The 144,179-nt window shown below is 32.3% G+C and overlaps 16 protein-coding genes across 17 annotated transcripts in view; 10 read left to right on the plus strand and 6 right to left on the minus strand.

The window, feature by feature from the left end:
• The first annotated feature begins 6,315 nt into the window (after window positions 1-6,315).
• Window positions 6,316-13,320, plus strand: LOC107190307 (venom acid phosphatase Acph-1-like). Its single transcript, XM_015579098.1, has 7 exons — window positions 6,316-6,342; window positions 7,159-7,289; window positions 7,452-7,568; window positions 8,846-9,059; window positions 10,446-10,654; window positions 11,722-12,063; window positions 13,057-13,320. The coding sequence occupies exons 2-7, from the start codon at window positions 7,209-7,211 to the stop codon at window positions 13,318-13,320; spliced, it is 1,227 nt and encodes a 408-aa protein (XP_015434584.1). The 5' UTR covers window positions 6,316-6,342; window positions 7,159-7,208.
• Window positions 13,321-22,587: 9,267 nt separating this feature from the next.
• LOC107190375 (mitochondrial import inner membrane translocase subunit Tim13) lies at window positions 22,588-23,637 on the plus strand. Its single transcript, XM_015579172.1, has 3 exons — window positions 22,588-22,800; window positions 22,885-22,953; window positions 23,503-23,637. Exons 1-3 carry the CDS (start codon window positions 22,696-22,698, stop codon window positions 23,599-23,601), a joined length of 273 nt encoding a protein of 90 aa, XP_015434658.1. The 5' UTR covers window positions 22,588-22,695; the 3' UTR covers window positions 23,602-23,637.
• Window positions 23,638-28,091: 4,454 nt separating this feature from the next.
• On the minus strand, window positions 28,092-30,697 carry LOC107190374 (putative uncharacterized protein DDB_G0282133). The gene is made up of 6 exons (XM_015579171.1): window positions 30,529-30,697; window positions 30,347-30,400; window positions 29,785-30,054; window positions 28,872-29,676; window positions 28,431-28,639; window positions 28,092-28,324 (listed from the first exon to the last, which is right to left on the minus strand). The coding sequence occupies exons 1-6, from the start codon at window positions 30,622-30,624 to the stop codon at window positions 28,247-28,249; spliced, it is 1,512 nt and encodes a 503-aa protein (XP_015434657.1). The 5' UTR covers window positions 30,625-30,697; the 3' UTR covers window positions 28,092-28,246.
• Window positions 30,698-31,236: 539 nt separating this feature from the next.
• LOC107190339 (protein-lysine N-methyltransferase N6amt2) lies at window positions 31,237-32,246 on the minus strand. Its single transcript, XM_015579132.1, has 4 exons — window positions 32,054-32,246; window positions 31,706-31,853; window positions 31,431-31,640; window positions 31,237-31,370 (listed from the first exon to the last, which is right to left on the minus strand). Exons 1-4 carry the CDS (start codon window positions 32,198-32,200, stop codon window positions 31,237-31,239), a joined length of 639 nt encoding a protein of 212 aa, XP_015434618.1. The 5' UTR covers window positions 32,201-32,246.
• Window positions 32,247-32,594: 348 nt separating this feature from the next.
• On the plus strand, window positions 32,595-36,042 carry LOC107190308 (probable glutamine--tRNA ligase). Its single transcript, XM_015579099.1, has 10 exons — window positions 32,595-32,822; window positions 32,995-33,299; window positions 33,387-33,577; window positions 33,668-33,920; window positions 34,012-34,309; window positions 34,391-34,770; window positions 34,847-35,165; window positions 35,252-35,472; window positions 35,726-35,918; window positions 35,992-36,042. The coding sequence occupies exons 1-10, from the start codon at window positions 32,703-32,705 to the stop codon at window positions 36,040-36,042; spliced, it is 2,331 nt and encodes a 776-aa protein (XP_015434585.1). The 5' UTR covers window positions 32,595-32,702.
• A 139-nt stretch (window positions 36,043-36,181) lies between these two features.
• Window positions 36,182-37,158, minus strand: LOC107190371 (parkin coregulated gene protein homolog). The gene is made up of 4 exons (XM_015579169.1): window positions 37,054-37,158; window positions 36,664-36,982; window positions 36,446-36,595; window positions 36,182-36,381 (listed from the first exon to the last, which is right to left on the minus strand). Exons 1-4 carry the CDS (start codon window positions 37,156-37,158, stop codon window positions 36,221-36,223), a joined length of 735 nt encoding a protein of 244 aa, XP_015434655.1. The 3' UTR covers window positions 36,182-36,220.
• Window positions 37,159-37,568: 410 nt separating this feature from the next.
• On the minus strand, window positions 37,569-44,361 carry LOC107190309 (DNA-directed RNA polymerase III subunit RPC1). The gene is given in 20 exon segments (XM_015579100.1): window positions 37,569-37,653; window positions 37,757-37,890; window positions 37,963-38,163; window positions 38,229-38,381; window positions 38,466-38,613; window positions 38,704-38,891; window positions 38,972-39,311; window positions 39,400-39,543; window positions 39,682-40,042; window positions 40,133-40,362; window positions 40,436-40,685; window positions 40,757-41,090; window positions 41,178-41,414; window positions 41,502-41,699; window positions 41,772-41,909; window positions 41,988-42,320; window positions 42,524-42,859; window positions 42,939-43,088; window positions 43,166-43,301; window positions 44,116-44,361. Coding segments are annotated over 20 exon segments (4,140 nt in total). The 5' UTR covers window positions 44,160-44,361.
• A 2,248-nt stretch (window positions 44,362-46,609) lies between these two features.
• LOC107190310 (replication factor C subunit 1) lies at window positions 46,610-53,957 on the plus strand. Its single transcript, XM_015579101.1, has 16 exons — window positions 46,610-46,824; window positions 47,346-47,474; window positions 47,567-47,716; window positions 48,015-48,117; window positions 48,177-48,607; window positions 49,313-49,492; window positions 49,575-49,964; window positions 50,038-50,203; window positions 50,332-50,547; window positions 50,722-50,948; window positions 51,031-51,365; window positions 52,949-53,167; window positions 53,235-53,408; window positions 53,498-53,573; window positions 53,654-53,743; window positions 53,823-53,957. The coding sequence occupies exons 1-16, from the start codon at window positions 46,816-46,818 to the stop codon at window positions 53,955-53,957; spliced, it is 3,030 nt and encodes a 1,009-aa protein (XP_015434587.1). The 5' UTR covers window positions 46,610-46,815.
• Window positions 53,958-54,033: 76 nt separating this feature from the next.
• Window positions 54,034-66,611, minus strand: LOC107190336 (angiotensin-converting enzyme-like). Its single transcript, XM_015579128.1, has 9 exons — window positions 66,455-66,611; window positions 59,172-59,535; window positions 57,153-57,471; window positions 56,110-56,334; window positions 55,222-55,585; window positions 54,967-55,128; window positions 54,569-54,823; window positions 54,310-54,485; window positions 54,034-54,154 (listed from the first exon to the last, which is right to left on the minus strand). Exons 1-9 carry the CDS (start codon window positions 66,463-66,465, stop codon window positions 54,084-54,086), a joined length of 1,947 nt encoding a protein of 648 aa, XP_015434614.1. The 5' UTR covers window positions 66,466-66,611; the 3' UTR covers window positions 54,034-54,083.
• A 10,875-nt stretch (window positions 66,612-77,486) lies between these two features.
• Window positions 77,487-79,459, plus strand: LOC107190377 (actin, clone 205-like). The gene is made up of 2 exons (XM_015579175.1): window positions 77,487-77,570; window positions 78,236-79,459. Exon 2 carries the CDS (start codon window positions 78,257-78,259, stop codon window positions 79,385-79,387), a length of 1,131 nt encoding a protein of 376 aa, XP_015434661.1. The 5' UTR covers window positions 77,487-77,570; window positions 78,236-78,256; the 3' UTR covers window positions 79,388-79,459.
• Window positions 79,460-83,238: 3,779 nt separating this feature from the next.
• LOC107190369 (actin, clone 205-like) lies at window positions 83,239-87,180 on the plus strand. Its single transcript, XM_015579165.1, has 2 exons — window positions 83,239-83,304; window positions 85,933-87,180. The coding sequence occupies exon 2, from the start codon at window positions 85,959-85,961 to the stop codon at window positions 87,087-87,089; it is 1,131 nt and encodes a 376-aa protein (XP_015434651.1). The 5' UTR covers window positions 83,239-83,304; window positions 85,933-85,958; the 3' UTR covers window positions 87,090-87,180.
• A 2,839-nt stretch (window positions 87,181-90,019) lies between these two features.
• On the plus strand, window positions 90,020-92,750 carry LOC107190359 (actin, muscle). The gene is made up of 3 exons (XM_015579154.1): window positions 90,020-90,095; window positions 90,941-91,089; window positions 91,183-92,750. The coding sequence occupies exons 2-3, from the start codon at window positions 90,964-90,966 to the stop codon at window positions 92,185-92,187; spliced, it is 1,131 nt and encodes a 376-aa protein (XP_015434640.1). The 5' UTR covers window positions 90,020-90,095; window positions 90,941-90,963; the 3' UTR covers window positions 92,188-92,750.
• Window positions 92,751-97,752: 5,002 nt separating this feature from the next.
• LOC107190356 lies at window positions 97,753-100,835 on the plus strand. The gene is made up of 8 exons (XM_015579151.1): window positions 97,753-98,417; window positions 98,482-98,812; window positions 98,888-99,222; window positions 99,289-99,514; window positions 99,590-99,928; window positions 100,022-100,175; window positions 100,269-100,432; window positions 100,536-100,835. Exons 1-8 carry the CDS (start codon window positions 97,756-97,758, stop codon window positions 100,833-100,835), a joined length of 2,511 nt encoding a protein of 836 aa, XP_015434637.1. The 5' UTR covers window positions 97,753-97,755.
• A 409-nt stretch (window positions 100,836-101,244) lies between these two features.
• On the minus strand, window positions 101,245-102,629 carry LOC107190364 (26S proteasome complex subunit DSS1). The gene is made up of 3 exons (XM_015579158.1): window positions 102,475-102,629; window positions 102,302-102,398; window positions 101,245-101,360 (listed from the first exon to the last, which is right to left on the minus strand). Exons 1-3 carry the CDS (start codon window positions 102,557-102,559, stop codon window positions 101,309-101,311), a joined length of 234 nt encoding a protein of 77 aa, XP_015434644.1. The 5' UTR covers window positions 102,560-102,629; the 3' UTR covers window positions 101,245-101,308.
• Window positions 102,630-104,585: 1,956 nt separating this feature from the next.
• Window positions 104,586-109,648, plus strand: LOC107190367 (sugar transporter SWEET1). Of its 2 annotated transcripts, none has more exons than XM_015579162.1 (6): window positions 104,586-104,805; window positions 106,001-106,078; window positions 106,286-106,409; window positions 106,889-107,044; window positions 109,268-109,387; window positions 109,457-109,648. In XM_015579162.1, exons 1-6 carry the CDS (start codon window positions 104,729-104,731, stop codon window positions 109,562-109,564), a joined length of 663 nt encoding a protein of 220 aa, XP_015434648.1. In that variant the 5' UTR covers window positions 104,586-104,728; the 3' UTR covers window positions 109,565-109,648. The 2 variants fall into 2 exon arrangements, with proteins under 2 accessions (XP_015434648.1, XP_015434649.1); XM_015579163.1 differs by lacking the exon at window positions 104,586-104,805 and adding an exon at window positions 105,804-105,863.
• Window positions 109,649-135,730: 26,082 nt separating this feature from the next.
• LOC107190312 (soluble guanylate cyclase 88E) overlaps window positions 135,731-144,179 on the plus strand; it is a 16,449-nt gene continuing 8,000 nt past the window's right edge. The window contains exons 1-6 of the mRNA XM_015579102.1: window positions 135,731-135,898; window positions 137,920-138,133; window positions 139,503-139,776; window positions 141,112-141,235; window positions 141,316-141,457; window positions 142,085-142,211. Coding sequence (XP_015434588.1) covers window positions 135,731-135,898; window positions 137,920-138,133; window positions 139,503-139,776; window positions 141,112-141,235; window positions 141,316-141,457; window positions 142,085-142,211 — 1,049 coding nt within the window. The remainder of the gene's footprint in view (window positions 135,899-137,919; window positions 138,134-139,502; window positions 139,777-141,111; window positions 141,236-141,315; window positions 141,458-142,084; window positions 142,212-144,179) is intronic.

The raw sequence follows: 144,179 nt of genomic DNA on the forward strand, positions 1-144,179 counted from the left end.
TAGATGGATTTTTTGTAATCTTTATTTACAAAAATTTTAATAACAATGTAACTTTTTAAATGGAACTACATATTTTTATTAATGCCATGTTATTAACCCTTTAGCACATGCTTTTTGGCAACGTAATTCCGCTTGCTGGAGTTAATTCCAGTGTGTGCGGTAAGGGGTTAAGCATTTCAGAACAAATTTAACGACATATGTATTTGAAAGATTTATTAGAGTGATAATTTCTCGGATAACAGTGTGAATATTGGTGGCAATTTCATCGTTTCTTATCTCACGGATCACACGTTACGAGTAAAAGACGGTAACTAAAGTTGACTTTTAAGGGGCTTATTGAAAGAGGGGCACATGTTACAATACAATTTTACATAACAACTACTTTTAAGAAAAATAAGGTGAGAGCTTGTTCATTGTACAAAAATTTGAAAACCAATGATGTGACGTATGCCCCTTTTCACTGAGCCTATCATTTGCCAACAATAGTCATATAGTTATCCGAGAAATTATTGTTTAAACAGAACTTTCAAATATATCTTGTATTTGTCTTGGAGTGCTTAATAACACGGTAATAATAAAAGTATGTAGTTCCATTTTAAAAAATTTCATTGTTATTAAAATCTCTGTAAACAACAACTAAAAAAAATTCAAGTAATCTATTAAGTTTACTCCATGAAAACAAACAACTTTCATATGAAACATTTTTTCGCATTTTCAATAAGAGTTGTAATAGCGCGTATACACTTAAACCAAACAAAAAATATAACAAAGCAATTTTATAAACCACGGTTATAAAACTTGCTAAAAAGAGGAGGAAAAGATAAAAATCAAAAAAAGTTAGAAGACATTGTTATACAGCATGTTGCCAGTCAGTTCAAACCAGTTTAAAGCAGTTGGAAAAAGCTTGCCATTTTCCGTATGCAAGTGATTCATCACCTCAGTCTGGCTGGACAATACAAAGCATTTCTTATTACTGTTTCATTAAATGTTGTTTTTTATAATTATTATAATATTAAATGAAACAAAGAAATGACCACTCGTTCAAGTGAACTGTTTCGAGAAAAACGTGTATTGTAAGATCTACGAACTTCAAAGATAGAAATCAGAAACATGCTACCAGAATTATACCGTAAACCTTTGACGTCATTATTAATAATGAGATGCAACATGTTCTACAAACTTTATACAATATAAAAGATAGAATCTAGTAACAAGTTATAAAAATATATTTTACAACAAAATTACAAAAAATTTTGTTTATAACAATGTTTTATTATAGTGTGGATCCAGCTTTAGACTGCGGTTGTTTATACAAATATAACCTGAATGTATACATTTTTATAGAAATTACACAACATGAGGAACAAATAAGTATCGAATTTGGAAAATTATTAAAAACTTACATTCGAGTTAGAAATATTTTGTTATCGTAGAAAAATATTCTTCGACATTAATGTCAAAGGCAATGTAAACTGTTAATAAATTGGAAAAAATACAAGCGCGCATGTACATGAAAGTTACAAATTCGGGTCAGGAAATGAGACATTACCGAGAATGAACGACAAAGAATCAGCTGATACAAATTATTGTAACATTACTATGTAAACCTAATTTCTCGTTTCAGTAAAAAAATTATTCAGAAATTTTAAACCGTCACAAGTAAAAATAAAAAATCGTGTCTATACGATCAATAATTTCGAAGAGAGAAATCCACTCAATGGATCAAGGCTTCCAAAAATAGTCAAAATTTGAAATTTTAATTAACACTCTGGATTCTTCTTTATAAAATATTCAGTGTGTTTCTAAATTACAGATAAAAACTAATCAGCTAATGGAACTCACTGAACTCACTGAAAGATCGTTAAGCGAACGGTTAAGGAGGTATGCCATATTTTTCGATTTCTAAGTTAGTAGATGTGAAATAAATGCACGATTAACTGAAAATATCGCAATCACTTAAAGTGAATCATGCTAGATCTAAAAGCGTAAACGAATAATGATTTATTTTGAAGTATGTCTAATGATAAAAAAAAAATGTCAATTCCCAGAACGATTCATCGGCTACGATATGATTTATCTCTCTTTCTAATCGATCAGGTTATATACTTTTTAATATAAATTTCCAGTTGTTGTACGATTTTCCGAGAAAGGTGTTACTCATACTATTATCAGCATACATCTAGTACACAAATGTTATTTATATTAAAATATTCACATATACACATACATATTATTCAGATATATTCAAATTTTTTTAACAATCTAACGGTAAGCATTATACATATATCATACTTGTCATAATAGTTTTGCGATTTAAATAAATACACAAGATACCGAATCGTGTTACACTTAAAGGGAAGTGGTAGAATCAAAATGTACAGTAATGTTTTTTACAAGAATTTACATTTTCAAGAAACTTATGTTTAGAAAATCAGCAGTCTGTCATAATCACCGATTATTTACATTGGTAGCAACGTACATATATACTAACCGTAGTATAATGTTATTCATTTTTCTGAATAGTTTTGTACAAATTAATAAATAGGATATAGTAAGAGTGATGAAAAATAGTTAATATACATACTATACTATCATTGACGTTTAGTGCAACTAACAGTAGTAAATAATAGACAGACACGTTGGCACTATAAATTTTCAAGTTCACTTTTCTCAAAAACGCATGTCCATGTGAAAAAATGTTAAAAATAGGCAAGAATGTCGGGATTACGTTACGATTTATTAAGCACACTACATACCTAAGAGATTAAATAGGATCGGTATGATACAACCTATATATAGATCATTCACGCATGTGTTTCTTTAAATACTACTAGTAGAAGCCTATATTTGTTTTTGATTTTTAAAAATATTCTGACTCTCTGCAATTTTTACACTCGTGTATATATGTGAAAAATACAAATTTTTCGTTCACTATTACACTGTGAACGTTCAAATAAGTTCATTTCTTCACAAAAAAATTTATAAAAATAAATAAAAAAGCAGGAATTTATTTCGTGCGTATTCGATTTCATTGGATTTGAAACAATTAAAAATATAGTTGACCTAGCGTGAAATGCTTTCTATTATGTTTTTGTTCCATCTACAGACAGCAATTTAACATTAAACACAACATTGAGGATAATTTAAAGGATATACAAACAATTCAAGGACTACTAAACTACCTAAAGCATATCAAATTATACCGTCAATTGTGAATTCATCGAAGCGTGTTAGTATTAGCCTCGCTAATTACCCAAACAAGTGGTTGATGTGACCATAACTACATAATAGAGAGAGAAAAGCATCTGCACATGTTATGAATATATAAAATCCAGAATCTGTTCATTATGTATATTAATTCGCATTCAAATATCCCGATTTACATTTAAATGCAGACAATTATACAAAATTACGTCGTTTAAATTAATTATTCCGAGATCTTTTGGGAATCATTCATAAATAATGTGTGTTTAATTCAAAGTTAATAGAACTTATCACGTTATACATCTTGTGAAATTTTATCATATATTATTAAATTGGGGAGATTATAGTCGTACGATTGATAAAAATTATTTTTAAACGCAGATCCATAAAAGATTTATCTCACCAATATGTTTTTAAATAGTATCTGTTAAGTATTTTTCGTAAAAAGTTAAATCTTAATTTATTTCCTCTGCATATGTGGTATTAAGTCGTCTATTCATTACGCTTTCACAGATTAAATAAATAATTAATATGCGACAAAATTTCAGTGTGACAGAGTGAAATAATAAAAGTAACAACCAAGAAATGATAAATCACAAATAAAATATGGGATAAAAAACATTAGAACAGAAATTTCACATAATATGACATATTGAAAATGATTCCTAGATGCTAAAAGGTAATAAGAAATTTTTACTTTTCCTTTGGAAATATGATATAACGGTCATGATTATGCATAAAACAAATTGGAATCCTTTTGCAATCTGAATTAACGATTTATTTTAATACCATGCGAAATAAAATGTTACTGAAAACAAACGATCTAAGGATGCCGGGTTCATCATAGCAACAGTTAATGATTCTTTAATTATTTAGTGAAAGCAAAAATTTTCATGGATTTTCAGTCACTGTAATACAGTAAATTGTAGTTTAGAACAAAAATTGACGCGATTCAGTGTGTTTTATTGTCTAAAATACCACTGAAAATGAACTTTTGAACAAAGTTTCAAAATGAAAGGAATAAACGTTACAAACACCATAAAGAACATTTGTGACATATTAGAGGAAGCTCTTATACCAATCCCATTCTGTAGTAAACTGTAAATTTATTATATAAATTCAATAATAATAATATTCCAAAAATTTCTTTATTAGAATAAAAATTGCTATTGAAATTATGTTATAAAAAACATTATGTGTTTTATTAAATATTTATTAAATTGTAATTAAAATTGTTATTAGCCTACTTTTTTAATGCGAAACCCACCAAAACTTTTGCACTCACCTAATATTTCAATTTAATTACAACTAAAATATTCTTAAAAACCCTTTCAACTAAAAATTGGTTATTTCTTCTTCTGATATCGAAAACTATTGTTGTACGTCTGATTATTATTAATTGAAAATTTCGATAATAAAATTGTAATTAACGGAAATCTGCTCATTGACAAACTAATAGAATCGCCGGGGATGACGATGCAACGTTTCAAAGGGTTGTCACACGAAGGAAGCAACGAGCGACTAATTGCAAGATGACATCTTACTTTTGATCACGCTGTCTCCACTAAATCCGTGGCGGTGTCGTGGATCGCGTCGTCGTCAGTCCAAACAATCTCCACCGGAACCGCGTCGAGGAACCATTTTATAAGATCTGCGATCTTTTAGATTACAAAGTTTTGCCGCGAAGACAAACTGATTGCCGAGCAGTTGCACAAAGCTCCCGGCAGATCGCTGATTTTGATAAAGACGCCGATTTCACGCGAAGGTTGCCGATTAAATTAAACACGACTGATAGACGAGCACGTGGAGAGAGACGCGTCGAGACACTTTATCTTCGATCGCTGCCAGCAGCCAAAGGAGCAGACGACAACGGTGTTATGCAGTTACCTGGGAAGTTGGAACAAGTGTGTCGCCTTCGTTGTTATATTGTATTCCTTTCGTTCCGGGGGAGCAGCTGAAAACTGCCGTGAACAGAAAAACGTCGCCGAGCGAATAATTGCAAGGTGACTGAGTGAATAGCTGCGGTCATAAAGCGTATTCAGGTGATTCTGTAACCGCCACAGAAGTAAATACACGCCGCGCCCGAAAACGTAACAGGTGAGCGTAGAAAAAGTTTTATGACAGAAATTTAATCAGTTTTTTTTTTATTAGCAGCCGATAGATACTTTCCGGTCGACGAACGTTTCTCGACTAAGTAATTGAAGTGACATTTCTAAACGAAAGTTAACCCGCTCGCATCTGGCGCCACTGAGTTGTATTGAACTAATAATTGCCGCCGGATAATATTTATTTTACGTGTATCTATACTTTCGCGATGGAATATTCCTGGCACGTAGAGTGTACTGTCATGTTCTTTTTTTATTTTCCCATCTGTTTACAATCTGTCTACTGACAGTAAGTGAATGTACTAGCAGATATTATAACGGTAACGCGTAAGTGTTCGTTTAATAACTTACACTATTAAAGTGAAAAGTCTAAAGTATTTTATTAACTCATTTGTGTACAATTATGAAATGACAGATTTTACGAGAAAACTTTAAAAATTATTATATAGCTGCTGTTAATTAGCTCATAGCATACATTATTAGGGGTGTGGAAAGGTAATGGCTAGACTGCCGACGTTTATGCAAATATAAATTTTTAGGGGTTAATTTACCGGAACTAGAGTCAAACCAAGATCTATTTACTTTATTTGCTATTCTACCAGGTTCCAAACAAAATAAAAACTTCTTCAGAATTGATCGAACTCTTATGTACAGTGAATTCTAGAAAATCGTGTGTGCTATAAATGCATAAAATCCACAGTCTAGTAATGGCAGTCGCATTTAAGTAAATATTGCCGCTTTATCTTATTTTGTTGTCGGAATAATTAACGTTCTCTAAAAAAAAGTATTCATAAAATTATAGATAGTAAGGATAACTATTTCAAGTGACAGGTGGTACTCGAACAGTAACATTACTGTTACATACCATGAAGAGCGTTTGTCAAAGTACCCATTTCGTCAAAAGCAAGATAAAAGTTTCTGTGTATAGATTTGATTTTACAATTATTCTTCAGGGACCGTAAGGAAACAACATTAATCCACTAAACATTATGATTCATCGTTGAAAGTGCAGTCCACAGTAACAAGAATATATGTATGTACGCCATAAGTAATACTTGAAAACAATTTTACACATTACAAAAAACAGAAGTACAATAATACATTTTGAACACTGATATTCTAAAGAAATTAAAGGAATTCAATAAGTCTTTATTTTTCAAAAGATATTTTACAAAATATTTCATAGTGCCAATATGTCAGTCATTCCCGCTGTTTATTGAATTTCTTCTTATCGCATATACCTTTGCGAAATAACCACTTAAAGAGTTAACACTTTCACTCAATCCCAACTAAAAACTGTAAGGTAACGTAACCGATATCTAGTAGTGGTTGGAAATTTTTAAACAATCAAATCTCTTTAAAACGTAGCTTAAATGTCGATTGATACTGTTTTATTGTCCACAAACAATAGTTAGTTATCATTTATTTTTAAGACAGTAATCCTGCATAATGGATCGTAAAATTAGCAACAGACTGATAAATGGTTCAATAAACCTCTGTGATACCTGAAGTTGTAAAAAGTTCCGTCACTTACCTTCTTCACCTTACTCAACATACTGATTACGAAGTTCAACTTTATTGGATACCCTGTGTATGACCAATAACGTTTATTTCTACTCAAATAACTAAATATGATGTCTGAGCACCATTTCATAGTATCCTAAAAGACTTCAATGAAGTAATATACATATACTTATAAGTCCTAGCCGCTTTATGAGCATATTGATTTATGATATCATTTTAATATTAGTGACACTACAAGGTACCGCCAGAATACATAAGGTTAAATTAAAGACACAACATTGAAACATGCTTAGTGAAATTTTAATCGAGATTGGATTGTTTTTAGGTGTTTCATAAAATAAGAAGGAAGATATCAAATAGTCTGTGCAAATAAAAATGAAAGCTATCATACTGAGCTTATTATGTGTCTCAATGACCTCGATCCATGCCATTCCAGAACTGCAATTCCTGCAAATCGTAAGAAACCATCAATTGTCAGATATATTTGTTCAAGTATCGAAATCTTTCGATCTATTCCGAATGTTTTTCGTCACTTTTAAAGTTTTCGAATTTTGTTCATATTTTAAAAAAACAAGGAGATTTTGGAATCAGGTAAGAATATTTATAAAAAATTTACAGGTCTTTGCCCATAAAACCTACGCTCCAATTTCGGACATAATAAACAGCAACGACACAAATTTCCCCACCAGATTAACTTACAAACACTTCGACACCGCTCCGATCGACATGCCCAATGTAAGTTTTCAAATTTTTTTAATGAAACTAATATTTCATATCGAATTTCGTGTGTTATATGTAAACAATGAAACTGATCTTCTCACACCAACGAGTGTATATGTATATTGCCATCGATACGCTAGGTGGCAATAGACTTTACGAATGTTTAATCTTTCATCCGTAATATAAAACGATTAAAAATAAAGTGATATTGGAACATGGATGTTGATTACATGGAAGATCGCATAATAACACAAGTAAATATTTGAACGGCACCTAACGATTATTTCTTCAGCTTTGTCATCATTTCGTTCAACAAGAAAAAACAAAACAATATCCTCTTCGTCGACAATTTAAATCTTGGATTATTTTTACGTATTTCACATTCAGTAGATTGTATTGACAACGAAGGCGTTGCATAATTTACATGTTATGTTCTCAAGTGTTTCTTTTAAACTAATAATTCTTTCAAAAAACATTCGTTACTCGAAAACTGAATATAATTATAATTATGTAAATATAAATTAGACACAAATTATATATAATATATTTATATATAAAATAGTACCTTTTCACTGTTGTGTAATAATAATGAATACAAAACACATACTTCCATAGTGTAATCAGTATCAAATTGCCGTGGAATATACAAATAAAGAATCAATTTAAAAGATAATATTAGCATCGAAAATAAAATTAATTGAGCAATTCCCCTTCATGAAAAATATCGAAACATAGCAAACATCATAACATTCTGTAAACAATGACTTGTTAAATGATACGATCCAGACAGTGTTTAGGTACTGTATACAGTGTGCTCCACATTGAAACTGACAAATATTGTCAACGTATTCGAAAAGTTAGCCTAATTACAAAATTTTATATAGGTACACTCTGACTTCGTTATCAAGTTGTAACATTTATTCAACACGTTGATTGCTATAGTGGTTACGGATGATCTATTATTAGATTGTTTAAAAAACGTTTAATTTCTTTTAAAACATTTATAATCTTTTAAATATAATCAGTAATAGAGTAATACTCCAAGTAATGAGAATGTAGTTCACCGCATAAATATTTCTATCCCTAATTACATGAACTTAAAGAATTTGTGTAATAATGTGGACGGTCAACGTGTTAACATAAAATGTAAAATTTTAAAAATAATGTTCAAACTACTAAATTAAATTTCTACCAAATGAATTGTACCACCAGCTACACTAAGCTACTAACATCATTATATGTATTAATGTGTTAAACATATAATTATGAATTTAATTAATTTTGATTGACAGAATGGTAAACTCAACATGTATAATCTCGGAGTACATTTACGTGATGTGTACGACGAATTTTTGGGCGATGTTTTTACTACAAGAACAGTGAAAGTACGAACAGCGGGATATCCATTGTCCATGATGTCTTCACAATTAGTGAATGCAGGTCTTTGGCCACCAGCCGAAATTCAGAAATGGAACAATGATGTTAATTGGCAGCCAATACCTTCAGGTAAGCAAGTAAAAATATAAGGAAATTTTAAACAAAAGTATTATTCTACAGGGTGTCATGTAACTAGTGGTATAACCAGACAGGAGGTGATTCTAGAAGAAAAAATAAGTCGAAAATATACAATAACATTTTTTTATTGAAAATTTCGTTTTCGAAATAAGCGATTTTGAAAATTAATTTGAACGGCGTGTATTCTTCATGGTAGTAAGTAGAAACGGAATGCAATAAACAGACACGCTGGGCAAGTCCTATTCAATCGCTCGCGTCTCCAGCAGATATTAAACAATTTTATTCTGTATTTTCGATTGATTTTTTCGCTTAAAATCATCCCGTACCCAGTTGTACCACATACCACCCTGTATATTAAATGATTAACGAATTGATACACAATTATTAGTAATACTACAATTTTCGAATAATGGGAAATTTATAATTAGTCTTTTTAAAATGACAATTTTATAGGACAAGATTAATAAAAAACAATTTTTTTTAATTTACGCATTTTATGTCTTCTTGTTACTGAATACTAATATATTAAGTAATCCCAAAAGTTTTAACCGATTAAGAACATTATTATTCTAATTGTTGACACATTATGAGATGAATTAAACAAAATTAAGAAACCAAACAACACTGAAAAGCTAAAAACTGTTGAAATTATAGATATAAACAAACAAATTTTACAATCCTTAACATGTATTCGAAAGTTGTACGTTCTAATTATCAACTACTTTACAATTAATAATATTGCATTAAAAATGGTGACATCATAAGAAACAGCGTAAAAGAATATTTTAATGAAAAATTAAGGCAGCTGTAATATGACAGGGTCAAGGTTTCAACCAGAAAAATAGAAAAAAGATTCAGGACCTGAGGGTCTCTTTCGATTTTTTCTTTTAGAACTCACAGGTACTTATTAAATTATTATTTTTAAACAAACATTATTATTCATAATCAACGATTGATCTACATACTAGTTTAAAAAATCGGTTTGAATTTATGGGACGACCTAATAAAATCTTTTCATCTAATTTAATAGGATAACATTTAAGTGGTTCTATATCCTAAACTGTTTCCACTAGTTTTTTTTAATCTTATGTCATCAGAACTCTTAACGTATATATTTTTCATATCAATAATGGAATTTATTATATATACGGTTACGTAGTCTTAATGGTTTAATTGTGTTATAAAAGCGTAAACTGTTAGTATGTAAGATAAGACTAATTATCATAAATAAAAATTATCATAAATAAGAATTTTACTGTTATGAAACAATATTTTAACATGATAAACATAAAAGGTATTGAAAATTCACGTAATGGAGATTGTACCATAGAATGTAATACGTAATGAATTAATTATCAAATTCTTCGGCACTTGTAGATTACCTACCCATGGAATATGATACTTTGTTGCTGGGAATACACTGTCCAAGTTTTCTGTCTGAGATGAAGACAGTGTTATCATCAGATCAAATGGAGAAAGTAATGCTGCATCATTTTCCTTTGCTTAATTATGTATCGCAACATACTGGAATGAAAATCCAGCAGCCATCAGAAGTAGCTCTTTTATACGCTGTTCTCGAAACGAAAGTAAGACATTACGTAACTAAAATCCGGAAATTTATGTAAAATTCGTCTATAGATTCATTTTAGAAAGCATGATTCGAAAAATTCCTCTACTACATATCTAGCAGTTTTATTTTGCTAAAAATTAAATATATAATACCTTTTTTAAATTGCACACAAAATTACTACCTTATTATATTCTATAATTTCACCCATGGTGTTAAATGTCTATCTATTATGAAATGTGATATTCGACTTGACGCTTTGTAACGTTGTCTCAATGAAAATCACTTTTCATTTAAGAGTTCAGATCATTTATCAGGTATTATGTTTCGTAACTTTATTAATTTACCTCACTATGTATCAGCATATAGCATAATACTTTTTTAACAAAAGAATAAATATTAAACAAATTCATTTTATTAAACAAATTCATCGTCAGGTGTATATTCTACAGAGTGTTAATAAAAATGTGGAACACTTTTGCAAGGTGGATTCTATCTGCAAAACTAAAATAAAAATCCAAAATGACGAAATTGTGTTCGACGCTTCGTTTTCGAGATATTAATTGTTGAAAATGCGAGAAAAATATGCGTAAAATGTGTGTGACATAAATAGTAGTTATAAATAGTATAATCCATCGCGCCAGACGTATTTCACGCGTATTTTACCCGTATTTCAACAATCCACCCTGTGAAAGTGTTCCACATTTTTATTAACACCCTGTATATTGAAAGTCATGACAGATAATCGTTTGACACCTTATACATGAAATGTCGTTTAATTAATCGTATTGTCACTAAAGTCAGTTGGTAATCACATGAAAGCCATGATAGATAATTTTTTGTTGCCTTGTACAATATTGCTCAATGTATCATATTTTTACTAACTAAAATTGTATCAAATTGAAATATACAATTGATCATATACCAATTAATTTCTAAGAAATGATAGTATCATTCTCGTTCACTGCGAAAAGTAGATTCAATATTAATTTATGTAAATTAATCAATCTTTCATGTGATCGCAAGCACTAGTAACAAGACGATTCATACCACAACATTGCAAACAAAAGGGAATATAATTCATAGGCTGATCTCAATGAATCTCTCCCATACTGGGCCAAAGATGTCTTTCCCGATGGAGAAATGTACAACGTAACGCTATTAGAATATGATATTCTGTCTCAAACTCCTCTACAAAAGCAGCTGAACGGAGGAACGTTCATAAAGGAAATTATAACGAATTCTTTAAAATATATCGAGGGAGGTATATCGAAAGAAATGAAACTTATGATGTATAGCGGTAACGATAGAAATATCGCTGCCATTTTAAAGAGTCTCGATCTGTGGTCACCGCACATACCTAACGAGGCTGCTTCGGTGATCTTCGAAATGTATTACGATAATGAAACGCAACATCATGGAATAAAGGTATTTAATTTTTTTTTTTTATCAAATCGTTACTATTCTGTATAGTATCTTATAAATTAGTGGTTTTTCTACAATATGCTTCATGCACTATGCATTTAGACATATAATGATAATATAACCGGGTATAATGTATTCCCTCATACAAAAATTAATCGAAAATATACAATATATTAGATGTACTTATTTTAAAATTTAATACTTATTTTCGAGGAAATCAGAAGCCTATGCCGTTACAGAGATAGATATCCTCGTTCTTCACTGTTCGTCGCCATTTTGAAAGAACGAAAGGGTAGAATGATGTTCTAAATTTGAACTGTGTTACCAGTTTATTGAAAAGAAATGATACTTATTGGTACACCTAATAGTTTCTGTTCCGTCTTAGACCAGGAACGACAGCTATAGAGTCGGACGATACCATTAATAGATAGTTCGCCATGCCAGTAAATGTTAGACCGATATTATTTACATATTCGTTCCGTTGTGTATACACATGCGAAGTACTCTATAAGTAAATGATTAAATGTTAAAAACTTCGTTTACTGACCTTGAATATACTTTATTTTTGAGTTATGGATATTTTTATCTGCAAAAGCACAAAGATTATTTATAAAGATTCCAGTTCCTTACAGAAGTATAGAGAAATTACAGTAAAACATACTTATTATCATATACTAATTCATAATTTGTACGTTTTTATAACATCAGGGATTGAAAATAATAACAAAAGAATGTAATGGCATATTTGTTCTTTTTTTTTTAAATATAGCTGGTATTTCACATGCAACTATCTGCTGTCTTTGTAAAGATTTTTTTGAGCATTTTTTTTAAACATTTCAAGAAAGAAAATTGCAACCTGCATGTGCTGTTATATTTGTTTAATAAAACAAAGATCAAAACATTTTCTTCTATGTATTAATTTTACTAGCTTTATTTGAGAGCGAAAATTTTTTCCTACAATTTTACATCACATTAATTACACCATTATTATTTCAGATAAATTATTATACGGGAGTGGAAGGTAACACTATTCCTTTGACAATACCAAATTGCACAGAAATATGTCCTCTGAAAACATTCTTGAATACATTTTTCGATCTACTGCCACAAAATGAACAATCGTTGTGTCACTGGAGACGTATTGATTTCTCTGACGAGGAATTATTATTGGACAACATTATTTACAATCGATCAGAATCGCATAAACTAAACAGCATAACAATTATATTCTTATTTATATTAGTCTTCTTTACATATTAGTCAATTTAAATTTTGTATGAAAAGTTGATAATAATAAATTTTAAACATGTTAAATATCAATATACAATTTAGTGGTAAAACGGTATTAGCTCAAACTTTAGAAAATTTTTATACTGTTATTACCAATAGAAAATTTACAATCATTTCTATAAACAGAAATGATGTGTACATACATTGTTGCAACACTAATGCAATGTAATTCTCAATAATTTAGATCTGATATAAGTTAACAGTAATAGAATATAAATAAGTAAGTATTATTACAGATGCACAAATCAAACTGAAGAGTCAAGCATTAGGTGTTTCGTATGCTAGCATTTTCTTATCATTTTTATACGTAGAACCTTATTAAATTGGTAAATTATATTATATTATAATTGTTACATTACATTATAATTAAACATTATATTGATTGTTTATGTGTTAATAAATTATACATCCGGCGCGACATTTCTGCAAATTGAACAAAAATTTCTACGGCAATTACACTAAATTCATTAAAAATCATTTGCCATCGACGTTCTCTAGCTTGCATGCTTTCTTGTACTATATCAACCTCAAATTTTAATTGTTTTTTCCATAAATCAACGACAGGTATTATTGTTTCCCCTTCGGAATGATTATCACTTTTCTGCAAAAACACTACCCGATATTTTTGCAGACAAAGACTTAACGCATAAAATATAATGTGTAATTGATTTATTATATCACATATGTTCGCCTTTTTACCGTTCACCAATGAAATTAAAATGCATTCGTAAGATTTCAGTTTTGCCGTTAAATAATTTATAATTTCAATACAAACTGTCATAGAAGCGCACAGTTCTAACATAATGGACATTTGATGAGTCAATATTGTAACCTGAAAAACATAATTTTTCATTTTAATATGAAAATTAATTTTACCGCAAATATTAATACGGCAGAGTGATCTATTAAAAAAGCACCCAATAATTGTTTCTTTTTTATGCGTTCGATACTTGTAATAATAAGAAAATAATAATAGTGTTACTACTATTTGGAGTAATAAACAATATGTGTGTCATTATTAAATTAACTGATTGATATTAGTTTTTAAATCGATACTGAATATTGTGATTCTGATTTTGTTAAAAATTTATGAATTACTTTTTTTAAATATACCATGTGCTCGTACTTCGAATTGTTGAATGATTCGAAATTATAACATCAGTAAAAATGTAAATTAAGTATAGACAATATCATTCTGAATTATAAAAATGGAATCAAACAGAAATTACGTATGAGTATATGTATCTTTGAGTACCCTTAATTATATGTATACCTTTAATGGATACCCTTAATAGGTATATAAATAAGCACATACATAAATACAGTTTTCGCACTGCAAATTTAACTTTTTATAAATCAAGTTAGCCCTTGTGCAAATAAAATTCATCCTATTGCAAATTCCGAAATAAAAAGTAATGAAAGACATTTTTAAGCATGCACTCAAAACTAAAACTTCAAACCATAACATAATCAACATTAGCTGCCACACAATCAACGACCTAATTGTCTTTGTGATTATTTTACGTAGATGATTTATTTGTATTGGTGTAAGGAACGTTTATTGTTAGATCAGATCCCGGTCTCTTCTGCAAATTTGAAATTGATGCACTTTCACCAAACTTACACTGTTTCGAAGTGAGCCACACATATCAGAATATTTTTGACGTAAAGGCAGGTCCAAATACATGCCACAGCGAGCACGAATACGCCCAACACGGCCCGTGGCCAAAATTCCGTCCATACTAGAGCAACATGCAACAGAATTTCCACTTGAGACCCTCAAGAGGGGTCGATTTTAACGACCCGGCGCGCATTTGCAGCGCGCAAATGTTCGCGAAGACGGGGAAACACGGCTATCGCGCGCACGAGAACGCTCGACACGCGTCGTTGACGAAATTGGAAGAACCTTTTCTATTTTTCTTGAATTAAACCATCCGTATTAAAAAATAAATCGCTGAATGAATGAATAACATCTATATAGAATGTTCATGTACCAAATAGTAAGAATATGTTTCCTGTTTACCTGAATATCTATTAAGAAAATAGTACACAGAATATATATTCATACATAAACATTTTCATTATTACATAGTGTAATCATATTATTGAGGAAATGTTGAGAGATTATATGGTCATGTATGACAGCCACTACATTTACAACTTGCTTTATGACATTATTACTATACGTACGTGTACATAACTTTGTTCGAATGCACATTTTCATGCATTTACTTGTTAACACAAAATTTCAGGTCGTCGGTCAATTTTATTACTGAAGAATTGGTCAGGTAGAAAATCGGCATGAAAAGGCGCAGCAATCATCGCCTCTACTTACTGTTACTTCGGTAATTAAATTCCCCAGTTACCTAAAGCTTCGTTTTGAAGGTAAATGTACGAAAAAAAGAAAAACAAACTTTTTTTCTTTATTAAAGAAGATGAACAATATAAATTTGTATGTTAATAAACAAGAAATTATGAGCTCATATCTGAGCGTTTCTTAATAAAAAAAAAATCAGCTACTCAAATTATCATAAAGGAAATTAGATCGTTGATTACTGGGCGGATAATTTTCATAAGCTGTGGTTTGAAATTTTAATTATGAGTGCATTTTTTTTATGGTTTTTCATTACTTTTTAGTTTGGAATTTGCAAAAGGGTGAATTTCATCTGCAAAAGAGTGGATTCGATTTGCAGAAACAGTAGGTTTATTCTAACGATAAATATAAGATTCTAAATAAAATAAAAACGTCATTATTAGACTGCGGATGTTTATATTTACAAACATAGACTTTTATTAGTTAATTGACAACAATTGAAATCTAACAGAAATTTATTTACCTCATTAAGGGTTTCTTCTAATTTCGAATTAAATGAATATGTCATTAACCCTTAAAGTACGGCTGTCGTCAATAGGCAACGAAGAAGAAACATGCTCGTATACTGATATGAACAGGGAAAGTGATGGTAGTGAAATAGACAGTGACTCAAATAGTGTTGGAAATGATGAGAAAACTATTTATTATTTACTATTATTATTACCTTCTATTTTGATTAGTATTACTTATTGACCTACTTTTCGCATTTAGATAGCTAGTTTCAAGAATATATACTCGTAGTTAAAAGGGTTAAACTTTATTAGGTTTCTCACTATACTGACTTTTAGACAATCGTGTACTCTATAAATGCGTATAATCCGCAGTCTAGTGATAACCATATTCTACAATTACCTTATTCAGTTCTGTGTTGTCTATGCTTGTCTCCAGCGTGCTCGTTATCACCTGCACAATTTCATTCGTACACGCATTGTTCTTGTTCTCGGTTTCGAAAATGTCGCAAAAATTTAAGACAGCGTCCACAGCCAGCATCTCTAACGTATTCTTCCAATATCTGGTTCTCATGTATTGTCTCGTTACTCTGTCGTTTCGAAGAATCGAAAGAATTACTTTCATCGACTGAAACGCAATGTCGTCCGTATTTAGAGCATCTAGCGTAAATCTCAACAACTGCAAGGGTACCAGCCTTTTTTCTTCTTGTATATCTCCCCTTAGTGAAGAATCCGTTTTCGGAGTCGACTCTAATTTTCGTTTCTTCCTAGGGGTGTCCTTACTTTCAACATTCTCCATCAATTTATCATTTTGTTGAGACCATCTGTTTCGTTGGGATGACTCTGGGTCGTGGCAAATACTTCCAACTGTCTGAATGGAATCTGTACTTCCATCGTTCTTTTGATACAACGATAATTTCAACGAGGGTAGCCACGAATCCCGATTGTTATCAGAAATCCACGCTTTTTCGTCCATATCGGCATCAAGAAAGTCCAGACCATCTGCGATGTTACATCGCTGGTATGAAGTGATGCCATCGATCTTCGAATTTAGAAAGAAATTCTCGTCTCCGTTTAGAGAAACACAGTGTTCCTCGCTCAAATGATACGTATCGTACGCGCTGTCTTTTCTGGGAGAACTAACATTATCAACCAGACTCGAAGAAACGGTCGGTTTTTTGGTAGAAAAATGAGAATCGGTCATTTTCACGTATTGCTCGGTTATCTTCGTGTTTGTCTTCGACAATCGTCCGTTTACATCGTTTTGTGAATTGTTAGCACTCCCTTTGTACAATGAACAACTCTCGTTAAACAGATCTATCGTTTCATCGTCACTGGAACTAAAAGAAAGATCATTTTTCGACTCAGAAACAACTTTCTGCGAGGAATCGTTATACCAAGATGAGTCGATTCCCGAGAGTAGCAGAGGCAATTCTACCGCCGATTTGGCTGTGATCAGATCGTTTCCATCCAGCAATTTATTGTTTATTTCGTTTTTACTTGCACTATTCATCTCTTTACTCTCTATAGAATCATTAAACATATCCGAACATGATAAATCTTCTCTCTCCGAATCCGAAATGACGCAATTATTTCCGGTCGCAGTATTTTCTATGAAACTTCTAAAATGCGTTTGAGTACTTTCGAATGAGAAGGTGGATAGACTACTCGTCCTTCTTGTAATGTATTCGTCATTTTGTTTTGTGTGCCGTTGATTCTGCGTTACATTAAATTTTTGTCTGTGTTTCACGTTGGAAAGTAAATCGGGACTGGTGCACTCTAGATCACTGCCCAAAACTCTATGACGCTCCAGATTCTCGTTAAGCAATATGGCCGAATTCGAATGCTCTTCCACTTCGAGAATTGTATCCTGATTACAAATTTCGGAATCTTTACCTGTAATTTTTTAATTTGAATTATTTATAATTATGTAACAATTTCAATTTGGTTTTAATAGTGAAACAATTATCTTGTAAATGAAACTGCTTTATTTTGAAAATAAATATTACACAGGACATTCCTAAAATCGAGATACAACCGAAAAAGACAGAATTGCGCATACAAAAACAAATTGAAAATGTATAATAAAATATTTTGGTAGAGTACTTCATTTTGTTAAAAAAACTTACTTTACAAAAAAAATTTCACAGAACTTCAATATATTTTTTCAAAATTTGAGACTATTGACCTTGAACAGAATTATTGAGAAAATTTTTTTTATGATTCGTATATTATAAAACAGCATTTTGATCTGTATTAAAATGCATATAGAAAGATCAATCCATACCGATAAAATGAAAAGTAGTGAAATGTGTACGATTGATAGTTTAAAAGATAAAAATTACTTTGTCTTATTTGCTTTCACGAAAATTGGAAGCAGCCACAAATTCTATTGCCTTGTATACATATTTAAAACAGATTTGACACGGATTAAATTATGACTTAAACCAAACCTAATTTTACATAAGCAACGCTATATTTTGATTTGATTAAAATTACTGGTTCGGAATGCAAAAGGCGATCAATTTAACACTAGAACTATCGAATCCGTCAAAATGACAGATTGCAAATTTCCTATTCTACGCTTACTGAAATAATAACAGTATTGGTTAGTTTAGTCAGCTCTAAGAAATTCATAACTAACGGTGATTCCCTAATGTATCTAAACCCCCGACGTTGATTTTGGTGTTTCATACACACTCTGGGTTTTTCATCTTTCTCTGACGTCAACAAGAGATATGAAGCCATGCGTTCTAGTTAACGATAGTGCAACTCTACTCGCGTGTTTTTACTGAATCATGATCTTGAAGTTATCTTACGATGAACAGTCTGTTTTTACACAGTACTTCAATCGTGATTCGACGTAAATTAAGAGATCATGATACGATAAAGTAACAGTAAAAAAAAAACATAATAATGCGACAGGTGCAATCTATACATAACGTTGCTTAAAAATAAACATAATTCCTGTAAATATTAATTGTGACGTTGCATTTTAGAAAATATTTTATACTTGACTACCTTTTAATACATTTTTGACGCTGTATTAATGTAATATTACTTTTTTTTTTTCGTGAACCCAACATATTTAATTTAAAAGCATCAAATGCTTAATAATAGTATTTTTTATTAGAATTATTTCCATATGTATAATTTAGAAACTACACAGTTTATACTTTTCTTATACTGTTACTCTTCTTACTCATACTCTTACACTCTTCTGTAATAAACACATTTTCGTTTTAATGCATGACTTTACCTACCCGTAAGGAGTCACGCATACAGCATTATGAAAAGATTAATACATATAAAATGTCTCAGATAAAATGTTACAACTTATTTTCTCTGAAACCATTAATCCTTATGACTCTAAGAACGAATACAGTCATCTATCGTTGAACGCTTGTTGTATACTAAAAGTTGCTAAACCTGCCTATAATCATAACCTGTCGGCTGGCAGACTCGCGCTCTGATTGGTCGGGGTTTTTCGTTAATATATCGTTAACAAAGTCTTGGATAACATTTTTGCTAAGAAAAACTTGTTTTAAATCACCTCATGAATCAGCCATTTCCGGGTCCTCCAACATTTTTGTTACACCCTGTATGTATGTATATTCAAACGTTCAAAAACAATTCTTAATACAACAAGAAAAGAATCTTTCACATAGAGTCGATATAAAACTTCCAAGTAAAGATAATTTTATTTTAAACATGTTCGATTTATTTTTGTGCACAAAATAATCTTCTTTGGATATACCACGAATAATGTCACATAAACCTAACATTAGATAACTTGTACCTCTCCTCTTATAAATAAAAACAAGACAATTTTTACTTAAAAAAATATAAAACATCGACTAATAATATTACTTTTATTTGGAATATCGTTCCATTGTTTATGAAATACTAAATGAAACTGTTCGACGGAGATATCTTTCATAACTCTCGTCGCTGATTTCAGCCAAACTAGAGCTTGTATAAATGTTATATCAGCCTCGTACTCTTCCGCACAATCTGATAATTTTTCAAAATCTTCGAAAAAATTTTGCGGTATATTTGGAGAATGTTTGCATCGACAACACGGGTTACCATCTTCATCCAAATTCCTTAATCTCTTTCGATTCATTTGGCTTAAAAGGTCTTCCACAACAGACGAGCTCGATTCAGTTCTCGTTTCTGCTTCATTGTGTACATCTGCATCAATATACATTCAAAAAGAACCAACATGCGATTTGTTAAATACGATCTTCAATTTTTTATTGAGATTTTGAGTCAGAGCCGGTATTGAGCACCGAAACTAAAACTGATATTTTGTTTATGGTAATTACAGAAAAACACAACTTTAAAAAAAATATATAAAACTTTTAGTATTTTAAAAGTAGTCGGAATGGAATGGAAAGACAACTTATATCGTTTTTAAAATAATCCTATTTTTCAGTATAGTAATACCCTTTAACATCAATGCAGTTGAACCGACGACGATATTCCAATTTTATAGACCAGTGTTCTAAATACATTGTTCACACTACAAAATATTATATGTAGTATATAGACTTAATACGTTACGATTATTCACATAACAAATGAAAATCTTCGATAAACTAAAAATTTCAGAACTACCGATGTCATCTATGCTTCATTCCGAAAACTTTTCAAATGATGCACGTATGAATACATACTTACAATTACATAGTTTATAGTAACAAAACTGAAGCTAAGCTCATAAGAAATTCCAAGTAAATACTTTTGTTATCCTAGAGGATTCTGCGTACCAATAATTAATCTACTATCTATTTCAATAAATTCTAAACACCTTCCTGACCTTTTATTTTTCAAAACTTGGAAAGGTTGTTATTGAACAAGAACAAATATTATTGAAGCAGAATACACTTCTGATTTCTCGAAACGTGAATACTAAATCTAATAAATTACAGTAGATTACTTGTTGGTACACCTAATACTGGGCATTTCATTTAATTTAACCGCATACAAAGCGTTTAAGGAAGCAGTATTTCACATTAATACACAGTATGTTTGATGTTTCTTAGCTAGTATGAAAATAAGACGTTACATAGTAATATTAATATATACAGATTGCTTCATATCTTCTGTTTAGTTACAATGTGTGTATTAATGTAAATACGTTTTCATATAGTTTTTGTGATAATCAAGATAAACGGAAACATCCTGTATTATTTCAGTTTTCGAAAACCGATACCGTTTTCAGTCATTTTTACGTAACCTGTATCAGTAATACGAAGATACAAATGTTTCTTGTATATTTGTTGAAGTTCAAGAAGAACTTTATTTCGACTTTCAACGTGAACTTTTATTCGTTCGGTGTCACTGGTATCGGCGCCCATCTAGAAAATACCGGCAGCATATTAAAAGATCTAATAAACAATTTAAAAGGGTGAAATGCCCTAGAAATCGGGGAAACATCCTAACTAAGTAAAACTGATCGCCAAGGAGCAAATTTCAAAAGACTTCCTATTTCAGTGTTAAAAAAAATGGAGAAACAATTTTGTTTTATGTAGGTACATCTCTAAGAAACGATAATTGGACGGAAGATGTACACAGATTTATTTACGAACAAATTCACCGAATTGTTTTACATTAGGTGTTCCCAAAACAAGTTTTGAAGCAAAATTCGCAGAATATTACATGGGACGAATGGCGGTAAAAAATTCTAATTGTATCTTGTGTCTCAAAAATGTTCCATTTTGTATCCATAATTTAAGGCTTTTTATATGTCTATTTACAAATAAATTATACCCAGATAGCACATGACGCCTTGCAGACGCCCATTTTACGCGTATTTTAGATCTAAGGCGCCTTCAAGCCGTCTTCAAGGCGTCATTGGGCGTCATGTGCTATCTGGGTAGTTTGTACAGGTTCGTATAGTGATATCGAAAAACACAAGTTCTATAAAATATCAGCTTTCTCGCTTAAACTATTTTCAATTCATTAAATATTAAAGTTTGAGTTGCAATTGCTGAGTTTGCATGGACACCTAATGGAAAAAGTTCAGGCAAAAATTCACCACAAAGATCTTCTCTAATTATCGAATATACGTACAAATCTTACCTTACAATGGTATTGAATGTAATCATTAGGTCGAATTCGTGAAAACCATCTAAATTTCTTGTATATTAATAGCACGTCGCAAAAATTTAAAAGGAGATGCAATAATGGCACAAAATTGTGTGCAATGTGAAATTCATAATTGCAGATTTCTATGTCAATTCAAATATGATTAGTTACTAGCGTTATCAGTACATGCAATATATAATCAAAAAAGTTCCAGAATAATCGTTACGTAACTGTAAGCTGTTAACTGTATACAAGCCATTGTAAACGGCATTTAAAAGGGCAACTTCACGTGCTTCCGGTTTACTGAACCAGTCGGGCACAGTCGGCACAGTCGGGCAAACACATATATGATTCGGGGACAGTAGTAGTGCAAAGTGATTTTAATTTTAATATTACTGTATAAAAAACAATTATTTAATACATGTAAATATGGATTCTCTGTCGTCCGGCTCATTAACAAGTTCCCAAAAGGATGAACTTATGGAACAAATTAGACAACAAATCGCTGTTGCAAACGCACAGGAATTACTTACGGTATGATTACACAAGTACATATTACTTTTTACTTATACGTACGTAAGATGAATGAACGATACAGATTTGATCTGCTATTTTCAGAAAATGACAGAGAAATGCTTCAAAAAGTGCATAAACAAGCCGGGTACAACGCTGGACAGTTCTGAACAGGTAACCTCTCTTACTTGGTGAAATATAACCTTAAGGACGCTTAAATATTATACAAAAGGATTGGATAACATACTGAGAAATTTCGAATCATAAATGCATTGGCATTTAAAGTATCATAAAAGCTTACTTTTAATTGATTTTATAATCTAATGTTTACTTGAAGTTAAATATTTATTTTTTTCACCGGTAATCAATCGACGCGTGTTCTGTTCATTATAAAATAATTAAGCGGGTCACGTGTAAAATACATTTTCAGAAATTTAAATATAAACATTTATGTAAACAATATGGTTAAAAGCACTTTTATAACATTTGTGCATTCATTTCTACATAAAGTAATAATAATATATGTGACTATGAGAAGTGCTTGTACATACCATAAATAAATATAAAACAAAGATAGAATATTTGCTCATTATAGTTATTGTAAAATTGAGTAGTAGAATTTACAATATCTTCATAAACAATTATGATCTTGTTATAATACTAAAAGCATATTTTTATTGTTATTAATATAAAATTATGTTGTACATTATGTTTTATTTACAGAAATGTGTAGCAATGTGTATGGACCGATATATGGATACATTTAATCTCGTATCAAAAGCATATAGTGATCGACTACAAAGAGAGCGCAACAGAATGTAAAAGCACAGTTTCTGAATAAATTGTTTCTTTGTTGTATATCTTGTAGTTTTCTGAACAGTAATAGTTGTATATCAACTATTTTCCAAACATTGTTAAGCAATATCACCATTGTAATTACAATGTATATTTATTATGAGATTGTATAAAACAATCTATTATATCAAATCTGTTAGTTATAAATATTAAATAGTTTTGTACATAAGATTGCCAATTCTAATTAATTCCAATTACAAAGTAGATTATATTTGTATATATGTCTACACCCAAGAAGTGTTTTAAATTTGGATAATGCAGTTTATAATCACAGTGTTATGCGCATTTATAGAATACTAACATAATATAATAAATTGAAAGTTTATTCAATACATTATTTAAAAATATCTATGTGTTATATGTGCAATAAAAAGTTAATGAGACTTATTATATTGTTATGATTAATTTCTCAAGCGTATTAAACAATGTTACATGATAAATGTTATTTAATTCGTTTTTGTACCAAAAAAATAAATTATAGTTGTAAATTTGATAGAAATAGAAGTTTTTTTTAACATTCGTAATTAATAAATATTTTTTTCATTAACATTCAGAATTACGGAATTAATAAATTTCTGACACCATTACACTACATATTTTAAATACCAGTATGAATTCTTAATGCAGATTGGTTGCAGGGTGATTAGAAAAAATTGCAACACTTGGAAAAGAGAAAAATCTTTATAAAATAAATAACATATACATGAATATCATTACATCGTACTTCAAAATCATAAATAAGTAACTTAGGTGTTTTGTAAATCCCACAATTCCATAGTATGTATTTGCATTGTTTATTATTCATACACACTAAAAGGCACAATATAGCTACCAATATTTCAACGTGGTTACAAAAGTAATTCTCTAGGACTGTATGAAAAAATATTGTGAATAGTTCATTAATACTTCATCTCCTTACTTTGATATTATAAATTAGCAAATAATAATTACAACTATTTCGTATCAGTGTTTGTAAAATGTATGATTAATTTGCATATGGTGCATTAAATACTATTGTCATAATATGTACAAATTAATACAGATACTTTTTATAACGTAATAAATCGATGTCATTACTTCTTCATCATATTCTTTTCCTATCAAAAAACTGCTTTGAAGATGTATATATTGGAAAACAAAACTTGGTATAGATTTTTTATTTGGAAAAATATATTCCCAAGCTTTTTTGTACTGCATTCTCTTATATGTTTGACATATAAAATGAAAGGTTCAATATTTGTAATGTACTTTATGTGTACATTTTGCAAATTTTAAAAAATATTAATGTGTAACAAGTCCTTCAAGTTATTATAGACCTACTAGAAGAGCTGAAGCCTAATTTTCTATTACATAAAAATAACAAATGAGAGAAGATAACGACATATCTGTGTATTAACAATTTATGATGATGTGGCATGGTAGCAGACAATGTGATGCCTCGGATATGTAGTATCTAATACTTAAGTTAGTTTAGATTTATTTTAACTATAAGCTAAATTGTTCTGTGCTGGTGTCACATGGACAAACAATTTAGTATTGTGATACATAACTTCTATATGTAAAAGGAAAGAAAGTAAATTTAGAATAAAAACAAAGTTTAATAATTTGAAAGTATACCTAATTATCATAACTTCCATTAAATATGTACATAGGAATTGTATTTCCATTGTTAATGAAATATAACTAACCGAGAAATAGCTAATACACTGAAAAGTAGCCAGTAGAAAGCCAATCGTTCCAAAAGTTTTATTGATGGATGAAGTACAACCATAATTTTGTGATTTAGAAAAAGGAAAAGTGTCGACATTTCATCTTTGTTTCTAAATCACAGAGTCTGTAACCATGCAGTGAACTTTCCCAAATAAAACAGGATTAACAAAAAATGTAAAGTGATACAGTGCATAAAGGATTTCTTTGTATATGAATGTAACAAAAATATCAGTGACAATAAGAAACTGCAAAATCCTTATAAATCTGTAACAAGACTTTCGTAAATATTAAAATACACGAGTATGTAACTATAAATCAATGAAGTTTAACTGAGATTACATAAGTATAAAAATGTCTGTATATCCTACGATAAAAATGCTTACAGAAACACTTCCAAGTTTTACGAGAATGCAAAATAAAATTTCAATATATATTGTGTAATTGTGAAACGTTTCTTAAATTGCTCTCTTTTCTCTCTCTCTCTCCCTTTCTCTCTCTCTCTCTCTCTCTCTCTCTCTCTCTCTCTCTCTCTCTCTCTCTCTTATATGCTATAGTGAAAAATACTTATGGTGTAGATTATCTTACTAATTCTAACAATACAACAAAAGTGTAATAATCTTCATAACAATGGAATGTATTTATGCTTTACGTTCTATAGAGTGTAGGAATGTTCAGTGTTGTCCTGAAATCGTTTTTATAAAATTACGTTATATTGATTTTAAAATGTAACCACGTTGATTGGTCAGGAACACACCTGCTTTAATATATACATAGAGATAAAAATTGATTCAAACTAAGTGATTTCATTGTCTTAATCTTCTAATGATAAGTTTATAATAAACATGTATTCAGTACAATTTTTACTGTTCAAGGTATGAGTCTCAAAGAGACAAATAGTTTTGATGATCAGTGTCCTAAAAGATATCAAAACAATCATATATTAATTTTTTGTATTCGCAATTTATAAAAAAATGCACAAAAAATACGTAGAATAAAAAACGCGAACTTTCAGCAACACTAAGTAAATACAGTCATATTGTACTATAAATAGCACTGTTATAGTGAAATTACAGTCAACAATTACGACTTTCTAGTTAAGTTGTGTGTGAAATATTTGAATTATAATTATAGTAATCTTAGTCTTAAGTAGGATTAGTCTTGTGCAGATGGAACTGTAAGTCACATTACAGGATTATGAAATCTCTTTGTTTGAATCAGTTATAGTAGTATTCAGTATTGATGTCCTTAAAATAATTGTGTGCTGCTAAGAAGTTTTGTGAAGGAAGCAGGCTGTACATTTTTACAAACAGATTTTGATTTGTCAAGCATTCTGTTGATCCACCATGAATTGTACTTAGTTATTGCATCTTATTCAGAGCATAATATATTTATACCAATATGTTTATCAAGTTATTGGATTGCCCAAAAATTTAGTTTCTTAGCCTAAATCTTTCGATAATCATTGAGATATTACTAGACTGCGGATTTTATGCATTTAAAGCCTATAAGGCTCAATGAAGTACAATAACAGACAAAACTTTCATAGGATCTAACGAGTTTTTTATTTTATTCTGAACCCAGTAAGATATTTAAGACGAAAAATAAATTCCTACATTTGTTTTTATCTTTATAAATTATTTTAAATGTCATTTTGCATAGAAATCCGCACTCTAGATATTACAAATTACGAATACAAAGAAGCACATAAGTATCTAATTTCCCATTAAATAACTTCAACTTTTATAAATAATAGTTTCAGTTTCACGCATTTAGCACCATTATGTTTAAAAAATATAATTTGATGTATTTTTAGGCAATCCATGTTTAGACGGATGATTTATCAATATTGCTATCGATACTATACCAGTAACTTCAGTTAAGTGAGGTAATTAATGACATTCAGTCATAAAATCAGATAAGAATTATTCTGGTAAACACAACAAAACTATTACAAAATTTTTCAGAGAGAAATAACTAAGTATTCAACAATCATTAATGTAACTGATTACTTTCCACTTCTTAAGATATTTTAACACTGAGATAATTGGCTTTAAAAATAATAATACTAGACATATTTACAGAATAACGTAGAAGGCAATTTGTCTGAAAATCCAAGTAAAAGTCTCAGTATTATAATTCTAATTCAATCAACAATGTATCACAATTTTTAAAACAAAAACCATTCCCACTTTGATTTAAATCTCATGAATTGGATTGAATTAAATATTATTTCGCTTTCATGATATCGATGCAATTTTCTAGTTGCAAATATTTCTTATTAAATTACAAAATTATAAATATGCTACCTTCACTTGTTTCATACAAGCATCTTGGAACTTTCAGATGATATCTACTTTCGATTCTTAGATTTTTACATAAAATATAATTTTACATCTTATTGCAGTAGTAGCAAAAGGCATTGGCAGTCTAGTTTGTTTTTACATTATTAGCCCATTATAATGAAACGTTTTGTACACTTTTTGTAAACAGTTAAAACGTTCTTGTGGTGATTTTACAATCACTATAGTACTGAATTCAGAATATTCATTCAAAAGTTGTGATTTTTAAATCCTGATAAAATATATCAAATGTGAATTTACGATTTGTACAAAAATATGTTTATTTCTATCGAGAAATATATATAAAATACTGAAAATATAACACTCCTGGATATTCATTCAGCATTTCCCTTCTACGTTTTTTTTGTAGGAAAACTTATAAGTATTGAGCCATAAATGGCAGTGCCATGTCAAAAACCAAAATAATTCTGCAAGTTTGTGTCCATCATAGTTTGCAGTAACATACTTAATACCTCAGCATAGGATATCAAGTATCAAAGTTACGAAAAAAATAACATCTTGAAATACTTGCAGAAAGAAATATCTGTAGTTATAGTTTTCGATTATAATTCTTTTGCACAATTTGTTGTAATACCTGTTGCAAAATTTGATATATTTTTATCCAGATTTATGTCTTCTAGCTAAAAAAGAATTATACGAGGAGTATTCAAACTGTGTAAGAAAATTCTGATGCCTATTCAAATATATTAAGTAAGAAAGTCTTGAATCCGTGTTATATTTACTTACACATGAAGTACTGCTCAATATATCGTCAATTTCTTCAATTTCTTCACTTATATCTTCACTATGCACACTTTGAGTTTTGTCTTGTTTTTTTGTTTGCAATTTTATTGGGCTATTTGATCTGTCAGGTTCTTTAGTAGGACTTTGATCATAAGCACTGCCAGATGCATACGAAATGAAATCTTCTTCATAATTATCAACTCCATCGGTTCCTGAATACAATATGTTAATGATATGCTTGTTATGCCATATGCACATCAATGATTAGACTGTGAATGTTTATATATTTACAGCATATATGAGTATGTAAAGCACAATAGAATGTGTTTTATTGTGTTTCTTTGTTTTACTTTTAACTTAAAAAAAAACACCTAACAAAGCAACTGAAACTGTAAAATTGTATAGACATCTACAGCCACAAATGATAAACATATGTCAACATACCAAGCCCGATATCCATCAATTCCTTCAGATCATTAATATTAGTCTTTTTGCCATTTAATGGTGGGAGATCACTAAGTATAGAATGAGATTTCTTATCTAAAGATGGTAAATCTTGTAAAAAGGATTCAGTATTATGTATAGTATTGATATTTTCTCTTTTCCCATCAACAATAATTTCTTCAAAGTATACAGTTTTCCCAAAACTATTCCCAGTATTAACTGACTTCTTATTTTGTACGTTATTTGCTATTTGTAATTCCAAACTATTTATATTATTTTGCTTACTTATATCTTCATTTTGATTTGTTTGCAATTCAGTAACTATAGATTCATCAAACTTAATTAAAGGCTCGGTTTTATTTAGTAAATTTGTTTGGATGGGCGTATCTATTTCAGTCTCCTGTATCATGTGATTCATCACTGTAGTTGTGCCATTCGGACTTACAGAGAGTGTATCAAAATGCATATTATTGTTCCCTTTACTATCAATTCCATTGTCCTTTTCTGAGCTTCCAGAAATTATACTTTTCCTGAGAGAGTCATTTTGTATTTCAAAATTTGATTGATCTATTGAAACATTGTCAAAAGACATTTCTTTACTTTTCTTATCTGTTATTGTCACATTTATCGGAAGTTTTGGGCTTTGTAACGAAACACTCTGCAATTTATCCGAAATATCATTATTATTTGATAATGATGCTGTTTCTTTATGTAATACCTTTGGAATGGAAATTTCAAATGTTGCATTTGCAATATTTGTTGCACTTTCATCTGTTTTATTAAGCCTGCTATTGTTAGTTTCATTCTGTAAGAACAGTTATATTTTACAATTACTGTATTCTATAATACAAAGTATATTTAACATTTAATATTTTAAATCGAATAAAAGTTTCAAATATTTTAATAGAGATACCTTTTGTGTGTTATTAAAGGCACTATTCATGCTATTTTTTAAAATTTCTCCAAGTAATGGTTCATTAGATTCAATACCTAATTCTTCACATAATTTATTTCTTCCAACATAATTATATTCTTTTCCAAAGTATGTCTCTGGATCATACACAGATATTGTATAATCGAGACCAAAATATTCTAGGAACTCCCTAACCAAGGAAAACAATAATTTTCCTTCTGAGTTAGCCAGGTACTGTTTTACAGATTTATTGAGGAGCGGTTCTGGATTCTAGAATTTTAAGTCAATTATTTATTAAGAATATTTTAAATTTCGAAAAAAATAATTAAACAATATTGATTAATATTTACAACAAGGAAGCTTATATAAATAAATTGTAGACAAATATAATATTTAATTTACATTATTTTTTATAATTTATCATTTACACTATTTATTGTACACTATAATTTACATATTAATTTTTGTTAATAAATGTACAATAAATATTTTGATAAGTACATATAACAAGTTTCAATCAAGATTTCTTAAGATTTACGTATTATAGAAAAATTTGACATACCATTACTGATTCTTGTTCTTCTAGAGCTAAGAACACACTTGCTCTCAGTTCTGCCTATAACATTACAGAAAACTTTGAAAAGAGTATCACAATGAAAATAAAAAAATTCAATCAAGTTCTTTGACACAATGTACATAACCTAAAGAAAAAGGCGTGATTTTTATAACTTTGTTTTAGCATACCCGCACTTTTGCAAGAACACCATTATTCTCGAGGGTCTGCACCACCAAATCCCGTAATTCTGTATCCTCCTCCATGGAAATGTTTCCGTCTATCATGATTATAAATAAAAATTACTCCCACAAACACTCAAGAAATGTAAATATTTACGCTTTCCATCGCGTGTCTTCTTTTCACAGATGTTTACCTAGAGATTATTTTTTCCCTGTCTAGGGAGTTTAAACTTAACCCTTCAAAAAAGTAAGTCGTATTCTTTTTTTTATGTCAGGTATTCTTTTAGTCTTCCCTTAATTATATGTAACTGCACATAAAGCTAAAATAGAGCTTATTACACAATAGTTGCTGTAGAACACAAAACGTAAAGTAAGTCATCAAATTTAATACTTTGTTCGAATATGTTGCAAATATGCCAGTATTACCAACATATTTCAGTCTTTAATTATAAAAAAATATACTCAAGAAAATAAAAGAAGAATTCCATATTTATTTTACTTAATTAGTTGGAAAAATAATGTCTTAATATTTCTTTTTGCTTAGTCATCCACGTCAATTTCTATGTTGAAACATTTCAGTAGACCGGAAGTACCCCAACTATTTAAATGTAACGAACATTTCGAATGTTTACATTTCCTTTTAATGTCAAAATTTTACTGAATGTTCAATTTTAAACATTTAAACAACACTTGTACATATTTTTATCTTATTTTTATTTATTTTAACATTTTGTCAAAGTCGAAATTAGAGTAACAATAAAATTCATTAGCAAGGTTATTTTGATGATGAGGTACAAAGTTACAAATTTTAACATCCAACAGCCTTTCCACTAATTCTGCCATAATAGCACCTAATAAAAATAATAAACTGAAATGTAATTTTAAGTTACAATTTATGAATAAATACCCACCTGTACAAAGAACAATATTCTTTTTCGCCAAGAATTTTATTGTAAGAGCAGTTTTTGTTAAACATTCGTCAGACAGGAATGGTGGATCAGCTATGACTAAATCATAAGAACCTGACTTATTTCTTGGTACATCCAAAGGAAATTTATAATTATATGGTTCAAAGTCAGAGCCAAATACTCTAAAACGTTCATCGTACTCAAAAAGTGTTACTAGGAACAAAGAATTAGTTTAATAATATTAATAATAATATCATACAGATAATGTGTATTTATACCTTGTCGTTTGCCACAGTTCTTTTTTAATTTGCTGTACAGGGTAGGACATGAAATTAGAGCAATTTGTTCATCAGCCTCTGTAGAATTTATAGCACCTCTTACAAGAGTATCTGTGGTGTTTTCATCATACCAAAACTGACTTAATTGCTATTGATATTAAAAATTAATATAATATTGGGAATATTAATACCATAGAACATAGTATTTGCATGTTTAAGCAAATAAAAGGGATACTACAACATTGTTTATAAAATATTTATGTAGTTCATTGTAATATTAACTTATTAATTAAAAATTACAAATGTTATTCTGTCACAATTTCTAAAATGCAGTAAAAATTCACTTACCCAGTTTTCATCAAAAGAAACGTCTAATGTTTGGCTTTCTGACATGCATTTTAATTGATTTTCCCTTTCTTCTTTCTCTTTAAGAAATTCATTTAATACAGCAAGTGTTGTGGGACATAATTGTAAATCATCATCACTATCGCTCATTTTTTTTAAATAACTCGTGTGTACAATATATTATATTTACAAATAGGTAGGTAGTACTTAAATTTTAATAATATAATCTATTGCATAAATCGATCGTATTGTACACATCACATGCGACTTAACCAACTATTATTATACATGACCTGTAATAATATCTGTAAAAATGAATAAAATTGTCAGTTTTATAATAGGGTAATTAATTGAAACTTAATATTTTTCCAAATATACTATATTAATCAAATTATCATTATATTATCATTGGTATACACATAACACGTTGAAAAATAAAACGAAATACATAATTTCTTCTTATTTCATTGCCACATTATGTATAATTTATATAGGTAACCCCGGTAACCCCTATGTCATCGATATCGCATGAACGCAAGAACACGCGAGAATTGATTTGCTGATCTTAAAATTAAAGCAACTTCTATATAGTATATATAAATAAGTACTTACTGCTTACACCTTACACGTTAAAGAGAGGAAATAAAATAGGATGGTAGAAATGGAAGACGATATAAAATTGTTTCAATCGATTGGTTTAAGTGAACAAAAGGCCAAAGAAACGTTGAAAAATAAACAGGTTTCTAATAATTTAAAACTTACAATAATAGAGGTTAGCAAATTTCGTACATTAAAAAACTGCATTTACACTAATTCAACTTTTTCATCTATTTAAAATTGCCATCGATATATTTTTGGCTGCTTTCAATGAAGTGCTACTTTTATTGTTCAGTATTATATCACACTTCCACATTCAGTTGTACCATATGTAATCATATTTGTAGGCGAATAAATATGGAATTATCACACCAGAAGTTGGAATTTTATTGTACCATCTCGCTTCCAAAATTAAAAATCAAATTTCCGACCAATTACCATTTATTGCTAAATACATAGTTGAGAAAAAGTTAGATACAATACAAAGAGTAGATGCTGCATTAAGTTTCTTGCTTAACCATGTGAAAAAAACTATTGACGTGTCAAATTTTGAGAAAGAATGTGGTATTGGCATTGTTGTTCTACCAGAAGAAATTGAAAGTGAAGTAGAGAATGTTTTAAATGCACATAAAGCAGAGATATTGGAAAAAAGGTACTGCAGTTTTTATTTTATTATTTTCCATCAAAGTGTTTATAACATATTATAAAGTTTAAGATATACAACTCTCTGTATTTATAGATATCATTTGAATGTTGGACCATTAATGCAACAAGTGCGTAATAATTTGAAATGGGCTGATGGAAAAGAAGTGAAGAATGAATTTGATGTTCAAATGCTTGTACTCTTAGGACCTAAAGTTGATTCTGATTTTGCTCTGCCCCCTAAAACAGTAAAACAAACAAAGATAAAGAAACCAGAAAAAGAAAAAGGTAAGTTGAGAATTTGTAATGAACTTAAAATCAGTTTTTTCTTAAATGTTTTTGAAATGATGAAGTATTTAATATTTTGTTAATTAGTAGAACAGAAAAACGTGACAGCAGTAAATGAGAAAGTGGGTGCTCAAACAATAAGTGAATTAATGAAAACTAAAGTTCATTTTCATAAACCAGGAGAAAATTATAAGACTGAAGGATACATTGTAACTCCAAGCACACAAAAATTGTTACAAGAACATTTAAAAATAACAGGTGGTAGAGTGAGAACTAGGTTTCCACCAGAGCCAAATGGAATTTTACATATTGGACATGCAAAGGCAATTAACATTAATTTTGGGTATGTTTTATATTGCAGTGTACACTTGTCTTTAGTTTTATTTTTATTTTTACCATATGAAATTATGTTACAACAAGTGATTTCATTGTAGATATGCTGCAGCTCATGATGGCATATGTTACTTACGTTATGATGACACAAATCCTGAGAAGGAAGAAGAAAAGTTTTTCGTTGGTATTCGTGAAATGGTAGAATGGCTCGGTTACAAGCCAGCTAAGATTACACACTCTTCTGACAACTTTCAACAGCTGTATGAATGGGCTGTTAAGCTTATAGAAAAGGGTTTCGCGTATGTTTGTCATCAATCTAGCAAAGAAATAAAAGGTTTTAATCCCCCTCCAAGTCCATGGCGTGATAGGCCAATTTCAGAGAGTTTACAGTTATTCCAAGTAATTGCATTTTCTATAGATAGTATTATCAGTATATAAATGACTGGTCTACCAGTTATAATTCTAATATTTTGCACATAGGATATGAAAGATGGCTTACTTGAAGAAGGTGAAGCCACATTACGTATGAAAGTAACATTAGAAGAAGGAAAGCAAGATCCAGTTGCATATAGAATTAAATACACTCCTCATCATAGGACGGGGGATCAGTGGTGTATTTATCCTACTTATGATTTCACCCACTGTTTGTGTGACAGCATAGAACACATCACACATTCTCTTTGTACAAAAGAATTTCAATCACGAAGATCATCATATTATTGGCTTTGTAATGCTTTAGATATTTATTGTCCTGTACAATGGGAGTATGGCAGATTAAATGTAAGTTACACAGTTGTTTCAAAGAGAAAAATTGCCAAGCTAATTGAACAAGGTTTCGTAGCAGATTGGGATGATCCTAGGTATTTTAATATTATGTGTTTATGAACATAAGCTATAATCTGTTATTTTTTTTTACATATATTTTATCTCTTTCAGATTGTTTACACTAACAGCTCTTCGTAGACGAGGCTTTCCTTCTGAAGCAATAAATAATTTCTGTGCACAAATGGGCGTAACTGGTGCACAAGCAGTTGTTGATCCAGCAGTTTTAGAGGCATGTGTCAGAGATGTTTTAAATGTTACTGCAGCTCGACACATGGTTGTGCTAGATCCATTAAAAATAACTATTAGCAATTTCCCACATGAAAATCATGTGAAATTGTCTGTTCCTAATTTTCCTAATGAATCAGAAAAAGGACAACATGACATTGTTTTTAATAAGCTTGTCTATATCGAAGCATCCGATTTTAAGGAGGTATACATTATATTTTTACATAATAAGACAATATAAGCAATATTATTTACTGTAATTATTTTGGAAATTTGATTAAATGTTCATAGAAAGCAGAGAAAGATTTTCGACGTCTAACGCCAAATCAGTCGGTTGGTCTAAAGCATGCAGGTGTTGTTTTGACGGTTAAAGAAATAGAAAAAGATAGCAGTGGTAAAATCATGAATATTATTGTTAAACAAGAACCTGCTTCTGAAAGCAACAAACCTAAAGCTTTTATACATTGGGTATCAAATCCTGTATTAGCATCTGTTAGATTGTATGAACGCCTGTAAGTATTAGGTTTATTATTTGTATTAATTAGTAATTCTCTAACATTTAATAAAAGTAATACAAGTTTAAATTAAAAATATATTTCTTTTATCTTGCTTGATAAAACTGACATAAAATATTGTTGAACAATGAGAAATATTGTTAAAATAGCATTAGTTTATTTTATTACTACAATAAGGATTTAGTATAATTTAGTATAATTTTAAAATGCAATAGTTTGCTTATTTATGTATGTACAATATAACTTTTAGATTTAAACACAAAAATCCGGAAGATTCAAATGAAGTACCAAATGGCTTTTTAAGTGATATTAATCCGAGTAATAAAAAAGAAATTGTCGGTTACATCGATGCAAGTTTAATGAATTTGGCGAAACCTTTCGATAAGTTCCAATTTGAACGCATCGGCTTTTTTTCTACAGATCCAGATACTACATCAGAAAAGGTAAGTACGAAATTGAAAATTTATATACTTATCTTTATAATATATCTTCACTAATTGATTCCTTTCATTACAGCTTGTTTTTAATAGAACTGTGACATTGAAAGAGGATTCAGGAAAGGTATAAGTGAAGTTAATTTACTGAGAATCTAATGTGCGGATAATTCAGTTTGGTGTTTGAAAATATTTGTAATATTTTGTATAATATTTATAAATAACCGTATTTAAGAGATGTTGTTTTTCATAATTAAAAAATTCTGTTAATATCATTACCAAACAAGTAATAGATAATACCAATCAGTGTATTAATTCATCATACAAGATTCATAGGTGGGAACCATATATTTAATATTTATAAAAGCATCTTCGCCTCCATATATCTCAAGCATTTCAAGAGTTTCCTGTATCATATCAGCAGGATTTTCTCCTTTTTGTTGCGCATAATCGATTCCTCCCCCGAGATTTACTGTAACATTCAGTTTAATTATTATTTTAATATAAATATATAATAATAAAGTAAAAAAATTTACCGTTTCTATCTTTCAGTAAATTAAGAACTGGTAAAATTTGTCGGAAGTATGGCACTAAAGCTTCCCCAACACAATCTGCTGAACGTACAAGTTTCTGCAAAGCTCTCATTGTAGTACATATGATTTCCGGCATTTTTGTGTTTAGAGATTCTGCAATGAAGTGTACTTTATGCAGTGCATAGATATTTACAAGGTTGTGTATAAGAAAAAGAAGTTACTTTTAATAGGAATTATTAATTGTGGTACAACCGGTAAAATCTTTGGACCACCCTGTTCTAACATATCAGTTATTCCTTGTTCCACTAGAAATTTAAATGGTTGCTCGGTTTCCGTCAAGCCATCGAAAAATAACGGTAAATAATGATGAAAGTCTAGATCTTCGATGTTAACTTTCCAGCTAATCTTAGGTCCGTAAATATCAGCTTCTAATGAAATCGGAAATACACCTCGTTCGTAAAATTTTCGAAAAGTGGATGGTTTAGGTGGTTGTGGTTTGTATAAGCCGCATCGTGGAGGTTTTGCAACTACTGTGTTTTCCTAAAAATATTATTAATAAGAGTTACGTTTCAATAAACATTAAATTTAATTTTTAAATAATGAAACCATACTTGCAAAGCTTGAATCGTAAAAGCGGGAACAACTCTCGGTTTACTTTTTTTGTAGTGTGGGATATCTTTGCGAATTTCATGCCAAAATTCTGTTTCGTTTACCATTTCGGTGTTCTGTTATTTATATTTTCAGTTCAAAGAAAAATTTATGAAATACCTTATTGCACTGTTTGACACCTTTATCTCTAAGGTAAAGTACATAAAAATTTCACGTTAGAAGCACATCACTTTATAGAATATGTTGAAATGATTCTGAACGCATTGAATTACAGTAACACAATCTGTGACAAATATGGATGAAACATGTTGTTTCTTAGCAACTGCAAACACAGTACTTAATGAACCGCAATGATACACTTATACTAATTTAAACGTATATTTCTTGCTTAAAAACATAAATCCCAAGCAGAGGGAAACCACATATGTATAGAAATTATTTGTTTGATTAGGAATGCATTTTTCTCTTTATATACATTAAATATTTTATTACAAAGTACATAACAATTAATTTACATTTATGTCGCGTTTTTTGTAACCTTTTTGTGGAATTGTGGGTCATCGAATATTAAATTCCTTTTTTGTGGCTCATCCTTGTCAGCTGTATTTTATCAATAAGGAAAATACTACATTAAAATTGTAACTGATATGAACATGGAATAATTGTAATGTATTTTTAAATTTAAAGTAAGCTTGAAAAGGATATTTGTGAAGTAATTTGAAGATTCCTGTTCCTACTGGGACTGGGATACCCATAATAATTGATTCTGACACGCCGCAAATAACATCTTTTTGTCCATAATAAGCTGCATCAAATAGATGGTCGGCTGTTTTTTCGAACTATTCAATAGTGATGTATTAGTAATTTTGTTTGAAATTACCACAGATAGAGTAATGCAAAGGATATCTCACCGAAGCTAAATTTAAAATGGATTCCTTCATCTTTGCTAAGCCTTGCCTCGTAATACCTAACACTTCTCCTCTGCTAGTCATCAAGTCTGCTACAAGCATTGGATGCCTTCGATCGATGCTCATTCCGTGGTTCTCCATCACTAATTTAATTTCTGTCATTATAGTTGCTCTTGCAGCCTCAATTCCTAAAGTTTTGAAGACCTGAAACGGTACATGACATATGTTTTCTTAACGAAAAACATTTTCCTTCTTAATTTTATACTTGCTTCTAATGTATTATTCGAAGTTGTTTTTCGTCCTAAAACGCCAAGAGTTGCCATGACTTCACGCATATTATCTCCTTCGACAAATAGTTTGTACCGCGTTTTACCACTTGAATCATCATTGTGAATGACGGCTCTAGAAACTGATGGTAAACCCTGTAATACATAGTGCAATAAGGCATCATATAAACATTTAGAGACCTGAAAAATTATTGTGTTCAACGTATTTTTTATATTCACCTTCACAACAATGTTTGGAATTGTTTCTTTTAGTTGAGTGAGTGCATAATTCAAACTGTGCTTATTTTTGCTCGGATTCACAGTGATGATGGAATCACCTCTAACGTTTACTAATTTCGGATTTAGTCTTAACTTTGATGTACAAATTCTAAGGAAATTAAAGAATGTTGCTTTGTTGAGAAATAATATCTGTTGAAAACTGAATTTCTGTACAATATAAAAATGTTCATGTACTTACGAATAACGAATTGAATTTACATCTACTTCTAATTTTAACAATTTTATTCTATCAACATCCAATTTTATTAGTAAGAAACAATCGTCTGGTAAGTATATCTCTTCAATATATTCAGTTACTTCTCCCAAAGTGGTCTTTTCGATTCTACCTTTTACTCTCCTGGCAAATTCTGGATCAGAATCGTTTACCTAGTATTGACATGAAAAAGTAATGCAAATTATTTTATTATATTGGGGCACCAACAATGTATTTCAAATATGAAACTTACTAGTGCTGCTGTGATAATAGGGGTACTAATTTTCGGGTTTGCGTTAATAATTTCTTTAATACGCGGTACACCCTGAGTAATGTTCATAGATGCTACACCAGCAAAGTGGAAGGTTTTCAAGGTCATCTGTGTACCCGGTTCACCAATACTCTGTGCAGCGAGTGCGCCAACGGCAGTGCCTGGTTCAATTTTAGCTCTCATGTATTTTTCTTTGCAAGTGTGAATAAATTCTACTAATTGAGAAACTGTAAGTCGTTCAAGTTGTAAAATTACAGGTACGCTCGGTGGAGCATTATGCCGAAGGCGTGCTATTTTACGCGCTACGGTCTCAAGAAATGTCCTATAAAAAATACAATAAATCGTAACAACATATTGTCAGAATTATTTAATTAGAAGTTCAGCAGAAGTTATGTTATTGTTGCACTTACGATAATTCTTGCTTAAATTCCTTGCTGAGACATTCATATTCCTCGGAATTCAATAATTCATTTGTAGCTTTGACTATACTAGTACCATCTAAGGGTTTTTCATTCTTGCATGGTGATTTAGCTAGAATAGAGCAAGGACATCAACTTTACGGTATAGACTCTAAAATAATACAAAAACAAATAGGTATTGAAGATAGTATGTATAAGAAATAAACCATTGTAATTCTAAATAAAAAAAATAAAAATATATTTTATTAATTACTATTGTCATATTAAAGTAACCATTTTTTACCTTCCATGTACGTAGGATCTAAAGCGTCTCCACCATATAAAACTTGTACAATGTCTCCTACTGAATTACGAACTGTCATATCATAATGAAGGCACAAGTCCTCTAAACTTTTAACCAATCTCCGTTGCATGTAGCCGGTTTCTGCAGTTTTAACCGCCGTATCTACAAGACCTTCTCTTCCACCCATTGTATGAAAGAAAAATTCTGTTGGCGTTAAGCCAGAATAAAAGGAGTTTTCGACGAAACCTTTAGCTGCAGGAATTTTCGAGTGTCGTTCAAAATGCGGCAAAGCTCTGTCTTCAAATCCATTAGGAACTCTTTTACCACTAATAGCTTGTTGTCCTACACAAGCTAATCGAAGTAAAAGTAAGTAAGTAATCAAAACGATATTAAAAATAAAATAAAATAAAAACTTCCTGCAAATATTAGTGTTATACATACCAATCATTTGTGAAATATTAATGAAACTGCCCTTACTACCGGACAAGGCCATAATTAATGGGCTATTGCTTGGATGAAGCTCTTTCAAACATGCTTTACCAGCATGGTCACGAATTACTGAAAGTTCCCTTAGTATCATTGCTTCCAAAGTTTCTTCTTCTGTACATCCAGGTTGACATACAAGACGTCCTTCTTCCATTTGATGAATATACTCGGTACATTTAGAGTACCTAAATTTCGGTGTATAATATATTAATAGTATTAACAAAGAATTTTCTTGCATTTTTTGTAAGTTATTTTTACCCAGCATTTAAAAGCTCCTGTTTGGCTTTGAGAAGTCCCTGTCCAGGTGTAACATCACCAATGCCGATAGAAAAGCCTCGATTCATGAGAAAGAAGCTTGCCATTCTTGCTAATCGCCACATAGCCGTTGTTGAAATATCTTCGCCCCAATCACGCAATAGAATGTAAAATATGTTTTGCTTTGAACCCGAACCCAACGTAGACTTATCCATAGATCCCGCTATTAATTCTGAATTTCGGATAATAACATCTGCAATTTATTCATTTAATTATTTTCTTATCGTTCTAACTTGTATGTGTATAATAGAGTCTTATACGCACAAGAATCGTTAATGCATAATTCTTCATTGTTAGTGTAAGCTCTTCCTTTAGTTTTTAAATTAGCTTTGATATTGCAAGAACTATTAGGCTTCAAAATTAAACTAAAAATCTGTTTTCCTGTCCACAACATAGCTGGCTTTAAGATAGCAGGTTCAGGTAAACTTATAGACATGGCGAGATCATGCCCAGCTAGAAGGCAACCAGCTAATTGACTTGCTTGAGCTTTGTTCAAAAATGTATCCTTTCGAGTTAAAAGATATCCACCAGTGATAAAATCTTGTGTTGCTGCTATTAACAATTCACCGTTTCGAGGTGTGACTAAATTTGATTTATTCTATAAGGAAATAGATAAAAACATATGCAGTCATATTTCCCGTATAGATAACTAATGTATTGTAATATAAAATAATTTATACAGTACCCCCATTAAAACCAAAGCTTCAGCTCGTGCTTCTTCAGTTTGAGGTAAATGTAAATTCATTTCATCACCATCAAAGTCGGCATTATAGGGAGTGCACACGCATTCATTAAACCGGAATGTTCGATGTTCTAATACTTTTGCTTTATGTGCCATGATACTTAATTTATGTAAAGATGGTTGTCGATTAAACAGTACTACATCGTCGTCTCTAAGATGCCTCTCGACAATATCACCATACTATTAAATAAAATAAAAATCATTGCTCACGTCCTGTAAATGTCTAAATTTAATCAGTTTAAACAGATTTTTAGAAGATAGCGTTACCTGTAAATCTTGGGCAATTTTATGTCGATTACCATATCTTAAGTATTTTTTAAATTGAGTTTTTCCCTGTTGTATGAAATTTGCACCTGGATGAACATCTGGACCGTTTTTCACTAATTTTCTCATTAATTCTATATTTGATGGATTTACTTTTTCAGGATATGTTAAAATTTTTGCAACATGAATGGGTACACCAACCTAATGACGAATGTATTGTCATTTATTTTTAACGATTATAGATAATGTACATAGCTGCAAATTGTAACTTACTTGCTCTATTCTAAGATTAGGATCAGGTGAAATGACAGTACGACTAGAGAAATCAACACGTTTACCAGACAAGTTACCACGAAAACGACCCTGTTTTCCCTTCAATCTTTGAACCAATCCTCTACCAGATTTTTTTGGCTAAAATATTTTTAAACTTTGTGAATACCTTTAGCAACAAATAAGAAATTATGTAATTTTAATTTATTAAAATCTTACTTGCATATTAAGAGGTATACCAGACATTTCACTGTTTATATAAAGAGCACAGTGTAACTGAAGAAATTCCCAGTCCTCATTATACATTTGTACTTTGGCTCCACTTTGTCTATGTTTTTGAATAACATCATTGATAAAAACTATTTCTGATAGTTTCATTGTGAGATGATCTTCAGTTGTACCTGCTTTCAAATCTGACACGACACTAGGTCTGATGCAGATTGGCGGCACAGGAATTCTCGTTAATATTAAATCTTTTGGCAATGCACATTCGGGATTCATCATTAATAAGGGAATGTCGCTTTCCGGTATTTTTTCTAAAATGCTTTGTACCTTAAATGAAGACATTGTTATATGCACTAAAATTTCTAAATCTCGTCAATGTTGCACTTTTAAATTTCGCAAAATTGAAACTGAATCAAAACAGCTACAGAAAAACATTCGTGTTTGATGATAAATCAAGATGCAGAATGAAATGAAGCAACAACTAGAGAAACATTAATGTATTTAAAATGAGAAAACATAATGCTTTTTACCTCTAATGGGTTTAATACATTAACTAATCCACTTTGAAGTACACCTTCCAAAGCTTTATTATCCTCAAGCACATTATTGTATTCTGCTAATTTTTCTTGAACAATAGCATCAACTTTTTTCTTTGCCTTATACTTTTCATGAACTATTTTAAGTAAGCCAGCTTTCTTAACTGTCCCATTAAGATCTCCACAATTTTGACAAACGCTGGTCTTCTTGGCTTTATCCAAAATTTGTTTGCGCAAGGCTTTACGGGATAAATATCCTAAATTGGGATTTAATGCTCTGGCTAAGAAACGTTTTTTATCAGTTTGAGATAGCATGATGTGAGAACAATTCTATGAATTAATATGTTATAATTAATGTCACGATTAATATTACGCAGTGCAAACAGAAACAAAATGAGTGGCATATTACTTTACAAATGGTTTGCATAATTCCAATAACAGCTCTAAAATAACCGACATGGAACACTGGTAATTCCAAGTCAATGTATCCGAAGTGTCCAATACATTCATTTAAAGTTTTGCCACATGATATACAATTTGTTGTATTGTTACAGGTTCCCTAAAAATTTGGGCCATTAAAATATATTTTAATAAAATGGATGACAAGAAAGAAAACAATTTTATCATTATAAATACCATTCTTCTATCAAGTACGCCATATGGAACTGGAGTATGTTCGACATCTTGATTATATAAATTCTTTGCCACAACATGCATATGGGCCTGCCTTTCCATGTTGTGGCGACTATCCACTCCAAAGGATACATGGGATCTATTAGAAAGGTAGCAATTAGTTAAACTAATATACAAAATATACAAACAAATAAATATTACTTCAATAAATTATATTTCAATTTCCTAATACTGTACACTGTTTAAATTTGTTGAGTAAATATATAAGCAGACCATTTTAACGTAGCTATTTCTATCGCTTTCATAAAAAATATGGAGCTAAAACAATGCAAATAAGTTTAATAGAGCATTTGAACAAAGTTCTGACAAAAAGAAGTTATTAACATTACAAAAATGTTGTTCTACTATAGTCTAATGAACTACTATAGTCTATTGAATGTTCTGAAATCTATATTGTAATATGCTATCAAATTATTTAGGGATACATATGATTGTAGCAATAAACATACACCAGGATAATATAAGAAAATTACAAATGCTAAAGACTGATATAAGACTCATTAGATGAAATATGTATGGGACAATACATATAATAATTATAAATTGTTACACCTATAATAATTATAATAATATATAATTGCAGCGAAAGATAATACAAACAGAATAAAAAACAACAATACAAAGAAGCAATTATTAAAAGGTGGATTTCGAGGATATGTATCAGTTACAAAAACCATTTTGAAAATCAAAAACCAACATATCTTTGTTTTTCTATAATATCAGTAATATCAATTGATGAAAAATGCATTTAATTTGTTTACATTATAATGATTGATGATAGTGTATATCACGAAACAGATAATTTATTTTGTTGAAAGTGCAATTTGTATAAAAAAGTACATGATAGAAAAGTAAAATAATGTTTTTAAAGTACATTAAATTGATATACATACATCTTACGGGCTACGTCTGTTTCTCTGAACTGTTCCTTCACCATTGTTAAGGTTATAATTTATTCCTCGATATATAGTATGTTATTCAGTACTGTTTTGTCCATAAATAAAACAGGGTACAAAATAAGCAACGTTTAAGCAATTACGATGCACACGCCGGTTATCATGTAAACATTTTTTAAACAATCAAAAGAATTCGGAGAATTCTTCTTCAAACACGTGTTGTTCTCTGCCTGTAGTGCCATCTCGAATTTGACAGTTTGTTACGATTCGTATTTGTAGTAGTACCACCGACTAGGTATAGGATAGACCTATCATCTTATGGAATTTCGTGTCTCATGTTCTGAAATACCGATAGTGTAAAAAGTCAGGGATTTTCTGCTGCCCTCTACGTTATAAGAACGGTGAATTTGTGAACTATGTGAAATCTAAGAAGGGACCATGGTCGTGAACGGATTCTCTTCCGTCCGTTCGCTGTAACTAGACGTATTAGAAAGGAGTCTTGAGTTCTAATCCCGACGGACCTATATTAGTTTTTCTTCGCGTACAAAAAAGTTATTGCGTTTAATATTGTTTTTATGGATATGTATATGTATTATTATGTACATTTGAGTAAATTATTTTATTATTCCATTGTTATTACAACAGTTTAACAGTGACAACGAACGCATGCATATTTTCAAATATCGGACTAATAGTATATTTTTATTCTATATTATTACATATAAGTGAGTAATACGTATCAAAAACGTAATCGAAACACAGATTTTTATTACACCACAAACATCGCATAAAAGATATTTCGTTATATTGACATTTGTAATAATTATGGATGTTGCAAGGAAATCCCTGTTGCTTGTAAACAGACATTCGTATGCTCCTTTCATCGGCAGAAAACATGCGACAAAAGGTTCAACATGAATGTAGATCAATTACTGCAGAGCAACATAAAAATGTACAGCAAGAATTTATTTACCGCCTCCAAAAATGTATCCAGGTTCATGGTGCACATTTTGAACACCTTCTAAAATAAAGATTTAACTAAAGACTGTTCCAATGAAATTGAAATTCCTTCATTTACCGTCCCCGAACGCGTACTGAGCTTACTGACAAACATTTCATGATTTTTTCGCCAAAGGTCACGTGAAGGTCAACATATTGCACCTCGTTGGATTTGTTTTTTTATATGCTATAAGAGTGTTGTAGTGAAAATATGTAGTCCCATTAAAAAAAAATTTGATGACCTTGAAATCTTGAAAAAAATGACTGAGAAAAAAATTCGGCCCATCACCGTATTGGCGCCTTCGAACAGAATATTTTTCTCCCCTGATATTTTTTTTATCATACAAAATAAGCGATATATGTATTTAAGGTGGTCAAGTTACGTGAAATACCCTGTATATGTATACGTTTTGTATATTTTGGCCGAAATTCCCTGCATTCAAAGGGTTTCCGAATTAAGTGGAACTTTCAAATATGAACAAACACAAACTAATTTATTTAATTAACAATATTATTATAAAATTGAATAAATTCTGTCGGGATAAGACCTTTAAATACCATTGCTGTTAATTCTTGTTTTTTTCTTGAAGATAGTCCAATTTTAGTATCGTAAGCATTTTGTAAAATTACTTTAAAATTCATAATCCATACATAGTTAAGGAAAAGTTGCAGGCAGATATATTCGATTTTAAAGACTTATCTAAAAAATTTAACTGGTCTTCTGTTAAAATCGCTTCAATTCGTGAGATTCGGGTATGCCCAGATGGAAATTCACTTAATGTGAAATATGATTTCAATGAAAATAGTAGAGAAATTAATATTTTGAAACGGTACGTGTCAAGAGAGGACATTATGAACTATCAGTTACAAAATGCCTATAATACAAAAATTGAATTGTCTTTAAAGAAAAAGCAAGATTTATTAGCTATGATAAGTAAAGATCTTATCCCAACAGACTTTATTCACTTTTATAATAATATTGTTACTTAAATAAATTAGATTGTTTGTTTATATTTGGTTGTTTTATTTCTTTCATTAACCCTTTGAATCCGGAGAATTTTGAACAAAATATACGGAACATGCATCTACGTCGCCCAGATTCAAAGGATGAAAAAAGTTTATTTCATTAAAAAGAAACGTTTACCTTTTTATTTTTGCAGTAGAATGCTAGCTAACCTATTTAATGTGATGGTTTTCGTCGCTATAAGTGAAACATGCTACTTTTCGAGACCACAATCGAAACGTGTTGCTTTTTGTGGTCAGAAAGTCCGAAGTGCTAGTCTTCGTAAGACAAACGAAACGTGCTACTTTTCGTAACGCACGTCGCCGTAGTCCCGTAGTACTTAAGTAAATACATATATACGGACTCATACAAATAAGTTGGCGGTTAAAATTAAAAGTATCCGGCGTATGGTAATATCGATGCAAGACGTCTTTTTTCATTGTAAAAAAAATTTTACTCAAAGATTTTTAATTGTATTGATAAATCAGTTAATGTCAAGTTTAAAATTGCCTTATTTTGTCATTACATACTAGTACGCAGTATGCATCACATGCATCGCAGAAGAGCGCCGCGTTGACTTAATCGTAGTGGATAAATTAAAGCATTTATACTTCAAGTGGTGATAGTTTCTTCATAAGATATCGTTGAATCTGTTCACATATAGAATACCTGTCAAGTTTTTGTACACTTGAAACATGCCGAGGGTAAGTTTTATACCGTTCAAACGAAAGTCCGCAGCAAATTTAGCCTAATTCTATTGCTTGTAGCAGAAACCTAAAATCGGTATTATATTGATCATGTCGTATTGAAACTGAAGTAATACTGGACAGAGAAGGGCACGTGCGATTGATTTTGTAATTAAAATACATTCAAAATGTTAAATACCCGTATTTAATGTACAGATTAATTAACAAATGGGTGGTTTTTAGTTTCATCATCAATTTCTTTACTAAATTACTTATATAGTATATTCGGATATCTACATCATTTGAACTTGTTCCTTAAACTTTCTTTGTAGAAGTGTAATTGAAAATATCGCAAATACTAAAATAAAGTAAGATTACCAGAAGAAAAATATTGACAAATATATATCAATATACCAATACTTTCATGTACAGATACAACGTTATACTACTGTTTTACCCTTATTATATAGTATCCTGTATTATACTAATTGTATTGTAATTTGAATTTGAAAATTTAACAAGTTTCTTTATCTTTACAGGATATAAGGTCCTATTTCCAGAGTACTAAGTCTAATTCAACTGTTATTCCAACAAAATCCACAAAAAGACGAGTAATTTCATCTGATGAGGATGATATAAAAATACTATCACCTATTAAACGATCTAAGGTGTTAACATATTTTATTATGAGTGTGAATCATAATTGTCTATTGTGACCAATAGAATAACAATAATAATATATGCTGTGGATGTATTTTAGAAAACAAAGACGTTGACAAAGAATTCTATTTCATCCGATTCAGATAATGATACAAAGCAGAACAAAATTATTTCCCCTAGTTCTGTTTTTGGTAAGAAACCAATCAGTAGACAGGAGGCTCCAAAAGTATTAAAAAAATCGCAAAAGAAGGTAATTATTAATAAAAAGTGTTTTAGCTATGAGAAAAACCTTTTTATTATGAGAACAATATGTTTGAAGTTTCATGTATATATACTTTGTGTATGTATGTAGGTGTCATTTTAAAAAAATGTTTAACTTCATTATTTGATCAAATTTCAACATATTTTATTTAGCACCAATTTCTGAAGTGTTAAACTTTAATAACGTTTAATAAAACTAACTAGTTCTTTTAGATGTTTTAAATAAGAATACTTTCTTAATTTGTCAATATTATAAATTTTGTACTAACACTTATTTAATTTTACAGACAGCAGAAGGTCATGATGACAATGATTTTGAAGCAACATTAGTCCAATTAGACACATCTGATATTGAGCAGAAATACTTAACAGACAATAATTCTGTGAAAGGTATTGATATATACACTTTTTAAAAAAGTATGGAGTTCTACCTTTTCTATTCTTTATAGATTCTAGTAGTAAAACATTTAAAGGAAATGATTCACCCAAAAATAAGCTTGAAAATGAAGGGAATAAGAGAACACCACATAAAAATAAAGACAATACGGAAAAGGATAAGACATCTGAAAAATCAAATTCAGGACAAAATAACAAGAAACAGAAACAAAAGCATGAAGACTCTGATGGTAGTATAAACAAATATACGGAGCATGACAATTCTGAACACAGTAGTAAATCAAAGCCTACAAAAAAGACCGAAGCTAAATCAGGTATATCGAAAATAGAAATATTGGTACCTAAGAAGAAGTCTCCTAAAAAGACAGAAGGTTTAGATATATATGAAGAAAGAGTTGAGAAAAAAAAACAAAGTGCTGCAATATATCAACAGTATCTTCAGAGGGGAGGAGCAAGGCATCCAGGTTCAAAAGAAATTCCAGAGGTATCTATGCAAGAATTCTATGTGTTGATTAAAACTGGATTACATGATTTGCCTAATGAATACCTGCATATCAGAGTAGTAACAGTTTTATTTTTCTTTTTTTTTTCAAATGTAAGGTGGATAGCCTAAATTTTCAAATAGAATATTGTAACATTTTTAAATATTTTAATAGTCTAAAAAAATAAATATGTATCTGAAAGAATTTTTCCTCCAACATATAGTTTGAGACATGTGAAGGATATGTGAGTTCAATGGCAATGTTATTGTTTTATCGAAAAATATTTGACATATTTCGCAAATTGTACGTTCTAGGAAAACATGCTTAACCGTTTATATGCGGACGAGCGTGATCGCGCTCCTTGCTTAATCAACTTAAAACGGCGATACCACCGTATCAAAGGACATCCGCAGTCACTGCTGCAAGTTTGACACTGTTCAATCAAATGACGTCCGCAATCAAACGGTTAAAGTAATCCGTATTCATTTTCCTATGAATTATTTGAAAAAGGATTACAAAGATTTATTTTGAAATTATCTATAAAAAATTATCAAATCTTTAAGTTAGTTTCCGATATTTTCGTCAATAGATTTTGAAAGAACATATAATATATTAAATTACTCCATCTAAGACAATCGCGTTGTATAAATATATTCCTTCCTTTATTCATAAAGTTGATCTGAAAATATAATAACTTAATATTTTAGGGTGCTGAATATTGCCTTGCTGGATTAAGCTTTTTAATCACTGGTGTTTTGGATTCTCTGGAAAGAGAAGAAGCTGAAGAGCTCATTAAAAAATATGGGGGACGAATTTTACATCAAGTTTCAAAGAAAACTGATTATGTTATAGTTGGAGATCAAGCTGGTCCTTCAAAATTGTCAAAGGTAATATTACCTACTGGTATTGACCCTAAATTTATTACAAATTTCTACTAACACGTGTGTCAATTTTGGGCGTCATTTTTAGGCAAATATTTTGAATGTAAAACAAATTACAGAAGATGATTTATTAGAGTTAATCCGTACAAGAAAAGCAGGTCACGCTGAGAGTGTAAAACAATCTCGTGCAAAGTCAAAAGATAGAATGAAACAATCATCCGTGGAATCAGATGATGCATTTCTTTCACCACCGAAAAGAGTAAAAAGTACAGTAAATGAAGAAACAGAGAAATCAGAAAAAGTACGTTCACCGAGCAAGAAGGAACATATCGATGAAGATGCAAAAGAAACGTCGAAACGATCTCCACGCAAAAAAGAATATAGTGACGAAAGTCGTGAAAAACAAACAAAGCAATCGCTTAATAAAGAACTTAAAGATATAAAAGATGTAGAAATAAAAGCAGATTCGTTACAAGATGTAAGATTCAATTAAATACAAATTAATTAATTTTAACTTTATAAGCTCTCATATTGTTTATACACTTTTATAGATAAATGGAAATATATCAGTAGAAGCATTGGTTGAAAAATACAGACCTAAAAGTATGAAGCAGATTCTGGGGCAACAAGGAGACAAAAGCAATGCCAAGAAACTATATAAGTGGTTACAGAATTGGCATAAAAATCAAAATGGACAAGTTAAACATTCTAAACCCAGTGAGTTTTAATCCTTGAAAAATAGTAATATTAAGAAACTTTTTAGTTATATTCTTCACATAATATTAGAACTGTAATTTCAACTAATTTGACTTACATTAATAAAATATTTTTTCCATTTATATTAGGTCCATGGGCGAAAAATGATGACGGTGCCTTCTTCAAAGCTGCTTTATTATCCGGTCCGCCTGGAATTGGAAAGACTACAACTGTTCAAGTCGTTTGTAAAGAGTTAGGTTTTGATCTCGTAGAATTCAATGCATCCGACACTAGAAACAAAAAACTTCTACAAGAGAGGGTATCGGAAATTTTATCCAACACTACGTTAAAAGATTATTTTATAGGTATGTACACTTATAAATATATGCAAATATTAAAAGATCAATAATATCTTATTTAGCTACTTAAGCAGTATATGTACCTTCAAAAGACATGTTCTCGCTACAGTCTTGTATTTTTTTTGTACGGTTTCTCACAAAAATTGTAATGCTTAAGTAGTTAAACATTATATATTACAGATACTAAAAATAAGACAACATCAAAGCACGTTCTTTTAATGGATGAAGTTGATGGCATGTCTGGTAATGAAGATCGCGGCGGTTTGCAGGAATTAATTAGCTTGATAAAATCAACCGAAATACCAATTATTTGTATTTGTAATGATCGGAACAATCCCAAAATGAGAACGCTTGCTAATTATATTTTTGATCTTCGATTTTCAAAGCCTAAATTGGAACAGATTAGGGTGAAACAAAACTTTATTCAGCATAAATACTTAACTTATTTCTTGAAAATGTATTGTTTACAAAATATAATTTGTTATATAGGGAGCAATGAAGTCCATATGTTTCAAAGAAAATATTAATATATCAACAGAAGATCTTGATCGTTTAATCGAGTCGACTAATCAAGATATTCGACAAGTAATAAATCATTTAGCTCTATTTGTTGGCAGTACTGGTAATCAAAAAAAATCTGAGAAAAAACATATAAACAAAGATTTGAAATTGGGACCTTGGGATGTTGTGAAACAAGTATTTTCTGCCGAGGAACACAAGCTTATGAGTATTCATGATAAAAGCGATTTGTTTTTCCATGATTATAATATAGCACCACTATTTGTACAAGAAAATTATTTATTGATCGCACCTCAAGGATCGAGGTACGTATACAATAGTACGAACAAATGCCTGTCAGGTTCTCCACGCGGAAATGCCGAGTTTTTTGTTTAGGTTCCCCACTGCCGAGACTGTTTAGATTTCAGCCCTTATTCCCATCACCGCTATTTCCACCATAAACATACCTAGTGCTTAATATAGCATTTGTCAGGCACATCAAAGTACAGCAAGGGGTTAATTATACGGACTGTTTCACCTGGTCTTTCACCTAATCTTATCACGTGAAACATTTCTATTATATTCCAAATTTCATAAAAATGTTTCCTACAGACGTTGCATCGTTTTATGGGGGCCCGGCGTATAGTAATAATAGTTTTATTTTGTTGGGATGGGATAATGAGATATGAAGGTCAACTTTATTTTTTAAATAGAATGCTATGTCTTTTTTGTTGTTAGTATCCGATAGCCACTTCGAATTCAACGACCCACAACAATAAGTCCTTGAAGGTCACTAATGATCGTACAAACAATGTTACTAAACAAATGAAGCAATTTAAACAGTCGAAGAATAAACAGTTTTTTTGTGTGTGAAGAACAGAACTATCCGTTTGAAAACTTAATCAATGTCCTTTGATAGAAAGATCGCTGTTTTTTTTAAAATTCACTATTAAATTAGTCCGCGAACTCGTATACGTTACTCATTTTTTCATTATTCAGGAATGGGATAGGAGAATTTCTTATATGGGGTCTATGTATAGGATATTTCCTAAAATGTGGGAGGTATTTGAGGGGTGGATTCAGGACACTAAAATAACAAACAAGATTCATATAGACACATGTTCGACATGACTTTGTTTTCGAGTTATAACTATTTAGTTTCGTGTTGCAATAACTGTGTGATTACCTGCAAAGGAAATTCTCGAAATGGCAACCTTCAGCTTCAATACAGGCGTTCACTGAACACAGTCTCTTTACTAACTGCTTCATTCACAATACAAGTATCATCATATGTTTATATGATTTTTTATCAGATATTTTATCAGATATTTTATATCAGACATATGTTTATATGATTTTTTTCTTGTTATTTTTCTTTTTTGAACCCACCATTACAATATTTCATACATAGTAGGAGACACCGTCTATACAATCGAAATTATACATTTAAATTGTTGATTGTTACATGAAAATTACTTTTCTATAGGTGCATTTTAGAAAATAAAATGTCGCATATAAATTAAACATAAAATGAGATCGGACATATGTGAATATAAACTTTTGTCATTATTTTGATGTCTAGGATCCACCCTTTAAAAATGTTCCATAACATTTGTACATTTACAGCTTGTACATCTTAGTTTGATTAAAAATGGGAAATATTGTTAAAAGAAACATTGCACAATTTTATAAAATGTATTTTCTTATGAATTTTCTATAAAAGTATCTTTCAACACCAGTAAAAAATAATTCGCTGCTTTTTTGCAGGAAGTTCTCTTTTAATTTATTCATTTAGAAATCTTGCCTATTTACAGTGAAGAAATTGATATGTGTAATTTACACTCCATATTAATTTAGTATCTAATATTTACTTTAATATTGATATATTCACTATTCTGTTTTTCTATAGAAATAAATTATTGGAAAAAGTAGCTGAAAGTGCTGAAAGTTTAGCATTGGGTGATATAGTTGAGAAATCAATAAGAAGTAGTGGTGCTTGGTCTCTTTTGCCTATGCAAGCTTGTTATTCTTCCGTTATACCTGGGACAGTAATGTCTGGTCATATTGCTGGTCAAATAAATTTTCCAGCTTGGCTTGGGCGTAATTCAAAAGCTGGAAAATTTGACAGGTAATATTATGCTTTTTGTATACTATGCTTCTTACATTATTTACATAGCACATTAATTATGTTGTAGATTAATTCAAGAGATAACTGTGCATACACGTTTAACTACTGGTGCAAGTAAGGAAGCTATAAATTTAGATTATATTAAACCTCTGAGAGATGCAATTGTCAGACCTTTAGCAGTTAATGGTATCGAAGGAGTAGATGCAGCAGTAGATGTCATGAATCAATATCACTTTCTCAGGTTAATTTTTCTTATCAATATTTTCAATACAAATAAAAAAGATGATAACTTTAAATATTATAAAATATGTGTACTTATGTTGTTAATAGGGAAGACTTAGATTCTTTGGTAGAGGTTTCTTTGTGGCCTGGTGATCGTGATCCTATGCAAGTTATTGATAGTAAGGTTAGTTTAAACTTCAGCTTTATTTCATCAATATTAAAGTAAAAAAACAGGAAAGAACAAAATAAGTATTTCTATTACAGGTAAAAGCAGCCTTTACGAGAACATATAATAAAACTTCTGCAGCTGTGCCATATATAGTAAGTGGTACATCAAAGAAGAAAATGATCAAGGTAATTGTACAAGTACTACTCAACATTACTAATATTTAATATTGATTAAGCGTTTGCATCACTTAAAATATACTTCTAGGCGAAGAAGGCTACTTCCTCGACTAAGAAAACTGAACCAAAAGGTAAAAGTATAAATAAAAATGCAGCAAAGGGTAAAAATAGCGATAAGTCTTCTACCAGTAAACGTGGAAGAGGACGTGGAATGGCAAAATAACACAGATATTATGAAGTTGGAATGTGAGTTTTACTCAGTAACAGGTTCAATAATACTTAAGTAATTTTTGTTTAAACCGTTAGTTTTCTTGGAATGATAGTACTTAAAGAGATATTACAAATGTTCCTACTCCTCGATCACTTTAATTGTTTCAGTCGCTTCAGCAACTTCAAGTTCTGATCTGGTTTGTACGCATTCTAAAAAACAAGTAAAGATTATTAAATTAGCATGTACCATACAATGAATGTGGAACTGAAATTGTTATATTTTTGTAATGTTCAATTATTGTATAATCATGTGGATTTGTATGTATACATGTATGTGAGTTGTACTTTATTATAGGAATACATACGTTTTGCTCTAGGTTTCCATCCAATGTATTCATTAGTTTTCTTGTTTTCCTCCGTGAGCCAGTCTGTTAGTGGTTTAAAATATTCTAATAGTCCAGCAGTGTCCATATTCCTTTGACCCGTGATCTTTTCCATCGCATCCTGCCAAGGCTTAGATGAACCCAATTCCAACATGGATCTGTGTCGCAATAGTAAATAGCATAAATTCCAATGCTGATTACATAAAAATTGGCTTGTATAATTAAGGAAGTAGAAACCTACTTCAGCAAGTTTCCTGCTGCTTTGTTGTTATAAATGTCACATTGATGTAACGGTTTTGAGTTTGGATTCTGAGGATCGTATTGTTTTGCCTCTATACAAAGTGCTTTGTGGAACTGGAATTGCACAATGAAGCTTACATAGTATCTGATATACTCAACATCAGCTATTATATGGTATTTTGCACCAGGATCAAAATCATCTTCTGATCGATCCACGGGTGCTTCGATACCTTGAAAGCTTTCAATTAGATCCCACCTAGAAATTTCGAGTTGTTAATTAACATTACAAGAAGTCGTGCTGTAAAATATCGTCGGTTCTCTAAAGTGCTACTGTACTAACTTTTACTTACACGACATAGATAAAAAAATTAACAGTGTTCAAAATATATTTGTACAAACCAGTTACAGTTGTAATTATCTGGTGTAACTTGTCCTTGGAAGACATTCCAGCGCCATTTGTCCATCATATATGCGAATGGCAAAAAGACAATTTTGTCAAGACCTTTCGTGTATAAATGGTTGATAATGGCTTCTTTGTCAGTTGCGTCGTCCTTCAACAAACTAAAATGCAAACACCATACTTACGTATAAACAACTTCGGTCAAACTAGTAACGTTAATTAAATTTCCGAACTGTATGAAATGTTTTATTTACTTGATACTCTTCAGGTGACTTGGAGTCGAGGCGCTCAGAGCTATAACATCACCAACGGCTTCGTGGAACCCAGGATTTGCGCCCTCCTTGAAAACCGTGGGCTGATTTTTGTATTGAAGATAATATTCGACATGTCCCATCTCATGATGGGCAGTCATTAGGTCTTCCATGTTAATTCTTGTGCATTGTTTAATACGGAAGTCCTGGCCGTCGTAGAAGTCCCAGGCGCTAGCATGACAAATCATCTCACGATCCTTTTGCTTTTCCAGGATTGACCGTTCCCAGAAGAAATCCGGCATCGCTGTCAGATTTATGGAAGTGAAGAAATCTTCTGCGACTCGGAAAATTTTCGTTGCGTTGTATCCTGAGGAATTCATACATGATTACGTAAAATTGAAAACCATTCTATAAATTTTAACACTTATACAATAATTAACCTATTACATTGATTATTAAATATATTTTTTAGTCAAACTTCAAAGCGTGTATACTATACCTTTTCAAATATCATAACTCTTACATTACTTTATGATTTATATTGGATAATTTAATATTGGCATAAGGTTTGGAAACAGATTCCAACACTACATTCTCTAACTATATTTAATATGAGAGAATAAACAAAATATTAGGCGTTAATGAATGAACCAAATATTAAATTAAATGTAACTTTTCCTGAATACTTAATTCGTAACAAGTAAGTAACTCCGACAAAGATTGATTACCATTGGTGAATAAGTGGATTCACGAAATGAATTCTGTGCAATTGATACCAATGAGTTTTTATCGAATGTTATAAATATTATTAAATTTTTATAATATTATTAAGTATTCATATATTTTTTAATTTGTTATTTAAAGGAATAATTTCTTCTTTATCCAACAAACCTTGTTCTACCATAGCATTGCTGACGTCGGGTAACTGTTTTCCAGGATATGGAATCGTAAAATCTGCGATATTACTCCAGGTTTGAGCCCACATATTCCCCAATAAATGCGCCGGAATAGGACCATCTTTGGAAATAATGTCTTCGCCATATTTCTTTCGAAGTTCTCGTCGGACATACGCGTGCAATTGCAAGTAGAATGGTTTCAATTCTTGCCAAAGCTTCTCTGAAAAGAACCCAACATTCATCTCACATTAAAGCAGTCTTCAACAATTTTTTTATGTATAAATTCCCTCAGATTTTTCCATAGCAAAGTTTAATATAATTATAGAATTCCGAAGGTCCTCGGCTTTTTATGTAAATCTTTTTCTTTTTTTAATTTTTTTTCGCATACTCCGTTTCTTCTATTTGACATTAGAACTACCAGTGTTGAATATATACTAAATAAAATTATCTAATGTATTAATAGGTACATTATATAATTTAATATAATGTAAAATGTATAATAAATTATAAATCGATATAAATTCTGGCAAAAACACCTTTATGATTTTAGTAATGAAACCAAAAGTTTAAGATCCGTCCTTTTGACGTGTATGGTAGTTCGAGTGTAGTGGTGTGGAACTTAATCAGGTAATTGAATAGATAGTAATTTCCAGGTACCTAGTTTATTATTGAATTAGCTCGATTCATTTTGAAACCATCAAATTCTCTGATTTTTTAAAAAATTACTTCATCATCTAAATAAAACAGATATCAAACAGTTTGTTCGAATTAAAATGAAATAAGCTGTACTATTGTTCACATATCTTTATGATTCTATTTTCTGTTTTTTAATAGGGTAATGTGGCTTTAAACGGTCAATTGTATTTCATATGTGCACAGTTCATTCTGTAGAATATACCCAGGACTTTTAATGTTTACTCAGAATAAATAATTATAAAAAACAAATATATGAAACAGGATGTTAATAATTCTTACAGTGACCCAATATTTGTATTAGAATTCTGTTCCCTATTTGATGTACTTTAACGTATTATTTACCAATTTCCTCAGGGAACGCGTCGACCTCGTAATCCTTCATCCAGTAGGCCGCATTATCGGAGTAGTTGTTCAGTCTAGCAGCCATGTTACTCAGCTCTACATACCTAGCGTACAGCTTTTTCACTTTTTCACCTGTTGCTTTCCTCCACTGAACCCAAATGTACTTCAGTTCCTCTGGGTCGCGACTTTCCATTAAACGTTCCGTAAGTTCGGGCTCCAGAGCAAGATCGCATTTGTTCTTGTTCTTGTAATCGCAGATTTTTGCGGTACTGTAAATGTTTTCCATGTCGCTTATAATTTTCTCGTATTCCCGGTGCAACTGTAACGAATTCATTGTCATCTTGAGTTGACCATTTTTAATACTTATAGATTCATCAATGTTTAATAGATCACAAATGTTTATGCACTTATGACATACACATGTGAACGTAAAAAGTATAATAGAATTGAATCTTTTGTACAATTTAATATAGTTTTTGCTATAATTACAACTGTATTTCTTATGAAGAAAATTCTGTTTAATGCTATTTTCTTGCAAACTAAGAAGCAAATATGTGAATATGTATAAACATCCGTAGTCTAATGATTAATAAGGTAACTGAATATAACTTGAAATTGAATATGGTTTTGGATCCAAACTCTGCCATTTTGAAAATGATTTTATTGTTTTGTTAGTATTGTAGCTACCATTTCTAATGTTGATCACTAAATTTTGTTAACTAATTCTGGATTAATTTTTTAATCCTAGTTAAAAATAAGTACTGTGGTAAATATTGGTTTATCGTTCCTGTTTCGTAAAAAGAGCCGTTTTAACCATTTTATAATACCATAAACGCTGGTTTCTTAGTCAACTTGTAAATTCAAAGACTGGAATAAAATTTCTTTATACGTGGATCAGTGTTCGATTAAATTAACTTTGATAATTTGTCGTGTAAACAGGAGAATCAATAGATTTTCGCTTGCATGTCTGAGCATTACTTTCTAATTCTACTTAGGGCAACATTTTTTAACTCGACTGCCACAGTGAAAAAGGCCGTACGCAACCAGACACAATTTATTTCTATTTGTAACTCCTAAATCGTCGAAAATATATGCGTTCAGTTAATAGAGGCTGTTTGTCTTGCTTCAAATTATACCGCGATATTAATTTTAAGCAAAAATTTTGTAACGGCCTTGAAATAATCTAGCCTTTTTACAACGTTTCAACGACGACTTGCATGTATCCCGTGTCAACGTGTTAAGCCGTAATCTTGACATTGAACATTGAGAACTTATGGTACTTTATTATATAAAAAAATACTGAAAATGTTTGAATTTTGTATAAACTGATGAGATTGATTTTAGCCTGTTTCTTTTTTATTATATGACATTTTATTTAGATTATGATGATTAGGAACTTGTTTTTTCCAATAACTATTTAAAGTGCAAATATCATGAGTACGTATACATACTATATGTATTAGTATACGTAGACATATGAATATGTCTATACATATACTACTGAGTTTTACTGTAAACAAGGCAGTATATTTAAAAAAAAAAAAATAATATAAGAGTAAATGCTTTGAAAATGTACCTAAAGTATCATCAGCGAGTAATAGTCAGACGCGTTAACTAATTGTCAGTTAACTAAAAGCGTAACTTCATGCATATCTAATAAAGTTTCAAAAATTTTGAATTATCAAGACATTCATAAGGATTAAAATAAGCTTTGACTTTTTTATTTCGGATGACTGGATCAGCCAGAAATGGTACCTCTGGCACAGCAACTTCTTTTCACAGACACTTGAACAACCAGCTGTAATTTGGTAAATATTCAACAAAAATACTTATAAAAATTTAAGCTATTGCATTAAACACGTCTAGATATGTGTGGAAACTGCCAGATTTGTAATCCCAATAGTTTCTTTGTAAAAAAATACTCAAGAATTGCGTTAAAAAAAGAACAATCAAACGAGAATACCCCTATAAGTTTACCGTATCTGGTAGGAATATTCTAATAGATTATTAATCAATTACATCTTCAGGAAGTGCTGCAGGGCCCAAGACACTGAGCTTCAAGAACTGTCTTCTCATGCCTGCGTCCTTCAAGTTCTTCCAGGGGAACGCATTTACTTCCGTCCAAATCGATTTTTGAATGCGCGCCGCCTCCAAAGACACGTTTAATTTCTTCGCCAATTTGTCCGAATTCAGGTCGGACGCATAGTCCCATTCCGCGAGCGATTGTTTGTTGCTCCATTCTGCGTACTGTTTGTCGACTCGCGACAAAAATTCCGTAGCCCTTTTCAGTAGGTCTTCAGGTTCTTTGGAAGCATCGGGTGCTTTGGCTTCCTCGGGCGTCGGAATTCCCCATGCCAGGACCACGCAGGCTGCCACCAACAGTCTGGAAATTTGAAAAATCGAATTCTCTCAGACAATATCGAAATAATAGTTGTATTTGAAAAAGTTTTAATTAATTATTTTGAAAGATCGAATATGGGAACTTATCGTGTAGACTGTGATGTTATTATGATTTCTGGAATTTAAAGTGCAAAAAATGATAGAACCAAGGAAATTTATATGTCTTTCGTGTAATTGTATTCCCTTGTATCTGAACATGTTATGTTTCTCTTTTTCCATGATATTTCTTTATTATTAGGTGTGTGCAAGAGCAATGACCCCTTTTCCGTCGATAATGTTTACGAATATTGATTACTTGTTTCAGCATTTGTTAGTTACGATAGTTTTCTTCAATTTTTTTATAACATTTCGCCATTTTTCTCGCAGAAGGAGTTCCCCGTCGATAATATAAAATTTCATTACCGATTTAATAGTGTTGCATACACTTGGTATTATTAAATTTAATAAATTATTGTTATAATTAAGAATGTTTCTTGTTACTGCTCTTCATTTGCTATTCATCGAATTTTAGGTGATATTTAAGGTGAATGTTATTTCTGATTCAAGTCAATATTTCAAAAAGGTTGTCAGCACATTATGGAAGAAAATTTGAATCTGAGGTTCTCAGGTTTGACGTTCCTGCATTTCTATGAGATTGTAAAATCTAGGAAACAGGGCAATACATATTACTCTTTTAGTCTCTCTAGTTATGAGACCTATCTTAATTATGAACATTGTACTAAGGAATACTAATTAAATGATGCACAATCCTGCATCTGTGATTCATTGCATATGAAAGCGGCAGCAGTCACGGTGTACACATAATTTTAAATTGATCGTCCATGAATGTTACTGTCCGTCCTTCGTGACTAATATACGACCGCGAATAAAATCAGACAGTCAAATAGTCACGAGGTCGAGTGCAACCGCTTTGGTTTCAGACCGTTTCGAAAGTCTTTCACAGCGCGTTCGTTTGATGCGCCACAGCGTCAACGAAAATAGAATTTTTCGAGATATTTCCCTGTCTCGGTACATTCTAGTAGTGCACCGATCTGGAAAAATGGGTTATAGAAAACGTCCTTCCATGCTTCCACGACGGGTCATGGGAAAACTGTGCGTTTCACTACTCGAAGGATTTTAGTAAAAACGAGTACATTAGTTCGAATTAAGTAGTGGCTGAAACCGAAAGAAGAAAATCTGTGGATGTATGTTTATGCTGTGATATATTTATACGTGTAAGCTTGTATAATTGCGTATTCGATCGATAAACGACGTTTATCGTGTGCAGCCTACCCACGGCAATGAAAGAGTTAAATTATAAGATAAGTGGTTTTAATGAGTGCCTGCGCAGTACTGGAACGTAATGGAAGTAATGATATAAAACCAGCAAACATTTAAATATTAATTAATATTTCTGTTGCATTAAAGATTAAACGGTATATTTATCGGCCATTACAGTAATTAGAAAACGTTTGGTAAATCGGAATACAGTGAAAGTCGAAGTTATACGCCCTGCATGCAATTAGGACAGTTGGAACACAAGTTTTGGAATTATTCTATTAACTTTTAAATCGTGTTTTTAATGTAATTCATGTATTGTGCAATGAATATTAATACTATTTCGCGATTTAGATTGTCTATATAAGAAATTTCATATTTTATGATAAACAGACTTACTATTTTGAAATAATAAATTGCTATTTACTACCTGTTTACACAAACTAGTCCGTAAAAATTTGAATTAGGATAAACATCTACAGTTCAGTGATAAATTCTTTTATTTTTTTTTTTAAATTCATTTATTTTCTATGATAAATAAACATTAGAAAAGGTATTGAGAATTTTTGGTTTACTAATTTCATTGATTTGTGGAAAACACTGATTAAAAAAAGTAAATTAATTGCAAAAAAAGTGAGGTAGTTTTAGATTTTTAATAAGTAATTACAAAGACTAAAACTCAAAAACAAAAATGTTTTCCAGAAAGAATTTTATTAAATTGAAAATAAAATAAAAAGTTGAACCAACTTCGTTAAAATTGTTCTTTTATTGTATAACTTACGTTTGTATTATGTTACATGTGCATAAAATCGGCGGTTCAGTTATAAATTTCACAAATTTAAAACTTCATAAGTGTTTTGTCACTTTTAACTTTGTATGTGTTAACAATTCTCAATTTTCCAATAATTCAGTGATTTTAATATATACTGCGAAAGTGATTAAATATACGTTTTTATAATTTTACGGTTGCAGTAAATCAATTCGAAGCGCTAAAGGAAATAAAGTTGCATCTATGTACAAATATAAAACAACTTGTGACAACATTTAAGACTCGCAACTTAATCTACTTTGATATTTCTATTATCAGTTTAAATATAGTAATATTACAAAAATTTCATTATGAGAATGTATTAATTTTATTGCGCAATCTGACGATCGAAAATAAATTGTTATGGCACTTGATCGTTGCAAATCTGGCCGTTTATCGATAATAATTGCTTTGATTATCTGTAATTAAAGTATCTCGATACTCGAGATTATATCGAATCAATTACTGTATATTGCTTTATGACTTACTTACTTTAGTATTATTTTTAAATTAAATGTCGTTAAATATTTCCGTTAATTACTGTGTGTTATACCTTTGGTAAATGGTATAATAGCTAGACATGGTAGTAAAATTAATTCATTTAATTAATGTTGTAAGTTTTGCAATAAATAAATGTTTCCATAATATACTGTGAATAAAACAGTATTGTAGATTAATAAGAAAAATCATCAACATTTGGGTTTATTAAAAAAATTATTTAAATTGCTCAATTAGGTTCCATTAAAGTAGATAATATTCAGAGGACCTATGGGATTTAGAAAGTCAATTAATACCAGGTTTTGCAATATTTTCTGTTTAAATTAACTGCAGGTAAAATCTTCATAATCACATTAAATTTCTGTTTCAGGAAAATTGAATGATGGCTATCAGTCGACCGACTTTAGAAATCAAATTATCGATTGTTGACGTTTATCCATTCAAGGGTCATTATCTTGATTTAAAAACAAACTCGACGATTTCGTTTCCGTTATATATTGCTAATGTACAGTATATGTTTAGATTTGATGTAGATCATGTATGCGTTTATACATGTTTCTAATCTCAAAGCTACATCCTGTTAGTGATTTATTATATAATTCCCGAAATTTTTACTATTAAATTTACTGTTAAGAATATAAATTTTAATATGTTGATTTCTGCATGCATTATTTCAATAATTATTCTGCCATTATATTCAGAAAATTGTGAATGTTACTGTTTAGAAATTAAATGCTTTCCAATATAATTTAACGGCACCGATAACCGATGACCACCATGGCAGTCAAGAGTTTAAAAATATAGAAGCAATAATATGTAAAATTTACGTAAACTAGAATTAAATAGAAATTTGTTTATTGGTTGAAAGGTTTTATTTGATTGCAGATAATAGAAAACTTCATTATATTTCATTAAAGATACTTACTGTCTTTGAGAGAATCGAATATCCTATAAATGCATAAAATTCGCAGTGTACATAATTGTTATATGTATTGATATCAAACCAGTGCTTGCAATATGCTAATTTTTTCATAACACTACATGTTTCTGTTTTAACTTTAAATACATTTTTTAAGTCAAAGTATGATCCTATATATAGGTATTATAAAAATATGAATTCATCAAGTAAAATTTTAAATCAAGATTACTACATATATGACAGTATTAATTACAGCCTTTTCACTATTTCTTTCAGACATTTACCCTTGAGTTTAACTTTAATTTGTCAGGTGTAATTGTGCGTAAGAATTCTAGCTGAAGTTTATCTCGATCCATTATAGATTTTAATTTATACTAGACAGTCTTTAAGTGCTTTCACTGTTGAAGATAACGTCTCAGAAAAAGTAAGGAGTGGATTCTAATTTAACAAGCAAATAGTGATAACTGTTAGTAATTTTTATTCATAAAAGTGGAATCGAATATACCAATCACTAAAATTCACATTTAACGCGCATCGAATTATCTATTCTGGTTTACATATTTTAATTATGGAAATTTACTTAACGATAAAATTTATTTATTAAATACAACCACTTTACATGTTGATGTATTATTTTAGATTAAATGTTAGTCATATTTGACTTGAAATTTTATATTTTAAGCGTTCAAACGCTGATTTTTTATTGTGTTGTTATTACGATTTGTAAATATTTTGTACTGTTTTATGGTAAATTATTTACATACAATTTTTACCATACCATTTAAAATGATTGAAATTCAACAAAATAATGATTCTTTCAAATAACAAAGATAAATGATTCTTTCACTCCCATGTTTATTTTTCACAAACAAAAGTTTCTTTTTATGTAATGTAATTAATAAATAATTTTTGTTCAGTAATTGATTTTATTAGCTCAATTTGTTAGAAATTGATTTTTACCATTTCAAGAAAGTGATACAATTTCTTATTTCTAAAGTGATTGTAGTGAACATGTTAATATTAATTAAACAAATGAATTAGCATCCTAGTTTTTTACGGATAATTTTTTATGTAACTTGAATAGCATTTTTAATCTTCGATTTCTCAATAATTTGACACCACAGAAAGCATATTAATCTCTGCTAATTGCGATATCAATTTAGTCAGTGTCATCTCTGGCACGCTAATAATTTATTATAGTGATTTATACTTATATTGCCAGTCGACATGCACTGTATAGTAATAAGTCTAATAAAATTTAATCAAGTTTTTACTCTTTTTTGACCATAATAAAACCCCTTAATAAAGTAAAGAAATTCCTTCGACTTTAGCTTCCATAAAATAATGCATAAAAATCATTATATGCATAAACATCATCAGTCTAATAATAAGTTATACATATTATAGACTGCGTGTTTTACGCATATATGACATTTACAATCACATAAAGCACTTTGAAATAAGTAAAATAAATGTTTTATTATTTTTAACTTGACGAACTTTTTAAAAAATAAAATCTTGGATTGGCGGAGAAGTGTGTAGTTTTTGGACAATACCAAAGAGTTTCGAATAATCAATTCCTAACTCTCTGGAATAAATCACTTTTGCAGGTGAAAAAGTGTATGTTTATAAAACACTTTGTAATCTAATTTATCTCAGACTGACTTTGAAAAAAGTATAAATGTAACCACTTGTACAAAAATTATCTATCACGTATTCGTGATGATTGTAAAATTTTACGATCGACATTATATTGATAGTATTTTATTCATTGGCGTTGTCGATCATTGATAATGTAATTTATAATTATTATTAGAAATCTCCGAAAATACGTACTGAGAAATTGCAAAAGACCTTAAGATGGACTATCTTACACTTTTAAGTTATTTATGTAAATTTAAACAAAAATTTGAAGTTGAACGTAAAATGGAAATGGATCGAAAAAGATTTCCGGAAACCTAGTGTACAACTATCTTATTCTATATAATTTCCAAACAAATAATGGCAACGCTATTTTTGTATAGAATTTTTGCGAATAAACCGAACATAAACATTACGTTACGAAAGAGAGCGTCAAAGGAATTATCGTTCATTAGACACAAAATCATCCAAATTTTTCATTTCTTTAGTATCAATGATTTATTGGCTCTTCTTTAAATTATTTATTTTGCTATATTATAAACTAATTTTACAGTTACCATAGGCCATGTATTCTTTTACTCGTGCATTATTGTATGCTTAACGGTGGCTTATTACTAGCTTGACGTCTTTTAGTGATTTTCTACATCTTCTTTAACACGTTAAATGCCGTGGGAATCACCGGTAACCCACACTCTAAGCAGTATACTTTACGATATCATTAATATTGGACGATAAACCGATAAACTTTTGCAAAAGAAATGTCAGAAGTATGATAACATAGTTGACTTCAAGAATTTTATGTAACATTTAATTCTTATACACTCTGTCTAACGAAGATTTCATTTCGACGCGGTGTGTTCTCCGGCATTTAACGTGTTAATTCTAGAATTACCAAAGAAGTCAAAATGACAGCCTTGCAACTTTTCATACAAACTGTTTTCAGTTATAAATAGACTGTGGAAGTTTATGCAAATACAAATTTTTATGTAGTGACTTATAGAAAACGAGATCAAATAGAATCATACTTATCTTATTAAAGATTCTATCAGATTTCAAGCAATATGAAAACTTCGTTACATTTGTTTTGAAACCGACAGTGAGTTTTAAACAATCGAGGGCGCGATAAATGCATAAAATCCGTAGTTTAGTTATAAAATATATTTCTTTGAGATTTCGAGGGATTTTCAGTGAAATATTTAAATGAACATTTTACTTAATCAACTAATTTATACTTTTCATACTTCGGGGATGAACAGGTACATTCAATCGTCCATAGTTCTAATGTGATACATACAACAATGCACAACGTATGCAAATAGAAATACTGAATTAAAAACTAACTAATATCACAATTCTATACAAGATACACAGAAACATTCTTGACTCACTGCAAAGACACCACATTATCGAAAATCAACGTTACTTCCCCACCGATTCAATAAACCTCCGTTACATTGTGACTTTACTAAAACCGTTTCCAATAATACCTATTTATATTAACATCCACGATATGAACATAAGAACCCCGTAAATACGAAAGTTTCACAGAAAATGCGTGCACGCTGTCAACAAAGTGACAGCGTAACACCATTCTGTTACGAAACACAACATCTAAGGATATGTCGTGCGTTTACGAATGCCGTTAGAGAGAGAAAAAAAATCTGTCGGTACTTCCTGCTCGTTGGTTAATCACTGTCATAAGTGTCGCCGTGACCGTTGTTCCACGAGCTTTCAGTGGTTTATCAGAGGGAAATTGTGTTCACGTGTCGGGATACTCACAGGCGTAGCATCTCTATTCGCGTACCCGCTGAAGTTTGACGAAACGATGACGGTTACGAACAGTTGAACGGTTCAAACGATCACAGCCGATCGAGGAGCAACTTTCACGGGAAACCACTGTTTGCCGATTCCTAGGCTGCGGTGATAGAGACTGTCGGCCGCTCGCCGAGTGATCACGGACCGCGAGATACGCTAACTTTTATTCAGGGTCCCCACTCTGTTCGAACAGTGTTTTCCTGGCTCCGAACAAAACTCAGCATTAATCGGCGACAGCCTCGTTTTCTACGTTGCCGCCATCAATGTCGTGCATTGTAATGGGAATTTTACCCTTTCGCAGGTTACCTCGTCGTGTGGGACCGTTCACGCATTAGAGTTCGGAAACAGCTTATTCCTGGATTGTGGATTGTATACATTCGAGGCTTGACTGTGGATGTTTATGCATACGTGTTTGGAGATGAAGCTTCTAAAATGGTCGTCAGACAGGAATTTCTGTAGGGTATTAACATTAGAACAACCAAACTCGTAATAAAAGAATTTTTGTTCAAAAAATATGGACCGACATCAAATTAATGTGCTAAAAAGTAGAAAATAATTTCCATTTTTATTATTTATACGAAAAGGCAGCAACGGTTAAGAAAACTTACTTTTTTCTTCCTAAATCGAATATTAAATTCATTGCAATCTTAATTTTATCTTTAATTTTGTGCTGTCTCCAAAAAGATTGCAATGTATTTAATATTCGATTTAGGAAGAGAAAATAAGTTTTCTTAACCGTTGCTGCCTTTCCGTATAAATAATAAAAATGGAAATTATTTTCTATTTTTTAGCATATTAATTCGATGTCGGTCCACATTAAAAAAAAAATATTTGTACTTTGTACAATTTAGTATAAGGAGCAATACTGGTGGGCTAATGAGCCAACGTAAGATAGTTTTCAATATTCTTAGTTGGACAGTAACTGTAAAGAAAAAATCAAAGGTAACTACTTTGGACGATTTGGAAAGACACGATTTGTGAATGATGATAATATAATTAATAAATTGGAAATTTTTTTGCAAACGGGACCACCTCGGAAATATCCTCTACAAGATACAAAAGGTTTCATCTCGAATGGTCCATTCATTGCAGAGTAATCGCTGGGCATACATATAAAAAAACATACATAGACATCGAATTGTGTAACCTCTTCCTTTCGAAGTCGGTCAAAAATGACGGATTTCAAACTTCCCATATTGTAATTCCTGAAATCGTAAAGGTGAATTTGTCGGGATTTACATATGTTGACTTTTTAATTTATTATACATTGTATATTATACTACATACATTCGGTTATATTGTATTACATACACATATATTATAGTGGGTCGTCCGGAAAGTTCGTAGCGTTTCGAACAGTGTCTGTTTCTTTTTTGCTGGACGAAGGAAAAGTTGTTTGATCTGGTGAACAAGTATTACCTTCCAAGTTTGAATTGAATGTATTTGCTGTACAAGCTACTCGTCTTTTTTTTTGTCTTCTGTCAGTAAACAAGTACAAGGTTATTTTTATTACGTTCTGTCAAATTTCTAAAAAATTACACTACTTTGTCTCGAAGTTTTTATAACATTTACGAAATTGGCTAGACTTTGCCCTATCAGGTGATTATTCCTTTAAGCTTAAGCCAGGAGAATATTTTGTATCAAGAAAAAACTTCGAAAACAATATCCATGCACAAACAGGTTGAAGAGTTTTTTTAGCCAATAAAATTCAAGTTATATACATTGAATAACATATGTATACATGAATAAACATTAAAATTAATTGAAAAATGAAAAAAAGTTGCATAAAAAGTAACAAAGAAGAAATAATGTCATCCCTGATTTGTCAGTCAGATTTTGTCAGTACAAAGTTATTGATAGATAAAAGCCCTGAGAAATCATCAATTGTAAAGCCTATAATTTTCTACGTCTTTAAAAGCCAAAGGAACTGATAATTAACCAAAAATCGCTAATAAATCATAATAAATAACTGTATGAAAAAAATATTCTATTCGTTTTTCATCTTCCATTGAAACAAACATTTTTCGCCCATCTACGTTTTCAGGTAGCCGTTCTTCTTCAAAGTTATTCTGTGCGACTCTCGAGATAATATTGCGTTTCATTGCCATTTTTCCTAAACTTTTGTATTAATAATCTATAGTAGCATAATACGTACCAACTCTGATAACCAGTTTCGAGTAAATTGCCAGCAATAAATGACAAGAGTTGTCTAAAAACCCATAGCCATCTGTTTTCACATTTGACTTAGGTTTTGCAGGCAACGCCAGCTGAGAAAATGGTCAAGCAAATTGCCAGAAAGTCTTGCAACATAACCTGTGTGAATTTTGGGGGCAGAAACAGAACAGAGTCTCCGCGAGCCAATTTGCTGTATATGTTGCTGCCAATGTGCGCGCAAGTTGTTTATAGCAAATCTTGCATCAAATTTGTAGCCATAACTTCATAACAGACATTGAACAAAATTTCGCTTTGCAGGTTTGGCTGACTGGGAATATTAGAATATTTTATTTCTCTCTTGAACATTAAAAAATCTATGAAAAATAATATATGTGGTTCTTATTATCGAAGAACTTGCCCATTCCCATTGGCGCAACTAGGTAGGGGCCAGAATGCGGACTGGCCCCACCGTCCAGAAATTATTGAAATATGTAAAAAAACATTCGTGAGTTAGTAAAATCTTATGTTATAAAAGATATATACTTGTGCCGAATACTCTCCTCATTACGTTAAAGTATTAAATACAATTGTATTAGAATTAAGCTGTTTAATTTTAACATTCTACTCTAATTAATAATCCTGTAACATCCATTGAAGGGTTGAATACAATAAGGAAACTAGCGCTCGAGAATGTGAAAAATACGTTTGCAGAAATTAACAACAAATTGAACGTTATATAGATTTTAACTATAGGTATCTGTACATCATATACTCTTGCTTTTAATCAATCGCTAATTTCTTTTCGCATTTTTTTTATTTTTAATAATTATGTTTATATCTTTCTATTTTTAATTTTAGTGTTAAATAAATATGTAAATAATTATTGTAAAATGTGTAACATTATTTTAACAAACGTACATGGTATAAAATACATACATGTGCCTCATGGGGACTGTTAAGGGCGAAAGTCAGAGGATCTGGCCCCCCTCAGACAAAAATCCTAGTTACGCCAATGCCCATCCCTGGTGTTGACCCTCTGCGCGCGAAAGTTGAAGGAACGACCACGACCGAACAATGTTGTCGAACCTTGTGGAAATGTACTGTACCGGTATACATACATATATACATAGTTAAACTCGACTATTCTCGAGGTCGTGTAACTTCTTTTATGTTATTTATCCTCCTCCCGCTAAAAGTGATCACTTGGCTGCTTAGCATTAATAACCGCTGTTTCGTCGGCCATTTTGCGACCAGTTTAACATTCCTAATCCGTAGGACCGAGCGTCCTTGCTCGGTTACACCGTAAAGGCAGGTCCAGACACGTGCAACAGCGAGCTCGAGCACGCGCAGCCAAAATCCCGTATAGCTCGGGCCTTTCTTGCGCGAAGACCTATTAAAATCGACCCTCTCAAAAGTCTTCTGTAAAGCCGCGTACTCACCAAGCGAACGAGCATTTTCACTCAGTGCTCGGTACATCAAAAGAAAGAGGTGTTCGCGCTCGTCTGATGTAGACGATCATTCGTTGCATTCGACTGCTCTGCCTGGGAATGTTCTATTCCGTGTGAAATAAAAATGGAATGGTGTAATGAAAACATTATTAAACTCATAGAAGCTTACTGTAGCCAACAATCGTAGAATATCTTTCCTATAGTTTGTGTCACTTTTCATTATTTTTGATTCAACAAGTTGTAGCAATTTTTCAAAATCTCGGTTGACATTCTGCAGAAATTTCGAAACATTTCATGTCCTTCTTCCTGCAAGTCCTTTAACAAATGGTTTCCACAATACCGTTCTCTGTTTTTAAACAGTACAGTTTACCACAATCGTTTATCTTCTTTTCTTTGTTTTTATTTTTTACACTTAACTTCAGCACAATAAAAGCAGCACTTGCACAAAGTAATTTCTTACTATTCATTATTTCACAATCTGCTTGTGCGCAGTCTTCGGATCAATCGCGAACAGAAATGAATTCGTTCCAGTGTGAATGTAGGGCGAGCATTTCAGTTGAACACGAGCGAGTCCTTGCGAGTTTCTGTGAGCACGAACGAATACTCGCTCGTGCTTACTCGCTTGGCGAGTACGCGGCTTAACGCGACGTTTTTCGCGACCGTAGTCAGACGGGGCATACAGATTGCACGCGCATTGCAGAACACTCTTGAAAGGGTCGATTTTAATAGGTCTACGCTCAAGGAAGGCCCCAGGTATAAGTACTATATTACTAAGTACTATATTACTAAGTACTATGTTACTAAGTACAATATCACTAAGTACTATATCACTAAGTACTATATTACTATACACTGTTGCATGTGTCTGGACCTGCCTTAACGTCCCCGGCGTCTTTATCGACGCGTGCGTTTCGTATGGTTACATACTTAATGTTCATCCACGGGACCTCGGCATCGTCGACGATCGTCAAGGGCTTTTCTTACGGGAATTGAATAAAAAAATCTTCATGGTTCATGTTCCAGTAGGTAAATTTTCCGGCTGATCGCGGCTGGAGGACGGGCTTCAATAACGCCTTTCTTCAATAATTATTATACAGTGAACCATACATTTTTATAGCTTATCAATTTTTAAGAAGAAAATCAAATGCGATAGTTAACAGAATTTATACAATATTACGTTGTCTTTAATCTACTGAAACTATTATTAGGGAATATAAAATTTTATATAAAATAAAAATGTAAATTTTTATAAACATCTTCTTATACCAACGTCTGATTATTAATACTTATTAGTCGAATTAGTAATTAGTAAGGTAAGGATTTTTAAGCATGCAAATTTCCTTACGTTTGTAGATTAATGTATAACAGTTTGTGCCACATCCTTAAAGTAATATTCTACACATTTGTTTTCATTACCTCCAGTACTACTCGTCTGCAAACTAGTACAAGTTTCTTAAATATTACCTTGAAGATTTATACTCACGAGAACTTGTAAATAACTCGAATAACAAAACATCATTCGATTTAAAAAAACGATTAAGTGTGTAATCGAAGTATGTGGCCTTATTCTTAGTATGTGTGACTTACTAAAATTCTGAGGTGAATTCTGAACGATCTAATATCACATACGAAAATATATTAACAATAAATTGCTAATTTTAATAGAAATTTGATAAACTTTTAACATTATTTTTATGGATACAAATTTTTAACTATATCGTATGTGCTGGTTGTACACTACAATGGCAAATCATAATTACTAATTAATGTCTTGTATATTGTATTATGATTTTGAAACATGTTTTATTCAAATACGAACATATATTCATGATGGTAATTAATTATACAGTAGGATTGATTTTTATGGAAAATATTGACTGCCATTGTAGCGCTTTAGTAGTCGAATGAAATGAGGTGATGGGATTATATATTTGAAAAGGCAAATGTCTACTATCTTCTGTTTCTACATCGTTTTAAATAGTTTCATTCTATTTTTTACTAGATACATTTCTGCTTCTATAATTATCGTGAGAACAAGAGAAAGCACAGTGCATGATATCAAAATCCTTGCAATATTCTTATTTATCAATTTGATTAGTTTCCATTATTTTCTACGATCACTTTATATTAATTAAATTAATATAACTTAATTTAAGACGACAATTAACCGTGAGTATCAACAATGTATCAAAACTTATGAAATACAAAACTATTGTTTCTTAATGATATTTATAACCTACTTAGAAGAAATTCAAATCACTTAAATAGTTTTTATTAAGGAAATGAAATTCCGCTCGGTTCCAAGCGAAATCTTTGTTCGACATAATAGCAGATTGCAGTGTATTAAATACAATTTTTTATCTGTAACCATTTCATACTTTACAAAATAATCGTTTTTTTATTCGTATAATATAGCGATGTTTTAGTCTCGCGTGCAACAGAATTCAGAAACGCCAAATCAATGGAATTCAGCTTGGAGAATCAAATAAACTTATTACGTCGTATTTCGTGGCAGAAGTCTCGGACATTTAGAATTTCTTTTATTATTGGCGCCTATTACAATAACAATGCTATAAACTGAAACGGAACCAGTCCCAAGTTCCATCGTCGACTAATTCTGACTTATAAATTTCGCAACAGACGTCTAGAAAATCAAGTTTTTTCGTTTTAGTCTCGGTTCCCTGTTTTTCGAAACACGGTTCAGCTTTTTGCGCGAGATATTTACAAATTACAATATCCAGGCGTGAAGGGAAAAGTTATTAATGTCTTCTTTCAAATCGAATAAATCATTGAGAAAAAATTGGAAAAAGTGGAATATTTACAAATTTCTCGTGTTACATATAATTAATACATATATAGGGTGACCTAATACAAAAGAACATTAGCTTGGGATCCGATATGTTATAAAATTAGTAAAGATACATTATTATAACATAATTCGGAGTTATGTTAAACTCGAACTACCAGCATTGAATGCATATTACACTAAATTATATATTTTATTGATCTGTCTAATACATAATACAATATAACATAATACTATGAGTGAACAGAAATTTCGATAAAAGCATCTTTACGATTTCGGTAATAATAAAACAAGAAAATTGAAATCTGGCATTTTGACGAGTTTCGTGGTTCTAGTGTTAATTAAGAAACAGTTACACTATTTGTAGCGTAAATTAGAGTTTTTGTATGTCCTCATAAATAAAAGTCATGTGGAGCAAGGTTTGAGAGCCTTAAGGGTCAAGGACAATTCCACCATGGCCTATAGTCATGTTTTTGATTTTATTTTTCTCGACCAATTTTAGCATATTTGTCCTTGAAGAATCACTCTGTTATCGCTTATACCACGAATTTTGTCGTACCATCTATACCTATATAAATTTATAAAAACTTCACATTACTCCTTGAGAAATTTATGTTGTCTGTATCCGAAAAAAAATTGATGGCCGAAAAAGAAAGAAACAAAATATTAAGGTAGAATGGAAGTAATACGTTGTACATAAGTACCTACATATGTATGCACATTACATTTTGCATACCGACAACAATATATGAAAACCTTTAAATTATACATACGTTCAAAAAACTATGAAAAAAAACTTGTCTCGCTGGCTACATTTAATCGTACTCATAATTTCGGCTTCGTTTAATGAATAATTCATGAGATTCTCTATGCCGATCTTGCCCGCCATCTTCGTAATCTGCTCGAATTTCCGCTCGGTATTAATGTTTGATAGTATATTTTTCGAAATTCACTTTTCACCTTATCAAATTATCTCGATAAGACATCTCTATCTCGTGACCATATACGTATGTATAGGATGTCTTAGCTAACTGGATTACCTCGAATAATGACTTAACGGTAGACTTTATGAAAATTGTGAGGCGTAGAACTTAAATGGGACCAAGGAGCACATGTTATAAGGTACGTGCTTTTTTTGTGGGTGGAGGCATTTAAGAGATTTCAAGGTGACCTTGATTTTTTTTAACAGAATGTCCCATTTTTTGTACCATAGACCGATAGAGTATCACATTCTGAGTAAAAAGGTATTGACCTTCATACGTCCTAAACCTAATATTTAACTAGATATTTACAAAATAATCATTGGGTTGAAATCGCTGTATTAAAGTTTAGGGGCATCAGTTCGTGCACCTATAGCTTTCATATGTATAATATATGTATGTAGTAAGTACGTATTAAAAATTATCCTATCAGGTTTAGGACGTATGAAGGTCAACACATTTTTACTCAGAATTTGATACTCTATCGATCTATACAAAAAATAGGTAATTCCGTTAAGAAAAATGAAGGTGACCTGGAAATCTCTGAAATGCCTCCACCCACAAAAAAAGCACGTACCTTATACGATGTGCTCCTTGATGCCATTTAAAGTTCCACGTCTCAAAATTTGCATAAAGCGTGCCGTTAAGTCATTATTCGAGGTAATCCAGTTAGTTGAGACACCTTGTATAGTGACGTGTAAAATAATGATAAGTTGGTCCATCATGTTAAGTGGCTGCAAAATTTCTCTGACCCTTCCGAAGATATATCAGATAGTGATTTAATATTAGAAAAAAACATTTAGTACGCTACATTAAACTGTATTTATCAACTACATTTATATTTTGTAAATAGTACTCGCACGGTTGGTTACTTAGCGTGTATTAGATTTTTTCTTTTTATCTTTTGAAAACGTAATGAACAAAATCTATGCAGCAACAAAATATCTAGCGTTACTCTCAATGTATATATATGGTCACGGTATTAATCTCGAAATAGAATTTCCAATAGGTTGCAATTATGAGTAATTATTGTTGTAATTGTAACCTTGCCAATTACAAGTTATTTTAAAAATTTTAATTAAGTAAGACTGCGTATACTGTTTAATCATGAGATCGTTGCAGTTACAAACTTAGAAGATCGACATAACGTTCGAAGCAGCCCACTTAACATAGTGAAAGGATTATTCATCCGCATATTTTTACGTACAATCGATGATTTTACCAGGCACATGAAACTTTGAGAGTTGCAAAACCGGAGGTAATATTTCCTTTGCGTTTGTTAAATAGATGGAGTTTAATATAACATGAATGAACTTTTATTTATCAAGTGTATTGAAGATTTTATTAAAACAGGGAAATTGTATAACGATGCTGTAAAAGTAAGAATTAATGTAATAATGTATTAGACATACTCATTGACAGTATAAAAATATTTGTAATCCAAATTTTATTGAAATTCTCTTGAAAAGAATTAATATTATCATATGAATAGTAGTGTAATAATACGTGCATTGTGATTTTAAAATAAGTAGATAACTAAGACTTTAATTAGTTATAGTTTAAAGGTAAGTAACTAAGAGTTTAATTGGTTTTAGTTAATAGTTTGTCAATTATTTAATATACGGAAAGAAAAGACATATTTAAAGTAGTATAGGGAATTGAAGTTTATTTTACGTCAGTGAACGCTGAAATTGCAAGTGAAATATATCCTTCATGTGTCAGACACGACATAATATTTAGTACAGCTGGCTAGACAATAGGTTCTAGCATTTGAAACATATTATTAAATTGCAGGTTTATTATATTTACAGCGGATGCGTTTGACAATACGCTAAAATTGCAATAAAATAAATAACTTTAAATTTAATAAACACTTTATTTGCACTCTTTGCCTCGCACGAACGTTCACCGAGGTAATAAGTTTGTATTTAATTCTCGTGTTCATAAATAGTTTCTATAATTCCCACAAGAAATGGAAGTTTGCAGTAAAAGTTATCATAAAATAAAGCAGGAAAATGTATCTAATAAAAGAATCTAAAATTATAGTACATGGATTGAAAACGTTTAATGCTAATATTTTTACTTTTTCTTTAGTATTGTAATTTACTCGACTTTTATGGTTAGTTTGAGAACATTCAATTTTTATAATGGGAGACATAAAACCTAAATGATTATGTATCGTTAAACATAGTGGATTTTCATCGTAAAATCAATTAGAAGAATATGCATAGAAACTTACGCGAATTATGGCATAAATTGCCACTAGAAAATATTTCGATGATTCTCATAACTTATTAAAAATTTAATATTTTTGATAAACATTTCAAAATGATTCGAAACAATTCTTCACAGCGAAGAGAAAATTACCGATTTGGAAAGCAGTCGTCTTATGTAATGATGCGCCATAGCCCGACACGCATATTTTTGTACACGATATCAGAATGACGAGCGTAACAAATTTAACACGATAAACAAGCAAGCTTTCTATTATTTGCAACGTCCTTGGATGTATAGAAGTTTTTTAGTAATAAAAAAATTACCTTCATCGATCATGCTTATTCATAGATCATAGGCCTGAAAATTAATAATCATCGATAATAAGATTAGATCACTGAAAAATAATCAGGATCATGCACATAATTTCTATTTCTTGAAGGTAGGATTGTTTCATTAATAGAAAATATATTTTTCATATCACAATGATTCCAGAAATTTGTTAATTCTATACAATTAAATACAAGCTTTAATAAGGTTGGAATGTTTTGTATTAGAATATTTAAAGGTCTATATTTTAAGAATAACAATGTATGATCCTGATGTACAATTTCAGTACAGTGTTGGACACGTATTTTTTAAATTCCTTCGTCCACATCACTGTATACCTTTTTACATGCTTAATCTACTGGTCTGCCAAAACCATCGTAAACGATGAAAATACTACAAATATATGATGAAAATAATAGCACACATATATAAAACAATTTATAAATAAAGAATATGATAAGGACAACTGTAAACACTATCTCCTGCAAACAATTTATCACTTTTCGAAAGAATGAACCAGAAAACGATAAACAAAGCATAAATGTGTCTAGATTTCGCCCGTTTATATAATATACTCCATAAAGCAGTACGGTAAACACAAATATGACATCTCAGAATTGACAAAACGTAGAACGAACCAAATTAAATGAAGATAATTCGTCTATTCAACCCACATGTCCCTGTGAATTACTAGACTCCTTTAAGGTCCAAATAACGGTCGACGATGTGGTTCAAGAGCTATACGAGTGTAAAAAAAATTCACAATACCAATAGATCAATGTAAAAAGTAATTCTAGTCAGGATTCTGTTCTGCTTGGGTACGGTTCGAGTGGCAGTGGGAGGTACCAGCATAATTCTCACCGCTGCTCTCGGACGGCCAGGGCCGTCCAAATCCGTATAACTGTCCACCCTCTACCGAGATTCCGACATCTGGGCTATACCGATTTCCTGGTTCGTAGCGTGTCTGATCCGCAGACACCACCAGCCAGAGCTTTCGCGTGGGCAGAGGCGCTGGCCAGCCCTGGAGGCGTCCCGCGTGCCCATCTTCGGTAGCGTCGCGTACGCTGCGGATGTTATATCTGGCGTCGCGACGCCCTCGAGCCTCAGCCGCTCCTCAGCCGCCCGTCGATTCACAACTCACCCCCACGGTTAGTAATTCTGCGAAGTCTTCCTCTTCTCTTCTGATTCTTTTACTTTTTATCTTTTTTACTTCTGGTACCCGAAGAAGTTCTGGTGTGTAGTGTAGCAAGATCGCCGAATGATCTGTGCTTTTGTGGTGAATTAAAGTGTACCTGAGGGATCGATTAATAGGATTTGATAATTAACACGTGGGAATAGGTGCGCGGATACGTTCCATGGAGTTCGGTGGAGAAGATTTGTAAAAATCCTCAGTCGAGTAGAAAAATTCGATAGTGAGAAGTCGAGTATTAAGTACCTACTAGTTCGAGACTTTTCAGATTGTAGAAACATTTCGATGTGGAAACCTGATATCAAAAAATCTTTGACTAACAGCATTTTTGATTTGTTGAACTGGTATAGAATAATTTTTTGTAAGCGTGATAAAATTATTTATATTCTAACTTGAAACACGAAATATTATTTTGGAATGGAAAACAGAAGTATAGAATTTTGAAATAAGTAATTAAAATTACCCTATTAATAATTAAAATCGAATATCTCCATTCGCAATTATTAAGTTGAGTAGCTTCTGAAGCATAGAGACAGTACGGTATTACACAAAAACCAGTTACAAATATAACATTTGCTAACTAAAATACCTGGAACTAGCTATAGAAATAATTTCTCTTTTTAGAGACACTAAAAAAGCAGCAACATGTGCGACGACGAAGTAGCTGCCCTTGTTGTCGACAATGGATCCGGTATGTGCAAGGCCGGTTTCGCCGGAGACGACGCTCCCCGCGCCGTCTTCCCCTCGATCGTCGGACGCCCCCGTCATCAGGGTGTGATGGTCGGTATGGGTCAGAAAGACAGCTACGTCGGCGATGAGGCCCAGAGCAAGAGAGGTATCCTCACCCTGAAATACCCGATCGAGCACGGTATCATCACCAACTGGGATGACATGGAGAAGATCTGGCACCACACCTTCTACAATGAACTGCGTGTTGCTCCTGAGGAACACCCAGTCCTACTCACCGAGGCCCCCCTGAACCCAAAGGCTAACCGTGAAAAGATGACCCAAATCATGTTCGAAACCTTCAACAGCCCGGCCATGTACGTCGCCATCCAGGCCGTCCTGTCCCTGTACGCCTCCGGTCGTACTACCGGTATCGTTTTGGACTCCGGTGATGGTGTCTCCCATACCGTCCCCATCTACGAAGGTTACGCCCTTCCCCATGCCATCCTCCGTTTGGACTTGGCCGGTCGCGACTTGACCGACTACCTCATGAAGATCCTGACCGAGAGAGGCTACAGCTTCACCACCACGGCTGAGCGTGAAATTGTCCGTGACATCAAGGAGAAACTTTGCTATGTCGCCCTGGACTTCGAACAGGAAATGGCCACCGCCGCCGCCAGCACCTCCCTCGAGAAGAGCTACGAGTTGCCCGATGGACAGGTCATCACCATCGGTAACGAGAGGTTCCGTTGCCCTGAGGCCCTCTTCCAGCCGTCCTTCTTGGGTATGGAATCCTGCGGTATCCACGAAACCGTGTACAATTCCATCATGAAGTGCGACGTCGACATCCGTAAGGACCTGTACGCCAACAACGTGCTCTCTGGTGGTACCACCATGTACCCCGGTATTGCCGACCGTATGCAGAAGGAAATCACTGCTCTCGCCCCATCGACCATCAAGATCAAGATCATCGCTCCCCCCGAGAGGAAATACTCCGTATGGATCGGTGGATCCATCCTGGCCTCCCTGTCCACCTTCCAACAGATGTGGATCTCCAAACAGGAATACGACGAATCTGGCCCTGGCATTGTCCACCGCAAGTGCTTCTAAGCATATCGTCGAAAAACCATCGACGTCGCACGAACATCGAAGGAACATCTGTCGGTTTCAAGGGAAACGGACATACAACCTGTCAGATTTCCTTGAAATACTGTCATGCTGCAATAAAAGAACATTATTGGAATATCATAGAACTTGGATCATCATCAGATCTCATCGAATCTACATGGTCATGTACGTCGTTCCGCAGGACACGGCGACCTGGTTGATCACATTGTTGATCCTGAAACTCTGACGAGTTTTGAAGATCACTTTCATCTGTCACTTCATCACGACCGAGGAAGTCGGCGAAGGTGTTGGTTCTCGGTACAGAGCTAGCTCGTGGTAGGCCATTCCGTATCGAGTATCGGAACAAAATTCCGTGAACGATACACTTTTGGCTGGGCTGCTACCAAATGCATCTTTCGACCACGAAAGGGACATTCTGGACATATGCGAAGAAAACAGGATCTTCGACAGGATTGGACCAACTTCGAGGAAAGCTGTGCTTCTTTTACTGTTATGCGAGATCCCCGCGCCTCCGAAAAATTTCTTAATGTTATTATACTTAGCATGCTAATTAAAGCGAAATCACTATCAATATACTTCTACTTTAATTTATTTTGTAAATATTATACACTATATTGCTATATTGTTATACGATATCAATCTCAAATTAAATACACATTGTCTCATATTTTGCACCCTCCACTATTTGCACCCTTTATCACCATTACTTTAACTTACTCAATAGTATACCTGAGACGTTTGTTTTAGCAGATTCGAGACGCGTCCTAAAAAATCCTTACAGTCAGTTTTCTCCTTCTGCTCAGCTTTTACCTTTCTTTTATCCACCTTGACGAATCTTACAACCCTATTGTGTTCACTGGCGAGGAATCTGTAACATACACACAGATACGTAAAACTATAGTCACAGAATTTTTGAAACCTTATGTGAGTAATATAAAAACTTCTCTCCCCGTTCAATATACTTTTACAATACACCAATCCAAATATGGAGCATCGATATATACAAACTACGCTAAAAGGTTACACGTTCTTCGCAACTACTCATAGAAGATAAAATTACAAAACACTGAAATACACATATATAGTACATGAATTCAACAAACAACTCTCCTTATCACTCCGGCATTAATAATACCAATGTTGTATGCACAATCTATATATACATATGTGTATGAATATCACTATAGTGTAGATGGATTTATATAAGAAAGACTTGCTGTTTTCTCCGTGGCGCTCAAGCCCAGACAGGTCCCTTAGAGAGCGACAAAAAGCTGCTGCCGATGAAGTTGTTTTAAAATAACTATTGTTGTGACGTCGTGGTAACGGACGACCTTGGCCTATTATGACTAATCTGCTTTTGAACGGCTCCCTTCACTTATATATTTACCTGGCCCCCGCGGAATACTTCCTAAAACAAAGCCACCTTGTATTTTTCAACCGGCTGATTTGTAACGACAACACTGTCGGGCATTTCGTAATTTTAGCGGCAAATACTTCAATTGCATTCCTTGAAAGCCTTTTCTGCCGATAAAGCAAACGCCCGGGGCGCGTGCGCGCAGGGGGGGGGGGGGTTTGGCCGATAAAAGAACCCTGCGGATCCTGCGATTTATTTTCGTCCCTGTGCGTAATCTCGAAATATTCCTCCTACTCTTATATCTGGTAGAAAGAGGCGAATGCGTATCATGCAGGGGTCAAGCTTCGCCCCGCGCCGGCTTCCGAACTAAATTTGATCGAGCTTTTCATCGAAACTTTAAACGCCTTTAAAGGTGAAGAAGAACGAAAATGATGACAATCCATTGTATTAGACAATCGTTGAGTTTTTAAACGAATTTTAAACGCCTTTAAAGGCGAAGAAGAACTGAAACGATGATAGTCTGTTGTGTTAGATAATAGATAATCATTGTGCTTTTGACCGAACTTTAAACGCCTTTAAAGGCGCAGAAGAACCGAAACGATGATAGTCGGTTCTGTTAGATAATAGAGATGATACGAAAGATTCATGAATTCGAAAAGAATCGATGGCATACGTATATAAGAAAATATTTTTCAACTTTTGCAGTGTACGATAATTACCTTATTGCTGAGGAATTAACGAGAATATAGGTATAAAGAAATTTTAATTGTACATGTTTAGTGGCATCATGAATGAGATAGCGTCTATGGGAAAGTAACCTAGACAATGGAAATTGGCTCTAGTTCAACGTTAAGCCATTAAATGTCAGAGTTTTGTTCTGTTTGGTCTTTCAGGATATATGTTGCATTTTCAAATAAATCAAACTTATCGAGATAAATACTGTTTTATTGCGTATAAAATTCAAATTTATCAAATTTTTGTTAGCAAATGTATTAATCTGAAATTCATATATTGATAACAGAAAAATGAAAAATTATTAATTCACAAATGAGTACTCTAACAAGTGATGAATATATTACTGTTATAAAGCATATTATTACCATGACTATGAATTTCATGGATATAAAGTAAACATATGTAATAAATTCTAATAGAGTGTATTAATCTTTCTAAGTTAGATTTAGTCTACTGCTCTTCATAGAATAAATTAATTTCCGTTCAATTTTCCTCCTTGTAATGAAAACATGAATACCACACAAACATTATTTAGTCTAATCATCGTGAAGCAAATCTATTATCTAGTTTGTGTTGATGAGACTTCTAAAACACGCAGAGTAACCGGGGCACCGATCTTCAATTGTAGATTAATTGGAATTTGGCAAAAAATATCTAATATTCGTATTTCGAAGATACATATATTCTGCGCATATTCGTCAGGCATAAAATATAATACGTATGTTCATTTAGGTATTTTCTTTGTATAAAGCTTGATTTTTTATCAATTTCTAAAATTGTTTAAAACTTTACAGTTTCAAAACGTATAACTGGATGAACAAATGTTTGCTAACTTATTTTCAAGAATAATAGGAATGACTTCGAATATTCTGGATAGTATGAAGAGTCTACTTCAGTAGTAGTTAAGGAATTATGCATTGTTTTGCAAATCAATCAACGTATGAGACGTATCTCTTAAACCATAAAAATGTGAGCACAAAAAAGTATATGAATTTTATATTTTCTCGCAACGTGTTAAAAATATCAATTAATATTTACAGTTAAACGAGTATAAAGTAGCAAAGAATCTCGACATTATAACATTCATATAACACCTAGCCGGTTTATTGGGAATACTCCAGGAAACCCGCTATTCAGATACGAATAGCGCCACAGTAAAACCAACCGGAGTCCTCTATGCACATCATTTCCATGGAAGCAAAGTGCAACTACCTCTGACACTTCTCCAACAAGACAACAACGCAAGCATGGAAACACACTTCCGTAACAAAACAAGACGATCGTTAACGTTGCACCGGCAATATCTGCTCTCGTCTTAGCCACCGAAGAACCGCAACGAGCAAAACGAGACGTGCAGGAACGGTCCAAGAGAATATTCTGCGACAAGTCTATTAACGCATGGTGTCGTTCACGGGAATCGACGAACGTTTCCGCCACCCCCAAAACAGGCGAGGGAACGACGTCTCGCGCCAGGAAACGAAACTTTACGGAAAGAATGTCGAATAAATCTCCATCTGTAATGACCGGGATGGGCGTATACGAAGGTCGAAGAAACCACGAAAATTCGGAAAACTATACGGCGGTACAGCGTGAAGTGTTTTCACAACGGACCGCCGTTCCCTCGGTCCGCGTTAGGGCCTGGGGCCGCCTAGTTCGGCGAGCGTCGCGACGCCACGCGAGGCAAGCCTTTTTCGTGCCTGTCGGGCAAGCACCATCCCACGAGAATGCGGGGGCGTCCTGACGAGAGCATATATTCGACGTCGCGACGCTCCCGAGGCACAGACGCCACTCCAACTCTGTCCCGTGCACGGTACGTAGAAACTACTGCTTTCTGGAACGGTACTTCGTCTCTTTGGATACAATCGGCTACTTCCAGAATCCTCGACAGTGTCGATGATTACCGGTTACACTCGATCGATCATCCCCCGGTCAGTAGGAGTTCCTATTGTGATCCAATTAAAGTTTTCTTCGACTTTCTTGTCGAACGAAACCGATGTCTTCTGAACCACATTGGCACGGTTTTAGGCTTTACTTTTTCTAAGGGGGCGGTCGAGTTTCCTTCCGGTATTTCGTATCTGAAATAGCATCGAGGGTGAATTGTAATAGTGTTCGAGATCGTGTAGTGATTAGATTATTAATTAGTTTAATTAGTTTAATCGTGTTGTTTCTTGATTAGTAGAAGATGAGTTCTTGTGTCGAGGTCTTAGTATTTTATTAAATATTTTGTATTTTATTTAAGTACAGTTTTAAACATTTTGTTATTGTTTTCTTGGTTAGTCGTGTATCTAGAACTTGTTTACTCAGGAATTTATAAAAATTTTCATTGATCGAGTTGATTACAGTTGTAGCCTGTTAAATTGAAATTGTGGTAGTTTACGGTAATGTTTGTCAATTATGTTCTTTAATTTTAATCTGATTGAACGATGATTATATTATTCGCATAACGTTAATTTATTTTTACATCAATATGTTTACCACACTGTACTTCTATCATTATTTTGATACATGATGTAACAAATACGTATTAATGCTTGTATCCGAAAGTATCCAAATTCACTCTTTCATCAGTGTACATTGTTCTATTACTTTCTAACATAAATCTTTTACGTAAAATCAAAATGTAATTTGCTATCTTATTAACATTTTAATGCTCATTTATAAATACTAATATCCTTCACAAAGTTATTTACAAGACCACTTTCTCGGTAATCTAAACTACTTCTATCAAATTCAATATTTATATTCACAGTTTTTCTCATTATAACTCATAAAATTACCTGTGAACCGCTATTCTACATTATAACATATTTAGGTTAAAAACTAAAGGAAAACAGTCGTTTTACGTGTATTTTACTTTCAAAATTAAAGTTTCTGAACAAGTATTCACAAATTCGAAAACCTTTAGAATTTTTGTCGTTTAATGCAAAAATTTATAATACTATCTGGCCATCGAAATTTTGTAAAAAAAAAATTAAAAGTTTACGGAGACTATAACATAAACTAACTCCATCAACAATCACAATACATATATCATAATGTAATGAAGTCATAAGGAGTGATTAACAATCAGAAAAAGCTCTTCTTAATTACAAACACCTAACGTACGACTCGATCTTCTATATTCTAACCGTGCGCATTAATCACCATAATTGTCAGTTCTCGATTAAAAACATTCAAATTGAGATTTACGGGACAGATGTTTAAAACGGTCCAAGAAATTCTAATCTGCTCGGCTATTTCTAACCTTCCGACAACCCCTCGCGAGCGGTATTCTCCGTCTGTAGAGTATAACCGTACGTTGCGGCGCGAAAATTTTCAATTTCTACATCGTAGGTGTACGTATCTACAATTCCGAGGATTTCTTCCCTCGGCCGCGAAATTCTTCTAAGCAGCTAATCACGAGTGCCAGAAATACGCGTACGAGGCGAATGGCCGGCCCCTATCGTCGTGTTTAGAGATGTATTCGAGGTCTTTGCCCGTGTGCGTGACTTGTCCTTTTCTGAGCACGGCATAATTTTGGCACGCGCGGGCCTCGTCGTTATGCTTTATCCTTCGTGGCCACGAGCCGAGCCGTTCGCGAACGAAGACGGTGGTGCCCGCCATAATCGTCGCTTGCACTTATTAGGGATCGTCCGTCGGTCGTACGTCTATAGTTAGCGTCGCGGCGCACGAAAATAGTGCCGCGACGCTGGGGCCGCTTGCCTATCGTTTTATAGGCAACTGGGTCAATTCTGGCGAGCGTCGGCGCATTTCGTGAAAACTTCATCGAATCTCTTGACAGTTTTTACACTTTACCACATTTATTTACTTTGTTCTCTTCGGTATATACTTTATTGGTATTATATGATAAAGTTATTGGAAACGAATATTATTTATTTTCCGCTGGGCACGCTATCTGTATTTTTTCGCGTGTTTCTTGTTTTATATCTTTGGATTTTTTAATATTTAAACGTTTTTTTTTTATACGGCGAACAATTTTGTTGGTACGTTTTACTGGGTTGGTCCTTATTGACGTGTTGATGGAAATCAAGCTCGAATTCGATTTTTTAATATTTGAAATTATTATACTTTAACTTAGTACTTGGAATATATGGTAGCACTTCTCTCTTTTTCTCTCTCCCCCCTCTCTCTTTCTGAAATGATAAGAAGTTTGAATTAATTTTCGGAATCAATGGTTTGTTTCCAATAATGAATTTTTTCCGGTGGATACACTTATGACAAAATATTCCTCGTGAATGAGTGTCAGTGTTACGCATCATGAAACTTTGATTCTTTTAACTGAAGAAATCGAAGCGACTTAATGTTTCGGATAAAAACATTGAAGGCGCAGATAGGTATTTGACGAGATAAATAAATACGGCGAACGTTACTTTGATTATCACTCAACCACAATATCGAAAGAAAAGCAACGAAGAACCAAGAAAGATTTTTGTTACAGAGCGATAGAAACGAAGAAAAAACAAAATGTGTGACGACGAAGTAGCAGCCCTTGTTGTCGACAATGGATCCGGTATGTGCAAAGCCGGTTTCGCCGGAGACGACGCTCCCCGCGCCGTCTTCCCCTCGATCGTCGGACGCCCCCGTCATCAGGGTGTGATGGTCGGTATGGGTCAGAAAGACAGCTACGTCGGCGATGAGGCCCAGAGCAAGAGAGGTATCCTCACCCTGAAATACCCGATCGAGCACGGTATCATCACCAACTGGGATGATATGGAGAAGATCTGGCATCACACCTTCTACAACGAATTGCGTGTTGCCCCTGAGGAACACCCAGTCCTTCTCACCGAGGCCCCCCTGAACCCAAAGGCTAACCGTGAAAAGATGACCCAAATCATGTTCGAAACCTTCAACAGCCCGGCCATGTACGTTGCCATCCAGGCCGTCCTATCCCTGTACGCCTCCGGTCGTACTACCGGTATCGTTTTGGACTCCGGTGATGGTGTCTCCCATACCGTCCCCATCTACGAAGGTTACGCCCTTCCCCATGCCATCCTCCGTTTGGACTTGGCCGGTCGCGACTTGACCGACTACCTCATGAAGATCCTGACCGAGAGAGGCTACAGCTTCACCACCACGGCTGAGCGTGAAATTGTCCGTGACATCAAGGAGAAACTTTGCTATGTCGCCCTGGACTTCGAACAGGAAATGGCCACCGCCGCCGCCAGCACCTCCCTCGAGAAGAGCTACGAGTTGCCCGATGGACAGGTCATCACCATCGGTAACGAGAGGTTCCGTTGCCCTGAGGCCCTCTTCCAGCCGTCCTTCTTGGGTATGGAATCCTGCGGTATCCACGAAACCGTGTACAATTCCATCATGAAGTGCGACGTCGACATCCGTAAGGACCTGTACGCCAACAACGTGCTCTCTGGTGGTACCACCATGTACCCCGGTATTGCCGACCGTATGCAGAAGGAAATCACTGCTCTCGCCCCATCGACCATCAAGATCAAGATCATCGCTCCCCCCGAGAGGAAGTACTCCGTATGGATCGGTGGATCCATCCTGGCCTCCCTGTCCACCTTCCAACAGATGTGGATCTCCAAGCAGGAATACGACGAATCTGGCCCTGGCATCGTTCACCGCAAGTGCTTCTAAGCAGTTATGCTCGATTCAAATTATTATTATTATTACCGATATTGTTATTGCTACACCTTTTCCCAAAATGTACCATACACTGCCGCACCGCTTCGCTAATTGCGTCTTCGTTAGTTCGATCCTGTCGGTATTGTTTCTACGTGGCGGTGAGATTTTTTCCGACGAACATCGTCTGAACATATACGTCATCTTTTGTATATAAGTTTACATCTACGGAATAAATCAGTCTTATATTCTTACAACGAATCAAATCGTAGCTCTTCATTTAACGATCCCCTGAATGCAGAGTATTTAGAGGTCAAGCAATTTGCAGTAACATCGTATCATTAGTATAATAGCTTTCAATCGAATTAAGAAACGTTCTCAAATATAATTGGCTTGTCTAATGAAAACGGTACCCAACACTCGAATATGATTAAAATACATTTTAACAAAGGAGAGATTAGGTAATTTTGTCTTTGATTCTTTTCTCTAATCATTTTGAAGAAGGTAAATAATAAGGGTGAATTCAATCATTATCAAAAAAATCCAACATCAGTTTCGCAAGGTGAAAACGCAACAAACGCAGAAAATTCGAAGGATATGAGAGGGATCGAGGTTTTAAAAATTAAAAAAATATCTAGCAAAATGTTTTTTATTACATTTTTTCTATAAAAATCTAGCGGCACTCGTGTCTACCTAGAGACAATAAATATTTTGGGAGGGGTAGTAGTACATATCATCTACCATGCATGGAGCTGAATTATACAAGGGGAAGAATTCATTGCTTCTATTGAAATTACCAGGATTATCCAATTGGACTCCTTTACGAAATCATAGTTGGCAATTAATCGAAGATAGATGCACGCTCATCCAGGAACATAATCATGTGAATCACTGGCTCTTCCCTTTAGTGTGGTCCACATTTTAAATGCTTGTCCAATCTCCAGTCTTTGTGCTGTTGTACCTGTAAATTTATCATTATTTCAATTTATCGTTATTTATTTAACTTTCACATTTGCGAATCTAAATGTCTAGCAAATGTTTCACGTGATATTACATTCTTAAGAGCGTACAACAGCACATACAAATTAAAACAACGTTAACATTAATTACAATACACTCTTCAAAACAAAAGTTTATATAAGATTCGATTTTTAAATTTCACTTCAATTTTCCCGTAGACAAAGTTATTTTTTGCGTATTATCATAATAAGGTAAATAATTAGCATTATTACTGTCTAGGCGATCAATATCTATTTAGTACAAAAGTTGGATCTCTCATGTGTTTAGACGTAACAAAGCGAATCACCTTTGATAATTCTGCCCGTTGTCATCATCGTAGCACGATCACCAAAGTAGCGAACTCTTTACTCCAGCAAGTAGTCGAATCCACCACCGTGTACACGTAAAAGGGGATTCCGTGTGAACGTCCCCGGCAACAAAGATCCACCGTTTCGGGGTTGAAACTCGGCAATGCGAATCTGCGTATCGGTCCGAACGTCTCCCCACAACCGCTCTTGCAAACAGGTGGAGGGGATCGGTGGTGGCACGAGCTACGTCGTCGCCCCGTGCACACCCAATTATAGAAAGCAGCCTAATCGCCCAATAATTCGATTCTATATACTTTTCATCGACTAACTGATCAAGAATTTCAAATGGCGGTTACATACGGCCGCAAATAGAGATCGTTTACCATTGAAAATAGCGTCACGTCGTGAACATAATCCAAATTATTATTGTTGGCACGGGTACACCGTATGAAGTCTCGCTTATGATCATGAATGAGGAATCCAGAATGGACCACCTCTCTTCCATGACATCGGGATTTTTATTAACTTCTATGACACGGAACGAAGATGCGTTGTCGTTACATTATTATAATCAAATGGAAATTAACGAATTATTGATTTATATTGAATTGGATTTTTCTAGATCGCAACATATATGATTGAATTTAATACATAGGCTTGTTATTTGCATTTGGAAATCTATCATTTCTTTATGAGGACGTTTTAACTATTATTTTTTACTCCTAATATTTAAAAACTATCTAAATCTTTAATAATGTTGGTAATTTTTACGAATAAACCAAAAGTTCTTAAGTGATTATCTTGAAATTAATTAACTACTTAAAAAATAAAAAGTCAATGGACCATAAGTGAGGACCGGAATAGTTAATGAATTAATATTTTCTATTTACTTAAAGCAAATAATAATTTTCCAATGTGTTCAAATTCAACAAGTTTATTTTATGGTTCTTATTGGAAATTAGAGATACCTACATAAATTTTATTATTAATGATACTGAAATTTATTCCTATCCATTAATATATCTATTCAATTAATGATATATGCATTTCCTTGTTGGAAATCAGTGATATATCAATTTATTTTTATTTATTAATATATCTATTTAATTAATGATATATAAATTTATTCTTATTTATTAATATATCTGTTAAATTAATAATATATAAATTTAATTATTACTGATACATAAATCTATTTCTATTTATTAGTTACACGCAAATTGCCTTTTGAATGATTAAATATTTCACATTTATTTCAATCTCACTTGAAAAATATCATAATCTTGAATATCAGCGTGAACAAAGCATTCCTCCTTATCGATGACAAATCGATATTATTGGCGCGAATCAGTGATAACGTCGGTGCCCTTCGACCATCGCTGATTAGCGCCCAACGAACCACAGCCCTGGCGCGTGACGAGTCCTTATTTGGATTGGGGGGCCGTCGGCTGCCGCTTCGTCGCGACGCACAGCGTCTCTCCCTCTCGACGTCGCTGTTAGGGCGGCTAAGGACTAGGCGGTGGCGGCGGGCTGAGACGAGTGTTAATGCACGATAGATTTCCATCTAAGGGGCGGATCGCTATTTTCGGCTGCGAACCGATATGGATAAAGGGACCCCACAGAGCCGGCACTGTGCCACTCGCCGCTCTCGGTCTCTTGCACGACGTACGCCCCAAAGCGACCGTCGCCGATATTTCGACTCGTCTAGTGAACGGTAAATTGAACGAGTGTCTTGCATTTGCATCCAATACAGATAATTGTACAGTGAGGTACCCAGCAAGCTTTGCCTCTCGATCGTTTAATTTGAGAGAACGGTACTCGTGGACTGCTTCGGTCCTTGCGATCTAGGACTTGGGATCGGTACCACCACGGATACAGTGGACATCGGGAGTTTCCGTATTTGTGGAATTTATTTGCCGTTTCTGAGTGATATACGCGCGGCAGAAGTCGAACGACAACCCCGTCCAAATCGTACGAGGACCGAGCGCAGTCGATCACTTGAACATGTTGTTTGAGCTTGCATGACCGCGGATTATTGTGAAAGTGTTACGTACTCCGCGAATTGTGATTCTAATACGTGTGCTTACTGACTGTTATATTTAATACTAATACTAAATTTAATCATCTTAATCAATCTGACGAAGTAACGAGGAATGTAATCTCTTGATCAAGCAGGATGCTATTAAGGGCAATATTTTATGTGTTCCATGGTTAACATTTCTTTAGTTTCAACAAACTGTCTATTCAATTGGATTTTCCTTTTAAAATACTTTGCCTCTAGTAACACAATTATCCACTGTATTTAACTTTGTTACTTTCTCTGTCATTAAAATTCGATAATTTTCTTCCGATATTAATTAATTCCGATATTCATTTTTATTTTACAAATTGTTTTTTCATAATCCCCGATACTATGCATAAATTACTCACGATTGTTATTAACAAATTTAACTCAGTGATAAATACGAAGTTAATCAATCTTCGCGGGCCCTAACTAATATTCACATAAAAAAAGATAAAACATTAAAGTACCTTACGTGTTCGATACTATTTTTACAGAAAGTAACTAAAACCAAATCAAGATGTGTGATGATGATGTTGCGGCACTAGTCGTGGACAATGGGTCCGGTATGTGCAAGGCGGGATTCGCTGGAGATGATGCACCCCGTGCTGTCTTCCCCAGCATTGTTGGCCGCCCGCGTCATCAGGTTCGTCAGACATATAATTTATTTGTGACCTTATAAAAGGATATTTATCCTACTGTGGTCGCAAATCACTGAGGTTTCCGAATCTCCTTCCAGGGTGTGATGGTCGGTATGGGTCAAAAGGACAGCTACGTAGGAGACGAGGCCCAAAGTAAAAGAGGTATACTTACCCTAAAGTATCCTATAGAACACGGTATCATTACCAATTGGGATGACATGGAGAAGATCTGGCATCATACTTTCTACAACGAATTGCGTGTTGCACCTGAGGAACATCCAGTCCTACTCACCGAGGCCCCCCTGAACCCAAAGGCTAACCGTGAAAAGATGACCCAAATCATGTTCGAAACCTTCAACAGCCCGGCCATGTACGTCGCCATCCAGGCCGTCCTGTCCCTGTACGCCTCCGGTCGTACTACCGGTATCGTTTTGGACTCCGGTGATGGTGTCTCCCATACCGTCCCCATCTACGAAGGTTACGCCCTTCCCCATGCCATCCTCCGTTTGGACTTGGCCGGTCGCGACTTGACCGACTACCTCATGAAGATCCTGACCGAGAGAGGCTACAGCTTCACCACCACGGCTGAGCGTGAAATTGTCCGTGACATCAAGGAGAAACTTTGCTATGTCGCCCTGGACTTCGAACAGGAAATGGCCACCGCCGCCGCCAGCACCTCCCTCGAGAAGAGCTACGAGTTGCCCGATGGACAGGTCATCACCATCGGTAACGAGAGGTTCCGTTGCCCTGAGGCCCTCTTCCAGCCGTCCTTCTTGGGTATGGAATCTTGCGGTATCCACGAGACCGTGTACAATTCCATCATGAAGTGCGACGTCGACATCCGTAAGGATCTGTACGCCAACACTGTACTTTCTGGTGGTACCACCATGTACCCCGGTATAGCCGATCGTATGCAAAAGGAAATCACTGCCCTCGCCCCATCGACCATCAAGATCAAGATCATCGCTCCCCCCGAGAGGAAGTACTCCGTATGGATCGGTGGATCTATCCTGGCTTCGCTGTCCACCTTCCAACAGATGTGGATCTCCAAGCAGGAATACGACGAATCCGGTCCCGGTATCGTACACCGCAAGTGCTTCTAAGGTGTTACACCGAGCTCGGGGGATTTACGATTATTCACCTGCTTTCTTTTCTTTTTTTTTTCTATTGGTGCTCGTTGTTTTTGCGAGCCACGGTCTCTGGTAATATTGACGTACCGATGTTAGAGGGAAGAAAGAGAGAAGAAAGTAGCATCGGGGGTATGAGGATTGGGAAATAAAAATTACTGAAGTGCCTTTATTCTACACATTTATCAGACTGTACTTTACTTTGTAGTTTATACAACACGACTGTTTGTTATTAACGTTAATTAATTTATTGATAATCTCCTCGGTCTATGCAACGAGCCCCATCTCGGTCCTGAAAACATGTATACGCAGACTTACATGCATACATACACACATATACACGCAAAGGCTTTCTTGGAATCGTATGCGCACGTAATTCGGCATTTTGCGATACGCACGCGGTGGTAATCGACGAGAGTGTAAAGTATACGACGAAAAAACCGTAACCAGGCGCATCAACGTCGGCTCATATTGCTGCCTGGCGTATTGTTCTTCTTATTATATCATATAATTAATGATAATAAAACTGTATTATATAATAAGTCGATGTCGAATTATGTGAACCTTATCGCGGTCGATATCTTTGGCGAATGTTCAACACGATGACATAATGGACGCGAACAAATTGCGATTTCATACCCGGAGAAGTTCGAGAGAAATATTGTGTTTTGGTTTCTCATGACATTTTACTCTGGATACAGTGTACCTTGGCAAACAGCCAATCTATGTGCAACTTTAAGTAACTATATTTTCGTTCACTTCGATGGCAAGGAGAAAGAAGATCCTTTAGAAGCGCTCGAAAAATCGAAAAGTCACCAACCTCTTTTGCATAAATTCTGATTGAATACGGCCAAGAAGTTTTCGACAGAAACTTTATTATTCAAAAATATATCGTGTCAATTGAATTTCGTCTATGTACAAATCAACATTAAAGGTCAGCAGTTCTTGCTACTCCAACTTAAGAATAGTATATACATATATAGCCAGTATCTATACGACTGCTGAACTTTCACGTGGAATCGCGATCAACGCTTAGCCAGAGATCGCAGTACAAATCTTCAAGATTTATTCGTGTGAACTTTTAGTAAACTTATTTACTACCTCTTCATTCCTTCAACCGTTGATCTCTAATTTTCAACGTAACAAACATGTCCGTAGTTTGTTTTACATTGTTTCACGCGAACGATCCTCCGGTTAATCTCGATTCTCGAAAACCCCCTCCTTTTAATGCTTCAGTATGCAACAAATTCGTCTCATCTTCGACGTGGTATCCCCGGCTGGCCGCTAGAGATCCGTTTTAGCTGTTTCCTTAAAGGAAAACCAACGGATGAACCGTAACCCAAGACGACCGGCAAAACTCCGGTACAAATGAAGAAATAGCAAAAATAGAGTTGTCGGTAGTCAAATACGTGGATGCCATGGCTGTCGGGGAGCGCATACCGGGGGTCCCCGGGAACATCTTCTAGCCTTACAAGGCCCCACGCTGACTTACGTTTATTCTGACTCTTCGACGACTAAAATTAGAGCCCTGCCGCACTCTCCGAAGCGGCGTATGCACGCGTGCGTGCACCTGCATGGGGTGGACTCGCGCCAGTTTAAACCGACTCCTATCGCGCGCGCTGTCTCTCTTCGGATATCGGACACGTGCTGAAAATGCTGACACAGGGGGAGAAACGGATTGGTTCGACTGACTACGCATGAAGTCATAACCTACACGCCCCTCGTGTTCGCTATTGTTACACGTATGAACTTAACGAATGAGATCCGATCCAATCGTTCTGTTGTATATTAACGGTCCCCGCCAAAGGTTTATGATCACATCACTACCAGTCGTGACTCATTAAGTTCAGACACTTTGATTGTTGGTAAATGCTGATTACAATCTACATTTATGTAGACTGTGGTAGGTAAAATTTTAAATTTCAATGAATGATTAAGAAAGTACATATTAATAATTTCGATTAGGTATTATTAGAAATACATTCCTTCTGAAGTGGTACATATTAAATAAAACCATTGTTATAGAAAGTCTATTATATTCTTTTGAGACAGTGGCGAAGAATTTTCATTGTTCTCAAGTGTATTGAATTGTGTTCTTTCTCGCTTTTTATTGTAAATTAATTGTCAAATTTAATACGATGATCTATGTCGAATGAAAGTATTTAATATGATTTGTACAATTCTTGAAATTTTAAATGCCCAGATTTTTACTAATGAATTGATCATGGAAGTCGATGTAGATTTCGTTGAAAATACTTATACAATATTTATTTTCCATATTTATAAAAATGAAAAAAAAGCTATCAATTGAAAAGTTTGAACCGCAATTATAAATGCATACAATGAAATTGATCAGAATTTGTTCAAATCTCATTAACAGCATAAAAATTAGAAGTTCTTAATTAATTCTAATGAAAATGATTTTTATTATAATGTTTTATTAGATACATTATTTTATGTATACATCTATAAATACTTGTTGCCTTGTTGCATCCTATTCGTAATCAAAATTAAATTTGAAATCAATTTTGCTGTATCGTGCCTGGACGTTGCCCAATATTCAGCAAATGCATACGATAGGAAGATGAGTAGCTATTTACCTTTCAAGAATTATATAAAATTATAATAATTTCATATATTCATAGTCTTCTAATTTATCCGGTCGTGAGTGAAGGAAAAAGAAGTATGAAGTGATAAATTTAAATTAATTTTACATAGGATAATTGACGATTACACCATTCAACAAATTTTAACTTTTTTCGGACTTTGGATATTCAATAGCCCGTTCTTATAGATTTTTCTGCCCTGAATACGAATCTGCGAACGATTTTCCGCTCAGTTTTTGATTTTGAAATAAAATGCAAATTTTCAACTTTGAACATTTTCTGTGTTCAAACAATAATACTTATTCGGTTGATTGTTACGTCAAATTATTCTATAAACACTCCTGAATAAAATGGTATGTGTTATTATTGCATTATAAACATTTAAATACGTTTAAACAACAATCTAATGGAAAAGGACACTAGTCTACGAGAAATTCCGACTGCACCAAGCGTACCAGTGGGTCGGGCCTGCCGCCGCCGCGCCGCGTCATTGAGTACCACTGTCGACACCGCATATTTAGCCAAACAATTTCGTTTCAGTATTGAACAAAAACCGTGACTTACTACTTTTGTTAATGCTTTTCGAAGGAAAAATGTCTGCTGTATCGCGTGGCGCAGACAGAATTTTTCCTAGGCCCTTACTTTTTGAAATAAGTTGAAAAATATTTGAAAAAATGGGTGTATTTCGGGTGTCTTTTCTCTTTGATTGTTGTTTAAATATGTTTAAATGTTCATAATGCAATAACAACATATACCATTTTATTTGGGAGTTTATAAAACAATTTGACGTAACAATCAACCGAACTGATAACCTGATAACCAGTTGTGTACAAATTTTGAGCAAATTGCCAGCAAATAATGACAAAAGTTGTCTGAAAAACCAACACCAGCTGACAAAATGGTAAAGCAAATTGGCAGCAAGTCTTTCAACATAACTTGTGTCAAATTGGGGACAAAAACGGAACAGAATCTGCACAAACCAATTTGCTGCATATATTGCTGTCAATGTGCGCACAAGTTGTTTATAGCAAATCTTGCATCAAACTTGCAGCCATAACTTTATAACAAGCATTGGACAAAATTTGGCTGTGCAGATTTGGCTGACAGGGAAATTAGTGTTATATAAGGTATTAGTTTGAAAACTTGAAATCTAAATATGTATCTCGAAAACAGCACATTTTCGGGAAGAATGTCAAATATAAAAGTTTCACCGTTTCAGAGGAAATACAACTACCCTATTTATTTTTTATTTATTAGACGTTTACAAAATTATTTGAAAATCAACTTTCTTTTTTTCAAATAGAAATCTATATTTTTCTTCATAAATTCTTATTTTACGGGAAAAAAGAAGAAACTTTTGTATAGGTCATTTTTTTATCGGGCGTCATTTTAAAAAGATATTTAATAAAATAAAAATTTATTTCAGTTTCGCTACTTGGATCCTAAAGCAGAGGATGGAAAGTTAAATAAAACAAAGGGGATCCAAAAAATAGAATAATAAGGGAATGCAGAAATATTTTTAAAAAACAGATGTTTTGATTGGAAGTTTTCAAATAAATACCCTGTATATGTATACTTACTGTTATACTAGTCTAGTAACACAATACGAACAAAAAAAGGTTACTGTGATAACACTGCATTGTTATCTATCTGTGAAGCATAAAGCATCGAATACATTTAAAAACTATTATCTGGTTGACAACGGTTTAATCGGTTTAATTTTTCTCCGAGCTTTAACTAAAGGGTACGTATGACCTAGATATCTATAAAACTCATACTCAATCATTTCGCACCTATTTATATACATACATGCATACACATGTCACAACTGACCATATGTTAGAGCGCGCTCTTTATCAACAAAAACTGGGAGAAAATTACTTGTGTAACCTCGTTTTCGTCATACAGTATTAAATACGTCTGTAAGTACGTTACACTGTGAGTACTATATCTATTTCAGCGTGATTTAACACGATATATATTGTAAAGTGTCACTCGTGCTACGTCACAGTTATTACATTGTGACAACAATGTATTTTCTATTAAAACAATGGTAATGACGATGACAATGAAAGGAATGAGCATGGCCGTGTATACGAAGATGTAATTCGTGTGTTACCTCGTGTGTTAAACAAAAACAAAAGTAAAATGTTCGTCGAATTTCACGTGCAAAAGAACGCGAGAAATGTGAGTTAGTAACTTACGAATATCATACTATATAAAACAATGAAATTTACAAAATGGGAATTTGGTGATTAAATTTGAGCAAGAATGAAAAATACCGAGGTTACATTCGGAATCAAGATGTCAATAATAGAAAATTTTTTAAAGAATTCAAGGTATGTTTTACAACTCAATTAGCACAACTAAAACAATTTCAACACCTTTTGAAGAAAAGTAAATATTATAATTATATTGCGGATTTTATGGATCTGTAGTATACATATTTGTATGAAACAGTAAAAAGTTTAAAAAATGTAATGAAGTTTTTATTTTATTTACAGGATTATTTACAATATTAGTGAATGTGTTTATAAAAATATATATTTGCATAAACATCTGTAGCCTAGTTACAATGCATTTTCTCAAAGTATCTTAATTTGGCAAAGTATCTGAATTGATGTTACTTCAGTATTTACAGTATTATTTTCAATATATTATTTCCTAGCTTTAAATACAGTTTTTATTATTTTTCTATTATATAATTTTTGTAACAAAAATATTATGTTATTGGATTAATATCAAATAGGACACATTGTCTCACAACATAAAATTTTAAGTAATCTTAATACTTTTTGATTAATTTGAAGAGTTGTATAGAAAAGTATTTTGTTCTCAGTAAAACAATGATGTATAATAAAATTATGTTTGTTACAGATTTATATTATATCAGCACAAAGTACAACGTTAAAGTTACCATAAATATATTATCTTTACAATGGGGAACATTATTCCAATGAGCTGGTTGAACCAGATGTTGATTTTAAGTATTTCAAGTGCTACTATGTCTTTAGTCATACAAGAATGGGCAGGTCTCACACCATTATCAATCTATGTATCTGTATTATGGGTTATTTTTACTATAATAATGTCAGTGTGGTTCAGTTGTTTCTTACTTCAACTTGCAATGAAAGCAAAAGTCCCACTTAACATAGCATTCCTTAATGACTGGTTATACCAAAAGTTAGCAAGAAGTCTGAAATTATATGATACTGAGGACAAAGACTACAATCACAAATGTGATGATATCATAAAAATAAATCAGAATTTAAAATCCATAAAAATATTTACTGATAAAAAAATAGATATTGAATCAAAAACAGAGAAAATAAGTGGAAAGACATCCTCCAGTGCTAGAAGTGTTTCTTCAAAAAGAAAGAAAGTGATACGAGTAAATGATATAGTAAAAGAAATGAATTCAAAGTGTATACAAGTATGGTATAAATCTATTAGTAATGACAAATCATTTCCTAATGAAGCAAAAGAATTACTTAGAAAATTCTTGACTAAATTGTTTTATCAAATCATTTTAATAGACAAAATGAAACTTACCCAACAGCTAGCTAATGTGTTACTATTACATTTTAAAGAATATCACAGGTATGATTTTTTATTTATATAATAGTAATAAATTGCTATTACAAGTAATTAAATTTTGTTATAGAGCATCACGTCGGGTAGAAAAGGGGGCAGCAAAAAGTATGGAAGAAGCATTCAAGTATTTACATCCTGGTTCTCGTAATATATCAACTTTAGAACATATGCTTCATAGAATGATCACTATCTTAGCACAAGAATTTTTACAATGGGAATTAACAAGTTCCTTGCCATGTAAATTATTATTATCTATTGTAGCAAGAAGATTATTATTAGTTATAGATACAATTAGTTCTCCAAATTGGTTCTTTCAAAGTTTATCAGAGTTACTACAGCCTGTATCAAAAGAAGTTGCTGAAGTCCAAAATAAAGAGAAAGAAAACGTATTCTGCACAAAAGTATAGTATATTTTTATAAATTTCTGGTAATTATTAATCAGTTAGTTTGTCTGAATTAATAGTGTGATTTTTTAGAAGTTTATATCTGATGCTTTATGCAATGGTATAACATCTTCAACAGCTGCTATAATTCCACGGCCACTACCAAAATCAAAGTTGAACTCATCCATGAAAACTTCAACTGAGAATAAAAATAATTCAGTAACTTTAAATGAAAAAAGACCTATCTTACGTTTAGACAATTTACCTACAGAACATAGGGGTCTTTGGTGTCAAAGTATGTCGGAAGTGGATGCTGACATAGATGAAGAGAAAGTATCTCCAGTATACGAAGAAACCACAGATTTTGCTACAACAATTGCTAGACTGAGAACTGTATTGCAACAAAAGTCAACTGTGACTACTCCTTTGTGAGTGAAAAATATATTTCAATTTTAACAATGTAATGTACATCCTCTGACATTCTACATTTTTAGACAAATGGAAGAAAAATCGTATGTGGTTTACGAAGGTAGTCAATTTACAAATTTAATGATTCCTTGGACAGAGTTTCATACAGCCCCTGATGGTTCACAACAATTACTTTATTGTATACAATTTGATGATGTCGAACAACGTGGGGTTGACTTATTTGAAACTACAACTGCAACTGTTAGAAGACAATACCGAGATTTTACTCAGTTACATGCTAGTCTGCAAGAGGTATATTGAAAACTAAACAGTGTAGATCTTTTAAATACTTTATTCTATTTACTTATTGCAATATACAACTTATAGATGCCGGAATTAGTACATGTTATGACAGATTTAGTATTACCAGAAGGTGGGCGCATAGAGTTGGAATATTATTTAAAAACTCTAACTACGCGTTTAGCTAGTGAATGTCCACCACAGTTACGACATTTTTTGCGACCAAACAGTAGCGCTGGTAAAAAGGCAGATATTGTTGCACCTCGCCTCGATAGATTTTTGGCCAAAACTGTAAGTGGAGTTTTCAACACTTTGAAGACAGTCGTTCCAGGGTTTGAAGTTGAACAAGAAGAAGAAAGCATTCCATTACCCACATTGATGCCCTTGTCTGATATACCATGGAGATTTGTCGAGGATATTAAATCGGTAATATAATATACGTCTTGATAAAAGTAGTGCTTTACATATTTTACAATTTTTATTCCTTATATTGTTATTTGCGTTTTTTAATTTTTACAGAAAAGTCTGGCAAACGAACTGCAACAGCTAGTTGCTGAAAGAACTGATTACTATTCTGTAGACACAGCTTATGAAGCTGTTGATTCTATGGAGGGTAGCAATGATACTGCATTGATAGCTCACTGGTTAGAAACGGTAAAAGACTGTTACGAAGGTAAATTCAATACATATATATTACTTAAAGTCTTAGGGAGACTGGAAAAACAAATCATAAATTTTTATATTTATCTCCTTTTTTCTTTGACAGAAGAAACAGATGAATTGGATTCTCATTTAACATTAACATGTGTCACTATAGATGTTATTTGTGAGTTGTTAGCTGGTATTGGAAGTAATAACACATTACAACAAGAAGCAGTTGTGAGATGGACAAAATTACTGTTTGGAAATGTCACTGAAACCATATTACAAGTAACAACTATTCATAATACTTCTTACTTATCTTTCGTTATCATAAATATCTGTTCTTCTTAGTAGTTTGATAAATAATTACTGATTTCTCATAATTTTACAGACTGCAGCATTTCAAATTTTTGATTACTTGGGTAATAAAACAATTCATGATGTACAAAGCGAAATTTCCGATGAGCCTCTAATGCATGTAAAAGAAAGACTGTTGCAGGAAATACTTACAATATCAAATGATGTGAGATTCATATTTGGCGAGGACGATACGATAAATATTCTAAGATATCTACTTGGTTCTTATGAAATAAAAAAAATTAATGTTGACTTAAACTTACAGATATTAGATGTTTTAGTATCACAACTACTAATTTCATGTAGATCATCTAATGACAATGTAATTTCTTAATAATTTAATATTTTTCTTTAAATTCATTTAAAAAATGGCAGTACAATACGTGCAAACATATACATTATTCAAATTATTGCTATATGAAATCATTAAGTATTGAAATATATTTTAGTCAAAAAGGAATTGATGTGCCATATGTAGAAAATCTGTTGACAATTTAGAACTATAAAGTTTTCAAAACCAAACTGTGTACCTGATTACATATTTAAAATAAGAATGCCAAGTATCTTTTCCAGTAAAATAACATGACTCCTATAAGTCGAATGATATGCAATGTGCATATTAGGTACTACATGCATTTAAACTGTAAATTCGTATTTAATGTTTAAGTTTTGTACAAATATTTATGAAAAATGATTATATTTCACAATTAATAAAAGTCTATCAATACACATGAAATTTAAGTATACTCAAGATCTTAACAGTCTAATACATATTTATTCTTATGATTACCAATTTTTAATTCTTAACTAATTCTCCTTCCCTTGTTCAGTTTGAGCCTTCTGTTTTTCTAATTGCGCTCTGAAATAAATAATTGCATTTCATAAAATATAATCATATTTGTATAATATATTGCATGTTTCAATACATATAATGTGACAAAATGTATCATATTCTTACAGAGGCTATTAATATTGTGTTAATTCAAGTAATAAATATATATATATATATTTTTATATTTTCACCAGCCTTCGTAACAATGATTCATTACATCATACTGTAATATAAATACACTGAATTTTTAAAGCATAAACAAGTGTTACAATTCTTTTAAAAAACAATTTATAAACTATTTTGTTACTGTAAATGTAAAAGACCTATGAGTCAATATACTCGCTACTCACACGTCCTCAGACCCACAGGTGGTTCAGGAGAGTTGGAAATTATAAGTCATATTTTTTTTGTATAAAGAGCAGTTTGTTCCTCAAATTTTATACAGGTAATTAAATTATGAGTGTTATTTACATAGTAGGAATAATTCAATTCAACATTACAATTAATTTAATGAAATATAAAAAAATAAGATATATATTAATACTTCAATAGCATTATAAGAAATATAATATCTGACTTGTACAACTGTTGTGTATTAAACAACTCCATGCAAATTGGTTTATTGTATACTTTATATGCACTTAATACCAATTATAAAATTATGTAAATTAACTAAACTTAAGTTTTTAAAAATGTAATATAACAAAGAACAAGAAAACCGATGTGTTGCAACAGAGAACTGTCTCAAAACTAATAAAAAGCTAAAGGAGAGCTGGAAATAAAAAATGCGACTTGTTTACAGAACATGCTAATCACTTCTTTGAACGTGAAACTGAAGAGTAATGTTTATATCCCTCAGATACGTGCGTACCATATCGCTTTCTTGGACGTATGAATAGAGAATGCATTTTTGCCTTTTGAACGTGTTAATGCACTTGTATTACCCACATATTTAATACAAAAATTACCTCAATTGTTGATTGAAATCGTCTTCTACGTCGTCGTCATCCCAATTATCTTCCCAAACACTAATATCTTCATTATCTTCGTCTACTGCGGTCCAATCTACCAAGTCATTCAGTACATTGAGGTTAGGTTTTATTATTTTATATGACGTATTTGTACTTTCAAGTTTTCATACCTTCCGCAGGAAATTCTTCAAACTCATCATCTTCCTCCAACAATCCTAAATCAACTTTCGTTTTATCGTTTTTATTGTCCGCCATCCTGAAATTTGACAGTGGAACACACTGCAATAGATTCGTGTATAATAGCAGTATAATAGAACTGATTTGAATTTTCTAGAGACTTCAGCATGAAACAAAAATGGATAGAGCACGAGCTCATAGCAAGTTGCGGATACGTTACAATTAACACATATGAAGCTTCAATATTAGGACATATTTTTAAAAAGTCCATAAAATGCAGTAATTATAAACTTCTGCAATATTAGATCAAGGCATGTAATTTTGATAGACAAAGTGAATGAGCATTTAGTTCGTTTATTTTAGCGTCAAATGGACTAATAACACCCAGTCAGCAGACCTGCTCTAAACATATATTACTAGATTCTGCTGTAGACCTGATTGTGCAGATTTGCTGCAAATGTGCTAGAGGGTCTGCTACAGCAGTACTGACAGTAAACTAGCAGCAGAAATATAACAGGCCTGGTGTCAAGAATTATGCCAGAAAATCTATATTTCTTATCATCTCGATCCTAATGCTTAGTTTTGTCATTACTTAAGTAACTATTAATTAAAAGCACACAATTCATAACTGATAAGTTTTAATACATGTTCAGGAAACTATAATAAATTTTTAATTGTAAATTTGTATGAATTGTGTTATATTTTTACAAAATTGCTAAAGATTGTCTTGTTTCAGATGTTACTTCATATACGCCGCCTTCTCATAGAGAAAAGTTGAAGTGAACACAAATAGATTTACACGCAAGAGATAGAAGGTAAAACTCATGTTCTGAATTTTGTAACGCGTTCCTTACACCATATAAGCCATAGACATATATAGACGGAGCATTAATTGAGCGGGGGAGTAAGATTCGCGGTAAAGGGGTGGATAGTAGTATCGACTAGGTATATGATAGTGTAGAGGACCAGAATTCCAGGAACCGTGCAGGAATTGGTGACCAGTTACCTGGCGCTTTCCTCACCACTCGGCCGTTCAGTCGTGCGACGCAGCTATGTGTAGGGTGGGCTGGATGTGCACACTTTACGGTTACATTAATTATCTCCGTTATTTTTAGAGATATCAGAAAAGTTTATTCACAGAAGTTGTTCAGTATGAAGAGGGCTATTACTTAGCAGTAACAAGTTTTTCGTAGGTGGAGTATTTTATAAGTTTTCAAAGTTAATTATGTTATTTTTATTAATGATATTGAAATATTATGGAATAAAATACTTTTATTACATAAATCGATTCTTCCAAACATTCTGTGTAATAAAGTATTAAGGTATTATGTGGAAAAGGTAATAATTCGTGACATATTTTAGTGACAAATGTTTAGCTTGGTTAGCATCTATTACCCATTACGTGTGATCCGCGAGACAAGAAGCAATCAAATTGCCACCAATATTCATTCCATCAATATTCATTGCACCAATAAAAACATTATTAAAACAGTATTATATACACTTCGCTTTCTGTGATGACATATGCGTGTTAAACGCGACACCGTATGTGCGTTTCGGCCTGGGCGTGCTGGACGACAGAGTAGGGTACGCACACGTGGTCAGAAATACGTGTAAGCAAGGGGCGTGGCTTTCGTGCAGATAACGGTAGCGCAGGAAACGAATGTCTACTGCATCTCTTTCTTACAACGAGATTTTCTTTATCTCTGAATTATCAAGCTCCTACTATATAATAACGAATTTAAGTATTTTAGTAATAACGAAACTTAAAATAAAGAACGTTGCTACATACGCTAACTGAACGATATGAGCAGATATGAGATATTACAGTACATATGAGGACACTTCGCAAGATAAGTTAAAAGCCGAGCAAGCCCATTCAATCGATTCGTTATATATATAACAATGGAAAATTCCTCGTATCTTTTTTCTGTGATGTAATATTTACGATCGTCACGTAGTAACTTCTCCTTGACAGTTAAATTGTAAGTCATACATACTTATCCAGAAGTAGAAATTAGAAAGGTTGTAGTCGATAAGTGTAAAAGTACGTCTATGTGTCGCAACGGGGCGGGACAGTAGCATCGTAGATGGAAATAAAATAACTACACCTGTCCTGTCATTATCGTTCTGTTTAATCCCCCCATTTCAAGCCGGGGACGTGCCACACAATGTACGCAGTTTCAAAGCAATGAAATGATTCGTAGTATGTAATTGCACGATTGCCGAGTACAACTGTGAAGTACAATGGGTCTCGAGGATTATAAAGAATTCGTGGCAATATGTGCCTTGATTTCCACTATGGGACAAATGTTGGCTGGAACGTGAGTTCATTTACTTTTTAAATAATTAATTTTCTTTTAATTCATACATACGTGTATGTTTGCTTATTTTGACATATATGTAGAATTAAACGTCAGTTAAAAGAAATGCGCTGTAGCATGGGAGATGTGACAGATCAGTTATATTTATACTCGTTTGACAATCATCTATATATATTTCAACGTAACGTGCGTTTAAATTTTTCGATTGATCCGTGATTGTTACCATGTGAGATTTTCGATAGATAATCGATCTGCTGTGAAATATATAGCATATTGCGGCAAAATCAAATGAATCTGAGTTACTAGATAATGTATACAACTGTTGAATATAAGTTACGTGATTTGGAGCACGTGCATATCGTATTTCTTCTTGAGTAATCTAAAGTCAGTAGCAAAGTCTTTATTAAACAGTTTGGACTTTCCTTTAATAATTACATAATAACTTTTTTTGATATTCCAAACAGCATTATGTTCACCAAACTATATCTTATCTTATACATAGGTGTATGTACTGTTTGTTCACGCATAAATATTTTATATCTGTTGCATAAGCCATTTTTGTTTGTAAATTTTTCTTCTACTTAATATTGAATTTTATAAATAAAAATATTAATGTAAATTTTTTAAATTCTAATTCAATGTATAAAATGTATCTTATATAGAGTAAAATAAATATACCCAGTCAGCCAAACCAGCAAAGCCAAATTTTATCCAATGCCTGTTATAAAGTTATGGTTATAAGTTTGATGCAAGATTTGCTATAAACAACTTGCGTGCACATTGGCAGCAACATGGAATTTAAGGCTTTAAAAATCTTAAGTGCTGATCAAATAATAGTTTGGGAATAGAATAATTAGACACAATGACTCATGAATATTCATAAGTGTAGAATCAGTTACTGCTATATAGTAATAACGCATTTACTCAAACTGAAATACAAAAACAATGGAATATTTTGTTTATAAAGAATTTTATTAATACTTATTACAAATTAAGAAAAAAACTTTCTTCTGAATTTTTTAAGTTGCATTTGTAACTATAGAATAACTGAGTTTTGAGTAAGTCTCTCTCTCTCTCTCTATATATATATATATATTTTATAAAACTCTATATACATATCTTTAAATCTGCTGTTATTTTTTATATTAATATGTATTAGCTGCAATAGATTAATTATTTTATGATTTAATTATAGATTAATATGCAAGGACATTTACAAAAAAGGATCATCAAAAGGTTTTGATCCAATGCCCTTCCTGGGTGGTATAGGAATGTGAGTGTACAATTCTTTAGTTTAGTAATGTATTGGACATTCAATTAACTATATTGTCCTTGTGTAGTAACTGATAATTAATGCTACATGATATAATTTTCAGTAAATGTATTTTGTGTAGATATTTTTCTTGTGACTGTAAAGGAATTACATAATTTTTTAAGTATTTATTTTGTGTACGTATAGTCAATTCAGCATTTTTTATAGGTGCATTTTGATGCTTCGGTATGCATTGATTTTGAGGGATCCTGCGATGATTAATGTTAATGTTTTTGGATTACTCACAAATATAGCCTATATGGCTGTGTATTACTATTACTCACCACACACGGTACGAGTCCTTACTTATATGATAACATGCATGATGTTGTTTCTGAATACATTACCTTTGTTGAATATGTTTGTGCCACCTTCTCACTACATCAAAAGCTACGTCTTGTTCTACAACATACTTGGTGTTCCATTTCTATACATTTTTTTGTCATGTGCTATATAATGTTTATCACTTTTCTCCCATATTTGACACACATCCTTCAAATTGGGTTCTTATAATTTTGAACTTTAAATATGTTTGTAATCAATTGTTATCCACTGACAAATAAGGTCCAAACGCATTAAACTTTCTGGTGGTTACCAGAAAAAATTCACAATCCAGTCATCATTACATATCATGTAATCGTAAATCATAATGAAAATATGTCGTATTTTGAGAGAGTTGAATCTTGGCGAAGAACCGAAGAGTTCCATTGGCAATATTGCTATTAATGTCACGGCCTGTATAAACACTTTAACATGTCCTACACATTTTAGACGGATACACTTGCTTTAATAGGCAAGGTTGCAGCCTTTGTGATGGTCTTCCTCGCGTACGCTCAACTGGAAAGTCCTGAGAAGGTCGAATACCGATTCGGTTTAATCGTGACAATCTTACTGTTTCTCTTAATAGGGTCTCCACTTATACATCTTGTAAGTATATTTTCGTCTATTTAATACTTGTCTCGTTACTACATCGGTCCTTTATTTACTTTAACTGGTCTCAGCTTCTGAAGGTTAATGTGGGTAGTAGGGTTCGAAAGTTTCCTACTCAATTCTGATTTACGGAAAAATAATTAAAGGGAAGTTTTTCATAAAAATAAGAAAAACAGGATATTTTGTTATAAAACTGATGTAATAAAAAAATAGTACTTTTAATGTTTCTTCAGTAAATCAAGAACAAGTGGAAAACATTTGGATTTACAAACCAAAGTCGTATGTTATCAATGGGGTCATACAATATAATAATTAGTTTCTTGTTATTTTTCTCTTCCGACGAGACATGAAGGTCACCTTGAGTTTTTTAATTGAAATGTGTAAAATTTGACCCTGCAGTCGGAATGAGTGTTGAACGTTGTGTAAAAAACTATTGGGGTATATGGGTTCAAAAACTAATAATTATTAGGTGAAGCACTTGACTTTTTATGCTTGACAACGGTATGAATTATCGTATAAATAGAACTATCGTTAGAGAGAAGAAAAATTCGGTAAAATTAGTCGTTTTAATCATAAAAGCTCAACCTGAGTGAACCCAAGTGTGGTCGCCTCCGCGACTATTGGAATTGTCAGTAGTCTGAGGATTATATAAGCTTACTAATGTACATTAAATAAGCTATTCTATTGAACTCATTTATGCTACGTCAGTTTAAAATATTTCTTTTATGGAGAATATCAGACTATTTTTTATGTAAACAGTTATGTATATTTTTTCTTTCGTTTATTCTCGTATGTCACTTGATTAAACCATTTCTTACACAAATGGTGGCATGGGTTTTAGTAGTTAATATTTTAGAATTATTTGTATCCAAAATGTATAAAAAAGCACTAAATCTGTCTATAGGCTTTCCTAAAAAAATGGTAGTATAAAAAAGTAATGTGAGTGTTGAAAAATTCAACTTTTTCAACTCAAATGAATCAATTTTTTCATTTATTAAATGTTCTAAGTGTTTGCTACCTTTACACTTATATTTACTTATTTATTTATATTGTATAGTGTCATAAGCAATGGTTAAGAAATAAATCCTAAAATTGCGTCAGTTCATTAATATCGCATTAAAAAAATTTTAAAAATCAGTTTTTAAACGATGAAAGAATGGAAGAGCGCTTAATTAGAATAGTTTCGAAGAATAGTATAGTTATTTTTTAATAATCACTTACCTCGTAACGATCAACGTGATATTTTACGATCATCATTGCTCAGTCATCTTGGCTTGCGATAAGAAATTGTGGAAAGTCATAAACCATGGGAGACCACGCGAGAAGCATGTAATCGAAGGTATAAAAGAAGCAAGACCGAATTGGGATTTTAAAATGTTTTCGCCGTAGTAATTGGTAGCTTTCGATAAAATCAGACATGATCTTTCACCTTGATTGCACCACAGTTTTTGTGGAATTTAGAAAAGAGTTCAGATGGATTTGCATTTTCTATGTTTCTTATGCAACTCCAATATTAGATAGCCGAACCGTTTTACACTTCGCTGGTTGCTACTACAATTTGTCATTGACCGAGATGTCCTTCTTTTGTCATTGAATATTATGATTTTAATGTATTGAAACGCATTCTTTATCGTTATCTTTACAGATTGTATAATTGTTGTATACAGAATCGATGTTTTAAATTTCTTTAACTGATAATATACACATTTTGAAATTGATTATTTTTTTAATTGCATCCACTTACATTCATTTATTAAGTACTTAATTGGTAATCATTATTGACAAGACACTACAAATATGTCTTCTATGTTAACAACAATATGCGAAATTTGTAAAGTTAGTATAATTAATTTTATTTATCGGACAATTAACAGAAATTTCGTGATGCTAATTCTCTCAACATTAATATTAATACTATAGGTTACGTAAGAATTATTATATAAATTTTTGTGATTCAGAAATTTGTTCAGAAATGAATGTTGTATTTATTTGATAAAGGACATAGGAAGTTGTAAATTTTATTGTGATTATAGTGAAGGGAATGAGGATGTAGAAATGGCATTACTTATGCTTAAGTAGATAAGAGTGACAGTAAATTGTTTATACTTAATTGTTGTTTCGATAGTATGGAAACAGATTTGTGAGTCACTGTAGTGGTATATTATGTATTATAATCTACCAACACATAATTCTGAAATGAAACTTATTTCATTTTATTAGGGAGAAATTATTAGGACGAAAAATACAGATATGCTTCCGTTTCCACTAATTTTCATGGGCACACTCGTTTCTTTCCAATGGCTGTTATATGGTCTGATAATTAATAACGTTTTTGTAATCGTAAGTAGATACTTAATAACATATCAAGTACAGCCTTGCTTATCAAACTAATATTTTCTGTTTCAAAAGTTTCAGAACGTTGTAGGTTTTCTTCTTAATGTGATGCAACTGTCGTTATTCGTAATATTCCCATCAAAATCGAAAGGTAAAACCGGTAGCCAAAAGAAGGTGGACTAACGGCAAGATGAAACATTTCCTAGTACAATGTGTCTAGTTGTTAATAAATATTTTTCATTGTATTTTTATAATAAAAGAAAGTATTTAGCCATAAAAGAAAATTGTAACTCTATTTTGTCTAGACAATTAATTAAATAAATAAGCGTATTTTTAATCTGGGTAGAACTTACATTTCTTCTAGAATTGTTTTATTTTATTGAATTTTTCATATAGAAGATTTCATGCATTAAATATTTTATACTTAAATCATTTACTCATACCATAATTGGGATGAAACTGCGAAAGTTTTTTCCTGATAGTAATATTGACGTATATTCGTTTAGTTGTATTTCTTACAGTCTAAGCTCTTTACTTCGTATTAGAAAAGTAAAGTAATATTATTAAAATAAGAGTTTATACGACGCAACATATCATGTTGCTCGTAATACAATGTTTATTGCTTTCTTATTTTAGGAAAATCGTTTAGAATATACAAAACAATAAAACTGAGATTATTATTATGTAAACTTTTTTTACAATGTTACGGTCATCTATATTAATGTTTCTTTTTCAAAGAATATATTTACACGTAGAATAAAACAAAGTATGTCTATTGTTTCTAAAATTGCACCACGTGTGTGTAACCATCTCCATTTACATCCTATGTTGCAACTGCCATCAATATATATTTTTCGTATAAAATCAAGATGATAATGAAAAAATCGGATTTTGTAAAATTTGTCTTAAAAATACACTCTGTATATTTAAATATATGTCCTATTCCATATAAAAACCACTTAATGTCAATTATCAACTTAAAGAATCTTTGTGCCCGATATTTTCCATGGAACAGTCTCTCGTTTGAATACTCTTCACGAATTTCGGTGGTAATAACAGCAATAGTAACTTTTAATACGCGACACTATACCATAAATAATTGCAAATATTAAAATTACATACTGCAATAATAGAAGATAGCATATTATAAAACTCTCTATTTTAATAGAACAACAGTGTTCACAAGGGAATCTTAAAGTAGGACAAAAAATCGGTACAAATCAATTAATCGTGTACCGCTAAATACGTTTCATCATAAGTTCATTTGCACGGCGATCCGTCGTAGGGTGGATGTATCAGTAAGTGAACACTTACCAGTGAATAAACATCATATATAAAAACGAGTAAATGTAGTTATTAAAATTAGCAAATCATTAAATATTGATTTTCTCAATTTCCTGTTTCATATTCAAACAATTTTCGTGCCATAGGTTGGAAGCGTTCATTTACTGGTTAATATTGTTCATTTACCGGTGAAATCCGTATTTTTTTTAAGTTTAATCACGTTTTTCCAATTTTTCAAATTGAAATCTATACGTTATAAAAAGGTGCAATGTGTGGCTGGTGAGCCACATGCGGTTTCCAAAGTTACTCTATGCAACTCCCGAGACAGTATTGGGTTTCATTACCATTTTTCCTGAGCTTTTATATTAATAATATATAGTAGATATAGTATGTACCAATACCATATTTTATTTCGTAATGGCTTTAAAGATAAGTAAAAAACATATTATTTCTTATTAGTTACAAATACAATTTTAACATAATATTTTCTGTGGCCCTTTAACATTCAAAAATGTATGAAAAGTAACAGACATGGTCATCCCTGCCATTTAATTTCAAACTAACACGACTCTATAAAAACCACGCGAATCGCCCTAGTAGGGGCTATTAGAAATATTCCGAGCGACAGAGCGTAAAACCAAATTTTAATAAATCCTTTCATCTTTCCACTCACCAACCAGTGAATTCCAATTCTTCAAACGCATCCGCACCCAAGGTATTCCATATTTCTCGTCGAACCCCCACGGGCACAACAATATTAAAAAATCTAATCTTGAAGTGCCAAACATTTATGAATGTTAGTATCATTTAAAATTCGATTTTAACCCTAGAATGCCCGGGGGGTGGAGGTTCCTCGGACCCACAAGCCGAATAGCGTAAAATTATAAGTAATTCCCGTCTGCAAAAAATTCTCAAAAAATTATTTATTGTTGTATACATGTTTAGGTTTGTTATTCAAAAGTCTTCGTTACTATATGTGAAAAACACTGTGGATAAGAAAAAGTATATCTATTACGTCTTATTACACGATATACATATTACGCCTTCCTTATCTCCAAAGGATAACACACGATCACAGAACGAAGAATTGAACTAACGGAAGAATTAGGAGAATCAGATTGAGACTAGTTCCATGTTAGTATACTATTTTACGATACCATTCTATTTTACAAATATACCTACATACATACAAATTAAAAATAATTTTAAGGAAAAACATATGCCGTCTTGTTTGCGATGTATAATATAATCGAATGTCATAAAATTTTTATCAAAAAATAATTTTTGTTAGGAGAAATATGTATGAAAAAGATAAGCCCTCTTGGGCGTTTACGCGACAGCTCGAGGCTCAGGCGTTCTAAGGTTAATAGTTACGAAACCTCTTAAGTGTTCATACATCGATGCGTTCACCCTATGCCAATTATTTCATCTCCGAGGTTCATGCGACCGTTTGCTCCGACATGCTAGATGCGCGATCGGTCGTTGTTCAAGCATTCGTTATGCAAATTCAATTGTAAGTCTAATAATAAGCTACGGATACTTCTCAATGATTGACGTAGTCGTACGTGGCTGGTTGGAGTCGCGTTCTGTCGCGATCAAGAATAAACCGAACACAATTACCATTTCACTTTCTACAGAGCCGCGTTACGGTGCATGCAAATGCCAATCCTACTCGCGCACGGCTCGCTGCCATGGGCCCCGGCCGCGATTTACGTCCGCGACGGCTCGTTGGTAGTCGTACTTGGTATATCGGCTTATTATATGACCGGGCGGTACATCATCGCTTGACTTTCTGATCGAGTTTGGCGGCTAATAGCAGGAAACAGTGACCTTCTATGTAGACAGTAGCGTCGTCTTCTGTATCGTGGTCAGTAACGTGTCCGATTGTTCGCCGGGCTACCTCTATGGTCCCCTCGTGCGATCGGCATAGAGACCGCGGAATAGGCTTGCCACAAACTGTACTGGCTCGCAACAGGCGTGCAGGGACAAAGATCTAATAATGTAGGCTTTATCATAAAATGTGACCTCAGAGATAATTGTACCTGTATTCCGTTCGCCCTTGCGAATTTTTCACGTAATTAAAGTTATCAAAGGTGTTCACTTGTGCACGGAAACTGCGACTGTTGCCGACGTTTATTCGCGATAAAATGTCGCGATGTCGCTCGTGATTGTACAATTTCGATGAAGATATTTTAAGAATGATAAATGAATACTGGCTCTTCTTTTTTTTGTAACGGTTGCCTGTTGCTCGGTGGTTTAAACGAACAATGTAACCGGTAATTTTGGTGTCCAGGATTTCATCGGGAACACTGATATTCAAGCCGGTAAAAGGAGAATCTAGAGCGAGCTGGGATGAGGTAAGTGTGCCTCCTTTAATTTTCCTTAATGAAATGACGGGGGTTTGTCTGTGTGTGTATGTGGGTGTGTTTTGCTTGGAGTTTCGCGTGTTCTAATATTTTTGCTGGAATAAGAGTTCGTTGGGATAAAGTATAGGTTCATTCGATTCTAAGCACGATGTGGGTATACTCGTATTATCGTAATGAACTTTTATATATATTTATTTTTATTATTCAATCAATTTGTTTAGGCTTCTTTGAATATTCTACCTGGCACAAAGAATATTCCTGAATCGAAAGAAAATTGATATTAAATCTTCTGAAATTAGTATATATTTTTTATACAATACAAATTGCAAAGTTTCTTTCGAAATAATTGATTTCAAACTTTACAAAACCAGATAATTCATTTGAACCTCAACTGTTTATTGTAAACATATAAATCATTGAATTGCAATACATTTATAATATTTTCATCGACCAAGATAGGTGAAGACTTTTAATTCTGTGTTATTTTTACTCCTTATACATATATCGTTTCGCCTTTAATTGCGTGGTTTCATATTGAAAATTTTTGTATTATACATTCGTTAGCATATCAAAATATTTTGTACTCAGTTTGAAGAATGAACTATATTGTTATTGCCGTCTTTAATTTAGCTTCTGATTAGATTACCTATATTTTTTTACTTTTATAAAACCTGACATCATTCTTCCAGTTTTAATTTCTTAGGTGTCGTTCTTGATTTGTGCTTCATTATATTTCATCTTCTCATTTCCCATTTATGTATTGTGACATACAAAAATAAAAAAATAAATAAATAAATGCAAAAGATCACATTTGCAATTGACAATTTCAATTTTCTAAGCGTATAATCTCAGATAGCACACATTTTAAGTCTAAGGCGCCTTTAAGCCGTCTTGAAGACGTCATTAGGCGTCGTGTGCTATCCGGGATGTATTATGCAGAAACAAGGTTCTGATCTTAGTCTTTTAATTCATTGAGTTGTAAACAACTTTTTTGGTTAAAATTTATTACATATATGCTTCATGCAGTCAAAGGTAACCTTATATCTGTCATAAAATACGTAACAAAATAAGAAAATTTCTTCATTTACATCACTTAAATTCGTGTTAGAGGAATGTGTAGTTTAGCAAGTTTCCTAAATCTTCACGAATTCGAAGGACAACCAACGACTATTTAAATAAGTCGTTCCAATCATCCATAATATGCAACATAAAATTCAAATTTTTTAATATACATAAACTTTTAATAAATATTACCGTCAGAAGAAATCATAAAACGATCCTCATCGAATTGAAGCTCGTCTTTGATACAAGTTCAATCGTATAATAGTTGGGAAACTCGCGTGCACGCCGCGCATTGTGAAAACTAGCGTTCGCGCACGATTTCCTTCGGGATTGATCCCGAGTATGCGCCCCGGTTGGCTGTTTCTGTGTTCACACACAGGAAAATAGTTGGTTAACGTGAACGTGCTTCTGTTGTGTGGATGTGGACTGGTTTCTAACACCTGCTGCATCCCCTGAACCTCTCGACGTGTCTACGTCACGTGGATCAGGCGACGGTTCGTATAGTAGAATACACAGAGATGAATTGTTATGGGAGAACAAGAGTTCTCTTTCACCCGTGCAAAATGTTATTTTCGTGGCCACTATGTGTATGTACACGTATATGGAAAATATGTTCGTATCTCTGGGAGTAGTCCCTAATCTTGCGTACACGTGATCTCTAATTGGGAACGGGTTAGGACATTGGCGATGCCAGTAAGGAGACAAACAATTTTTGTTTTTTCATTGTTTGGACCGTGGATTCGTAAACATTGGAAGAAATTTTGTAAATAATACGATGGTGAATCATCTTTATTCATAAAAGAATGTGTTTGCAATTGCAAGATTGTTAGGATCAATTCCTTAGGGATTAGGGGATGATTTTGTGGAAGAAAAAAGTTGTTGCTTTGGATCGTGGATATGAAAGTTTTGGAAGGATATTTGAGCAAAATAGTAAACATAGTGAGTAATGTCATACAACTTAATGTTAGAGGTCTAATTTCATTATAAAATTTAGTTTGTAAAAGGCAAGGGGTGGTTTTTTGACATTAAAAAATTCACTTCAATTTGAAACTAATTTCTTAAATATAATTGGTACTTATTGTACTTAAAGAGTTTCACAAGTTCATTAGTATTAAAATATTTTTAATTATTAAATCGAAAACAATTTTTAATGAAACTGATTATTAAGCTGAGTGATTAAGAAGACATAGATACATTTTATGTGTATTTGAAGATGATCTTTAATTACTGATGCTTAATAATTGCTCCATAATTGCCGAAAATGTTTTATTTGAAAATTAATGCATTCACCCACAATTTTTACTCTAATGAGTTTCTTAATGACACATATTAGGGTCATCATGCAGCAATAATAATTATAAAGCATTAATATAGTTACAATTATGGTATTAGATTTTTAAATATAATATATACAACAGCTAACAATTTTGTTTTATTGAATAATTATACAATATGCATCCATAGCTAATGATTTCTTACATTTTTTTTAAAGAAGTTGAATTAAAATTTACAGTTTGTAATTAAAATTGTAGTACAGTGTATTTATTAATTTATTTATGAGATTACTGTATATTTTAGCAATTTTAAACCAGTATTGAACTTACTCAATAAAATTAATTATACTACTATATTAATATCGTATTAATTTGAAATGTATAGTACGAATAAGCTAAAATTGACAAACAATACAGAGACAAATAGACAAATTATGATTAAAAAGTTTTGTAATTAATTACAATTACCATACATTATATTTATTCATTCAATTATTAATCAAAATTTGAAACAATCTTCGGTTTCAGATTTTAAAATTCTAAAAAGTAACTATTAACTATTATACCTCACTATGAAGTAGGTATTTTAATATTGAATAATGACATGTACAAATTTATGTATGACGTGTAGTTTCTCGATGAAAGACTTTTGCCATGAAATCTTAATATTTCTCTAATTACGGTAAATAATGCAATTTTTCGATTGCCTTCCCGAAACCACTTTATAAATTATAGACGTTACGGAAAGCAGGACGATCTCCGTTACATCCACATGGCGCACGCTTATCCACAAGCGGCAGTCCTCCCCCATCGGACTTAATACCAATTTAGAGCACAATACAGGGAGTATTTCGATGTCGTGTAATTTGCTTGAACGTTCATTAAATATACTAGGACAATTATAACCGTATCCAATAATGACGAGGTCGCACGAGCTGGTCAGATGGTTGCAACACGTGTCCTTAAGGGAACCAATGATACATATCAAACGCCCAACTTTTAGAAAATGAAGAAATCAACGACGGATATTAAAAAACTAATGGATAAATAAAAAGAGCGGACAATCGACAATGAATTAAGTGACATAATAATTATTAGTAAGAACAGTTAATGTTTATTGTTATTGTATATTTAGCAATCAATTTACCATTTAAATGAATTAATAGTATCTACCACTGTGTCATCGAGTCATTGGTCAACTTATGTTGATCTGATGAAATATTGGAATGTTTCTTTTTAAAAGGACCAAACTATTATTTGCAAATCTTAAAATATTTGTGACGGCAATTTATAGTATAATATGTAATAATAATAGAACGTCTTCGTTATACATTGAATTAGGATACAGTTAGAATACAGAATGAAAATGAATGATTGTTATTGTAAGATATGTAGGAATTAAATCGAAATTTGCATCTTTTATTTCTAGATTTAGCATTTGACAGAGAAAACAAAATCTCTGTTAAAATTGATTAAAATCTTTATTTGACTATTTCTTATGGTAATATTTACTATAACCGCATAAAATTGTATCATTTTTTTTTTTAGACATAACGTCATTTACATAAACGTACCTATTTCGATAGTTTCACTTTTAAGTTATTGGACATGACCTCCATAAAGCACTTATGGTATGAAATAAATAGGTTTATTAAAAAATACAACGTAACAAAGAACAATTAAAAAATGCAACGATTATTACATTTAAATGAGTTTCGAGAGAATATCAAACACTATTATCTAATATATGTTCGACAATAATAATTACTTATGCTATTGGGTGTGGTTTCTTGAGATTTCTCTTTTTTTTCTATTGGTTTATTGCTATCTAATTATTCAACATTCTCTATGTTTGTTTAGGTATGAATATGTTTCGAAATTATTTCTGATACGAATAGAATGATAAAACTAAAGACAAGAGGATTCACTGGAAAAAAATGATTATTAAGTAGATAATATGAACAGGCACATATTCTCGATCGAAGGTATTCCTTGCGATGAATTACAAAAACGAGTTAATTCGTCTAGTATAGTAGAGAGACACTTTTAAATCACCAGTTAATTTTTCGTCCTCGGTTAAAAGATTAAAATGAAATTTGGGACAATTCGTATCATTGTGTAACATCATGATTAGGTAATGTTTATAATTTCTTTAGGCTTTCAATTTTTTCATATACAATGTTAATATTGTAACATAAAGTACCTATATAAGTCTATTAAAAGTTTATGTTATAGTTCTTTATTTAGTCTAATAAAGGAGATCCTTTATAAATGTTGACAGAATAAAATAACTTAGCGACAGTAGAGTAAAAGGATATGTACGAGGAATTCGTGTAAATTAATTATACACTCACTCCTTTGTCATAATCTGGGTCAATTACTGTGTATGTATTTAGAACTTTTGATTGAAGCTATTTTACAGTCGAGACAGATGTCACCCGCTTGTTTGGAACTCGTTTACAGAAACTTCCACAGGACAAAAGTTTTCTTTTCATGTGGAGTCTTTCAGTGATGCCAATTCTAATAGATATTTTTAAGGTCAGCATTTTCGTAACATTCAATAATAAAATTGTATTCCAAAATTTTGTAAACTTTTTGACAAATGCTTATTCTAGAAACTTTTTATTATGGAATGCTAGATATATCAATAAGTAATGCACTATTTTCTGTTGAACTCAGTATCTATTTTTAGAAAATATAAAAGTCATTAGCTGGTTGATTAATATTCATCGTAGTTTTCTAAAACACTTTGTCATTTTTCTTGTAAAAATAAAAACACAAAAATGTTTTATTTTCAACTGTTTACAGTAATACTAAAATAATATGGATAATTTATTAATACACTTTATAAATTTGTATAATTGTTGCAAAGTAAATATTTCAGAAGGATGTATAAGTGCAGATTTTTTAGTATATGTATATAAATTTATATTTCCAAGAAAACATTTTGTATAAAAATTTGCATAGCATGTTGATCTAAAATCTAGACAAACAAAAGTTAAAATAACAAAACTGTATTAAGATAAAAGTAAAGTTTCATTAAATACAGTATGGACAATTTCTGTTTCTATAGCCAAGTTCTATTCTATTATCTGTATATCCAAAAAATGTTCCAATTCGATTATCTTGGAAACGAAGCATCGCACGAACAAATTTTACTTTATATATTTAACTTATTTTTACACGAGGAATCACCTCCTTTTCGGTTGTACCACTATTTCGGAAATATCCTGTATAACCCGGTAAACATTCCCGAAACGGACCGTGAAATATTCATGACACAATACACCAAAAAAGCGGTCCTCTTTATTTTTCGATTGCATCGGTACCCCGGAAGTGACCGTGGCGGCACACAATGTTCTAAAATAGCTGTCTGACTGCTAAAACGTTATAATTTTTCATTTTTTATTATTACACTGTTATTTATAATTACACTGTTATTTACTTATAAAAATGGTTGAAATAAGGTAACATGTAAAATAGAAGTCAGTAATTTCTACGGTCTTAAAGAATACCATTTAACGGTCGATGTTTCTTCGTCTAGTAAAAGGTGTTACTTACAATGAATCATTTTACGTGTCATGGATTTTGTAGAGGAAGATACATATTTAGACTTTGGAATAGACACATTAAAAAAATTGTTTAGATATCTGAATAGACGTATATTTTGATTTTTTGGTTAAACTAAATTTTGTACGGTTTGGTCAAAATTTCACTTCTTATAATACAATCTCTTATCTTATAATACAAACTCAGTTCTTTCGTTTCTTTTTGTAAAAATCAAGTGCTACCTCTTGCAACTGTTTGTATAATTTAATTTTGAAGTTCGCGGACAGTCTAATATCGCTTGTTACTTGACTCATCGAGATTTTCTGTTTAAAAACCAACGAAAATTTGGACAATGTCCAAGAGAAGTCTTAGCTTCGCTGAAAAACGTAGATATACAATGTTTACATGTAGGTATTAACAGCGATATTAATGATTCTTCCGATGAATCTAACTAATTTATTACACCAGCATAATTATTAAAAAATATTATTTACAGCGATTAAGGTTCATTTGAATCATAATTTAATATAACATTAAAACGACAATTATAACAAAATTCTTTTATTGTAGATGTACAAATTACACAATTATTTGTAATACGATTGATTACACTGTTCAACAAATTTTAACTTTTTTTCGTTTTTGTAATCTCCAATAAGCGTTCTTGATAGACTTTTACGAGCAAAGCAACAGCCGTCACTGAGTACCACTGTCGCCGCGCGTATTTTGCTGAACTATTTCGCGTCTTTATTTGTAACAAAACAGATTTTGTAACTTTCCTTGGCACCTTTTTCAATAGGAAGGTCTATTCTGTCGCCTGCTATTGTTAGATGTTCTCCTAGACCCTTAGTTTTTGAAATAAATTGAATAATTTTCACATTGAATATTATTTAAACACATTTAGATGTCTATAATATAATAAAAATTTATATTATTTTGTTTGGAAGAGTCCAGAGAATTATTCCGTGTCAAAAGAAATTGAATAACTATTACTGTAAATGCACAAGACTAATCCAAAATTGAAAATTTGCCATTTAAAAAGAAATATACTTTTTCAAAAACTGGACGTACTGGAAAAAAACGGTTTGCAGATACGTATTCGGTTCATAAAGATTTATGAGAAACACCTATTGAAAATTGCAAAATTTTTTACACGTTGAACAGTGTTATTGTTTCAAAACCGCCATCATTTTTTTTAGAGAGGCCACGTCAACTGCGCGAGAAATGGCATAAATGTGTAGAAAGTGATAGAAAATATTTTCAAGACTAGACCATACTTTGTTTTTTTTTTTTGTAAATAAACAACAAATCTATGAAAAGAAGGCCATGCATTAATTTGTACCTACACCTAATAATATAATTTCTGAATCTTTGTTTTGTTCTATTAGTTAAATAAATTAGTTTTTGTTTTAAGTATATCGAATTTATAAAGAAAATAACTTTAAAAATATTTAATCACTATTAATCATCTTACTTGTTCTTAACGATCTGTACACTTTTACGACGAAATGTAGTTTTCATGATCAGATGGCTGTTTTCAAACATTCTGGCGGCGGCGGTGTACCCAAAAATCACCGGCATCAACGGACGTTTGACGTCGCCTGCAAATGGGTTTGTCATAGTACGGGAAGGTGGGTCGGGGAGGGATGGATCCACGGCAGGGCACGGGGGATGCGAAGGATAAGACGGAAAAAGAGGGAGATCCTGCTCGTCCGGCTATTCCGTACACAGCGCTGTCCCGCAGGACACGTGATTCCGGGCGCATTCGCGAAATGTCTAACGCGGTGCTGCTGTAAAAACGGTTGGTTCTACTTTTTCGTGTCTGTCCTCTGCCCTGTAAACGTTCCCCGTGGTTTTCCACGCGTTCCCCGAGGTTCCGTTTCCCGCGTGTGCGTCTTTCCGGCCGACAGCTTCCATAACTAGTGACGCAAGTGAAGTGGTTATCCGCGAGCGAATCATTTCTGGAAGCTACACCGTCACCGGTAATTATTTATCATACATATCACCTGCTGTTCGTTACAACCCATTAGTAATCCAGTGTTTTGTTTTGGTAATTGTGAGACAGTGTAGTTAAAATTGAACATTTGCTTTGTAACGCATCGAGTCAGATTCGTGGTGACGATTTTAAAATGAATTCAACAAACAAATATTATTAATTTTCTTTCATTCGAAGCGAATTAATACGTTTGCTGGTATTAATATTTAATTTTTAGAGTAAATGTACAGTTGCGATAAAGAATCTGTTTTGTCTTTGGGAACATATTGACAATAAAATGATTCTGGAGATTGCAGACATCAAGAAAATCGCTAGATAGGGGATTAATAATACTGGCCTTCTTAACTTAAAATGTCCTGTCTACTAAATCATTGTTTTTTAATTTTTTTCGAAATACACTCTGTTTCATGCTTATAACGAACCTACAAATCGGCATTACTTTCCTATCAGTGCGAGGGTATTTAGTATTTTCACAAATGTAATTCAATATAATACGAACATCTAAATAAGAGTTTTTATTAAAACATTGAAATTCGAAACTTTCTCTAAAAAGTTTTACAAATCGACGTAGGCCGTTTTAGATTTATAACGTACCTAGAAATTTAGAATTATTTCCAGCTAACAAGAAAATATCCCACCAAAGTGTGTGCAATCGTAGGAGATCGCAGGGATTATGTGCTATAATTTATCTACAAATTATTCCTAAGCACTGTTGATCAGAAATAAAAACTGATTTGTAGGTGAGCTACAAATATGAAACAGAATATATTTGGAGCACCACGTGTTTCTCACTTTTCAATTAAAGTTAGCTTTCAAGCTCCAGAAACAGTCTATTTTATTTGTCCGGGTTGCTTTTCAGATAATTCTACTAGTTTACATTGTTCTATGTAACATCTACTATATCAATCATGTCAGCAATTCGCATTGCTTTTGCAATGTCAATAATGAGCGTTATGTTTAAGTTGTTCTTGCGTTAATAACATTAATAAATGTTTAATTTGTGTGTAAAATATTATATAAATATGATTGAAACCAATTCCTACATTAAAATGTTCCATAATAAAAAACAAGGACAGCACAAAGAAAATGATAAAACCTTAGCTTTCTCGGATATTTGAAAATGTTAGTTAGGACAATTGAATTAAGGGGCGAAGAATATTTTCCCGATATTTTGTTTGAATAATCGCGAATATTGATGAAGCATTACAAATCCTTCATTTTCTTGCATATGGACACTGACAATGAGTTTGTCAACACATAAGGAATTACTTGTTAGTATAGCCAATATAAAATACGCAGTGCATTAAAATTAGAAAAATCCGACATCGATTCTTACGATTAATCGTGTCCAAGTCCAGAATCTGGTGTACTTATTCGGTGTCCCGACAGGACTGCGGATATTTATGCAAATGTTGATTTGTATAAACTAAATTAGAGAAAGTAGAGTTACAGAAAAATTTGTTGACTTCATTAAGGGTTCTCTCATGTTCCAAGTAAAATAAACTTGTTACTGTACTGAGATTTAAGTAATCGCGGATGCTGTAAATGCTTAAAATCCGAATTCTGGCCATGATTATGAACCGTGGTTATCTAAATTCGGGTTACTGATTATATAGAGAAGAAAGATTATAGCAGGTTTATCCTTCGATTATTAAATAAAATTTTACATTCTCTCAAAGAGCCGAAGGCATTGCACATTTTTAATTTATTTTGTGAACTATTTCATTCTTGATTGCACTTTACATTGTATAGAAAATTCAGTTATATTGACCGTACGCTTACAACTGTTAATATCTGTTACGTTAAATTCAATTTTTTAATGGTTCTTTAAAAAATGTGAAAATTGTACCTATGCTGTCTGTTGTGTATCATTGAAGTTATGGCGTTTTATCGAGTATTCTTATCTGTTCTTTAAATATTATCTTGTTATTCTGCTATATTATTGTTCTTTTTACCGTTTTTCTTCCTCTTCTTGTATTATTTTTATTTTGTCTCTCTGTGGTTTAACTTTGTTTCAATACGTTCGTTTTCTCTGTCATTGCTTAGATTTAAGTATGTTTGTAAGGAAGGATTATTTTTAGATCTTTTATAATCCTAATAATAATTTTCGCTAAACTTGGTACCGTTTCTACTTTTACTGGAAGTATCGCTGGATATTTTGTCTACTTTTCTTCAATTCCATTTGAATTTGTAGTATTGAATTAGCAATTTTAAACAGTTTTTAACATAGTTTTTAACATTTAAAACTTGTCTGTGAAGGTCATTTATGTATATTCTAGCTTAATTTCGTTGAAATCATGTTTCGTTGAAATCCTCGACTGTTCTTTTCACAAGAATGTACTGATTTCTACTTAACAGTCTGGTCGATTTTTGAAAATACACCAGAAGAACTACACATCTGGTACTTATTATATATCTTATACTTTATCGATAGTGAACAAAATGACAAACATTTCGATACGACGTTTATAGAAAGATACATAAAGAGAAACTAATCAGCGCGATAAAATGATAGCACATTTTTTGGAAACTGCACTTCCTTGAATCAGTAGACTCGAATAATCAGTTTATCAACATTTTGTTACACGTCTTTCACTATATTCCACTTCTACTGAATGTTTATACGGCATAGACTTATGCAGGTTTTAACCCTGATATCGTATTTAAGTAACAGCTACCTTTATACTTTTCCTGTCCAACTGTGCCAAAATTAAAACTAAATTAAAGGAATGTATTCACCCGTAGCTACATTCCAACGCTTAAAAACTAGGAATATAAAATTTATTTAAAAGTTTATCACATTGCATTTTAAAACTATAAAACCGTCTGAAGCTCTTAGTTTTGACAGAATAGCTGTGAAACAATAACAAAACTTTGATTTTTAATACGCTGTAATACACGATATACTTGATTCAATTGAATCTTAAACCCAAATGTAGGAATCGAAACATTCAAGACGCTTTTGTAGTTATAACATTATGTACTGTCTAACATAAGAAATCGCTAAACGTTAAACATGTCTTTCGGGTCATAATTACATGAACACAGTAAAAGAGATCAAATTTTTTTTACAAAGTTTACACCATTTTTCAAAATTTGATATTTTTTTGTTCCTACAGTTTCGAATTATTGTTTCTATGCATCAATAGTTTCAATTAGGTCCCTTGAATCATTTTCAATTCTGTTCATTACTGTCCGGCACTTGTTTTATTTATATACTCATGATTTCCTATAATGTTAAAGTTGTTATAGCAATTTGGAGGATGTATAAGTTGGACTTGTTTATTTGTTGTTTCCGTTATGTGCCATTGTTTTCGTGCTTATCGTTATGATACGGTTCATCGATTTCGAGGTGTCGTAAAACGATAAAACTTGTAGCGAGCAAATTGTCCGAACATTCATGTTCTTCGACCCTTGACGCTGCGGCTTCGGTTAGAATTTAAGTTTATTTGCTGCGTAGGACTGGACGAACGAATGGACAATACAGAGGAGAAGGATGACCTTTTTCGATGTAAATTGTTGACCTTCTTTGATGTAAATAGTTGTTATGTATACTTGCCAAAAGGCTTTTTTATACAATCATTTATATAGGTGTATGTATACACCGTAATTAATTGTATGCCATTCGGAAATCTTTTCCGAATTTACGTCACAATTACACTGTTCAGCACCTAAAAATTTTTGCACTTTTCAATAAATGTTTCTGATAGATCTGATGATAAAGGTCTATCAGAAACGCTTATTCGAGGTTACAAAAACGAAAAAAAGTTCAAATTTGTTGAACAGTGTTACTTATTCGATTATGTGAGTTTGGGAAGTGAATAAGTGTCCTAAAAAGTCTTTAGTGAAGAAGTACAAAATCAGGTGATGAAGCTTAAATATTTATCTAAATTGCTTAGAACGTTGCGTGCTACGACGATCATTGCTTTAAATTATATTAAACTATGTTCAACTTTTAAAAAGTAAAATTTACAATTTTATAATGATAATTAGACGTATAGTAATTTAGATATTTATATTTTTAATTGTAAATATGAAAATAGATGTATTTTATCACGATACACTTCTAAGAGTAAACGTTTGGACAGTTAACGTGTTGATTCTGTTCATTATTATTGTTTTTGTGCGAAAGTATGGTTTTGTATAAATCTTGATATACATTAAATAGTAATTGGGGATGAGATATGATATCATTAATTGTTTAGAAGTAATTTTTCGAATAGATGCAGTAATTAAGTTATTAAGTCTTAATTGGATTACTGAAGACCGAAAAGTAATTTTCCAGAACTGGATTTAATAATGCTTGAGTAATTACAAGTAGAACTAAAAATGATCGAATTTTGTCAAACTTTATTACAAACTTGTAACTATATAAATGACAAGAAATTCAATTTCAATAAAGTTTCTGTAAAAGTCTAAACTATGATAATATAATATTAGAATAAATAATTATTAACACAACCTGTTTGAATAAAACTTACTATTAAATAGCAGTTTATTCAAAGAATAGCTTGCGAATTAGAATAAATATGGTATACATTACTAATCATAGTAATTTAGATAAACAGTCATTTTTTTTAAAACAATACACTACATTATTTTACAATGAGATTTCAGTGGAACAGTGAGTGAAACATTTGTCTATCTTTTATGTTTTGTTCACAGTCCCTTTATACGATTTTTACGACGAGATTTCATAGTTCGTCTGAAAACAACAGAAGTTTGATCGCAGCAACGTAGTTGTAAAATTATTACATATTTACGTATACTTATGACTTATGAACTTAATTTTTATTTTCTTACTTAACGAAGAACGGTACAATTTATAAACGATTTAAATTTTTATATTAATATTCTCTCATGAATTATTTCAATTTAATCTTTAAATTATGTCTAGTCTACTTCAATATACTTATTAGTAACTTCAAAAAATAAAGTAAATATTATAATAAAGTTTGGCAGTTACTTTTTAAATTATTTTTTGTTAATGTTGGTATTCAATTCATGGCTGACTTTTTCTCAAACACAGTTGCTGCTTTCCTTCGATAATAATAATTTCTTTCGTGAATGTAAATTTTCATTGAATAAGGAAAATCTTGTTCTCGTCAGTAAATAAAAATGAGTTGAAAACTGAGGCGATCTTCTATTTGTAGTGACTTTATGACGTTCTTCTGTCAGAAACAACATGTTTCAACTCTTTAATTCATTTTATCAACGATTTTCAAGTTATTTTAAGAATTTTAACGTTTGTTGGCTATTCAGTAATTTATATGTTTGTTAACAATTGCGCGGGTGATTATCGAAATGACCCGACTCATTACTTTTGATGTGAACATATACCAATTTTCGCATTTTAAATATGCATTGAATTTTGTGTAACGATAAAACTGTTGATGCCATTTCGTTGCTGAATCTTCAACATTAAAAAAAAAAACAAAACGATTCCACGTTATTATGATGTCGATCGAAGTAACGTAAAATATGTGAAGAATTTCTTTTTTTCAAGTCATCAGGCCATTGTCATAACCATTTGGTTTTTTCAGAATAATGCTTTTTAGTAAAACATTTTATGCGTGACTGTCCTATGCAATAAAGTATTATATTTCAGTACTTTCGACGTTTATTCACCTTCAAGATAATGTTCATTATCAATCGAGCTTTAAATATAACAAAAGACAGCTAAATTTCATCAGTAGGACATGCCGTAAATTCCGACGAATCACTCGACCAAATGAACGCTTTTAAATATTCATCAATTTTAATACTTTTTTCACGTGAACGCTTTCTTATAACGATTTGTCAGGAAGAAGAAGATCTGCTCTATCGACTGAATGTAATTTTTTACCAATCTGTATTATTTTAATATATAACAAGTCTTCGTAACCGCAATCTTCGTCTTAAACGTCCAATCACTGGGACATTTACCTTATTTGGTAGATCAGCAATTTTTGTCTCAACGATCAGCAAAGAAGGCCGCAGCTCGAACGTTCCTCGGATTCGCGATAATCTGCTCGCGTGGGTTTTCGGTAATCGAGCCGGAGGCCCAGAACAGTGCTAGTTAGAGCAAAATCATTAATCGGGAGGGTGTTTATTTCAGGATATTTTTCTAGTGACTCCACGGTCGTCCGCCTAGCCGATCGTATAAATAGAAGTTGCAGATGCGGCCGGGAGATATGCGTGCTTCCGAATGCAACGATCGTTAGAAATTTTCCGGTATAGAGATAGAGAGAGAGAGAGAGAGAGGGAGAAAGAGGGACTGGAGCGAAGGAGTATCGATACTGTTACGGGATTCGTGTGACATCGCGAAAATGCGCTGATTCTTCCTCGGGTGCGGGTTACGAAACGCGAGTGCCGACTGTTTTCCCTTCTTTTCGTCTCGTGGCCGTTGTTCGTCGAACCCGGTCGCAGAGTTGATCTCATTCAACAGGAGTGATTTGCCCGGTAAGCTTCTGATCGATGAAGTGGCAGTTGACACGAACACAGAGACGAACGACTGTATTCGAACGTTGGTACATTCGTAATTGAAACGAATACAAATATTACGTAATGAAAGAATTTTTGATTACTTTAAGTGGGAGTCATTAATGGTCTTGAATATGAAATGCAAAAAAATAAAAAAATTGGAGACAGGCAAATATAACAACTAGCCTCGGTCTCCCTTAATAGACGAAAGCATTATTTAGAAAAGGTTTTATGCTTACAAGAAAGACATTACGCGGTGGTAATAGTGCAAAGAACATGAATTAAGGTGAACTAGAAACTTCTTCGATGTTCAAGTTCACCTTGAAGTTATAAATTAGACATATTTGAAAAGGAGTACATACTGTCTGGAAAAAAATACCGGTGATCTAAAAAACATTTGAAAAAAATGATAAGAAAAATGTTCCATATACGATACTCCCGTTCTGAAACCCGTTAACCTGTATTTAAAGCATTTCTCATATCATTAAAAATGAAGAAGATAGTTTTAAGGTGGAACACCCTGTATACTAATGACGGTCTGACTTATGCGATATATTCTTTCTATCAATCAAATGAAAGGAAATACAATGATTTATTTGTAATGAATTGCCCTGCTTGATTATTGACAGATGGTATCAATGAAAAAATGAAACATTAAAGCACATTAAACCAATATTTTTTGAAAATTTATGAATATGATCAATTACTTAAAACATTTAAGCGATAGTGTAGGTATATACCTATAAGTTAATTGTCGGTGGTTTCAGTGCTAAATTCATCGTAAAAGAATGATGGCGAATTTAGAAAAAATTAAACACACAAAGTGTGTTACAATGATCGGAATATGTAATGATCTGTTGCGACCAAATCTGGAGGAGACTCCACATGTAGAAAAATGTCTCGACACAAACATAATCCTGCAACGGTCTTCGGGTTCATTTTGACCCAATCACGTTTTTGTCTCTTTAACGCTGTCACGATTTTCTGCACACTTTTTTCGATTTAATATCGCCTCGTCAGAAATGTTCTTAGGTTTGCGAAATGTTCACGGAATATGTTATTGATCTGTGTGTTTCGCCTTGCTCGTCATTATATCGAATGTATAACTGGTCTGAGCACCGTAGCAAAGTTAAGATTGCCTTTTTCTGAGTTAGAGTAGCAACGTACGAGCAAACGTTGTGCAATATGATGACTTATCATCTTCATTCGTTACAATACGATTTTTCCCTTCAATTTGGTATTCCCACGATTAAATTGATAACTATGATGCTCCGTAGTGAGCTTTTCATCAAGTTCCAATAATACGTTATTGCGAATTTAAAATGTTGAAACTTAAATTTTTATAAACTTTTTTACTTAAAATATGAATTTTGTCCGTTTATTGTTGTAAATCGTTTATGGTTTATATTATTCGCACATTAATATTGCAGGATATTATACAATACCTATTGTACTTTATGCGGAGTTCAATTTTATAAATTTTAATGTCACAATACTTGGTTCACTTAAAAATATTTTCATATCGTGTGGAGAATAATATTTTAGGTTGAGCAAGATTGCAACATATTGGTGCATGCAGTTTTAAATAATATGGTTCATATACCAGAATTCCGCACCGTAGTGACGGATATCATCCAGAATGAAATAAACATTTACTAGGAAAGCATTGGCGCATTCCGTTGCAAAATTGCTTCGTCATTAGGACACACATTTTCCAAGTCTCGAGTCAAATGTTGTTCCAGCAACTGTTCATGCTTTTGACTGTTCATCATTCCTTCAATTTGTATTAGTCGTCCAGGTCCTTCGTATGAAAAACAGGTGCAAAACATTTTCGTTTGAGGATGGTTAACCGTTTGGTCGATATATGCTGCAGGTAGGTTTGAGTTGGCTTTTTTTACGAATTTTCACCGATACCACTGCACCAAAACAGGACGTTTCATCAGAGAACACCTTTCTCCAGTTTTCTACAGTTCACCTGACATATTTTTTGGCCCATAGCAATTCGTCTTTCCTTATCTGATAAGTTAAGAGTTGCTTCTTCTGTGGCTGAATAACCTTTCTTCCATGTTCTGAGTCTTCTGCATACCGTTGAGTCATGAATTGCGACTGCAGCCTTGGCTAAATCTTGTTGCAGATTAAAACTAGTTTTCCTGGAGTTCATTTTATCGTATTTTACTAAAACAGCATCATCGCGAAGAGCACCTAATCTTTCTTTTTCATCCACATTTTCCTCTACGCTTCACTTCAACTGATCCAGTTTCCCTGTTTTGTTACAAAATTTTATTTATTGTCCTCATACTCACGTCACATTCCTCAGCCATATCCCTCTGTGCCATTGAGGCGTATTCACCTAAGATCACGATTCTTCCTCGCTTTCTTAGAGTTGTATTCACTAAACAAGATAAAGTATTTTTAAAATATTCATGGGCTTCCTCAAATCCCACTTCACGAGACTTAAGGTTTCATATATTTGGAGTGGTGGTATTATATTGACTGTTCATGGGGTTTATGCATAAAAGTAAGTAATGCAATATTATTTAATATTAGAAGTGAATGGTATAAAATAGAGTTGTCTATGACATCTTTGATTTATAATAGTTAATGCAAAAATTTTTATTTTTTATTTGACTTTTTTAAACGAGTTTTGAAGAACTATTTTCTATAGCATGAAAATTGTTTAAATTAATTTTTAGTCTAATTTTTTTGAAACATCATTGGCAATATTCAGTATTGACGTATAAAATTGTAGGACTGTTAAGAACTTATTGGAATACTATTTAAAGGCAAATATGTTTTTAAAAAGCACAAACAAATATCACAAAACCTACAATAACAATAATCACAAATGTGTCATGCTGGTTAATTGAATGTTTAAATATTTGATAACTAAAATATTGATCAACTTCAAGAATAAATGTAAAGAATGATTCGGTTAATAAGTTGTATGCAGTTACGAAGTTCAATATGAACATTCAATGTACCCTATTGTTTATAACAAATAATATATCTGTGAATGTATAATATCTGAAAGGTATCATTAATAACCTAACGTAGTTGATGCGACAGAAAATAATAATTAATTGTATAATTAATTGTAATTTAGAAAATAGTTATAATATATGTATTAGGTTTAATTACTAAAAAGTGTTTCACTATAGTTCTACCATGGTAGCAGTACATTTTAGATTCAGGATATCCATCCAATATTCTGTTTGGTCAAAATGGCGGAAAATGATTTGAACAACTGATATTGTTAAAATAGAATAGGTATTTGAATTATTTCGAAACCAATATAGATTGTCACAGAATATGATGGAATACTTATGGGTACAATTAATGCAACAAAATACGCATTAAATACGCAAAGTGGTATAAAATAGCACCAATGGCGTTTCTCCGTTTATTGGACGAAGTTTAGTCACGTGAATCGATACGAAGCTAGTTAACGTTTTCGTGTAGATTATTCAGCCCCCATAGTGACATCCCCCATAGGTTTTAGGCCCGCGTGCCACGATAGAACGTCATTTGTAGGTACTCATATCATCCAATTATCCCAAATACGAACAAGCAAAGGTCATCAGAATTAACTATTAATCGTCGATTAACTGAATATCAGTAAGAAAAGATCACCATTGATTTGTGGTATCCTCTAAAGAATTATTTAGACAAAACAGGTACTTTATTCTGAAACAAGAAATTTCATAATAACCAATCAACTTTTAAAAGTACAAAAAATTCTACACTATATAATATTGTTTTAGTCATTCACTTCCATAATTAACTGGCTTCTGTTCTAGTTCTGGGTATTACGTTGCTTATACACAGAAGTTCATAGAGATTGGGCTCCTGCGATGGAACAAAACAGTGCAGTGAATATTCGACAAATGTTCAGAGCTCATGTCCACCGAAGAAGAGTAGAAATTAAAAATTTATATGCAAAAACTAATAAAAAAATTATTTTGTTTATACATGACGCGTCGTAGAAAACTTTTTTTTTGGTGTAGTATAAGTCTAAAAGAACTGAACAATTGTTGTATTTAAAGTTTGTTCTATCACGTAACGTTACAAAGTTATATTTAAAAAATAACGAAAAAACGCAGAAACATTCATACAAAGTTTTATTAAAATCAGAATATTCAGGTTCAGAACCTTCCCTCGTAAGTCCGAGTCGAAGAAAAGGACAGCATGTGAAATACAAAAAGGTAGTGAGAGTCACAGCAGCTAAAAAAATTAAAAATGCTACGAATCCGTGAGAACATACTAACGCAACAATGAACCTTTTTTATTTGTGATTCTTTGTTCATAAAACTTTTATTGACGTAGCGGTGAGACTTTTCTGATTAAAATGATACCAAACATGAAATAATTTGGATCATATTTACTTAATCAAGTGTTTCTTTCATTATTACATTTGTTAATTACAAATGACTAAAATTATATCATGTTTGGTATCATTTTAACCAGAAGAATTTCACTAATATGTTAATAAAGTTTTCATTAATAAAGAATCAAAAATAAAACAGTTTTAAAGTTCTATTTGTATTGTAACATCGATACGCGGCCTTTTATACTTTTTTGTCTGCCTTAATCTGTCAATAGATTAAGGATCTCATGTCCTTTTTGTGTTTCAGATAAACCATAGCGTCCTTTCCATCAACGTCAGGACTAGCCGATATTTTCTCAACGTTTTGCAATCGGCGCACTATACACGCACGACTTTTTTATTTCGCCACACAAAAATTTTAAATAATAGTTACACCTACAATAATATACAATCCCACAAATTTCAAATGAATCTGTCCAACAGTTTTTTTACAAAAAATTCCCAAATATTACCTACTTTTTAGGACCCACAAGGTAAAACCCTTCCTTACGAAATTTGTAGTTTACCACAGAGTGGGATTGACACGACAGCTTCTTCAAACAATTCACAAATGTTTTTTTCCGGTGTTAGTAACGTTCATTCCATTAATTTTTTAATTTCTTGTCAGGAGCTTAATTTCAGTATTATTTTATGCATTAAAACACGCTTTAAAAAGCAGCAATTCACTCTGTTATATTGACATCGACATACAATACAATATATTGACGTAAATGTTTATTGTGTCCACAAAACCGTGACGTTTACATCATTCGCAGAAAATCCGTCAAAACTATTGCACTGGTCCAATATAAACTTTGTTATACCTTTACACAGATTTCCAAATAAATCAAGCCGTTCCATTAATTGCTATTTGAAATGTTGATTTCTAATTTGTTAAGAGCTGTACTTATCATATTTCCGTCGATTATCATGGAACAGTCCCGTCAAGATGATCAGCGAAGGTGCACGCGTGAGTGAAATTGTGAACGGTCTAATAATAACCGTGCACTTATATGGACGCTTGATTTTAATTCAAGCAAAAACGTCGGCCAGACTTCGTCCTTTTGGGGTTCGGGGTCAGTGATCATCATAATCAAAAAACGCGAGTAGCATCTGAAAGTGGTCGAAATCGTCCGCGATCTCAACGTAACGCTCCGGAAAGATTGTTCCACGGGAACTCCTTGATCTTGAGTTATTTTCGTCGCTTATGGTAACGAAACTCCGTATCGTCTCGACGAGACGGCACCAAGTTGCGAATAAATCGCAGCTGTTGCCAGGTTTCGTTGTCTGTTCTGTGACGGACGAATTATTTCGAAGAAATCGGTGAAAAATCGGTTGTTCCGCGTTCACTTCATAAAATAAGGTCAATGTTCCGTCGAAGCGTTGTGTAACTGATACGATAAAGAACGTAATAAATAATCACCTTGTATTATCTTGACTAAAGTCTTCCTAGACTACACGACATTCATGGAGGAAAAGAACGTTCCTCCATAAAAGTGTATGCTGTCATAATATTGTGATAAATGATTTGGATTCACTAAAGCCTCCCAAAATTGTCATAAATTTCTATGTCGTGATAACCTTGACTTGAGACTGGTTGACATAACATCGCCCAAGGTCTTAACTGTTCTAACTTCATTTTTCAATAAAATTTAATTAACCAATCTACGCGCGTCTCATTGGACCAATGAATACAAATTCACTGTAATACAAAAAAAAATTCAACCTAAAAAACAACAAATATTCTTTTAAGTCCTAACTCCGAGACTTTGAAAGTTTTCTTTTTTTAATGGTTGTATCTCCAAATACTAACGACCATTAAAAATTTATATTGATAATAAGACAAAATTTGGTTAAATATTGTAGTAAATAGCTGTTCGGTAGATGATATTATAGTGTGTTTGATTATTTCACTACTTTCCTGCTGCTATAATATTAAACTTCGTAAACTTTAAACTCAGTTTTCTCGGTTTAGAAATTAGTCGAGATAGAACACTTATGTACAGATACGATGTAGAAACGCAAGGATTTAATGGGAAACAGTCGAATTTTGAATACTATCCTGAAAGAAATTAACGCCAGGCATCATGGAAATTATTGAATGGAAGGTCCATATTTGAATGCTATACGATACAATATTATAGATTAAGAATTTTTTATTTTATGCATCGTGAAAATTTATGTCAATTTAATTATACTACATCGAAGTACAGTGACTCACAAATTTGTTCATGAAAGACTGTTATATTTGTTTAACTAAATTCCGTATCTGGCTGGAAATTATGATTTAATATTCAGAAAAGTTTCTCATAGAAGGATGGTGGAATTGAAGGTAACAGGAATAAATAAATCAAAATCTTATAAAAAACTGTTACACTTTTGGAAACAAACAGAACTTTACCAAATATTATATTATCGTAATTTGAATGCAATCGGGTCGCTAATAACCCTGCTGTTAGAGGTTGATGCGACTATAAAGAATAAATAAAAAATGTATGAAAAAGCGAATAATCAGTCAGGACTTATGTTATGAAACCTTTTAGTGAAGATAAGAAGTTTGCTTACAATGAATCACAATACAATTCTAAGCTAACTTTTAGTATTTGGCACATGCTTGAGACAATATAAAGTTAGACTTTTAACTTATTAAGTTTCAAAAAAAAATCGCAGAGAAACCGTCTTGCCCCTACCACGGGGTATGCCGGGGTACCGAAAATAGAACAAGATGGTTTGCTTATGTATTCTCACAATGGATACAAATATGTATTTTTCCGGAATTATATATTACTATTACTAATTCTATTATTATTATTCATTAAATTTATTATTGTTTTCGACCTAGCGTCCAGGGAACTAGAGAGGAAGCAGGGACTCAGTTTTCGTGCCCACCTCACATTAAGAACACGTTTATTGTAAAACCTTCGCGGTTCGAAATGTGCGTACAATTTTTAGTTATTAAAGCTCCATCAGCAACACTTATAAAAATATAAGTCATAAAGTGGCCGAAAATATATAATGTTTATGCAACATCATATTTTTTGCATACTGATTAGATATTCTAATACTTGTGAATGGCAGTGAACGTTCATATGTGCTATAAATGCATAAATTTTGCAGTTTATTTATATAGTACGGGAGGCCCGGACTGGTTGTCATGTTTCGTATAATTTCGTTACTAAATGCCAGACAGATTTATTATAGCGAATAAAATATACTGCTTTACAGAAGTAGGTAACTGTTTGGTATATGAATTAATTTTTCATTATTTATTCTTACTGTTAGAAGAAAAAATTCGACATCTTATTGCTTCAGTAAATATTTCTTATTTTCTTTTTCGTTTTCTGTATAATATACGGCGTAGTATCGTGGAACTTCTAGTGCACGAATATAATTTACATACTTTTAGACTGAATTTTCTTCCAGAGTTTTACCAATATTTCACCTTTACCGTAGTATTGTAATCCATTTTGTATACTTATCGCAAGTGGGGTAGTTGTTACAAGTAAAGGCTGCTATAGGGGTGCTTAAAGAGAAGAAAAGAAGCACATAAATGCACTGTGAAGAAAAATGTTAATTTAGAAATACTAAAATAAACAAAATTTTTGTTAAAATCACAGACTTACTTGTATTATATTATATATTCCGATATTACTTTTGCAAGTAACTCTTTCTTAGTAGGATTCATTTGTCTTTCAAGTATTTTAATTAAAATTTTACCATTTACGGTACCTGTGACGAACAACTGTTGCGTGAGACTTAACATGAGGTTGTTTGTCATATGTTACATTATTCTAATTAACATCAAACAAATAGGTGCTAACACTGGCATTGCAATGTTCGTATTTTTTTTTTTAAATACTTACAAATTACGGAGAAAAAAATTGTCAATTAAAAAATATGACAATTATCCCCGGTTTCCCGTAGTTCTTTTGGGCCCAATTGAATGATTGTTTTTTCTTTTATTTAACAGGAAGCGAGTGAATATCAGCAAAGATGTACGGCCTAATATTAGAGAACATGTCCGAGTATATACGGCAGGTCTACGGCGAAGATCGATGGGAAGAGATCCGACGACAAGCGTCCGTAGATCAACCCAGTTTCAGTGTTCATCAGGTTTATCCTGAGAATCTGATTCCGAGATTGGCGAAGAAGGCTATTCAGGTAGGATTCGCATGGTTAAAATTGTTCAGGTTAACCACGTGCGTATTGTGTACATTCTTCAGACGCAGCATAATTTAGTAATTAATTTTTCACTCTACTATGAAGTCTATTATTGTATTTATTATAATATTTTTATGAAAAAGTTCATTGAGACAAGTGTTAGGTGTACCAATAAGTAATCCATTATATCTTGATGAAATTAGTATTTTCGTTTGTACGGAAATAAAGGATCTATGTATATTGTTTAATGTGTATTTATACTGACTTTTCAAGAAAACATATTTTTAATTGAAAATATACTGCTTCGTAGTTAGTAAATATAGTGGGATTATTTATTGGTACACCTAATAATTAACAGTGTATGAGTGCAACTTTTCATTTTATTTTAACACCTATCATTGCATCTAATATTTTTTTTCTTCAGTAAGTCCATAATTCGAATTATTAATATGCTTAAGGTCGAATACGAAGGAGAATATAAATTATTTTTATCTATATAATGTAACATTTTTAAAGTAAAAGTGAGTTTACTGTTTAAAGTACAGTTTTCAAAGTACAATACAATTTTTTTGTAGCTATATGCATTGATAGCACAAACGAACAATGAAATTAAACTTTTAATAAACAATATTTTTGATTTAATAGATTCTTTTCTCCTTGAAATTAATTTTTACATGATTCTGATTTTACGAAGTAGGCAACCAGAGTAGATATTACATGGATAATATGAAATAATTGATATAATGGAATTTACAAGTGTGAAAAATATATGATTCAGAAGTTTTATCCAATTAAGATAAACTAAAGTAACGGAAATTTTTAAAAGGATGTAAGCAGTTATAAAATTATTTTAAAAATGTGCCTGTGTGAGAATACTTTTTTTATCTGCTGTATTGCTAAATTAATTTTGTTAATGTACTTTCACTTTTGGTATTGCTGAAGATGGAGTGCATCTGCGTAATTATAGATTGTTATAAATTATAAATAAATAAAACTGTGTATAAAAAGTAGACATAATGTAGCCATGCGAGCATATGCCCCCTAAAATGAGAGAAAAATATTTGAAATTAACATGAAAAGATGCTTTACAAATTAGATTCTGACTAGAATGATGATTTTCCATAGAACAGGAAAACTTTGTACGTATTGCATTATTAATGTTCTCCAGAAATTGTTTTAAAATTAAAATCAGTTTGCGAATACGCTAAAACAGATTTATGGCAAGTTTTATGTAAAATAACTACTTCCTCTCGTAATTATTAAATTCATACAAGTACTTTATCGTCATTTTTGAGTTAATGCGTGGCATTCTTCCTAATTTAACGAAAAAACATTAAATAATGTTAAAAAAAAATTAATGAAAGTTAACGGTACTTTTTGTAGCATTATGTATTTAAAATAACATACATGTATGTATCATCGAATATCTCGGAAATTCGGGTCGACCGACATATTCGCGAAAGGAAAAAGTTGTTCTGAATTTTGATTTCTACAACATATTCAAAAATCATCGAAATCGGTGAGGAAGTAGTTTTTCGACAAGTTCACCTTAATGTCGAGTATGGGTCACGTGTGGCCCAGTCACCGGGTTTCACGTCTCATGCGGGGGTTAAATGTCGAGAATGTGTTTCACGTGAAACGTGATTACGTATTGAAAACTGAAACACTCCAAACGAAGGAAAATATTTATTAGCGTATTGTCCTTTTATAAATAATAAAATTATTTATTTGTCACAACAGCGATAACATTCGATCCTAGAATTAAAAGATTTGTAATTATACGAATCATGTTCAATAATATTTCATTCGTACATTCCACAGACTTGTCAGTTATTTTATTTGTATGAGGACAATTGATATAAAATTCAACGACTTGGTTTAGGTTTCTGAGTTGATATTTAGAGAAAAAAATCTAAGCAGAATTGTCGAAAATAACCCACTGTATCGTGAATATGTTGCCACATATACTTGCTAATTACATGCCCTCGCCAAATTGAATGTATTCTTCGCTCACACCGCAGGTACTTGGCGTATCGGAGAAAGAATTTTTCGATCAGATGGGTGTACACTTCGTAGGATTCGTTGGCCAGTACGGTTACGATCGTGTGCTTTCAGTACTTGGACGTCACGTAAGAGATTTCCTTAACGGGTTGGACAATTTGCACGAATATCTCAAGTTCTCCTACCCGAGGATGAGAGCTCCTTCATTTATTTGCGAGAACGAAACGCGACAAGGTAAATAGTTGATTTGCGATTGTGCTTCTTTTTTAGTGGTAATTGATATTTTATTTCGTTCACCGGCCAAAATGACTAACTCCATTTTTAGAATTTTTTCAAATTTTAGTGCCAAAGCATATGATTGATATTATTGTATATAGTTGTATTAATATTCTCTACTTATTGTTCTATGGAGTTAATCACTTTGGGAATTGAACGGCTTATTGAACTGTGGGTATCATCTGTATCTGGCTATGAATATAATGGTAGTAATAATGGTCATACTTAGGTATTTGGTCCATTAGATGGTTATTTACAATTTTGTTAACATTGACGAGTTTTACAAGAAACAAAATTTCCAAAATATTAACATTTCTAAGAAACTACATTTTTCAAAGAAACAAAGCTAGTTGATAACATGGTGTAAGTTATTATGTTGTATAATAAGTGTTATTTTTTAATTTGCTTCATTTTATGTACCCAAGAATTGTTAAACATAGAGTCAAGAAGTTTGTGACTTGTTGGTAAGAATTTGTTGATTTAAATGGATCTTTCTTTGTTTAACAATTTTTCATTCAAGATGAATCTTCTTCATTTAAACTTTGCAGTTTACAACTAACAATTATTATGCGATAACTTAATATAGTAGTCTATCCATCCCAGGATGTCGTTATTAAGCAATACAAATAGGATATGTAGTTAATGTGACACTGAGCCTGTATATGTATAATAAAATATGTATAGATATTGATACTCATTTCTCACAATTTGATATAATTTGACAGTAAAGAAATAGTAAAATGTATGGAAAACTGGTCATACCTTCATAATCATGAATATTTTTTCTAAGTAGAAATTGTGCGTAATATATAGACATTTAAAACTGACAAAGATGTTCTAAACTTAGTTAGAGTAGTAATTCTTAATTTTGCAGTGCATTGAAATTAAATGAAAAAACAGAATTTGAAATAACGTTAAATATTAATAACAACGTCTATTTATCAGGCGTATGTAAAAAGTAATATTAAAGAATTGCTATAGCCTCTGTTACTCGAAATAGTATCCTTCATTTTCTGTAACTCTTCTCATTTTTCTTACAGAAATTGAATTTTTTCTTGCTGAAAAAATAAAGTAAGACTGACATATCAACTTGGAAGCAACGGTCATTACCTTTACACATTCCTGATATACGAATAAATTTCTTATGTGTTTTATTTAAGGCAAAATGTAGAGATAAGTAAATATTTATTGGTACTCAAGATTTGAACATTATAACATAAATGATATTTAAAACACAGATTACAGACGAAAGTTCATAATAAATATAGGAATTACCGAACAAGCCTCGTAACAAGTCTGAACTTATTCCTCTTTCCTTCTCTTTTAGGCTTGACTCTTCATTACAGGAGCAAACGACGTGGATTCGTTTTTTACACGATGGGCCAGATAAGAGAGGTGGCACGTCATTTTTATCACAAGGAATTACAGATCGAGCTTGTCCGTGAGGAGGTCCTTTTCGACACGGTCCACGTGACTTTCCAGCTCACCTTTGATAACAGAGCGTTCACACAGGCATCCCTGGCGATGACTCGGGAGGAGAAGCATTTGCCAATAGGAGCCTCAGTCTTGTTCGAAATATTCCCATTTTGTGTCGTTTTTGGGTAGGTCGAATTTGATTTTTCGTACACAAGTTACAAATATTTTATTTGACGTACCAGTAAGCGATCCCCTATTTTCGTATTTATTTCGAATTGTAATAATGTTTGGGAACTCTGGAACATATACATGGTGTTCAATATAACGGTATCTACAAATTTTAAAGCAGTGTCGACTTTAGGGGGTAAAGTAGTATACAGATTGCTACTAAAAATGTGGGACATTATCACAGGTTGGATTCTACAGGTCAAACTAATAAATATTAATTGTTGAGAATACTGGAAAAATATGCGTGAAATACGTTTAGCGTGATGCATTATACTACTCACAGCAGTCGTTCGCCAACTGATACACGGTATCGATCGATGTACTAGTTAAATTTCTGAATGAAATAAAATCAAACGAATGAAACCAACGTGTAAAACAATCGAAAAGCGCGTCGCTCAAGTAGAATAACCCGCGATGTCAGACGTATTATCGCGTGTTTCGTCCGTATTTTCAACAATTAATATCTCGAAAATGAAATTTCCAAACGCAATTTCGTTATTGCGTTATTCTTGATTTTTATTTTACTTTGAGCCGTACTATTAGTCACGCCTTATTTATACCACGAATTTGGCCGACCCTGTGTACAGAGTGTCCAATTATAAATAAACATGCAAACTACTGGATATTAATGTAGAAGAGATTTTAGTCCGAATATTGCGAAGTGGTACTCAAGTTCGTAGTTAATACGCATGACATCTTATGCCTGTACAGATGGCATCTGCAAATCGCGAGAAAAATGCTAAATAGGGTTGATAGGTTCTTTAAGATACCGAGTAAATTTAAATAAAGTATTCAGGCTGATGAACGTACTTCTGAACTTGAAGTTTAAGAAGGTAAACATTGCATGACCAGTCAATACCACAGCACAATTTTATAATTAAAATATCTCTTAAATTAATAGTTTTTTTATAGGAACCGACGAGTTGCATTGATTAATACATTAAAAAATACATAAAAAATAACATTCATATCTCCTCTACACGTTCACCTATAAAAACACTACCTGTATAAAATTATTTTCCGCTGAAAACTATTCATTTTGGTATCGTCAACGGTTTCGAAAATATGCAGAGAGATTGATCTAAATGATTCACCGTGTACATTTATGATTGAAACATCACTAAATTAATCCAATCATTTCAGCAACATACGTTTCCTATTAAAATACATTTTATAATTTTTCCGTTTCTGTATTTCTTTGATCGTTTAAATTCGTACGAGTTTTCGTTACGTATCATTCCCATAATTAATTAACATTCAAGAGCGGTGTAGAATTTAATTTGCATTTCCAGCTCAGATATGACCGTAAGAAGTATTGGAAATTCGCTGATGGTAATATTACCCGATCTCGTTGGCAAGAAAATCACGCATTTCTTCGATCTCGTTAGACCACTCATTGCGTTCAAGTTTCACTCCGTAAGGGCATTCAATAGATTTTGTACTTATTTAAAATCAGGTCATATTTTTTAACGTGTAAAACGATTGTTTTATTACAGATTTTAAACAGAACGAACAACATCTTCGAACTCGTGACAGTAGAACCAGTTCTGACGGAGCGGCCGTCTGATCGACACAGGAATGAGATTTTATTGAGCGATGAGCTTGATTCAGCGGATGACAGAACATTAAGATTAAAAGGTATCCGTTTGATTTGAGTTTGATTTATCACTTTTTCAAAAACTGTTGACGTTATATTATTTTGTTTCTTCGAGTGAAATTTTCTTAATTATCTCCTGTTTCTGTGCACTTATTATTACTAAACCTGTCGACTCTATGCATTTATAGTGTATAAAACTGCTTATAAAATTAATTTTATTTTTAACATAATAAAATTTTTAGTCGGCGAAAATGTACATGTACTATAAGAATATTAACACATATTTATGCATAATTAACAATGCAGAAAATATAGTTTTCTTTCTTTGTTTTTATTGTACATTTACCATTTTCCTTACTACACCTAAAAACTGTAGAATTTCGTAGATGTTAATCTTCCTGTACTGTTCGTGTTAATTTCACCCATACTCAGACCTTAATTTCTTATTAAATTTTTTTATCAGAGAAACTTGTTAAATAAATTTGACATCAGTAGTTTACATGTATAATGATCTGTAAATAGGTATATTTTCTCTAATTTCATTTTACCTTCGACCAGGTTTAATTGCAGGGATAGAAATACAATTTATCGAACAGTACTCAATGGTTAATAATAATTCATTAATGCTAAATGATTTTTTATCGCTGATATCGATTCTATATTTGTAGGTCAAATGATATACATGGATAACTGGAAGATGATGATGTATCTCGGCACCCCAGTAATGCCGGATTTAAACGCTCTGATCGCGACTGGCCTCTACATAAACGACCTCTCCATGCATGATTTCAGCAGGTACGTTGTATTTCTATGTGTATGATTGCTTCTTTTTATGAAATAACATGTGAAGAAGAAGAACATGCCTCCTGTATACCTACTCTCCTTGCCTTTTGTGTAAATGCACAATTGAAACAGAAATAACACATTTACAGCCGTTAACATAGTGTTATGTTTTTCTTACAAATACACAATAATAAACACATATACAAAATGTTGGTTCGCTATGGACGTAATTTGGCGGTCCTTTATACAGGTTGTTTCATACTATGTGAGACAGGAAACAAAAAATGTGTCCTATTTCGCTTCTTCTCAGGTTACAACTACTTTCGTATTCTAGCGATATACAGCTGCTTACTTTCATAGGAAGTGTTGAAAGTGGTCATGTTTGGCCTACATACAAGCAATCAGCCGTTATATCATGTACAACATATCACAATAAAATTACAAGAATAACTCATTCAGAAATTTTATAATAGTCGGACAACAATACTTCAGAAACTGATTGAAAATGCGTTCCTTTCGTGACTTTTTTATCGAGTAAATAAAGAAAAGTCACAGGGAGACTAATCAGGCGAATACCGGGGGATGTTCCGAATTTGTTATCAATTGTGGTGGTCACCGTGGTGGTCACCGATGACCGTCACCGTAAGTTACACGAACAAACATCGAATTTCTAAGCAGGAACATTTAAGATTTTATAAATACAAATAGTTGTAGAGTAATAATGTAAGTAATGAGTGTTCAGGTCAACGCGTAAACACTTATATTGTTAATAACAAAGACCTAAACAAATATATCTTATCATGATACTGTCACTAGAATAAAAACCGTGGCACTGGACGTGTTCAATACTCTTTCACTAGAATGGGTGAATGTGCAAGAATATTCCCGTTATACGTAACACGGAACTCAAACACGTCTTTACACGAATTAATTAGCATATCGACTAAAACATCTGACAAGGTTTACCTTTCGCATGGAGGTAGAGGCGGGATCAGATTACACAGGGGATCGACGTAATTATTCACATTGTTGCCACTTTGACGAAAACAAATTATTCTCGACACTTCATTGCCACACCTCGAATTTTTTTAATACTCCAGAAACTTAAAAAATTAATCATTTTTGTATATAGAGACTGCTCTTGATTATCGTCCCGAAATTGAGTCCGCCGCGGGACAATAATCTTATAGGGAGAAATGCTTCAGACCTTCGTAAATTCGTTTTTTGTCCGAAGGCCGAGCTTCGGCAGCAAAAGTGGAGGGGCAACAAAGAATGCACTTGACAGTAATCGCTTGACAATCGATAGAAGTAAATACGAGGAAATTACTCGATACTTTTGTTTCGATATCGAGTACTTTTGGTATCGATACGTACGGTTGCGATATCAAGTAAGTATCGAAGAAAGTACTCGTATTGCATGGAGTGAGTATCCACCTATCAACATTTGATGTTGTAATTACTTTCAACACAAAACAATGTGCCGACTATTGCCGGACTTGATTTCTGATTTACTTGTTACTTTACCTCCAATTTATTGAATTACGATTAGTTCCAAGTGCGCCATTTTGCGCCTAAACAAAAATATTTTTGTTTTAAGTTCTATCAGCCTAGTAAGTAATATCATACCGTAGTAACAATCACTGATTCTTATGAAATACAAAAATAATAATAAATAATAATAAGAATAATATTAATATAATCTTTTAATGTATTACTTTAACGTGTGGTCGAAAATAAGCTTTCTCTCTCTTTTTCATTGGCTTGCCCTTTTCTACGGTCGGAATACTACAAAGGCGAGTTGCCGAGGCTCGAGCTTCGGACGAGAAACGTATTCACGAGGGTCAGAAGCGTTTCGCGTGGCCCACGATTATAGTCCCTGCGTGGACCTGAGTTTGGGACAATAATCGCGAGACTCCTGTACTTAGAAAGATAGATTGGTTTGGTTTGTCTAGATACTTTTGGAACCGTCTTGCATCGCTG

This window comes from Dufourea novaeangliae, unplaced genomic scaffold (genome assembly GCF_001272555.1).
Source record: "Dufourea novaeangliae isolate 0120121106 unplaced genomic scaffold, ASM127255v1 scaffold177, whole genome shotgun sequence".
NCBI classification, from domain to species: Eukaryota; Metazoa; Arthropoda; class Insecta; order Hymenoptera; family Halictidae; genus Dufourea; species Dufourea novaeangliae.

What these genes read in the sequence shown, in the direction of transcription:
- LOC107190307 (XM_015579098.1), top strand. Translation starts at nt 7,209, where the DNA reads ATGAAAGCTATCATACTGAGCTTATTATGTGTCTCAATGACCTCGATC. An exon ending in AACTGCAATTCCTGCAAATC is followed by an intron (nt 7,290 to 7,451) that starts GTAAGAAACCAT and finishes AAAAATTTACAG; the next exon opens with GTCTTTGCCCATAAAACCTA. An exon ending in CGCAACATCATGGAATAAAG is followed by an intron (nt 12,064 to 13,056) that starts GTATTTAATTTT and finishes TTATTATTTCAG; the next exon opens with ATAAATTATTATACGGGAGT.
- LOC107190375 (XM_015579172.1), top strand. Translation starts at nt 22,696, where the DNA reads ATGGATTCTCTGTCGTCCGGCTCATTAACAAGTTCCCAAAAGGATGAA. An exon ending in ACGCACAGGAATTACTTACG is followed by an intron (nt 22,801 to 22,884) that starts GTATGATTACAC and finishes TGCTATTTTCAG; the next exon opens with AAAATGACAGAGAAATGCTT. An exon ending in CGCTGGACAGTTCTGAACAG is followed by an intron (nt 22,954 to 23,502) that starts GTAACCTCTCTT and finishes TTTTATTTACAG; the next exon opens with AAATGTGTAGCAATGTGTAT.
- LOC107190374 (XM_015579171.1), bottom strand. Translation starts at nt 30,624, where the DNA reads ATGATAGACGGAAACATTTCCATGGAGGAGGATACAGAATTACGGGAT. An exon ending in GTGTTCTTGCAAAAGTGCGG is followed by an intron (nt 30,401 to 30,528) that starts GTATGCTAAAAC and finishes GTAATGTTATAG; the next exon opens with GCAGAACTGAGAGCAAGTGT. An exon ending in CCTTTAATAACACACAAAAG is followed by an intron (nt 29,677 to 29,784) that starts GTATCTCTATTA and finishes CTGTTCTTACAG; the next exon opens with AATGAAACTAACAATAGCAG.
- LOC107190339 (XM_015579132.1), bottom strand. Translation starts at nt 32,200, where the DNA reads ATGAGCGATAGTGATGATGATTTACAATTATGTCCCACAACACTTGCT. An exon ending in TTTCTTTTGATGAAAACTGG is followed by an intron (nt 31,854 to 32,053) that starts GTAAGTGAATTT and finishes TAATATCAATAG; the next exon opens with CAATTAAGTCAGTTTTGGTA. An exon ending in GAATATTGTTCTTTGTACAG is followed by an intron (nt 31,371 to 31,430) that starts GTGGGTATTTAT and finishes TATTTTTATTAG; the next exon opens with GTGCTATTATGGCAGAATTA.
- LOC107190308 (XM_015579099.1), top strand. Translation starts at nt 32,703, where the DNA reads ATGGTAGAAATGGAAGACGATATAAAATTGTTTCAATCGATTGGTTTA. An exon ending in TAAAACTTACAATAATAGAG is followed by an intron (nt 32,823 to 32,994) that starts GTTAGCAAATTT and finishes TCATATTTGTAG; the next exon opens with GCGAATAAATATGGAATTAT. An exon ending in AAGCATCCGATTTTAAGGAG is followed by an intron (nt 35,166 to 35,251) that starts GTATACATTATA and finishes AAATGTTCATAG; the next exon opens with AAAGCAGAGAAAGATTTTCG.
- LOC107190371 (XM_015579169.1), bottom strand. Translation starts at nt 37,158, where the DNA reads ATGGTAAACGAAACAGAATTTTGGCATGAAATTCGCAAAGATATCCCA. An exon ending in ATTAATAATTCCTATTAAAA is followed by an intron (nt 36,596 to 36,663) that starts GTAACTTCTTTT and finishes ACTTCATTGCAG; the next exon opens with AATCTCTAAACACAAAAATG. An exon ending in TTTACTGAAAGATAGAAACG is followed by an intron (nt 36,382 to 36,445) that starts GTAAATTTTTTT and finishes TGAATGTTACAG; the next exon opens with TAAATCTCGGGGGAGGAATC.
- LOC107190310 (XM_015579101.1), top strand. An exon ending in CTAAATTGGAACAGATTAGG is followed by an intron (nt 50,949 to 51,030) that starts GTGAAACAAAAC and finishes TTTGTTATATAG; the next exon opens with GGAGCAATGAAGTCCATATG. An exon ending in TGCAAGTTATTGATAGTAAG is followed by an intron (nt 53,574 to 53,653) that starts GTTAGTTTAAAC and finishes TTTCTATTACAG; the next exon opens with GTAAAAGCAGCCTTTACGAG.
- LOC107190336 (XM_015579128.1), bottom strand. An exon ending in CTGCAGCACTTCCTGAAGAT is followed by an intron (nt 57,472 to 59,171) that starts GTAATTGATTAA and finishes AATTCGTTACAG; the next exon opens with TTGCACCGGGAATACGAGAA. An exon ending in CGCGTTCCCTGAGGAAATTG is followed by an intron (nt 56,335 to 57,152) that starts GTAAATAATACG and finishes GGTTCTTTTCAG; the next exon opens with AGAAGCTTTGGCAAGAATTG.
- LOC107190377 (XM_015579175.1), top strand. Translation starts at nt 78,257, where the DNA reads ATGTGCGACGACGAAGTAGCTGCCCTTGTTGTCGACAATGGATCCGGT.
- LOC107190369 (XM_015579165.1), top strand. Translation starts at nt 85,959, where the DNA reads ATGTGTGACGACGAAGTAGCAGCCCTTGTTGTCGACAATGGATCCGGT.
- LOC107190359 (XM_015579154.1), top strand. Translation starts at nt 90,964, where the DNA reads ATGTGTGATGATGATGTTGCGGCACTAGTCGTGGACAATGGGTCCGGT. An exon ending in TTGGCCGCCCGCGTCATCAG is followed by an intron (nt 91,090 to 91,182) that starts GTTCGTCAGACA and finishes ATCTCCTTCCAG; the next exon opens with GGTGTGATGGTCGGTATGGG.
- LOC107190356 (XM_015579151.1), top strand. Translation starts at nt 97,756, where the DNA reads ATGGGGAACATTATTCCAATGAGCTGGTTGAACCAGATGTTGATTTTA. An exon ending in TTGTCGAGGATATTAAATCG is followed by an intron (nt 99,929 to 100,021) that starts GTAATATAATAT and finishes TAATTTTTACAG; the next exon opens with AAAAGTCTGGCAAACGAACT. An exon ending in GGTAAAAGACTGTTACGAAG is followed by an intron (nt 100,176 to 100,268) that starts GTAAATTCAATA and finishes TTTCTTTGACAG; the next exon opens with AAGAAACAGATGAATTGGAT.
- LOC107190364 (XM_015579158.1), bottom strand. Translation starts at nt 102,559, where the DNA reads ATGGCGGACAATAAAAACGATAAAACGAAAGTTGATTTAGGATTGTTG. An exon ending in TGAAGAATTTCCTGCGGAAG is followed by an intron (nt 102,399 to 102,474) that starts GTATGAAAACTT and finishes ATGACTTGGTAG; the next exon opens with ATTGGACCGCAGTAGACGAA. An exon ending in GATTTCAATCAACAATTGAG is followed by an intron (nt 101,361 to 102,301) that starts GTAATTTTTGTA and finishes TATTTATTTCAG; the next exon opens with AGCGCAATTAGAAAAACAGA.
- LOC107190367 (XM_015579162.1), top strand. Translation starts at nt 104,729, where the DNA reads ATGGGTCTCGAGGATTATAAAGAATTCGTGGCAATATGTGCCTTGATT. An exon ending in TTCCTGGGTGGTATAGGAAT is followed by an intron (nt 106,079 to 106,285) that starts GTGAGTGTACAA and finishes CATTTTTTATAG; the next exon opens with GTGCATTTTGATGCTTCGGT. An exon ending in GGTCTCCACTTATACATCTT is followed by an intron (nt 107,045 to 109,267) that starts GTAAGTATATTT and finishes TCATTTTATTAG; the next exon opens with GGAGAAATTATTAGGACGAA.